At 42.5% G+C, this 144,179-nt stretch overlaps 3 protein-coding genes across 6 annotated transcripts; 2 read left to right on the top strand and 1 right to left on the bottom strand.

Moving 5' to 3' along the window:
• Window positions 1-3,156: 3,156 nt before the first annotated feature.
• On the top strand, window positions 3,157-28,091 carry LOC308321864 (pregnancy zone protein-like; the record flags this gene model as incomplete). The annotated part of the gene is made up of 29 exons (XM_080772956.1): window positions 3,157-3,330; window positions 3,502-3,655; window positions 5,911-5,966; window positions 6,740-6,757; window positions 7,749-7,953; window positions 8,832-8,974; window positions 11,000-11,170; window positions 11,683-11,910; window positions 13,107-13,170; window positions 13,316-13,461; window positions 13,644-13,793; window positions 15,782-15,900; window positions 17,440-17,665; window positions 17,955-18,081; window positions 18,329-18,450; window positions 19,584-19,635; window positions 19,747-19,830; window positions 20,564-20,740; window positions 21,617-21,689; window positions 21,830-21,986; window positions 22,351-22,425; window positions 23,009-23,174; window positions 23,296-23,486; window positions 24,613-24,825; window positions 26,201-26,325; window positions 26,508-26,598; window positions 26,716-26,784; window positions 27,099-27,204; window positions 28,045-28,091. The coding sequence occupies 29 exons, from the start codon at window positions 3,157-3,159 to the stop codon at window positions 28,089-28,091; spliced, it is 3,729 nt and encodes a 1,242-aa protein (XP_080629082.1).
• Window positions 28,092-31,746: 3,655 nt separating this feature from the next.
• Window positions 31,747-47,146, top strand: LOC308321863 (pregnancy zone protein-like; the record flags this gene model as incomplete). Its single annotated transcript, XM_080772955.1, has 27 exons — window positions 31,747-31,809; window positions 32,233-32,389; window positions 32,572-32,624; window positions 33,049-33,069; window positions 33,213-33,344; window positions 36,577-36,759; window positions 37,067-37,294; window positions 37,777-37,840; window positions 38,063-38,208; window positions 38,379-38,528; window positions 39,173-39,200; window positions 39,286-39,397; window positions 39,603-39,828; window positions 40,105-40,231; window positions 40,446-40,567; window positions 40,856-40,907; window positions 41,651-41,743; window positions 42,661-42,837; window positions 42,999-43,074; window positions 43,198-43,369; window positions 44,001-44,075; window positions 44,201-44,366; window positions 44,635-44,816; window positions 45,880-46,107; window positions 46,246-46,370; window positions 46,565-46,655; window positions 47,057-47,146. 27 exons carry the CDS (start codon window positions 31,747-31,749, stop codon window positions 47,144-47,146), a joined length of 3,339 nt encoding a protein of 1,112 aa, XP_080629081.1.
• Window positions 47,147-57,977: 10,831 nt separating this feature from the next.
• Window positions 57,978-143,120, bottom strand: LOC308321377 (cell surface glycoprotein MUC18-like). 4 transcript variants are annotated; one of them, XM_080772237.1, is made up of 17 exons: window positions 142,853-143,120; window positions 86,681-86,805; window positions 82,393-82,630; window positions 79,609-79,679; window positions 79,317-79,404; window positions 78,268-78,447; window positions 76,168-76,295; window positions 74,696-74,834; window positions 73,570-73,682; window positions 72,670-72,811; window positions 71,323-71,450; window positions 69,996-70,137; window positions 69,040-69,108; window positions 65,046-65,174; window positions 63,674-63,797; window positions 63,097-63,208; window positions 57,978-59,577 (listed from the first exon to the last, which is right to left on the bottom strand). In XM_080772237.1, exons 1-17 carry the CDS (start codon window positions 142,914-142,916, stop codon window positions 59,575-59,577), a joined length of 1,995 nt encoding a protein of 664 aa, XP_080628363.1. In that variant the 5' UTR covers window positions 142,917-143,120; the 3' UTR covers window positions 57,978-59,574. The 4 variants fall into 4 exon arrangements, with proteins under 4 accessions (XP_080628363.1, XP_080628362.1, XP_080628364.1 ...); XM_080772236.1 differs by having other exon boundaries at window positions 57,978-59,572; XM_080772238.1 differs by lacking the exon at window positions 65,046-65,174 and having other exon boundaries at window positions 57,978-59,572; window positions 142,853-143,119.
• Between the last annotated feature and the right edge of the window lie 1,059 nt (window positions 143,121-144,179).

The raw sequence follows: 144,179 nt of genomic DNA, 5'->3' as shown, positions 1-144,179 counted from the left end.
TTCGGTCAGTGTTGCGCCTCTGGTCTCAGCTCAGGTCAGCTCCTATCTGTTCTATAAATACAATTCAATTCAATTCAAAGGGCTTTATTGGCATGAGAAAACATACGTTTACATTGCCAAAGCACAATAAATCAATACAATCAAAACAAAGATTATGTACATTTGAAAGTCAGAATCTTCAATAGATCAATTTCTATATGTACCAAGATCACTGGATGCAGGTACAGTGCAGGAATATACACAATGATTAGTGGTTGTGTTCCGTTTGATATCCTTCTCCTATCACAGCAACTCACGAATCTTGCTGCTGTGTTTGCACATTGTTGTACTTCGCCCAGCAGATATGGGAGTTTTTTGTCATTGGTCATGTTTTCAAAATCTCCGTGTGTGGTTGTAATCTGTGATGTATGTGTAATGTGTCTCTGATGTCTTGGTACAATGGACAGATGGTTGGGAAGTGTAGCTCGGACCGGTTTCCACTTCATTTTGTGTGCAGTGGGTAAATACAGTAGGCCTACTTACCCTGAAAGTATTCGCCATGCCTTGTAGTTGTAATGATGTAAGAAAAGGGCTCTTTACTCTTCATAATTGTAGAAATTAAATTCCTCTTCTGTTTCCTCAGATGTCTCTTAACTACAACATCCCGACACCAGTTGAGGAAATCAGTTTGTCCATCAAGGTCACACCACACAGGCTGCAGCAGCAACTCTCTGACACGGACAATGACTCTGAAACTACAAAGCCTGTAAGGATCACCTGTAGAGACCGACATGTCAATGCCACAATAAACTCAATGTGCTGCACAGAAAAATGAAATCCACACTAAACATGAAAAAATTAATTAAATATATGCTACCAAATACCAACGATATTGGAAATAGCTTTTGTGAATTCTTGTAAATAATGTAAAATATATTTTCAGATATAAATGAATGATACTAGAAATGAAGCCACAACAAACATGGTGTTGGTTGATGTAACGATGCTTTCTGGATTCATCCCAGACCCAGAGTCTTTGAAAAGGGTGAGTTATTGTAAACATTTATTGCCCGAGTGAGAAACTTTTATTTTGTAGATTTGAGTTACAGAGTTCACAGATAACCAGATCAATTTGATGGTTTCTTCACAGAAAGGGGCGCTGGTGGTGGATCGTGTAGAGCAGAAGGATGACCACGTCATTATGTATTTCAAAGAGGTGAGAGACCAGTTCACACAACAACACATTATGTTTAATACAAATAAGACCACCTCACACGAAAAGATGAAATTATCTATAGGTTCCATCCTGGAGGCTAATCTTTCCGGTGATAAAATGGCCACCAACGTAATCAAAAATGTCAACCAAATAACAAGATTCCTGTTTACAGGATCTCCTCACTGGTCAACAAAAACACCTTGAAGACCCTATCCCTTGTACAAGGTTTCTTCGACTATGCATGCACCTCTTGGTACCACAGCACCTCAAAGGCCCTTAAAACAAGGCTCCAGACCTCCCAAAACAAACTGGTCAGGCTCCTACTTGGCCTCACCCCCCGAACCCACCTCACCCCTGCCCACTTTGACAGGCTGGAATGGCTTAGGGTCGACGACAGAGTACAGCATCTTGCAATGGGTCTGGTCCACACGATTCGATACACCACCAAGATACCCATGTACCTGTCTAAATTAATGTCAACGAAGTCCACACCCACAACACCAGAGGGAGTGCAACAAACCATGTGCAACCCATATTCGGCACAAACAAGGGACTAAATTCTTTTCACTCCTATGCCACCAAAATGTGGAACGCCCTAACAACAGTCATTAAGACTTGCAAATCCCATGACTACTTCAAAACAGCTCTCAAAGGGCACCTACGGAGTACGGACGGCTGCAAGTCGAAACTGGCCCCAGAGATTGTGCATTACATTCACCCATTCATTCACACACCGATGCCGGAGGAAACCATGCAGGGCAGTGAGGGCACCAACCAGCACATCGGGAGCAATTAGGGGTTCAGAGTCTTGCTCAAGGACACTTCGACGCTAACTCTGAGGGAGCCCACAGGGTTCGAACTGGGAACCTTGCAGTTGCCATCCGGTGACTCTATACCCCTGAGCCACAGGGTCAGTGATGTTACCCATGTTTTAAATGGAGAGTTTGTACTTCTGCCCTCTGGGAGAAGAAGGTACAAAGAACCAAAGTGGAAGTACATCAGGTTTAAAAAGTCGTCAACTAAAATGTTGAGCGAGGCTCTGAAACAGTAGTGACTGTGAAAGGTCAGATTAACCACACGATGTACACTTGTGTAATGTTGTGTCTCTGTTATGTGTTTTTGTTTGTCACATGATGTTTTATGTGTGGCTGGCTGGCTGGCTGGCTGCAGCAGCAGGGGTGTAATATCTTGTGTTTGTGGGTTAGTTCAATAAGGCAACGTTCTTGAAAGAGTAGACGTTATTTACTTAAAGAATAATTATGAGGCAAGTTGCAAACCGGAGAACAACAGGTCCTGGCGGGCTCTGTATTGAGAATGCAAGAACAGCACCCTGGGAAAGCTGTGTGTAGTCTATAGGGCATTACTAGGCAAACTCTGCAGTGATCAAGACGGATCAATACAACACAGACATGAATAGTCAATTAAGCAAATTTTCTCATATCATCACAGTCTCCATTTTACGCACGTTGACGCAATGCATAGACAGGAGTTTATTGCACCTTGTCCCTTGTCCCTTCCCCCTGTGTGTGTGTGTGTGTGTGTGTGTGTGGGGGGGGGGGGAGGGGGCGGGTGTAACAGTATCTATTTAATAGAGATGATCACTGAGTCTGTCCCCCCTCAGTAGTCATGGCTTTCTCTAGGGTTAAGACGTGGACATGGATTTTAGCTGCCTGTTTAACCTGGATTTGTATCAGTCAAGTAGCAGCAGGACCGTAAGTATACATAGAGCTCCACTACTCATAGCTTTAAAACAATAACAGCCTGTTAAAATGTAGGTCTGCAGTATCACTGGGTTTGATTTTCCCGCTGGGTTGGATATTCTTATTAAAAACAGTATGTATTAGCATTTATTTAACATTACAATTTAGGCATTTACTGTAACAGATAATCAGTAAATCCATGAACATGTTTGTATATAATATATATATATATATATTTTTTTTTACAATTTTAGGCAATACATGGTAGCCATTCCTGCAGTAATGGAGGCGGGTTCTGAGGCCAAGTTCTGTGTGGATTTTAAAAAACCCAACGAGACTTCGACCATGACCATTGTGCTGGTCTCTCAGGAAACGAACAGAACAATCTTCCAGAAGACCTGCGACACACCGTTCTTCGAATGTGGACTATTCCAGGTCACTTTTGTTCAAAAATAAATGATAACTCTTTGTATAATGCATCACTTCTGCAATTTGTCACGTTTCAAATAGTTCAATATCGGTGGATTTTTGCAACGTGAGCGATGACTTCTCAGAGAGATTTTTGAGGTGTCAATCTTTATGTGACTTCTGTATCCATCACTGCAGGCTCCAGCAGAAGAGAATCGAATCTGGAGTGTGGAGGTGGTGGTGAAAGGACAAACATTCCTATCCAGAGAAGTCAGGAAAATCAGGTTCAAATCCTACAAACCCATGACCTTCATCCAGACAGATAAACCAATCTACCTCCCTGGACAAACGGGTAACACTGTCTTTGTTAATATGACATCTTTATTATTTATAACATGAATGAAAGGATAGGCTTAACATCAGTGTTGTTTTCGTTGACTAAAACTAAGACTAAATATACTGACAATTTCGTCGACAAATAAAAACTAGACAAAGAATGTTAGGAAGGGACTAGTGGACAAGAGATCCAGTATAAGTCATTTTACACTTGGTTGCATGCTGAAAATAGCTGATCTACAAGCTCACAACGCGCCGCGACGCAACGCGTTGTGAGCTTGTAGATCGGCTATTTTCAGCAAGTGTAAAAACACTCATTACGACGGCATCAAGACCCGCCAAAATACATTTTAGTCGACTAAATCAACTGTAGATTTAGTCGACTAAAATCGTATGACATTTAGTCGACTAAAACTAGACTAAACACTAGAACATTCCAGGCGACTAAAATGTGACTAAAACTAAGTGAAAACTATTCAAGAGACTATGACTAAAACTAAAATAGAAATTTGCTGCCAAAAACAACACTGCTCAACATTTAATTCAATGACAATCTTAGATGTCAAATACATTAAATAATGGAAGGGTTACAGAAACCGGTTCTGAGTCGACAACAACAGTCAATTCCATTTATTAATGCCGTTCCTATTGATTCCTTAGTGCAGGGGTGTCAAACTCATTTGGGGCGAGGGCCGCATTGGTCAAAAGGTCACTTGATGGGGGCCACAACCAGTTGCGGACGCACGCTCGATGTCTCAAGCCCAACACACACCGGCTCCGTCACGACGCGGCGCGTCAGCGCACGTCAGACGCCGCCGGTGTGCGATAGGTTCATTGAAAATGATGGAGGCGGCTGTTTTGACGCGCAGCGTTCGCAGACGGTGTGGGAGGCCCTTCAGTCAGTCACTGCTATAATATCTATCTATCTATCTATCTATCTATCTATCTATGCTCAGACCCAGCCAGCCAGCCAGCAAGCCACACACATAGTGCTCAGACCCAGCCAGCCAGCAAGCCACACACATAGTGCTCAGACCCAGCCAGCCAGCCAGCCACACACAGTGCTCAGACCCAGCCAGCCAGCAAGCCACATACATAGTGCTCAGAGCCAGCCAGCCACACACATAGTGCTCAGACCCAGCCAGCCAGCAAGCCACACACATAGTGCTCAGACCCAGCCAGCCAGCAAGCCACACACATAGTGCTCAGACCCAGCCAGCCACACACACCTCCGTAAGGGAGTGGTTGCACCACTCAAAAAATCTTCAAAAAACTGAAGAGGCTACTGGAGATTGGAGAACCTGATTTGGACATGATCTGATGCAGGACAATGTCACTATGACAGAAAGAGAAGATGGGTCTTCACACATTCACACACACACACACACACACACACACACACACACACGACTTTGTCCCTATAATGTGCACGGCACCGTTCTACTTCATCATATCACGCAAGAGACGCCACACACCAGTATGGAAGAGAGATAGTCACTTACTCACTTGTTGTAACTTGTAGGGATGCCACAAAGTGAACATCAGCCAAATTGAATAGTCGACAGCTCTGCCGATTAATAATCGATTAATTGAACCCACCCCCCATATTAATCAATATCAGATAAAACGTATAAGATTTTATATTATGCACATGCCATGGTCACATAACCATGATTATGTTGAGTGCATGCTTTGATGGTTACAGTTATATAATCAGTTTTGATGAGTAAACCTTTGTGGAGATCTTCTCAGTTCTCATTGTATGCTAGTTACTGCCATTCAGGATGGAAAATGAAATCCATTTGGATTTGGGGAGAAGTAGTTTCATAAGGGGCTGGTATGAAGTACTTGATATAAAGAGAACATGTTCAGTTCACTAGTCTACACTCTACTCTACACCTGCCTTCATTTCATCTGATTGTCTGTCTGGCAGGCACTTAACAAGCAATCGTTAACTGTGTCTGTTAGAGAGAGGGGCAGAGAAGAGTGGCTTTGCTCAACTTGATTTATACTTATATCTCCACTCTGATGAAGGTACATGTTCGATATATCATGCAGCCTTACTTATAAGCCTATATTTTGGCTATTAAAAAAAAAAAAAAAAAAAAAAAAAAAAACTTTTTTTTTTTTTTTTTTTTTTTTTTTGCTTGAGGCTGGCGGGCCACATTAAATGACATGGCGGGCCACATTTGGCCCGCGGGCCTTGAGTTTGACACCCATGCCTTAGTGTGTCGTAGATGATCTTTAACTAATCTAATTTATTTATTGCAGTGAAATTCAGAGTTGTTACCATGGACAGCAAGTTCACACCTGTCGATGCAGGGTTGGTGAGTCATATCTACTTAATATCCACAATATACCTAGAGAATACAGAGAAGAAATACATGTAATATGGTTCAATGTGTTTGAAAATAGATTTCCACAGTCAAATATGTTGTCGGATATACTTTTTCATTAGTTTTTGTTCATTTTTGGGTGAAATATATATTTTTCTTTTATCATGGAACAACACAAAGAAGATTATAGCCACTATTTGATTACGTTGGTACTGTAAATGTAACTTTATAGATGTTTGGAGTGGCTAAGACTCGGTGATCATAAAGCTGTGTTGTACGTTATGTGTTATGTTAGTGTTTTTATGTACTACGGTTATGTGGGAGCTCCAGAGAAATTTCGTTGTATGCTCAGTGTATGCTTTGTGTGCAATGACAAATAAAAGTCTATTCTATTCTATGATAACTTACAGTATAATACAGTAATGGCAGATGAACCAAACCTGCAGCAGTGCATATGTGCTCTTTGACATGCCTCTTGTGTTTAACCAGGCTGGACAAACAGCTCAATGTGGAGCCTCTCTGTTGAAGGTCTTATACGTGTGCATAACATAAATGTTTTAGGGGTTTGTAGATGACAAAAAGGTGCTTTTAGTTTAAATATAGTCTACAACAAGCAAAGAAAAGTTACTATGAAACTTAATCAGTCAGACTGAATGTGGACTCCTTCATGTCCTTGGAGTGCTTTGGTTGTATATAGTGAGACTATGAATCAGAGAATGGTTTCCTGTTTAACAGTCCTTTTTGTTTGTTTTTTCTTCTTGCAGTACAATGTTGAACTAGAGGTAAGACTCACTGTATTGCGTACAGTAACACTATCTACAACACATTTAACTTGATGTTCAGATCCACACAGTGAATGAATAGTGAATGTTACAGCACGTTAAAGGCACCTGGGAATAGTTTTTTCTACAGTGTATTCAGACAATCTTAAATTTCCTCACAGAAAATAATTCAGATAATTCAGACAATCTTAAATTTCCTCACAGAAAATAATTCAGAGAATTCAGAGAATCTAACATTTCCTCACAGAAAATAATTCAGATAATTCAGAGAATCTTACATTTCCTCACAGAAAATAATTCAGAGATCAGACAATCTAACATTTCCTCAAAGAAAATAATTCAGATAATTCAGACAATCTAACATTCCCTCACAGAAAATAATTCAGATAATTCAGACAATCTAACATTTCCTCACAGAAAATAATTCAGAGAATCTTACATTTCCTCACAGAAAATAATGTCCTGAGCAAATCACAGTTTGTCTTCCTACCAAACAGACCACATTTTCACTGTTCTCCTGCTTTGTCGACTTGAGGCATATGGAAAGTGGCATTGGGGGGAAACTCACAACATAAAATCAATGTACACAAACAACACACAGACTTCTTTCACCAAAGCCGAGGTGAAAAGAGTTAGGCAGGGATGCAGCCTGAGTCAAAGTGTCCAATTAACCCATAGAACGGTCAACAACACCAGGCATCCCGCTAGCGGACACAGAAGTCAAATGCCTATATACTGTTTGCAGATGAAGCTGGTGTAACTGTCTCCTACTAAAGAAGGCTTTCAGAAGCACTTTGCACAAATGCTCACAGGCCTGCAGGGCCCTGACAGTAAATCTAGCCAAGACAAAAATTGTGATTAAAAAAAGACACTCTCTTAATTAACTTAATCTTGGGGTTATGAACACCCTCCTCTCCTCTCCTCTCCTCTCCTCTCCTCTCCTCTCCTCTCCTCTCCTCTCCTCTCCTCTCCAACATGTATGTTTGAACAGGATGCTAGTCACAACCGGATTGGACAGTGGGTGAACCAAACAGCCCATGGAAAGATTCTGCAGCTTTCTTACTCTCTGAACCCTGAGGCCCGTGAAGGAAACTACAAGGTTCTTCTGTTCTTCTGTGCTCCTCTGACGGCCTGTCATCAGCATGTTCGAGATAGCGACTGGGAAATATATCATCACTTCAAGGTGGAGAAATACGGTAAGATTTCTTATTCAGAGTGGCCAAATGGTATGCATGTACTGTATGCTACAACAATATTACAATTATTATCTTTATCTCTTCCAAGGGGACTGGCCAGGAGAAGAGATATGTTTTTTTTTTTACCCCGTATTTTAACATATTTCTAAATAAAAAATAACCACAGTAAAAGTAGATCATAAATCAGTCCTTCTTCCATAAATGACAACTGTAAATTGTTCCCAGTTTTGCCAAAATTTGATGTCAAAGTAGAAGCACCCGAGTTGATAGGCATCAATCAAGAGGAATTCACAGCTGAAGTGTGTGCAACGTAAGTATAGAATGACGCGTCAACTTCTCTTGATCATGTTTATATAGTATATAATAATAATATATAGTATATTATACAGTATGTAAGTCTTGAGAGTTTTTGGTCATCAAACATTGAGATATGGCCAATTTGGCCAAAGATATACGTATTTTGAGTAGTAAATGTTTTGTAGATTGTATTTTATTGTATGGGTAAAAAGGATGAAATAAATGGAGGAGACAAAGACATTTTCACGCGCCTATATGCTCCTTATCCCATTCTGACCTGAGATCAGATTCTGAAAATGTCTTCTACATCCTGACAGTTTCTATGTCAGTCGTTCTTCGATTTTTCAAAGATAGCAGACCTACAAGCTCTGCTATTTTTTTATAGCTAAAGCATAACATAATGCTAACACCAAAATGGGTTCCCGTCAAAAATGGGTTATGTTATCAGGTATACAGTGGACAGCCTGTGTCTTATTCTCTGTATGTTATCAGGTATACAGTGGACAGCCTGTGTCTTATTCTCTGTATGTTATCAGGTATACCTATGGACAGCCTGTGTCTTATTCTCTGTATGTTATCAGGTATACCTATGGACAGCCTGTGCCCGGCAAGGCAGAAGTGGAGCTGTGCCGACCTCTACAGAGTAACATCGGCATCCCCTTTAGTATCACCCCAGAACACCCAGAGGGTGTCGCTGACCTTGTTGCGCCCTGTCATAAAGAGAGTAAACAGGTGACGCATGGACATGATGTTAATTCATTAATGCACCAATTATGTACTGGCCATATATAGAGCGTGTCTTGAGTGTACAGGGTTTGATGAGGCCAGATCAACATATGGAATGTCAGAACAGGTCAGCTCCATATATGGAGATCTGAGGGTCACAGTGTAACACACCATTGTCCAGAACCAGCACAAACTCCTCTGGACAGGGCTCAAATCACAACCGACCACCCCTAGATCTCCTTATAGGGAGCTGGCCTGTTCTGACATCACAATGGTGTTCTGACATCTGCATAGACTCCATATTCATGGGCAATGGCATGCATGACAAAGAACTCCATATATGGGCATAAAATGGACACAGACATAATAACTGGCTGGATGCATTTCCATCGTTGCAACGGGCACTGGCCTACTTGGACAGTTTGTAATAGTAATTCTAGTTTGTAATAAAATTCTAGTTTGTAATAATATACAATTCTAGTTTGTAATAATAAATAAATGTTGAATGATACAGGGGTCGAACTTTTCAACTTATCTTCATGTAATTGGTCCTCACTAATGTTCATGATAAAAAATAGCAAAACAAAAACAATCTACTCAGTCTGTGTCTCTTAGGAGGGCTGTGGGCAGTCGAGAAACACGTCCACCAGTGACATCATCGTTAGGCAGATTGTTATATTTAGAATTGTATTATCGTGAGAAGGATGACTTCCATTATCGTATTGCAACCTTTCAGGAATGGAAAGCCTGACGTTCGTATTGGCTTGGATTCCCCATCGATGATGTCACTGGTGGACGAGTTTCTGAACTGCCCCACAGCCCTCCTATGAGACACAGACCGAGTAGAAAAAAAAACTGTGCTATACTTTTATTTCAATATACCTCATCATTTTTGAGTGTTTTCTCTCTCTCTCTCTCTCTCTCTCTCTCTCTCTCTCTCTCTCTCTCTCTGTTGAACAGACGGACAAGACAGGCTGCGCCACCTTTACTTTCAAGATGTCAACCTTTACCAGGATTGCCCAAAAGGCTCTTACTGATATGCTGCATCTTAATGCCAAAGTAGAGGAAGATGGAACAGGCAAGTCTTACTGATATAATACTGCATCTTGATGCTAAAGTAGAGGAAGATGGAACAGGCAAGTCTTACTGATATAATACTGCATCTTAATGCCAAAGTAGAGGAAGATGGAACAGGCAAGTCTTTGATACGTTTCCAGAAATAACTATACGATTCAGTGGCTCATCATCGTTTAGTGTATAATGACATTTTTCTAACACTGAATTACTAACCATTTTGACCTGCATGGGAACGATTCTGCAAATGTCTTCTGAATCCTGACTGTTTTCTTGAATGTCAGTCGTTCTCAAACACTTTCATGTCACTTTTCACGATTCTTCAAAAATAGCAGACCTACAAGCTCGTAAGCGCGCCACTCGGTGGTGCGCTATGAGCTTGTAGATCTGCGATTTTTGAGTGGTGCAACCACTCCAAGGAACAGCAATGTCCGTGTTCACCTATGTGCCTATGTGACGTTAATGAGCACATGAGCACCAGTAAAAGACTGAGTACCAGTAGGGGGCGCTGTTTTGCCAGAAACAGAGAGAGGGAAAGTGCTGCACTGTTGCCTGCTAATGAGAGAGAGAGAGAGAGAGAGAGGGGGGTGGGGGGGAGTTGCACCACTCAGTTCACACGGGTGTGATTTTTCAATAGCTAAAGCATAACATGATGCTAACACCAAAAGGGGCTCCCGCCACCAAAATGGGTTAAATGACATGGACGTTTTTTTCTCCACAGGCACTACACAGAAACAAGGGAAAGGAATCTCTGTCTCATATGTTATTGGAAGACTTTCCTTTATTCAAACACCCAAGGTGTACGAGGCCCGATCAGTGATTGAAGGAAAAGTAAGTCCAAATAATAATGGTTTCACAATTAGCTGCTTCAGACTATAGTACAGTTCTATATATGCATCTGACCATAATGCATTCCGTATAATAATGTTACTTTGTATTTTTCCGACAGGTCAAAGCCGTGTACTTGAATAACACGGCCATTCCCGACACCATGTTGTACATGTTTGAAGGTAAAAGATGGTCACCGCGTAGCACAGTGAACGTCACCACTGACAGTGACGGCGTGGCCAGTTTCTCATTCGACACGTCGTCCACTTCCCGAGGAGAGATCTTTCTCAGAGTAAGTCTTGAGGGTTTCTTTTTGTTGTTTTTAACCACCTGCATGCATGGAGCATGCATTCACAATTAGTGAAGTACAAAGTACAAAACATTGGTTACCTTAACGAGCCTTAACGAGCCAAAACGAGCCAAAAATTCAAAGGCGACCGGGCTTTCTCAGTAATTGCCCCCAAACTCTGGAATAGTCTCCCACTACATATCAAATCCAGCCCAACCATCGACAGTTTCAAATCCTCCCTAAAAACTCACCTTTTCTCCATTGCCTTCAGCTCCTAGTCCTGTGAATGTTTTAAACATTTTTGTTGTTATATTGTATTTTTCTTATACTATGAAGTATTGCTAAACGTTTATTTTAATTTTGTATTTTATGATGTAATTTTAATATGGAAAGCACTTTGGGTCAACTTCTGTTGTTTTTAAATGTGCTATATAAATAAAGGTGACTTGACTTGACTTGACTTGGTTATAATAAATCACATATTTTTCATTTGACCTTTTGCTGTGGTGATAAAGGCTAGCGTGCTACCAGCGATAGAACACCATGGACACAGAACACCGCACTATCAAAATGCGGAACATCAGATGTCCCTGGTCCAGGAGGCCACCGTCGACACCAAGACCGTGAGCTCACTGGAGGTGAAGAAGACGGAGAACCCACTGATCTGTAATGGAGAAAACCACATCACCGTCCACTACACTGTAGTTGGAGAGACTGCAGGGCCCGTGGACCTGATGTACCTGGTGAGACGCACGCACGCACGCACGCACGCACGCACGCACGCACACACACACACACACACACACACACACACACACACACACACACACACACACACACACACACACACACGCAGTGTCAACCTAACCTACGCCTACCTATTTAGATCTGATCTGGTGACCTCATTGTGTCCACTTTCATAATAATAATAAACTTTATTTGCATAGCACCTTTCATGTACATAAATGCAACTCAAAGTGCTTCAGGGCAGAACATAACATACATGCTGTTGTTTATTACTGGTTTCACTTGTAATTAATTGGCATGCCACAGTCTGCTGGAAAATTCAAATGAAGTCTGTTAATCCAATACCGTTTAATAACTTTTTGATAACCATATGTCTCTGTCTGTAGAATGTGCACCAGTCAACAAAAATATGTTCTGAGCCATATGTGCTGTATATCTATGTGTATAATGTAATTTATATTTGCACTGTGCTGATGTTATGAACCATATGTCTACTGTACTAACTCAGCTATAGCTTTATGTTGTCTGAACAAACGTTAAAAATCACACCCGTGTGAAGTGAGGGGCGCTCTTATCATCTTACAACATGATGATCATGTAAACTCCCTTTATTGTCAATGACGTTTTTAAAACAAACATTAAACTTCCTTTATTGTCAATGACGTTTTTAAAACAAACATTAAACCTGTATATCAAAAAATGCCATTGACAATGAACGGAGAACTAATGTTTGTGTTGTCTGAACAAACATTAACATTGACAATGAACAAAGAATTTACGTCATATAGGGCTGTATTTTGTGTGTCTTAAGTACCAGGACTTATTCCCTAACTTGAGTAAACTAAAGACCTGGAGGCATGATCAATGCCATTTGGCTATTCTGAGTGGCCAAAGAGCATGGATCACGCCTCCAGGTCTTTAGTTTACTCAAGTTAGGTAATAAGACCTGATACTTAAGACATGCAAAATACAGCCCATAGTGTCTGAACAAATCGGCATATGCATGTCTGTGGGAACCCTTGGCCAATAAGGGACCACCATTCTTGATGATGTACAATGATTAGAGCGCCCCACACTTCACACGGGTGTTCTTTTTACAAAATATGCATATACTGTACATGACCATGTACATTTACATAAGAGAGCTTATTTCCATTCTCCTCTCCTCATTCTGTCCTTTCTGTGTCAATAGATTTTATCCAGAGCAGCTATTATAAAGGAAGGACTTGTAAGCGTTCAGGTGCTGGATTCTCCAGGTAAGTAATCAACAGCAACAAATACAACAAGCACTGATTATCTCTAATGTACCAATACATAAACACACTTAGATTAAAGGAATATAAATAAAACATTCTAGCTGATACATTGACAAACTTCTAACTGCTGTGTGTTTCCATGCAGTCACCGATGGCGAGATCTCCTTCAGGTTGGATGTCACCCCAGAAATGGCTCCATTGCTCCAGGTGCTTGTGTACACCGTCCTCCCCAGTGAGAGAGTCATTGCTCACAGTGCAGACTTCACCACAGAGAAATGCTTCCGTAATAAGGTCAGTTCAGGTCTCTTTTGTGCCAATTAATGTTCATGTGATCTCAAGGGATCCCGGTAACCTTGTCTGGTCACTGTGGAGGATGAGGTGTCAGGAGAAGGGTTTTTTTGTGAGTGGGGCTAACATGATTTATTGCAGGTGTCGAGGTCTGTATTCAAGGAGATGTTTTGTTTACATGTCAGGTGGTTCTGGAGTTCTCTCCATCCATGGCGATCCCCGGAGAGAAGAATACACTGCAGGTGACGGCCATTGCAGGCTCGCTGTGTGGTGTCAGTGCCATCGACCAGAGTGTTCACATCAAGGAGCCAGGGAAGCGGCTGGGTGCAGACAAGGCGAGTAGTACCTTCCATTCAATGCAGACATGGTAGTTAAAAAGGTCCTTCTTCACACTTACTTCAAGGACAGGTGCGTAGGAGCAGGCAGTCAATGCATGAACAAACTGTCTTTACTTACGGCAAGTATGTATTGACCAGTAAGACGCGCTGAAGGCGAGAAGCTGGAACAACAGGTCAGGCGCCGGGGCCTCCGTCCAGTTAGGGCCCAGGTACGGCCGGGCCTTAGTTTTCGTTCCTGTTCCTAGTTTTCGCTGGCTGCGATAATAACTGAACTCTGACCGGGGAGGGAGTCTAGGAGGTACAGTAGGTGGGTTATTTCCTGAATATTTCAAAAGAAGTTGAAAAAGGTTGTTTTATTTGTGGAAAATCTGAATCTGTTGGAAATATCAATGTGGTGTTAGATAAATGGCACACTATCAAGAAAATATTAACATGGCTGCTACGAACTGTTCTAAAGTCTACTAGGGGTTTTACTGCCCGTAACAGGTATGCAAGAACAACACGGCTCATAAAAGAGTTATCAATACTCAATTCACGATAACTTATAAAGTGCATAACGAATGATGAACAGAATGTCTCTGTGAGCCCAGAATGAATACGGAATGACTTACATTACATGAGGTTCAGGCATCTGTCTAACAAAAGAACCAACCTAAGACATAAGTAGACCGGCTGGAGGGAAGGCCACACGCAGCAGTGTTCCCACCCCAAAGTCCAAGCAAAGACTGAGCTTTATAGTCCAGGTAGCGAGGCCTGAGCTGCCACAGACAGGACCAATCCAGGGGCTGATCAGGCTCCAAGCCGGGCCCTCCTACTTCATGTCAAACAGGTCTACTGTATACCATCATGATTTTGGCTCTAAACTCTTGTCTTTGAACAGATTTTTGCCCTGTCGCGAGTCAAGAAATCATCCCCTATTCCACAAACACTTGAAGATGCTCAATCCTGTTTTCCTGTGAGATCAAAAAGATACGTTGGACACCGCGATAATGACAAGGACGCCTACACTGTGTTTAAGGTATACCGTATATATGTGCCTCAATTTAAACTAAAATGGTCAAGGATACATTATTTCTGCTTTTAATTACGTTATCGCTGAAATACATTGTATACGGCTACTTTCTACTTTACCGTGACATGTTTTTGTGTCAATTTAATCTAGAATCTGGGACTGTGGATGGCAACAAATTTGCTCACAAGAACACCTGCCTGCATCATGTTCAGAGGAATAGAGTACTACAATCAGAGAAGTAAGATCCAGATACACATTATTATGTACAGTAAGAAGCATGAATTCAGCTGATTTCAGTGTGTTTGCTATCATTGTCTGAATTCTGGGTGAATGTTTGAAGTGCTTCCAAAGTTACAGATTCCAGACCACACCCATTGTAGCTGTCGCAGGTTCAATGGAATGTCCACGCGTCACACAGATGTCTAATTTGGTTTTATTTTGACATGCAACTCCTCCAAACAGTCACCAAAGACAGAACTACAATAAAGAAACAAAGACATTTTGTTCAGTTGAGTCCATAGTACACATGAAGCAGAGAGTCCTCTAGTTAGTGAGACCAATTTAACAAACAAAGTCTGCAGTTACACAATAAACAATATATACCGTGTGTGCGCCTTTGAATGTGTGCAGATTAACTAAATATCGTCTCTCTCTGACGTTCCCAAAAAAATGCTAGGAACTCAGTTCAACCTCTGACCCTTACTGACAGGTGACGGTCTGGTCATGTGACTCACTCCTTTTGCCTTGTGATATAGCCTTTTAACATATTTATTGTCGTTTTTTAATTCTATTTATTCATAATGAAATGAACCCAAAATATGCATGAACTTACATAAGCAAATCCACCTTAATATTATTTATATTTATAACTGAAAACACTGTCTCTCTCTCTCTCTCTCTCTCTCGTTCTGGGACAGTTAGACCCATGGCTCGTCATGGTTACGAAGGAGAAGTATGGATGTCGATGTCTCAGGGTGGTGCAGGGGCAGGTGCAAATGGTCACGGTGCAGGCCGTGCTTCAGTTCCTCCGCCCATACAGACCATCCGCTCCTTCTTCCCAGAGACATGGATCTGGGACCTGGTGGAGGTGGGGTGAGTACAACATGAGCATTAGACATTCTCTTTTTTTCTTTCTTTTCTTTTCCTTTTTTTTATCCCACGATTTTGTAACTCATTTTTCACCCCTGTGTCAATCATCTAATGTGATCCTGGGGGACTAGGTTGGTGGAGGGTGTGTAACGGGGAGAGCAACGGACTTGAACTCATGCTTCCTTCATGCCTGAGTGTCCAAGTTGCTCCTTTTACACCTGACAGGGGGGAGTTTCCCTGGTTGGACGTAGCGCGTGGAAGGAACACGTTATTCCAACCAGTTCCTTTCCCCTCCATCAGGCACCCCGGCTGGCCAGGGGGAGGCAGTTTAGAGACCAGGATTACTGCATGTTTTTTGTGAGCGTACCTACCCTAGGGGACACGGGGGGAACATGTGAGGGTACCTACCCTAGGGGACACTGGGAGAACATGTGAGCGTACCTACCCTAGGGGACACGGGGAGAACATGTGAGCGTACCTACCCTAGGGGACACGGGGAGAACATGTGAGCGTACCTACCCTAGGCGACACGGGGAGAACATGTGAGGGTACCTACCCTAGGGGACACGAGGAGAACATGTGAGGGTACCTACCCTAGGGGACACGAGGAGAACATGTGAGGGTACCTACCCTAGGGGACACGAGGAGAACATGTGAGGGTACCTACCCTAGGGGACACGGGGAGAACATGTGAGGGTACCTACCCTAGGGGACACGGGGAGAACATGCAAACTCCACACAGAAAGGCCCTTTCGACATTCTCTTTTTTTACCCGTACTGGGCGGGAACCCCTTTTGGTGTTTTTAGCAATATGTTATGCTTTAGCTGTTGAAAAATAGCAGATCTAACAAGCTCATATAGCCCGTAGGTCTGCTATGTTTGAAAAATCGTGAAAATGAGGCGCAAATCATTGAATTATATTCTTTCAGAGCGAACTTTTTTTTTAAGATATTTTTTTGCGGCTTACACCTTTTATTGTTTTTTTTAAGGGACAGACAGTAGGCTGACAGGAAACGGGAGAGAGCGAACGTTTTTAACTCAGATCTTTGCTTCTGGGGAGGTCCCTGAAAACAACATATTTTCAGATGGGGGGGGGGGGGGGGTCTGCAGCCAAATGCAGATAATTCTGGGGCTCCGTGACATGAAAAAGGTTGAGCACCACTGACATAGAAACATAGGTTTATCAGAAAACTGTCAGGACTTTGTAGAATCGACCTCAGGTCTAAATGGGTCAAAGGAAGGTACGTTTATACTAGAGGTTTTTAGGTACATAGGCCAGCTTGTAAATGGTGTGTCATTTGATACGCTAATCACAGAACAGGACGTTTGTGACACACAAAGTCCCTTCAATATATTGTGTTATATCTCTTATGGTTTTATTAGCTTTAGCTCTAGTCATTTTATTTCATGTTAATTTGAAGTAAAGATACTTTATCAGAAAGGAAAAAACCTATAGCACATGATCATCTTAAACAATAGTAACAGCTTTTATTATTTACCCGTCTGTCTGTCTGTCTGTCTGTCCATCGTCCTTCCATGCAGGGACTCGGGAAAAGAGGACGTGTCCCTCACTGTCCCAGACACCATCACCACATGGGAGACGGAGGCTTTCTGCTTGTCCTCCACCGGCTTCGGTCTCGCTCCTCCCAAGGAGCTCAAAGTCTTCCAGCCCTTCTTCCTGGAGCTCAGCCTGCCTTACTCCATCGTCAGGGGAGAGACATTTGTTCTGAAGGCTACCGTCTTCAACTACCAGTCCAGCTGCATCATGGTTCGTTCGTTCTGCCTGCAGGATTTGAGGCTATAGGAGTAGATGTTTTTGTCACTTTGTATCCACAATGCCACATCATCGCCTAGCACGCTTTGCTTGTCTTATTTTGTCGTGATTTACTATATATTTATGGTTGTTATTTTAGCACTGAATGCTCATTGACTGCTGCTTCTCTTCATGGTTGTATTTTATCTTGGTTTTGTAAAGCACTTTGTATTCACTGAAAAGCGCTTTGCAAATAAAATGTATTTGTATTTGTATTATTAATTATCCTCCACTCTTCCCTCAGGTGAGTGTGACTCCCAGCCCCTCATCAGATTACACTCTCTCAGCCATCCCTGATGAAGAGTACTCCTCCTGTGTCTGTGCCAACGGCCGCAAGACCTTCCGCTGGACTATGGATGCCTCTGTCCTGGGTGAGACCTGCGCTCTATGCCTTTATCTTGTACTACAGTTTGTCACATTCAAACCAATAGAATTATATAAGATGTTTATTACCCACACTCATGGAAACGTCGCCTTCGGGTTCGTGTGACACATAATCAACCCCCACATGACACAAGGACAGTAGTCTTCTAGTACTATTATTATTATTATTTCCTGACCCCTATCTGCATACTGTATTATCAGATATGCTGACTGTTGGTTGTGGATGTTTTCCAGAGGTTGTCAACGTGACTGTGAGCGCTGAGGCGGTGTCGTCCCACGCATCGTGTGACAACGAGATAGTCAGCGTGCCAGAGAGAGGCCGCATCGATGTCGTCACGCGCTCTCTGATCATCAAGGTATAGGCGGAAGTTGTGAAAGAACGAAACCCAAAGAAAAACCTAGAATTGTAATCAATGGCTCTGAAATTTGCCAGGTTCCACATACTAAATTCTAGACGAACATTTAAATTGGAAACAACATATTGATGCTGTATGTATGAAGTCTATGAAGATGCTTGGTATGTTGAGAAAAATCTGCCCTTTTGTTCTTCCTTCATGTCATTTAACACTCTATTATAGCTTAATTTTCCCTCATATTAATTACTGTAATATTGTCTGGGCTGCTACATATTCAACACATCTCACTAAATTACTGATCATTTCTGAGAATGATTTCACATTCAAATCGGTATGAGCCGTCTGCCCTGCTCTTTATTAAATATTCACTATTACCCATTGACAAAGTAAACGTTTTTCAGACCTGTTTATTTATGTTTAAATTAAAAAAATGCATACAAGACATTCCGTCTTCTTTTTACAATTTCTTCCGTGTTACTTCTGACATTCACTCCTACCCCACAAGGCAAAGAGATCATTTTGAATTACCCTATTGTCGCACTTCCAAACATCAATCTTTCATCAAATTTAGAGGCCCTCATCTATGGAACTGCTTCACTTAAATCCTCATTATCCTTGCCAATATTCAAAAAACCTCTAAAGAAATATCTTATTTCTTCCACTTATTTCTTCCACTCTTCCACTATTTCCCTAACCCAGATTACATGTTTTACTTTGACGCGTTATATTTTCTTTTGTGTGTTTGTTGTTGTATTGTTTATTTCGTTTTTCGTGCAGTCTGTGTTTTTATTTATTTATTGCACAGCTGCCCCCCTTTGCCTTGTAGTCTTTTGTACTGTTCTGTATGAACTTTTAATCTGTTTAAACCAATGACCTCTTCCTACAGGAAAGGATTCCAAATAAGCCTGCTGGCTTCTTCCCTTCCTTGCATTGTATTTTTGTTATTGTTATTGTCTATTTTTTGTACTACGTGCTAAATAAATAAACCTAAATAAATAAACCTAAACCTTGTGACAGTTGTGAATGTGATTTATAATCTTTAAAAGTTTTTTATTATAGGCTTAATTCCCTTTTTTCCCCTTCTTCTTCTTCTGAATGAACTGAAATCCTTTTCTGCCTTCCTCTCCTTGCAGGCAGAGGGAACAGAAGTGACTCAGACCTACAACTGGTTGCTGTGTCCAAAAGGTGAGTGTGGATCGAGTGTACAGTACATGAAGGGTATAAGTACCATTATGGTACAATCCAAAGTTTATGTGCCTAACGTGATTATTTCATATCTCTATATCCCTGTCTTAGGAGAGACTTTGACAGAGGAAACCCAGCTCCAACTCCCTGATAACGTGATCGTGGGATCTGCCCGTTGTTCTGTATCCGTCCTGGGTAAATAGACTTGTGTTTTCTGCTCTTTTGTATTCAGTGCATTTCCTCTTTAATGTCTTTATCACAAACTACAGTGGGGAAGGACGGGTTAGAGAAAGGAGATTACCAGCTATGACATAATTTACAAGCAAGATTCAAACCTCACGTCATTGCAACTATAGGTCTCAGCTATTGTCTGTCCCTCCTATGCTGTCTCCCTTTCATCTGTCCTATTGTCTCTCCTACAGTGTCTCTTTCATATCTTCCTGCTGTCTGTCTCAACAAGTTGTCCTAATATATATATATATAGCGTGTGTGTGTGTGTGTGTGTGTGTGTGTGTGTGTGTGTGTGTGTGTGTGTGTGTGTGTGTGTGTGTGTGTGTGTGTGTGTGTGTGTGTGTGTGTGTGTGTGTGTGTGTGTGTGTGCGCGCGCGTGCGTGTGCATGCGTGCGTGCGGTCTCTATACTGCCTCCCCCTGGAATAACATGTTTCTTCCACACTCTACATGTAGACAAAACGGGAAAGGGTGCACACCAGTGTTGGTGAGGTGCTGGCCTAAGACAGTAAATAAGTAAAAAAGAGAAAAAGGCCGCACACTCGTATAGCCACACTGCTGTATATTTATTATTATCCAACGTTTCAACCTTTCGGCCTTCTTCAGGCCTTCTTCCCTGAAGAAGGCCTGAAGTAAATAATCAGTCTAACAGCCTCTCTCTCTCTCTCTCTCTCTCTCTCTCTCTCTCTCTGACGACAGGCGACATCCTGGGCCGTGCCATGAAGAACCTGGATGGACTGCTGAGGATGCCGTATGGATGTGGGGAACAGAATATGGCGCTCTTAGCTCCCAACATCTACATCCTGGAATACCTGAAGAACACAAACCAGCTGACAGCGGCCATCAAGGAGAAGGCCTTTCCCTTCCTGGTCAGCGGTGAGTCCAACTCTCCTTTATCTGGATTGTTTTCATTCGTTATGTCAACCAGAGCCATAGAGAAAGAAAGACAAGAGTTACGACATTGAGGGGGCAGAAAACCTGAGCGCTCGAGCGCTGTTCATGCAGCCCTGGAGAGTGACAAGCTGGAGTTTGAAAAACATTGTTTTCAACGAGGGCGGCGCAAATATCAGCAATTTTAGGCATGTGTGCAACATGACAACTGTTTTAAATTATTGTACAGTGATTGTACAGTGGGCTGTTGCCTGAGTCCAGTGCATTCTGCCAACTTCCGGACCAGGTCCAGGACATTGTCACTCTTCGCCATAACACTTCGCCATAACACGTAGCTCTGTGTTTCTCTACGGCTCTGATGTCAACTATCAACTTTACTTCCAGAGTGTGATGTCGGCAATCTATACCCACAACAACAACATTCTGGAGATTATATATTTGTCTCTTATCATCACCCTTCTTCAGCACGGCATAGCTCGCCCACAATGTTGTGTATTTAACATGACTTTATATAATTGCCATGAAGTAAACTAAACCCAGGACTTTAACAATAACCATGAAGTAAACTACATGCAGGCTACCAGAGTTTGGCAACCGTTTCTAACCTACTTTGCGGTAGTATTTTCTACATAGTCATTGGCCATCCCCCCCCCCCCCCCCCCCCCAGTTCAGTTATTGTTGATGTCATTAATGTACAATTTATTTTTTATTATTGTATTTCAGACTTTTATATTTTTTACATGGATGTTGAGTACTGGTGTTGTTGTTGTTGGTTTGTCCTGTGTCTGTCATGTATCTGTTGTCTGTCCTGTCTTATGTACAAAGAACTTCAATAAAAATACTTGAATAAACTACATGCAGGCTACCAGAGGCAACTAAACTACAAGCACCGTGGAGCCTACAGCACGTTTGGAACTGGACCAGGGAACACTTGGTGAGAACCCTGTATAATGAATGCCTGCTGGGTGTGTGGGTGGACCGTCAAATGCACATTTATGGGCTCAAATGCCCAAATAGCACATATACAACTTGAGCATTACATAATGTAGTGAACGTGTATTTGTCCATCATCAGGTTGACTGCATTTGTCCTGAGAGCTTTTGTCCAGGCGAAGTCTTTCGTCTTCATCGACCAGTCCAACATAGAGCAATCAAAGACCTGGCTGGAGAGTAAACAGCAGGACAACGGCTGTTTTGAACAATCTGGAAAACTCTTCAACAACAGAATGAAGGTACGAGTGAGGAGGGATTAGGTCTATGGTACACACAGCGTAAATAATTAGTGTATCACCTTCATAATGTCATATTAAGAGAAGAGGTATTGGGGAATAATATATCTCTGCTGCAGTGTCGGAAGAAATCACAAAACCTTTCAGGAAGTGAAACATATGCATTTTTCAGGAAATTAAGAAAACCTTTTATTTTGAAAACAAAGCAATACTGCCTCATCAAAGTTGGTATTGGTATAATATGACTTATATTATTATCAGTTACTTGCATGAGAGGGGGAGAGGTGGTGGAGTTAGCTGCTTTAGCAGACAGTTTGGTGTCCTCCTGACAGCAACCATAATTATGTAAATGTGTGTTTTAATGCAGGGTGGAGTGTCGGATGAAGTGACTCTCAGTGCTTACATCACTGCTTCGTTCCTGGAGATGAATTCGTCACATACAGTAAGTGATGTCATGCCTACACATACAGTAAGTCATGTCATGCCTACACATACAGTAAGTCATGTCATGCCTACACATACAGTAAGTCATGTCATGCCTACACATACAGTAAGTCATGTCATGCCTACACATACAGTAAGTCATGTCATGCCTACACATACAGTAAGTCATGTCATGCCTACACATACAGTATGCTAATCTCATGCCTACACATACAGTAAGTCATGTCATGCCTACACATACAGTATGTTAATCTCATGCCTACACATACAGTAAGTCATGTCATGCCTACACATACAGTAAGTCATGTCATGCCTACACATACAGTAAGTCATGTCATGCCTACACATACAGTATGTTAATCTCATGCCTACACATACAGTATGCTAATCTCAATTAGAACCCACGATGTCCCTCATGCTCAGCTGTGCTTCACATCCACATACGTCGTTGTATGACAGCGTCGTGCAAACGTTTTGAAAGGTTCACAATCTATCGCGAGTTGCTATTTTCACAAATTCTGCCCCCTAAAAAGCAATACTTTGTATTTGTCTGTAATGCCTGTCTGTGTGTCTCTCTGTAGGATCCTGTGGTGAAAAGCCTGTCCTGTCTGAGGGAGGCCATCGGTGTGTCCATGAAGACCAACACCTACACCACAGCTCTGCTGGCCTACGTCTTCTCTCTGGCGGGGGAAACGGAGACGCGTGCACTGCTCCTACAACACCTGGACAAGATCGCATCACAAGATGGTGAGAGATAGAAAGACGATGCATTTAAATGATTACTGCATTACTGCTGCATGTTGTCACTGTGCATTTACCAGTAAAGGTTGGTTTTAACGAATGCTTGTTTTGTTTGTTGGTTCCCCAGGAGGGTTCCTGCATTGGTCTCAGACCTCCGCCGAGACTTCGGCCTCTCTGTCCGTAGAGATCACCTCCTACGTGCTGCTGGCCAAGCTTGCCAGCCCTGAACCTAGCGCTGCAGACCTGGGTGATGCTGCTCGCATCGTGAGGTGGTTGGCCCGCCAGCAGAACTCATACGGTGGCTTCTCCTCCACACAGGTTCGGGCTCAAATAATATGTCCCACGATACAGTATCTGTCTTAGAAGTGTAAAAGACAGATACAGTATCTGTCTTAGAAGTTCCGGGCGTTTGCGGGGCACGGTGGCACAGTTGGTAGTGCTGTCGCCTCACAGCAAGAAGGTCCTGGGTTTGATTCCCGCTCGGGACGCTGTGGGTGCTGGCGGCGTGTTTCCTCCTCCGCGTCATCAGTGCCCATACCCGAAGGTGGGGTTGGCGAAAGGGCCTTTCTGTGTGGAGTTTGCATGTTCTCCCCGTGTCCCCTAGGGTAGATACCCTCACAAAAACATGCAGTAATCCTGGTCTCTAAACTGCCTCCCCCTGGCCAGCCGGGGCGCCTGATGGAGGGGAAAGGAACTGGTTGGAATAACGTGTTCCTTCCACGCGCTACGTCCAACCAGGGAAACTCCCCCCTGTTAGGTGTAAAGGAGCAACTTGGACACTCAAGCATGAAGGAAGCATGAGTTAAGTCCGTTGCTCTCCCCAGGTTGGCGGAGGGTGTGTAGAGCCCAGGATCACATTAGATGATTGACACAGGGGTGAAAAATGGGTTACAAAATCGTGGGATAAAAATGATATTTAAAAAAAAGAAGTTCCGGGCGTTTCTGTAGATGGGTGTTGTGGTTAAAATGCTCACCTTTGAGTTTGAACCGCTCAAGGGCCCCTTACTGGTCTTTCTTTCTTTTCAAAATCTTTTTATTTTCGTGTTATAACAGTATGGGTGTCAAGTCACAGATTCCTAGAAAAAAAAAATATATATATATCAGATTTTAGTATCAGTGACTGGGGTAAACAAACGTACTGTATGATCGTGGGCAGACATAATGAAAAGACTGTTATTATGCAAAACATGGCCCTTCAAGACAAAAGAAAAACATTTTCTCCCCAATTTAGTACAGCCAATTCCCAATTCCCCGGACTCTCTACAAGTACTCCATCTCTGCTAACCCCCACAGTCAGTCATTGGGAGGGTGAAGAAACTTCATGTACTGTAACTCCTTTTCGTCCCTGTTATATAGTCTGCATGCTTTACTGGTCCGTCTAGATGTCATGTTATGCCCCCATGCTATATAAATAAAGTTTATTTATGGTTTGTGTGCTCTGTAGGACACCGTAGTGGCTCTGCAGGCTCTGGCTCGCTACTCCACTCTGGTCTTCAGCCCAGAGGGCTCCAGCACTGTAACGGTTAAATCCTCCCAGGTGGACCAAGTCTTCCAGGTGGATCAGAGCAACAGACTGCTTTACCAGGAGAGGGCGCTGCAGGACGTGACGGGGAAGTACAGCCTGGAGGTCAAGGGCACTGCGTGTGTCTCAGCGCAGGTCAGCTCACTATCTGTTCAAATGTCATAAGTAATAATGTCATTGTGACCTTGATAGACTACAGGCTTGTAATGGAATCACAGTTTGATAAACATACCGATGTGGGGGGGTGCATCTCTTTGGTCCGATGTACTAACAGTCCCCGACACGCAATAGTCCGACACCCTACCCCAATCCCTAACAGCACGTGGAAGCCATGGGTGAGTCTTAACCGGAGCCTTAGATATAGACAGAGTTACGCAAACTGCGTTCACTTCATGGGGCTTCAGTCCAATGGCGGCTCTTCTACATTGAGAATGCGGGGACAATCACCTGGGACCGGACCGGAAGTAGGCACACATGCATTGGACTCAGGGCAACAGCCCAGCTTTATTGATCTTAAATCCCTTTATTTTAGATAGTTTTGTAGTAATCGTACAACATAAACATTAAAGAGACTTTAGTTGTTACTGTGCAATGCTTTAAAACAGTTGTCATGTCGCACACGTTGCTTAAAATAGCTCTTATTTTGCGCCGCCCTCGTTGAAAACAATTTATTTCCAGCTCCAGCTTTGTCTCACTTCAGGCGCTCGAGCGCTCGGCGTCTGCCCCCTCAATATCGTAACTCTTTTATTAGATGGCTCTGGTCTTAACCAGCCTTGCATGTTGGACCACTGGTATGTCGGATCAACGGATGCCCTGTAACAATACTTTGTAGCAGCATAATACCACGGTCTACTGGATTGTGGTATACAGTATGCTATATGCTTTGGGTATAGAGCGTTTCAGAACAACAAGTGGCCCAGGAAATGAATCTCAATGCATTTTTCCCATAGGCATTTCTTAAAGTATTTATTTAAAGGCGGTTACGCCGCGGACAAAGCCAACTCGCATCGTGACAAATCATGGGCCGATCAAATCATTAGAAAGAATAAAATAAAGGCAGGAGACAACCCTATTTGTTTTGTTTTTCTCCTTATAAATTATTTGATCGGCCCAAAACATTGTGTTCATTGTCATGATTTGTCACGATCGGAGTTGGCTTTGTCCACGGCGTAACTGTCTTTAAATAAATACTTTAAGAAAAGCCTATGGGGAAAAATGCATTGAGATTCATTTCCTCGGCCACTCGTTGTTCTGAAAGGGGGAGGGACTGCGACGCTCTATATGCATAGACAGATAGATGCCTCCTGTGGCTCTGGGGCGTCTGTACTGTATATGTGATGATGTACGGTATATGTGATGCTGTATATGTGATGATGTACGGTATATGTGATGCTGTATATGTGACAAAATGTTCCGTCATGTTCCTTCCTTCGGACGGAACAAACAAATGCCACTTTACTCTTCGGATCTGATCGTACAAATGAAAACTCTATACTTCTGTTTCCTCAAGATGTCTCTTAACTACAACATCCCGACACCAGTTGAGGAAAGCAGTTTGTCCATCAAGGTCACACCCGAGGCCGAATGCAACAGCAACTCTCTGACACGGACGATGACTCTGAAACTACAAAGCCTGTAAGGATCACCTGTAGACACAGACAATACAGCCATGTCAATGACACATTTTCATACACAACAAACACACGCAAAAAAATTATAATAATCACACTAAATATGAAATAAAAAAAAATTACAACTGAATATACCAAAAAATGAGATTCTTGTAAAATACATTATCAAATATTTTATACCTACAGATATACTGGAAATGAAGCAACAACAAACATGGTGTTGGTTGATGTAACGATGCTTTCTGGATTCATCCCAGACCCAGAGTCTTTGAAAAAGGTGAGATATTGTAAACATTTAGTGAGAGAACCTTTTAACAGTATGTTGTACTGTACATGTTTCTATTTGAGTGCAGAGTTCACAGATAACCAGATCAATGTGATGGTTTCTTCACAGCTGAAGATGGCGCCGCTGGTGGATCGTGTGGAGCAGAAGGACGACCACGTCATTATGTATTTCAAAGAGGTGAGAGACCAGTTCACACCAACACATTATTGTTCAATACAAATCAGACCACCTTTAAAACCCATTCTGACCTGAGATCAGATTCTAAAAGCTATGTTTCTATGTCGTCGTTCTTCGATTTTTCAAAAATTGACCAACCAAGCTCGTAGCGCGCCACTCGGTGCTTGTAGATCTGCTATTTTTAAATAGCTAAAGCATGACATAATGCACCAAAACGGGTTCCGGTTAATTCCAAGGGTGAAAATCTAACCTTACAGGTAGGCTAATCTATAGGAACATACTCTTGATCATCTACTGTACATTTCTGCCAACAGTTAACACAAGGAATAGCCATCGACCACGTCTTAGAGCTCATACAGGAAGTCCCAGTTCAGAACCTGAAGCCAGCACTGGTCAAGATCTATGATTACTACCAGCCAAGTGAGTACATGTGTAACGCCCGGGATTCGAACTCGTGCCTCCCACGTGAAAGTCCAACATCTTAACCATTGGACCAAAGGGATATCCCTCTGGACTGGGGGAGATATTAGACTTTTGTGGCCATCAGGCAGAGGCTCTGTGCCACTCTGCTACACATGTAAAGTACAGTACAGTACAGTACAGTACAGTACAGTACAGTACAGTACAGTACAGTACAGTACAGTACAGTACAGTACAGTACAGTACAGTACAGTACAGTACAGTACAGTACAGTACAGTACAGTGTTACACAACCTCTCCTGTGGCTATCTGCATAGACTACAACACTACACTACACAACAGTGCTCCTCCTTTTCTCATAGGATTCATAGGAACTCTTTATTTTCTTGAATATGCAAGACGAGACACAAAAGACAAACAACTTGGCATGTAAATAAAACAAAAACATCAACAGAAAAAACAGAATAAAAAACAAAAACATCATGGGATGTACAGCAACAAGCAACAACAATACATAATTTAAGCATTTTAACAACACAAATCATGTCCCTGGCATGCATTTCTGATGTGGGTCCATGGTCAAATACGCATTCATTTGGGGGTCCTTGACATGAAAAGATTTGAAACCACATGCTGCATTATTATTATTATTTCAGTTTATAAGACTAATCAGTTTAGACGAATAACAGTCTAAGAAGTCCATAGTTTATTCTGACCCCTCCACATTTATACATGATGGATAAAGACTGTTATTCGTCTCAACTGCTCATAATGTTCATGCTGAAACTGACTATAAACGAACATTGGACTAAAATGCAGTGGTGTTTTTGTATCACGCAGGTGACAACATGGAGACAGAATACAGCTATCCTTGTGATTCACAGTAATGGTCATGCGCGTCATAAGCCAGCCGTTCAGCAGGTATTGCATCATGTGAAGAATGTTACCATTTCATTGTGTTCCTGTTCTATACTGTATGTGCAGTGTGAGGTTTTGAGTGTATCTAAACTTATCTGATCAAAATGATCTAATTATCTGTACTTTTAAATGCTACAGTATATACAATCATATATTAACCCCCCACCCCCTTAAATAATTATAGCTTAAAGGACCAATTCACCACTTTTCAACCTATCTTCATATAATAGGTCTTCACTAATAATTATGATAAAATGGCACAATTCTTTCCTCAGTCTGTGTCTCATAGGAGGGCTGTGGGCAGTTCAGAAACCCGTCCACCAGTGACATCATCAATGGGGAATCCAAGCTAATAGAAACTGCAGGCTTTCTAGTCCTGAAAAGTTGCAATGCGAAAATGGAAGACATTATTCTCACGATAATACAAATCTGACATTTTTTGTAAAGAAATCATCCTAACAATGATGTCACTGGTGGACGGGTTTCTGAACTGCCCACATCCCTTCTATGAGACACAGATTGATCCCAGGCTGTCGAAGTGTCCTTGAGCAAGACTCTGAACCCCTGTGTGTGTGTGTGTGTGTGTGTGTGTGTGTGTGTGTGTGTGTGTGTGTGTGTGTGTGTGTGTGTGTGTGTGCGTGTGCGTGTGCGTGTGTGTGTACAATCTATATTTAAAGCGCTTGGATACAAGCACTATATAAATGCACCATTTACTATATGTAAAATTACCCCTTTTGAATAAGAAAATACAAATGTAATGTATAGATTCAGAACTGACCTCAATGTTTAGTAGTTTCTTTTAAATATTCCCTTTCCCCCCCCCATCCAACAGATGTTTCAAAGAGAACCATCACCAGAACTCATTCTTCAGCCTCATTTGTTGAAAATACACCCGATTAGCATGGAAAATAATACATGTGTGTTCTTCGTGTATGTGTTTGTGTATATTTACATCACGTTTGCATAATGCATTGTGGGTCTCACTGTACTACGTCATATATAAACGGTTTAATAAGCACAGCATTTGTACAGTCTTTAGTGTAGGCCTATAATACAAGAAGTACTCCTGACTGCAATCTGAGGCAAGGCATGGTTGGTTTGACTTCAGCCCTGCCCATGGCATGCACCTTCTCACAAGCAGGACTTTAATTATTTAAAATTAATTAAGATTAGTCACTATTATTGTTTATTCATGGGTTTTGTGTTGTTAAGGTCGGGGTAAGTATGGAGGGCTATACACACCACCTTCCAGCAGGCCGCAGTCAGAGAATGTTCAGTTAAAGCCATATCTTCCATTATGCTGAACTGGCACCAGTGGCGGGCGGCCTTATATATGTTTAAATCGTTTCAATTGAGCCCGTATAGTGTGTTGTTTGGTTGTAATTGTTCCCACTTCCCAGTGTGTGCACTCACTGCACTAGCAGCGCTGACAGTTGCGATTGCATCATTGTATAGCCAATGCTGCCTTCCAGTTATACCTTAAAGTAAGAAATTGTTTAATCAAGCGAGCTGCTTTTGTGTATTTTCTACTTGGCTTCTGTTCATGCTTAGCAACGCCCAGATAGAAATGCCATTACATCGGGGATCCGAAATGCGTGTGAAACTGGGGGTCCTTGAAATTAATATGTTTCGGAATCACTGCTGGAGCCGTAAAAATCCTCCCTTATCGGGGTCACTGGCATATGTTTTCAAATGGGGGGTCTGTGGCCTAATAAATGTTGATTTGGGGGTCCTTGACACGAAAACGTTTGGGAACCACTGCCCTAAGGAGGTCCTCGATGCACATCCAACTGGAAGGAGACCCCCGGGCAGACCAGGATCAGATGGAGGGATCACATATCTCCAAGATGGTCTGGGAACGCCTCAGGATCCCCCAGAAGTAGTTACTAACGTTGGTGCTCTGGAGAGGGAAGTCTGGAGCTCTCTGGTGGAGCTGTTGCCCCCGCAACCCGACTATACGGATAATAAGCGGTTGATCATGGATGGGTTGTGATAATAAATCTTTTCAGTAATGTCAGCAATGTTAAACAACATTTCAGATGCAATACTGCAATATGCTATGTTTGAGTGGAAAAACTGTAGATGATTGCATAATATTTAAAAGTGCAGATAATTAACTCTCCACAAATATAAATATACACTTATTTGTAGGCATGAGACTTCTAGTGATACATTTAGATTAGATTCAGATACATTTATAGACATGCCAGCTATAGGGAGTCTAAATAAAACTCAAATAACAAATGCAGTCACGAGTTTGTAAAAGCATGCAGGTTCAACAGTCGGTAACTATATAAATGTAACTACATCCTTTTATGATTTTGATACCAATTTCAAATCTGTTTAACCCTCAACCTGGGTGATTTTCACCCGGACAATTACGTGGATGTGGTTTTCATAATGTCACTGAGGTCTCAGAGATGGGTGGGTCACTGTGTAGCCTCAGTGACATTTGATTGATTGATTGATAACAGTACAGCAGAATTACAGTACATTTCAAGTACAACTCAATACAAAAACAGTTAACTGTGAGTGGACGACACCATAAAGCATTACACTTGTTTACAATAGGGCACACCATTTTCTACCAGCACATGTTTGGATAAATATCACCTGGGATTAGTGATGTATAGGATTAATACAAAGGAAAAGTATCCCAGCTCCATTATTTTTTAAGGAATATTTTTAATACCCACATTTCCCCCCCCTTTATCATAGCCATATATAGGGCCTGTGATCTATTTTTCGTTTTTTTCTGACATTTCATGTTTAAATATTAAAGAAGACTACCTCAAAATCAAATTGCCTTGTATTGCTAATTTGCTATACTTTAATATATTTTGAAATATTTGTTTTATGCACTACAATTACATTGGGTAAAATATACCAGGCTTTAGTGATGGTGTAACAAAAGTTGGGTTTAATGTTCTATACAGTTAGGCCTATAGGATTTATATTTCATAGGCTATATTTAAAACAAGAAATTAGCAATACATTTTGTGAATGTATTTTATTATGTAGATTTTCTTTACATTCAATTGATTGATTGAAGTATTTATTGACAGTTTGCAGAATGACAGTACATTTCAAGTACAACTCAATACAAAGACTGTTAACTGTGAGTGGACGACACCATAAACCAAAGCATTACACCGTATGTTTACAATAGGCCCCACGTACCATTTTCAATTCATCAATGTTAGTATCCACGATAAATATATAAAACTATATTTATTTAATTTTACTTTTTTATTTGTTTGTGGAGTCAGAGTCGTCTAGACCTAAACACATATTTGTGAATACTTGCAATACTCAATTCTTTAATTTCGAAACTGGTCTAATTACCGCCACCATCTGGCGAAGTCAGGTTAAGTCTCACAATGTGTCCCTGTTGTCAGAAGACGTTGAGGGGTGATTTCACCCTCCTGCCACAAAGCACAGCCAGCCCAGTCTAATTAATTTGACTCAGGTCAGGTGTGCACTCGTCTCAGGCAGTTTAAATCAGCGTTCACCTCCACCACAGGCATTGTTGCTCACTCACTGCTGTGTGAGTGTATGTAGCAGGCAGCAGTAGAGACAACTGATTCTGTATCCCTCAGTCATGGCTCTCTCTAGGATTCAGACATGGACATGGATTCTGTCTGCCTGTTTAACCTGGATTTGTATCAGTCAAGCAGCAGCAGGACCGTAAGTACATAGAGCTACACTCCACAGCTCATTTGAATGTCTGTTTGGTTGGATGATATTTTGTTCTTGAAAGTTGGAAGAGTACATTTTAGTTTACAGTTTAGGCTTTTAGCAAATATAACGATGTATGTAAACATTTCCATGATTTTATAGGCAATACATGGTGACCATTCCTGCAATCATCCAAGCCGGCTCTGAGACCATGTTCTGCGTGGATTTTATGAAGCCCAATGAAAATGTCAACATCACCATCTTTCTAGTTTACCCTAACTCGAACAAAACTATCTTCCAGAAGACTACAGACAAACCATTCCTCCACCGTGGTCTATTCCAGGTCACCTCTGGCACAGAATAAAGTTGATTTCACTTGGTTTTGTTGTTCCCATTTCAACATAATGCTAACTTTTCCTGTATCCACCACAGGCTTGTCCAGTGACGAATGAACTGGTGCTGAGTCTTGTTGTGGTGGTGGAAGGACCAACATTCCTATCCAGAGAAGTCAGGAAAATAATGATCAAATCCTACAAAAACATTACTTTCATCCAAACTGATAAACCAATCTACCTCCCTGGACAAACGGGTAAATGCTGTCTCATGAGATTTAACTACATTTGCACAATTTGAAAATGAAGTTGAGTAAGTTTTATAAACTACTAAGTTGGAGAAAGGAATGTCATCAGTTGTGAGTCGACAGCTGTCCCATTTAGCATTTATTCAATCAATTCCTTTGTAGATAATTTTATCCAATGTCATGTCTTTCAGTGAAATTCAGAATCTTTACCATGAATACCACGTTCGCGCCTGTCAATGAGCTGGTGAGTGGTTGCTACTTGTATTACAAACGTGTGTGTGTGTGCAGTTCAATATTTTCTGGAGAAAATGTAGGCTATATGAAAACTAGAAAAGGGCTCTGGAGTGCAGGTATTCTGTCCAATCGGCAGATGGCTGCTCAGATGGCTGACGAGACTACTCACAAGGGGGAAAATCAAAAATGCCATCTCCCCTCTGTACTAGCCTGGCTAATAAGCCAGACCGAATCAGCTGAAAAAAAGAAGTGTGATTTGAGTCTGGCTTATTAGCCAGGCTACCTCTGTTCTGTCTGCTATTAAGCTAATGTGGATATAAATGTACATTTGTGACGACTACAGTATATAAATGTTCAGAGTGTTTGATAGTGAGACTGATACAGATGATAGTTCCTGTTTAACAGAATTGTCTCTTTTTTTTCCTATCTTTCAGTACAAGATGGTAGAGATTGAGGTAAGACTCACTGCGTTTGACATAATAACGACATGCACCGCATATAATTACCAAATCAGATGTCATACGACTACAGATGAGATTGTTTGTGAGATGATATGGTTGTCCGTTGCCTCTTCTCTCCACAACTCTCGTTTGACCAGGATGCTCATGGTAACCGCATTGCGCAGTGGGTGAACCAAATGTCTAATGAGAGCATTGTGGAGCATTCTTACCCATTGAACCCTGAGGCCCACGAAGGACCCTACAGAGTCATTGTTCATGTTGACGGCATGGTACAGGATCATTATTTCAAGGTGGAGAAATACGGTAAGGGTTCATTTGTTGGTCTCTCTACACTACAGCACGCCCAAGCTGATCCGACGAGTGTTGGGTTGGGTTGACGTCTGGACTCGTTTTGTTTAGCTGTGTTGCTCAGTCCATGAATGTCTGGTCCTTACAAGCTGTACCTCATTGAAAAGGTGACTAATCAATGATAAAAATACAATAAGAATTGGTATTAAAGGGGAGAAATGATCTACCCAAAGTTAAAGTTTCAGAACCTTTTGTGAAGAGTTTAATTCAAGAATCTAAAATTTCTATATTATGAAAAGTCTCACCTATTATCTAAACATTAAGCATGTATGTGAAAATGGTTCTCTTGTGTGGCATCTACTTTCATGTCATGACAAATGTGCAACAATTGTCCACAGTTTTGCCAAGATTTGAAGTCAAATTGGAAGTGGATGACAAGCTGAGCATTGAACAAAAAGAATTTACAGCTAAAGTTTGTGCAACGTAAGTAATCTTGGCTTTTATGTTCCTGTGGTCTTTGTCTACACTTAACACATTGTGGTTTCCCACAGAAAATAAACATGTCATTTAAACGTTATAATTTACAGCAAGCCTACTTTCCTGCATGGAAAAAACGCCTTAAAATGTTATGTCTGCTATGGGTGACTACCTTTTAGAGATTAGTTTGTACGTCTCTTCATCAGGTACACCTATGGACAGCCTGTGCCTGCTACGATAGAAGTGGAGGTCTGCCGACCACTTGATCGATACAGTCCTCCTGTTCCTGGCATGACTGTGCCCTGTCATAAAGAGAGTAAACGGGTAAATATTATCTATTATAATATGTGTGTGTGTGTATATTAGGGGTGCAACGGTTCAGTTAGACCACGGTTCGGTTCGAACCTCGGTATGGGGGCCACGGTTTCGGTTCGGTTTCGGTACAGTAAAAAAAAATACCCCCTTGTGAAGTGATCCCCAGGAACGCGCCCTACTGTACCCTCTACTGTACTGTACTGTACTAGTGTCACTGTACTGGCACACACGAAATCATCATATATACAGTTAATAATGTGCGTGTGTGTTAGGTTGTGCACAGGTGGTGAAAAACAACCACGCTGTTTTCATGCTCATACCCAGCCAGCCAGCCAGGCAGTGGCTTGCACCACTCAAAAAAGTTTATTTATAGCATTTTCTTTTCTTCTCTTTTTTTAGCATATATTATTTTATTAGGCATTTCTGCCTAAAGGGGGAAAAATACCTTATATTGCTATTTTAATGTGCCTTATCATTATTTTCAAGGGGAAATAAATGCACCTATGCGCTCACACGGGGCATTAAGCACATGCAGGAAAGAGGAGAGGAGAGTGCCTCCTGGGAGGGGAGTCATTCACAGTGAATGCGTCGTGTCTCAGAAAAATAGCCTACAAAAGTTTACAATAAGTCTACATGAGGATTTAAGGATATTATGCTTATATTATTAGAAGAAGGGCTTCTATCTACAGTCATGGATTGGACATGGGAGTATTTTGTTGGTACTTTTCTGACGGAATGAATGTCCTGCTGCGGGTTGTTTATGCTCTCACTCTCCCTCTTAATTAGCACTCAAACAGCGAGTGCAGATGCAGAATCAGATCTGAACAAACTTACAACGACCGTGCTTAGAAGCCTGTTGGCGCGAGGTTACTCCGCTGCGTGTGTCTCTGTGTATGACGATCAATAATTATTCCAAGAACGACGTTTAAAGACGAGTGCTGGATTCTCCTCATCATGCCGTCTCTCTCTCTGTGTGTGTGTGTAGGGGGTGGGCCGACAGAGTGCTACACTTCTGTGACCGAAAGAGTGCTAGACTTCTTAGTAGGACGGTGTGTGACCGATAGAGTGCTAGACTTCTAAGTAGGCCAGTGTGTGACCGAGAAATACATTCTTCGCAGCTGTAATAAATGAATTAATGCAAACCGAAATAGCGCGGTTCATTAGAGCGCATTGAACCGTGTATGTGGAACCGAACGGTTCGGTTTTCGGTTGAAAACCGTTGCACCCCTAGTGTATATATATATATTGTGCAGTGAAAAAATTGAACATTTTGCAACGCTGGTACTGGATTAAAGGCAATTGGTTTCTCAGTTGCCACTACTGACTTCGTTCATTTGGATTACATATAAGTCGGCATGGCTTCCTTCGAAGAATGTTATGCAGCTACACTCCCAAAAATTGACACACTTTGCTAGTTTTGAGATGGTCAGGGTAGAAGACTGTGTTAAGCAGTTTGAGATGGCTCAGGGTAGAAGACTGTGTTAAGCAGTTTGAGATGGCTCAGGGTAGAAGACAGTGTTAAGCAAAGCAAATATCAATGAGGTTGTATTTGAAGATGGCCAAAGAAACGGTGACCTCAATCCCCTCATACCTAGACTATTGTGTTATCCCTTTTAGCCTTAATGCACTAAAGTATTCAATCAATGATCTTGGATATTTCATAAAAGCAACGGTCGAACTATCTTCAATACAAGGTTTGGCTGTGGCTACCAAAACATTTTACATATTATACTAAATGTCTATGAACACTGTTTCACAAATTGCAGAATAGGTCTTGGCCAACGCTTTGCCTGGCTTTGGCTTTTGCTTTAATCCATGACGTTATGTGCCTAAATGCCCTCATCAACTTTATGGCAATCTATAACCATTGGCTCCTGAGGTCTATCTGGTGCACAAGAGGAATAGAAGGGGAGAATCTCAGTCAATCACACATTATGTATTTTCTTTTCCTCTTGTACACAGACATCTGGGAAGGGCTGTGGAACTTTCACTTTCAATATGACAACTTTCACCACACCTGCCCAAAAGTCTCTTGATGATAAACTGCAACTCATTGCAAAAGTAGAGTCTCTTGATGATAAACTGCAACTCAATGCAAAAGTAGAGGAAGATGGAACAGGCAAGTCTTCATACTGTTGGAACCGTTTCAAGCAAAAATGAAGCCATGAGCTTATAGTAGCTCATCAATGTTTCTAACACTGAAATGACATGGGGTTTTCTCCACAGGTATTGCACTGTCTGCACAAGAAAAGGTGGTCGCTCTTGTTTATTGTGTTGGATCGCTTTCCTTCATTGACACACCCATGGTGTATAAGGACCAATCAGTGATTGCAGGAAAAGTAAGTCCAAATGAGTCAAGTATAGTTGTACACATTTGGCCATGTTATTATGCACTCTGTATAATCTGTTTATTTCCGACAGGTCAAAGCACGTTACTTGAATAACTCACCCATTCCTGACATGACGGTGTACCTGTTTGAGGGTCAAATGCGGTCAACGGCGCATACAATATTGACTGTCAAGACTGACCGCAGCGGTGAGGCCAGTTTCTCATTCAACACGACAGACTCCAAAGACCCTGCAGGACAGGACATCTTTCTCACAGTAAGTCAGCCTTGGTTATGCAATTTCCTGCACGAGAAGGTTGTCATTTTAGAAAGGTGAAGGCACAGACTGGCACTCAAAACTATGCGTTTATATATATATATATATATGTACAGTATGAGACTATGAGCATTTTTCACGTCGCACCAAATCTATGAAAATGGCAGGTCCAAGGTTATGCGTGTCAGATCATGGGGAACAAGAGTTCCAAAATGTTGCTGAAGCATCACCGGAAGTCTAAAAAGGGAACGGATAATACAAACTAATATTCTGGTTGACTGACTTTAATTTAACCTCTCTCATCAAGGCTAGTGCGACAACAGAGTTGCAGTACCATATGTACAGAGTGCCACACATTGAGGAAGGGAAACATCAGCTGTCCCTGGTCCAGGAAGGCACCGTTGACCCCAAGACCGTGAGCTCACTGGAGGTGAAGAGGACCTGGAACCCACTGACCTGCAATGGAGAAAACAACATCACCGTCCACTACACTGTAGTTGGAGAGACTGCAGGCCGCGTGGACCTGGTCTACCTGGTGAGTAGTACCACACTGCTTGGCTGGGCACGCCGGCGAACTCAATTAATTGGCATAAAGTTTACTGGAGACATTGGGGAAACCTGGGACTGCGGTGTCTGTGGGTGAGAAACCGGACCGCCTATAAAGTCCTGACCTGCAGCATACAATAAATTGAGCAGGTATCCGGTTTCTTAGAAAATCTTCGAGGTGCATGAACTGCCGAACGGAAGTTCTTACTGTCATTTTGTTCTCCAGAAATAATGCACCCTTTACAGGTTGTTTACATGGCTGTTCAGCAGAGCTGAACTAAGAGGGAGCATCTTCTTCCCAATGAAACTCTGATGTCTGCTATATAATGGTGTTGACGTGTGTTTTAGAGGCCATGTGGTTGTCTACACCCTGACAATAGTACACATTCAGTACTTCTATTAACTAAATGTGCAGTTGACTAAACTTATCTACGTGTATGTATCATCGGCATATCTCCATTTTGTCTCTAGATTTTATCCAGAGCAGCCATTCGCCACCAAGGACTAGTAACTATTGATGTGCTGTGTAGTTCAAGTAAGTCTACAAAGGACGTAATTGCCCTTGTCTTTTGTTAAGCTTCCTGTGTTTCATTTGACATTAAACTGTACATTTAGTTTGAGAGCTATAAGGTTATTAAAATTCAGAAAAATAAGCAGAAATGTTTATAAGCTGCAGCAGGTAATATACATTCATATTCGATTAAGCTATACTGCAGCTACAGTTTACTACCAATGTCCTTACCTGCTGTGTTTCCAGTCAACGATGGCGAGATCTCCTTCAAGTTGGATGTCACCCCAGTAATGGCTCCATTGCTCCAGGTGCTTGTGTACGCAGTCCTCCCCAGTAAGACGGTCATTGCTCACAGCGCAGACTTCACCACAGAGAAATGCTTCCATAATAAGGTCAGTTTAAGTTTGGCCTCTGCTCTCTTTTGTGCCATGGTATCTGGGTAACCTTGTCTGGTCACTGTGGAGTCAGAAGACTCTTCAAATGTGAGTTGGGCTAACTTGGAGCTTGACACATTGCACGTGTCAAGGTCTGCATTCATGGTGATATTTTGTTTACAATCCAGGTGGTTCTGGAGTTCTCTCCATCCACGGCGATCCCCGGAGAGAAGAATACACTGCAGGTGTCGGCCACGGCAGGCTCGCTGTGTGGCGTCAGTGCCATCGACAAGAGTGTTCACATCAAGGCGCCAGGGAAGCGGCTGGACGCAGACAAGGTGAGACTTTCTTATTCCCTGACATAATCATTTATGGCCTTTAATTTGTTTCTGATACAGTACCTATAGTAAAGCACCATGGCAGTTCCTGTAAATGTATATAGTCTTTTCCTGTCTTCATTTATACGCTGTGCGTACAGCCTTGCTTGAGCGTCGTACTGGGTCCAGTAATTTTGCATTGTTATTGGACTTTGTTTGTTTACCCCAACCACCCTGTATTTTACAAAAGACTCGGGTCATTTTCACCTCAACCTCTTTTCTTTTGAACAGATATTTGGCCGGTTGCCGGTCAAGATGGCCTACTCTATTCCATTTGACCTTGACGATGCTGTGCAGCCTGTACAATGTTTGCCTGTGAGACAAAAAAGAAGTGTTTTTGGTCACGTTGGACGTGATGAAAGAAAGGATGCTTTCACAGTGTTTAAGGTATCTCTTTGCAATAATATCATGTCAAAATGTATAACTTTTACATTTCTAAATGATAATGTGTACAGTATATATATATATATATATATATTCTTTTGAGGTCTGTTGAAGGATGCACTCCCAATTTATTAGAGTATTAATGTTTTTTTTTCTAGGACCTGGGACTGAAGATGGCAACAAATTTGCGTGTCAAAGCACATTCCTGTGTCCTCTTCAAGGGAAGAGAGTACTACAAACAAGTCCCAAGTAAATTTAACAACCGTGACATTAGTTGATTTCAGTGTGCTTGTGTTTGCATTCATGAATAGTGATTTATTTATTTCCCCCTCAGTGCCCATGATGAGGGGAACAGGCGCCTTTGCTAGTGGTGGTCTAGGATCTTCCATACAGACCATCCGCTCCTTCTTCCCAGAGACATGGATATGGGACCTGGTGGCAGTGGGGTGAGTGCACAGAGCTACAACACGAGCGTTAAACAGCCTATTCTTTGAAATGGAATTTGAGTAGTTCAAGATTCACTGTATTTATGAGGTTTGTGTCTTTACAATCCAACCTCATAATTACAGAGGGGGGAGAACTCGTTCTCATAAGCCAGTATGTGCTTGATGTCCAATAGTTTAATATTTGCCTGTCTGTCCTTCCATGCAGGACCTCGGGAAAAGCGGACGTGTCCCTCACTGTCCCAGACACCATCACCACATGGGAGACGGAGGCTTTCTGCTTGTCCTCCAGCGGCTTCGGTCTCGCTCCTCCCAAGGAGCTCAAAGTCTTCCAGCCCTTCTTCCTGGAGCTCAGCCTGCCTTACTCCATCGTCAGGGGAGAGACATTTGTTCTGAAGGCTACCGTCTTCAACTATCTGTCCAGCTGCATCATGGTACTTGTTGTTGTAAATGCCAGTACATTTGTGGCAACTTTTGGTACATTCTGTAACCTGTGTAGACATATTTACAATAGTCATTGGTGGCTAACTCAGGCTGAAACATTGCCCAAATATTAAGTCTAAGTCATACTGTAGAAACCATATGAAAATTATAGGTTGGCCAGATGACTAGGAAGCTACACTGTAGTTGGAGCCCTGTCTTGTTATATTTTAATGGAATACAAGTACGGTTGAATCATCTCATTTCACTTTGTTTTTTTATTCCATCAGGTGAGGGCGACTCCCAGCCGCTCATCAGATTACACTCTCTCAGCCATCCCTGGTGAAGAGTACTCCTCCTGTGTCTGTGCCAACGGACGCAAGACCTTCAACTGGACTATGGATGTCTATGTCCTAGGTGAGACCTGAACTCTAGCACAGTTTAAATCTTTCAATACCATGCAATAACGTTGTACCAACACTTGGCTTCCCTATGGGACAAGCTATGACACATAATCAAACGGCACATTGCCCACGGAAGGCGGCTTCCATTACTTCCAGTCCATTTTCAAGAGAACCTTCTGATCTCCATGTTATCAGAGATGTTTGTCATTGCTAATGTACGTTTCCAGGCGTTGTTAATGTGACTGTGACTGCTGAGGCAGTGGCGTCCACTGTATCGTGTAACAACGAGGCGGTCGGTGTACCCGAGAGAGGTCGCGTTGATGTCATCACTCGCTCTCTGATAATCAAGGTAGAGTTGTAACGGTCCTAAGATTTTAAACCCACAATCTATAGTTATTTGTTTATGCAACGATTTACAAAGAGTCACATGTCCAATCTGGTGTACCCTCTGCTCCAAATAGCTTTAATAAAATTAATTGGAGTCCAACTTTTCTAAATTCACTTTAGTTATTGGCCCCACTAGGGGTGTCTGGCCAGTTATAGTCCAGCACTTTTGAAAGTGCAATTTGCTTTACTCGATGACCGATGTACATTTGGCCGATACTGGATTGAATTGTCTGCCTTTCTCCCTTTTCAGTCGGAAGGAACGGAAGTAAGACGGACCTACAATTGGTTGTTGTCTGCTAAAGGTGAGTACTGGCAGAACTAACACAGGGTGGATGGTTTCAAGGCAAAGATTATTAAAAAGATATATATATATACTTATGATGCTAAGGACGTGTGTACAAGTTTTCTATTTAATGATATAAAACAGGACCACTGAAATCACTATTTTTTTTTTTGACGGCGGCCATTGCTACGGTAGGCAACTCCTTGCTCAGAGCTCCCGGACACAGCCAAATTCACTTGTTTACGGGCAGACACTACTTTCTCTAAATCTACGATGCTCAACATGGTTTTGATCAGAACGCTGATGTTCTGTCCTAATTTCTGACTTAACCTAAGCATCTCGTTTGGTATATTAACACTTCTAAAGAGACCAGCGTGGGCTAGTAATCTTTTCACCTGCTGGGGGGGAGGGGGAATGGAATAATTCCCAGGCAAAAGTAGTGTTGAATGACTTTTTAAATGTACTTTGTTCCTGTTTAATATTGTGACATGGCCATTAACGACTTAAACCAACTAAACTAACCCTATCTCATTTTTGGGCATGCCATTATAGGCAAAATTGATTTTTTCAGAAGTATAGAATCCTGCAGTGCGACGTGCTGTGAAATGTTTGGTTCTTTAGGGGGTGGTTCAGTGGTTGACGACACCGGGCGGGACCTAATAATAATGCCCGTTTCCAGAGTCTTGTGACTGAGGTGAATGTTTCATTTCTGTTCCTCGAGTTCATGTTTTGTTCAAAGTTAAATCTTTTTCCTCTGTCTAGGATATGTCGGAGAGACTCTAACAGAGGACTTCCAGCTCCAACTCCCTGATAATGTGATTACGGGATCTGCCAGTTGTTCTATATCCGTCCTGGGTAAGGATGCCTGTTTTGTTTTTACTCAATTTCAAGGTTTTCTGTTTATGATGCGTAGCTTGCGGAGGCAGTTCAGTCAAAAACTCGCGTGGCTTCATGCTATGCTCGCGGGTCATACATGTACTGGAGGGGTTAATATGCTGCATTACTATGTGGGTGTATACAGTGTTTGCAACTAGACTCTCATTGAAAGGAAAGGTTAACTAGACTAAGCTTAAGAACTTGTTTACAGCCAGGCCCTGCTCATAGAACATTTCATGGTAGAGGTTCAATGCCTTGTCCAAGGGCACTTCAGCGGTGGTCATTTTAACGCTCCAGTCCGGGGATACGAACTAGCGACCTTCCGATATCAAGACCGCTCTGCAAACCGTTCGGCCACGGCTGCCTCAGCCGCTTGCTGATGTGGCAGTCAGCTGACCAATTGGGCGGGGTATATGGGGCTACATTTTCGTCACCGCTAAACCCCTTATCCCTACACTTGTCTTTTCTTTTTTTTTTTTTTTTTACTATTTTGCAACGGAATTAATTCTGTACTGGCCATATAAGGAGCATGTCTTGAGTGTACAGCGTGTAAATTCACAATACATTTAGGTTAAATCTATTTGTGAGTTATCTGACTGAAATGACTTATTTCAAGGACTGTCTAATACCCAAAAAAAAGTTAATCTTCTGAACATTTGTATTACTCATTGACCGTTTATTAAACGAGCATAACCCAGACCCTTCCCTTAATTCATAACCTCACATTTTCTCTGGAACACATCATCTTGTTTCCATAGGTGATGAACATTTTAAAATATTAACTTGTACATTACTGCCAGTAATTTACAAGAGATTTTGAGACTGATAGGCCAACATTGCTGTTCTTGGAGCCCCTTTGCTGTTACAGTTTCAATCTAGTATCTCTTTGACGACAGGTGACCTCCTGGGCCGTGCCATGAAGAACGTGGCTGGACTGCTGAGGATGCCGTATGGATGTGGGGAACAGAATATGGCGCTCTTAGCTCCCAACGTCTACGTCTTGCAATACCTGGAGAACACGAACCAGCTGACAGCGGCCATCAAGGAGAAGGCCCTGCCCTTCCTGGTCGGCGGTGAGTCAAGTGTCTGGATTGTCTTAATTTAGTAAACTAGCCCTTACCCGTTGTGAGATATTTGCCGAGTGTCTCCCTCCCAACACACCTTTACCTCACCCACAATGCTGTGTTCCTCTGTATTTTTCATGACTTTATAATAATGAATAATCTAAATGCAGGCTACCACAGACAACTACTCTTCAAGCACAGCAATGGTGCCTACAGCACGTTTGTAAACGGTGAAGAGAACACTTGGTGAGAATATTATTAAATGTGTATAACAAATGCTACAGTATAATTTAGTTTGAGGTATGGGGATATAATCATTCCTCAACTAATGTCTTGATAACACACACGTGTGTAAATATCTTTGTCCAGGTTGACTGCATTTGTCCTGAGAACTTTGGTCCAAGCGAAGTCTTTCTACAACCCCCTCGACCAGTTGAACATACAGTCGACCATAGAACAAGCCAAGACCTGGCTGGATAGTAAAAGGAAACCCGATGGCTGTTTTGAACAATCTGGAAGACTCTTAAACAACAGACTGAAGGTACAGAGAGGACCAATTGGAGTCGGGTACACACCAGTGTTGTGTTCGTCGACTAAAACTAAGACGAAAAATGTTATCGACTACCTTTTTCACTGACTAAAACTAAATAAAAACGAATCTATGATGACTAAATATACTGACAATTTCGTCAACGAATAAAAACTAGACTAAAATGTTAGGAAGGGACTAGTGGACAAGAGATCCAGTTTTATGCTGGGTTTCATGCTGAAAATAGCAGATGTACAATCTCACAAGAGATTGTATATCTGGTATTTTCAGCATGCAACCAAAGTGTAAAATATGTCATTACAACGATATTAAGGCCTGTCAAAACACATTTTAGTCGACTAAATCAACTGTAGATTTAGTCGACTAAAACTAGACTAAACACTAGAACATTCCAGGTGACTAAAATGTGACTAAAACTAAGTGAAAACTATTCAAGAGACAACGACTAAAACTAAAATAGAAATTTGCTGCCAAAAACAACACTGGTACACACTCGGTAAAGGAGTTTAGTGTAGCATGTTAATGTTTCTAAAATATATTTTGGAGTAAAAACTCTAAAATATATTTTAGAAACATAATGGGACATTGTAACATGTCTTTGTATTATTGCTCTCCTCTGCAGGGTGGCGTGTCGGATGAAGTGACTCTCAGTGCTTACATCACTGCTACATTCCTAGAATTCGGTATCGATGTCAAGGTAACTGTCCTGGGAATTTTGAGTTTTGCTGCAATAAGATTCAGAGAATGCTGTTTTGCACATTTGCCTGGAGAAGGCTAGCTTATGTCACTGGAGGTATAAGGCCTATACTTGTCTCTCTGTAGGAACATGTGGGGAGTCTGTCTTGCCTGAAGGATGCCATCAATGTGTCCATGGAGACCAACACCTACACCACAGCTCTGCTGGCCTACGTCTTCTCTCTGGCGGGGGACACGACTGCAAGCTCACAGCTCCTTAATCGCCTGGACGAGATTGCATTGGAAAGCGATGGTGCGACTGAAAGCATTTAGATACGATTGTTATCAAACTGTATTTACTTGAGACTAAAATTTACTATATTCGCAGCCATAAAGCATTACTGTGTGTATATACATTAGAGGTTATGCGGGAGTGACAAAAAAGACTTTATGGCCATGACAACCCATAATGTACAGTACATTCAAACATTAGACTACGTTAAACTCTTCCACTCTGCACTCACTTTATTGTGCATTTACCAGTAAAGTTGATTGATTTTTGTGTCTTGGTGCTTCCCCAGGAGGTTTCCTGCATTGGTCTCAGACCTCCGACGACACTTCGGCCTCTCTGTCCGTAGAGATCACCTCCTACGTGCTGCTGGCCAAGCTTGCCAGCCCTGAAATTAGAGCTGCAGACTATACTCCCATCGCGAAGTGGTTGGCCCGCCAGCAGAACTCCTACGGTGGATTCTCCTCCACACAGGTTTCGGCTGAAATGCTGCCTACTGAACGTCCACAGACTCCACACCTTGTTGCACTGTTTGCGAGAGTTCGTCTTTCTTAAGCTCTAAACGGCAGGTCCTTAGATCTCTGACACTTTCTTATGCTCTCCTTAGATCTCTGAAACCGCACCTCTTTGTAACTATGATGTTTCTCTGCCCTCCTATAGTCTCGCTTTCACGTAATACACGGTAGTAAAACATAAAAGCCATTGCAACATCTCTTATCTGTGATGCTGCAATATTATACATTGATTTTGGCCAGTGGCATGGGTAGGGAGGAGGTTCTATTGAAAAATAATACGGTGGTAATAATAATGAAGAGAATCAGACATTTGAATCAGACTTTGTTCAAAATTGATTGAAATATGAAATGGTTCATTGTTGACACCCTTAACGCACAGGACAAATTTCACCGTCCTTTCAATTGGTAACACCCAGTGCCCAGGACTATGTTTGCTCAAAAAGACAGAGTATTTATATCCAAACCCATCGCATCGCTCCACAGGCTGGGAGCGCCTGTTGCGCAACATTCGGTGGGACGTCATCTAAAATGTTCCCCTGCTTTTTTACACAAGACTGAGAATCGTAAATGTTAACTCTTGATCTAATTCTAAGAAAAGCTGTCTTAGAAGGCCCACCGCGGTCCCGTTACTAGTCGCGGTAGATTTAATCATAACTCCCGTTGTTGTCGATCGCCTCTAGAGTGTTTTGGCTAAATTTAGCTGCTACAGCCACATCTGGGATAACCTCAGGAACACTGAACTGAGCTAGGTGGTGTGAAATTACACCTTGCTGGTGTCTCCCTATGGAGACTTCCTCCTGCTTCCCCACTGTTCCGTTAGTCTGTAAACACAGATGGCGAAGATGTGGTGAATTAAACTGTTCCATTTCAAACGTAGAAGTAGGCTTGTAGACGGATCAATCCCACCACACGGCCTGTCTGGTGACTTGCATCAGAACATCACCAGACAAGCACTGTTCAGCTGGTCAGCAAGCTCTGTACGTGGCAGACTGATTTTCAGACGTGGTTTGTGTGCTTTGTAGGACACGGTAGTGGCTATTCAGGCCCTGGCTCGCTTCGCCGATCTGTACTTCAAAGCGTACTACGACCCTGAGGACTCCAGCACTCTGACGGTCAAATCCTCCAGCGGTGAAGAGGTCTTCAATGTGAACATGGCCAACAGACTGCTCTACCAGGAGAAGGCGCTGCACATTGTCAGGGGAGGAGTGTACAGCCTGGAGGTCAAGGGCACTGCATGCCTCGCAGTGCAGGTCAGCTCACTATCTATAAAGTTGTATATTAACCGTCCTATATGTAATTACAAATGGCCTTTTTCTTTTTCTTCTTGTAGAATTAAGCCATTTACTCTTCATGACTGTAGAAATGAAATTCCTCTTCCGTTTCCTCAGATGTCTCTCAAGTACAACATCCCGACACCAGTTGAGGAAAGCAGTTTGTCCATCAAGGTCACACCTGAGGCCAACTGCAGCAGCCACTCTCTGACACCGACGATGACTCTGAAACTACAAAGCCTGTAAGGATCACCTGTAGAGACGGAACTGTTAAATGTACCCATTATTGACGACAAAGAAATCCCCACTAAATATGAGAATTGTGAACAAATTATAGGCAATATTATTGTATATTCAAACAGCCAAAAGCTTCCCAAAACCTCCCCCCAAAATGCTTGAATTAGAAATGATGTTTTAACATGTTATACCCACACAGATATACTGGAAATGAAACCACTTCCAACATGGTGTTGGTTGATGTAGCGATGCTTTCTGGATTCATCCCACACCCAGAGTCTTTGAAAAAGGTGAGTTATAAACATTTTTGTCTTGGTGAGAACTTTTAATTTGTATATGTTAACGTTCCAACACATTGGTTATCATCCATAACCTCTGTATTGGTCGTCATATTTTACCTGTTTAATATGACTAGCCCTTACCCGTTGTGAGATATTTGACGGGGTACTGCGCCCGGGTGCGTTTTAATTCACTAATAAATTCATTATTAATCATTAATGTGTCAAATTGAAAAAAGGGCTCCGTTAAGACCTCCATATTCATATGGTCAATGCCTGTGTGAAAAGTGGGAGTGATTGGTGCAGGCAATGATGAGAGAACGCGCTGTTTCTGACACGCAGACAGACAGAGACTGAATTATAGTATGATTAGAATACAGAGGTAATGGATGCTTAATATGGTTTCTTCACAGCTGAAAATGGCTCTGCTGGTGGATCTTCTAGAGCAAAAGGACGACCACATCATTCTCTATCTAACAGAGGTGAGAGTTGGGGATAATTAAGGTCTAGGTGGTCACATTGTAGGGATAATTCAGACGGGGCGTTTATAACCACCGATGTGAAGCGTCACCCTGAAGGTGAATTATATCCTACAATGACCACCTAGGCAGACATTATCCCACTTATTACACGGCTACTTAATACATTAATGAATTGTTGGAAAACGGCAGTAAATCAGCGGGGTGCAGCAGGTGCTCCCGAGGCTTTGATTAGACGTCGGCCTGTTATAGAGTGTAGCAACAGTCCTAGTGGTCCTGGTACAATGGAAAGACCAAGGAGGACTATTGGGAACCACTTGGCATGAGTATTACATTTATGACAATATATAGTGATGGTGTGGTATGGTGAACTACATTTCTGCCAACAGTTAACACGAGGCACACCTATCAACCACACCTTGGAGCTCATACAGACTGTCCCAGTTCTGAACCTGAAACCAGCACTGGTCAAGATCTACGATTACTACCATCCGAGTGAGTACATAATGTGTGACTAAACCCTGAGTGAGTACATGTGTGACTATAAACCCTGAGTGAGTACATGTGTGACTGAGATGTAGGAGAGGTTTAACACTGTACTAGTATTTGAGGATGTGCATGCATTTTACAGTAGATTATTGTACTATTCTGACGGTGTTGTAGGCAAATTGACAATACATGCACTTTGCTTTTATGTGTGCCGCATACAAGTATATCGGCCATTTCCAGATTTGGGCACGGTTTGAGCCGATACTTCCATTATGATTAACTAATAATAAAACCTGTGGAAGGAGGTCTGCAGGTACTACTGTATGTTGTCCTACTGGCACGACATTTATTTGGCAACGGCAGATTGCAAGATTAGCTCTGGGGCAAAGACACTCCTGGAGAAAATCAAATGGTTTGATTATAGTTGCATGCAGTTTATTATACATTTACATTGATTAAAATGGTGATTAAGCTGTTGGTCAATCTGTGTTTTGAGTTGTTCCAATATCTGATTAACGGACACCAAATGGAGGACTCTTCTGTCCTGTTTCTCTGAAGTAAACTCTCATGGTCTTGTTTTCACTCAGGTGACAACATGGAGACGGAATACAGCTATCCTTGTCATTGCCAGTAACCATGCATGATGTAGCCAGCAGGTACAGACTATTTTACTAATGATTCCTCAATGTGTGTTTACAGTAAGTGTACCTGTATCTTCTAAATGCATCCCTTTTTATATAATTTATTGACCAATGAGTATCGATGTACATGGCATGCTCTACAGTGCTTCCCAAAATGGGGTCTGGGGTCCCCAGCTAAATGTTTGGAACCAAATGGACCCTTATGGGGGTCCATTTCTATTTGTACACTCTCAGAGTTAAATTAACATCGATTTTACAATATAAATTGGGGGTCCGTAGCCTAATGCAGGTAAACTGGGGATCCTTGAAATTAACCGGGTTGAGAATCACTGCTGGAGACGTCAAAATCTGCGCTCATGGCTGGTCTATAATGTCAATGTGGGGGTCCTTGACGTGAAAAGGTTTGGGAACAACTTTGTAGTAGAGCAGTGGTTCCAGAACAGTTTTTGTTTTTACTCTTAAATCTATCAGATGTCCCGTCCCATGCCTTTTCCTCAAAATGTTCTTATTGCAGTACAGCACTGTATCGACAAAATGAGTAATGGATCATATGGTAGATGTTTGCTTAACCCCTTTTTATAAATATAAATGTCAATATTTTTAATTGCTCACAATGTCGTCTTATATATATATATATAATATATCAAATGTTTTAAATTTACAGGTGGAGTACTTGAAGAGAAACGTCGTCTCAACTTCAACCTATAATTGATAAGTGTATAATTGGAAATGTATCAAAGATAATAAAGTTGTGTTAACATGGAAGGTAGTGAATGTCTCTTTGTGCATATATACAGTACCTCACGTCACGTGTACACAATTTGTACAGTAACACGTTTGCATTAAATTAAGTTGGTCTATGTAGTGTATAAATGCATGGCATATACAGTAGTTGGGATGAATTGCATGATGGCTTTTAAAAATTGCTGTGGCATTCCTTCAAACTGTCATCCATTTTCTCTAAATGTTAATCAGACATAAACGTTTAAGCTTACTGTAGAACTGCATTAGAAAGGAGAAAAAAAAAAAAGCATAAGTCTACATGAATTCTGCAGTTGGCCTAATTATATTCTAAAGTTCCATTCTCAGCCTCAAGTCTAATGTTTCTAACCCACATTGTGCATATGATATTTGTATAATAATGAACTTGACAAGACAAAACTTGACTTGGGTTTTGGTGACACAAATGCTTGAAAAGAACTTCTAATGACAAACTGCATAGCCTGCCCTACAACTTTAATAGTTTAGTACTTCCACCTGCCCAGCTAACATGTCCATCTGGGCCCCACTTGGGTTTTGACATGGGCTATGGGCATGGGTTCCGAGTGGGCCGTGCACCCAGTTTTCACAAACTGTGTTAGCCCATATGGGCTTATGCAGGTTTCTAAGTGGGTCTTAGGTGGTATCCAAATGGGCCATTTTATTTCAGAACCATGTGTGCGCCACCTGTGTTTGCCTATATGTGTTTGAACTGGGATCTGATTGGGCCTTAAGTGGGTACCAGGATTTGTAAAAAAGACAAAATCACTTCATCATTTTTGACCATGAATTATAGCCGGGTTGGGTTTAGGGTTAGGTTCCACGGGCTAATAAAGTGTAAATCCTTGACAAGAGAGGGTTTGGGAACCACTGTTGTAGAGGGTAGCAGCCTCTCATAGAGCTTGTAGGTGATGCAAAGGAGGGACATGGGTCGGTAGCTCTTTGGGGATGATGGGTCTTTGCCAGGTTTGTGGATTGCAACCACTTTGGCCTTTTTCCAGACAGAAGGGATGGTTTTCTGTGCCATGCATGTGTTCAGCATCCCCACGAGCCAGGTCTTTGCGTTAGGTTCCAGGTGCTGTATAATTTCTGCCAGTATGTCATCAATCCCTGCTGCTTTTCCGGGTTTCAACTTTCCCATTGCAATTCCGAGTTCTTCTAGGTCGAAGGGTTTGGTTTGAGGGTTGGCTGATTGTGGTTGGTCTGATACCACTGTGCGATGGTATTCTCCTGTGGGTCGGCGGCGGTGTTGGTTACGACTGTTGGCCACCAGTTGTGATGCAACAGAGTTCGCTGTGACCGTTGTGAATTATGGGTGGCTCCCAGAGGTCCTTGATCCCCATGGGGTCCAACAGTGGTCATTGAAGCGTGCACACACAAATGCACATATGCACCTACACACGCACAGGCGCACATGCGTATGCACACCTGGACCTGTAAATTAACAACACAAAAACTAAGGCACTGGTGTCGGACTTCTGGTTTACCGGAACGGGGTTCAACTCCCTGCAGTGCCCTGCTCAATGTGTTGTATTTACATGGTTCATTGGTCCATGGTCTCAGGTCATTGAGCGGCGCGCTATATAGACAACGCTATATACTGTTATTTTTCATGTTGGTGTTCTCTATATCTTTTCGTCCTGGGCATGACGTTAAACTGTTCCGTTCGAGAGGACCGGCGACCCTCGAATTTAAACAGCCACGAAAGGAGTTGTTATTTAGGGCTGTGTCGACCAATTTGGTGTGACGTGATCGGCTCCAGCTTGAGCAGGCATACTCTGCTGTAGAGAAATACAGAGCCATGGCAGTTGCACTGATTGTTTGTAGGTCTGCGTCCCACTTGGAGTTCACTAGTTTTCACAGGATGTTATTGTGGGTGTTGACCGTGGATTTTGTGTTCTCCAGGTGTTCTTTTTTGGAGAGTTTGTGATGCTCAGTTCTTTTTTTGCATACTATAGCACGCCGTTTTTCATCATTTTTGACGATTTGACAAAAATGACAAAATGAAAAAAACGATGGGTAATAGCCCATGTTTTTTGAAATTTTGAAAAAAAAAGTTATCCTCGTTTCTCATTTTGGACCATGGGCTATAGCCCATATGGTACGGCATACTATAGCACGCCGTTTTTCATCATTTTTGACGATTTGACAAAAATTACAAAATGAAAAAAACGATGGGTTATAGCCCATGTTTTTTGAAATTTTGAAAAAAAAAGTTATCCTCGTTTCTCATCATTTTGGACCATGGGCTATAGCCCATATGGTACGGCATACTATAGCACGCCGTTTTTCATCATTTTTGACGATTTGACAAAAATGACAAAATGAAAAAAACGATGGGTAATAGCCCATGTTTTTTGAAATTTTGAAAAAAAAGGTTATCCTCGTTTCTCATTTTGGACCATGGGCTATAGCCCATATGGTACGGCATACTATAGCACGCCGTTTTTCATCATTTTTGACGATTTGACAAAAATTACAAAATGAAAAAAACGATGGGTTATAGCCCATGTTTTTTGAAATTTTGAAAAAAAAAGTTATCCTCGTTTCTCATCATTTTGGACCATGGGCTATAGCCCATATGGTACGGCATACTATAGCACGCCGTTTTTCATCATTTTTGACAATTTGACAAAAATGACAAAATGAAAAAAACGATGGGTTATAGCCCATGTTTTTTGAAATTTTGAAAAAAAAAGTTATCCTCGTTTCTCATCATTTTGGACCATGGGCTATAGCCCATATGGTACGGCATACTATAGCACGCCGTTTTTCATCATTTTTGACAATTTGACAAAAATGACAAAATGAAAAAAACGATGGGTTATAGCCCATGTTTTTTGAAATTTTGAAAAAAAAAGTTATCCTCGTTTCTCATCATTTTGGACCATGGGCTATAGCCCATATGGTACGGCATACTATAGCACGCCGTTTTTCATCATTTTTGACGATTTGACAAAAATGACAAAATAAAAAAACCGATGGGTTATAGCCCATGTTTTTTGAAATTTTGAAAAAAAAAGTTATCCTCGTTTCTCATCATTTTGGACCATGGGCTATAGCCCATATGGTACGGCATACTATAGCACGCTGTTTTTCATCATTTTTGACAATTTGACAAAAATGACAAAATGAAAAAAACGATGGGTTATAGCCCATGTTTTTTGAAATTTTGAAAAAAAAAGTTATCCTCGTTTCTCATCATTTTGGACCATGGGCTATAGCCCATATGGTACGGCATACTATAGCACGCCGTTTTTCATCATTTTTGACGATTTGACAAAAATGACAAAATAAAAAAACCGATGGGTTATAGCCCATGTTTTTTGAAATTTAAAAAAAAAAAGTTATCCTCGTTTCTCATCATTTTGGACCATGGGCTATAGCCCATATGGTACGGCATACTATAGCACGCCGTTTTTCATCATTTTTGACGATTTGACAAAAATGACAAAATGAAAAAAACGATGGGTAATAGCCCATGTTTTTTGAAATTTTGAAAAAAAAAGTTATCCTCGTTTCTCATTTTGGACCGTGGGCTATAGCCCATATGGTACGGCATACTATAGCACGCCGTTTTTCATCATTTTTGACGATTTGACAAAAATGACAAAATAAAAAAACCGATGGGTTATAGCCCATGTTTTTTGAAATTTTGAAAAAAAAAGTTATCCTCGTTTCTCATCATTTTGGACCATGGGCTATAGCCCATATGGTACGGCATACTATAGCACGCCGTTTTTCATCATTTTTGACAATTTGACAAAAATGACAAAATGAAAAAAACGATGGGTTATAGCCCATGTTTTTTGAAATTTTGAAAAAAAAAGTTATCCTCGTTTCTCATTTTGGACCATGGGCTATAGCCCATATGGTACGGCATACTATAGCACGCCGTTTTTCATCATTTTTGACGATTTGACAAAAATTACAAAATGAAAAAAACGATGGGTTATAGCCCATGTTTTTTGAAATTTTGAAAAAAAAAGTTATCCTCGTTTCTCATCATTTTGGACCATGGGCTATAGCCCATATGGTACGGCATACTATAGCACGCCGTTTTTCATCATTTTTGACGATTTGACAAAAATGACAAAATAAAAAAACCGATGGGTTATAGCCCATGTTTTTTGAAATTTTGAAAAAAAAAGTTATCCTCGTTTCTCATCATTTTGGACCATGGGCTATAGCCCATATGGTACGGCATACTATAGCACGCCGTTTTTCATCATTTTTGACAATTTGACAAAAATGACAAAATGAAAAAAACGATGGGTTATAGCCCATGTTTTTTGAAATTTTGAAAAAAAAAGTTATCCTCGTTTCTCATCATTTTGGACCATGGGCTATAGCCCATATGGTACGGCATACTATAGCACGCCGTTTTTCATCATTTTTGACGATTTGACAAAAATGACAAAATAAAAAAACCGATGGGTTATAGCCCATGTTTTTTGAAATTTTGAAAAAAAAAGTTATCCTCGTTTCTCATCATTTTGGACCATGGGCTATAGCCCATATGGTACGGCATACTATAGCACGCCGTTTTTCATCATTTTTGACGATTTGACAAAAATGACAAAATGAAAAAAACGATGGGTTATAGCCCATGTTTTTTGAAATTTTGAAAAAAAATAGTTATCTGTCATGGTCTGTCTCCCTACAGACCATGTTTCCTTGTCAGCCACTCCCACATTACATGCTTCTCTCAGTCCTTGCCACACACCTGCTCACACTCTCATTATCCCCACAGTGATTATGGTAAACTGTTTTGGACATTACTACCTTGGCCTCGTGTAAGGTTTGCTTTTTGAACTGTTTTGCACCCCTGCTTTGAGTGAACAGTTTAGCGTTTGTGTCCCTGAGTTCTGCTTGCAACTTGTTGTATTTTTGTGTAAGCTTACCTTTTTTTGGAATTAATAAAGAGTTTATTTGAACTTCTCTGCTTGTGGCTCTGCGCTTGGGTTCTGTCTCCTGCCGATCGTGACAGAATGTACTGGCCACATTGAACCCAGCAGAGCCAAGCTTTTTCTTAGATCTCACCAGTCTGAACCCAGTGCTTAGTTTAGTTTTTGGACTTTGAAGCTAGTTTGAACTGGAGAGGCCAGCCATCTGCTGCCCGGCTTTCCGCCGCCCAGCCTGTCTGGCTCTCCGCCGGCCAGCCTGCCCGGCCCTCCGCCGCCCAGCCTGCCCGGCCCTCCGCTGCCCAGCACTCCTCCGCCTGCAGCCCCGTCTGCAGCCCCGGCTCCTCGACCTGCAGCCCCGTCTGCAGCCCCAGCTCCTCGACCTGCAGCCCCGTCTGCAGCCCCGGCTCCTCGACCTGCAGCCCCGGCTCCTCGACCTGCAGCCCCGTCTGCAGCCACGGCTCCTCGACCTGCAGCCCCGTCTGCAGCCCCGGCTCCTCGACCTGCAGCCCCGTCTGCAGCCCCACGTCCTGAGCCTGCAGCCCCACCTCCTGAGTCTGCAGCTCCACCTGCAGCCCCACCTTCTGAGCCTGCAGCTCCACCTGCAGCCCCACCTCCTGAGTCTGCAGCTCCACCTGCAGCTCCACCTCCTGAGCCTGCAGCCCCACCTCCTGAGCCTGCAGCTCCGCCTGCAGCCCCACCTCCTGAGTCTGCAGCTCCACCTGCAGCTCCACCTCCTGAGCCTGCAGCCCCACCTCCTGAGTCTGAAGCTCCACCTGCAGCCCCACCTCCTGAGTCTGCAGCTCCACCTGCAGCCCCAGCTTCTGAGCCTGCAGCTCCACCTGCAGCCCCACCTCCTGAGCCTGCAGCCCCACCTCCTGTGTCTACAGCTCCGCCTCTGTCTGAGGCATCCCCGGCGTCTCCTCCAAGGTCCTACGCATGGTCCCAGCTCCACGACCATCCTGAAGACCGCGTGTCCTCTGCCTCGTCCCGCCCACCAGATGACATCAGGGTCTCGTCCCGGCCACCAGGCCGCCCACCAGATGACATCAGGGTCTCGTCCCGGCCACCAGGCCGCCCACCAGATGACATCAGGGTCTCGTCCCGGCCATCAGGCCGTCCGCCAGATGGCATCTCTACCTCGTCTCAGCCCCCAGGCCGTCCGCCTGACTCATCGGCTCAGCCCCCAGGCCGTCTGCCTAACGCCTGGCATCAGCGTCCTGGCCGCCCACCTGACGTCACCTGCTCAGCTTCAGTCTCCCTCCTCCAGCTCCCCTCCGCCCACCCTGCTCTGTGTTCCGGGCCAGCGTGGTGGGACGTCTGGAAGCCGTCCCTTAAGAGGGAGGTACTGTCATGGTCTGTCTCCCTACAGACCATGTTTCCTTGTCAGCCACTCCCACATTACATGCTTCTCTCAGTCCTTGCCACACACCTGCTCACACTCTCATTATCCCCACAGTGCCATGCCCCTTTCACACCTGAGGACACATCTCCAATCATCCTGCTCCCCATAAGACTGGACTCATTCCACACAAACATTGCCAGTACATACATTCTGTTCCAGTACATACACTCTGTTCCTGAGGTGTTCCGTGCAGTCCTGCCCTCTTCGTGTGTCTCTGTGAGATTATGGTAAACTGTTTTGGACATTACTACCTTGGCCTCGTGTAAGGTTTGCTTTTTGAACTGTTTTGCACCCCTGCTTTGAGTGTGAACAGTTTAGCGTTTGTGTCCCTGAGTTCTGCTTGCAACTTGTTGTATTTTTGTGTAAGCTTACCTTTTTTTGGAATTAATAAAGAGTTTATTTGAACTTCTCTGCTTGTGGCTCTGCGCTTGGGTTCTGTCTCCTGCCGATCGTGACAGTTATCCTCGTTTCTCATCATTTTGGACCATGGGCTATAGCACATACGGCATACTATAGCACGCCGTTTTTCATCATTTTTGAGGATTTGAAAATTTTTTAAAAAACGATGGGTTATAGACCATGTTTTTTGAAATTTTGGAAAGAAATCCAGGCCCATGAATTAGAGGATAAAGCTCACATGTTACCCAAATAGTTGAATACACAAAAGCTAAGGCACTGGTACTGGTACTTCTGGTTTACCGGAACGGGGTTCAACTCCCTGCAGTGCCCTGCTCAATGTGTTGTATTTACCGAAAAAATTGCGGTGTTGCGGAGGATGAGAAACATTAGCAAATTGCGGAGTGTTTAAAAAAAGAAAAAATTGGTGGAGTATTGCGGAGGAATTGCGGTGTTGCGGAGGAATTTATTAGTATTCGGAAAAATTGCGGAAAAAAACAATGGGTTATAGCCCATCGTTTTCAAATTGCGGAGGAATTTCGTATTGTTGCGGAAAAATTGCGAAATTGCGGAAATTGCGAAATTGAAAATTGCGGAAATTGGAAATTGCGGAAATTGAAAATTGCGGAAATTGCGGAAATTGGGGAAATTGAAAATTGCAAAAATTGGAAATTGCGGAAATTGCGGAAAATTGAAATTGCGGAAATTGAAAATTGCGGAAATTGGAAATTGCGGAAATTGGAAATTGCGGAAATTGGAAATTGCGGAAATTGAAAATTGCGGAAATTGCGGAAATTGGGGAAATTGAAAATTGCAAAAATTGAAAATTGCGGAAATTGCGGAAAATTGAAATTGCGGAAATTGGAAATTGCGGAAATTGGAAAGTAACGAGTGTGTGTTCTGGTCTTGTCTTGTTGATTGAGCTGAGCAGGAGCCAGGTTTCTAGGTCCTGCTCGGCTCAATCAAGAGGACCAGAACACAGGTGCGGCTCCCAGGATCACATCCAGCCAGAGTTCTTACTAATGATCATACTATTAGGAATGGGACATTAAAGGAGGTGTTTTATTTTTTATATATTCAACAGTTGGCTTGTTTTGTTTTTTTACAAACGTTGAGTTTGTTCCAAAATACTTTTACATGTCCTGAAATTAATTCAGTTTACAAATAATATGCATTAAACGGCAATGTACTGGTTTCAGAAAATTAATCCAAAATTAACATTGATAACTCAAAAACACCAACACATGGGCTAAATAAAAGTTAGAATGACATTTCCAGAACAGAACATGCGGGTTGGATGGTTGATTGTCATAAATGTTCACACCATGTGTTACAAATGTTATGTATGTAATGTTTATTTACATTTTTTCTTTATTTTTATTTTTTACAGTATCTGCTTTATATTTGGTCCTACTTGAACACTAGTTGAATGTCATCAATGCATAGTAAAATACTCAGTGTACGAATGGAACCAGATGGACCCGTAGGTAAAGTTACTGTGTGGAGAAACGTGAGGCACTTTTCATAATCTCAGACTGACTGACAAGAGGATTTTTCACATGCTACAGTATATCCTTCACAAAAATGAAAACTTAAAAAGTAGCATATTGTCACAGCCAGCGTCTCCTGTGAGTAATGTTAGTAGTCAGAGGAGTAGTCCTTTACGCAGACACAAATCTTCTATTTCATAATGTCATTTTGGTTGCAAAATGACATCAATATAATAAGGCAATGTGCCAAACTGAGCAGTAACCTGTCACAGTGAATGTGTCTGGACAAAATCAAATATCACAATTTCTTTTTCTCGTTTTTTAACAGATATGGTGACGATGACATTAAAGAATTTAAAGAACATAAAAAACGAAAATACCTTTTTTCAAGAACATAAAAAACATACCTTTCAAAAAGATCTAAAAACGACACATTGTGTGTAGATCTGCCATTTTTTGCTATTTTTGACCATTTCTGAAAATATAAAATGATTAAAACCAGGAAAAGACAACACTTACCATATCATCCCGGACCATATCTAGTCTCATATATAACGATGCTGATATTATTTCCCAGCCCTATCAGGGATCCAACTAAAATAACTAAAGCAACATGTATCACTCCTAATAAGGTAGCCTGTCATGTCTTGACTCATGTTCTGCATGAGCCAATAGTCTGTCTGCCTTATTATTATTCATCATCAAAAACAAAAACAAATACAAAAACATTGTCAGTCATAAAATTGTCCTTCAACAAAACGTTTTGTTTCACATACAGTCAAAAGCAACAACAAAACTACTGTTTCACAAAACAACACAAATACATAAAATAATAATTACAAATAAATCAGTGCACATGGAAGTTACAATTCTTTGGGACAAAGGGGTTTCCCTAATTCTTAAAACTGAATTCATAAGGCTACCTGTACATGAAACTAGAGTGGTGGCGATGCTCTACCTGATTATGTATATGCTACAGTACAGTATGTTGAATCTTGTGGATGACAGAAGAAAGAAAATGATTAGATATATAGTATGACTTCAAGAAACAATAAGTCCTTCTAAACTAACAAAAAGGCAACCGTGAATACGCAATTCACTATTCTACTCTAGAATAGTCTACAGAAATGACCATTCCACAAAATAATCTTTATTTCCCATAATAATAAAAAAAAAAAGCTAGGGTCAGGTACTGAATGAGCATTTTGTATGAACGGATAAAGAAAACCTACCAGTATCAGCAAAAAATATGATTTTTCAAACAAAACATCAGAAGCAGGTGATTGGGCTGCAGGAGGCAGTATTCCCCTACAGGGGGCAGCAGACTCCCAGGGTTACAGTGTATACAGACTTAAGCCTCATCTAAACTTTGATATGGTGTTACTCACTGAAAATCAGCGATCTTTGGTGTAAATTAGTCTTTAGGCAAAGCAGAAACCACGACTGACCAAAGCACAAGGGTTTGGGCACAATAGCTAAGTATCTTGCTCTGTAAAGAGCACTGGAACAAAAACCCTCTATAGTCTGACCTTGTATTTACTTTCTTTCTTTTTTTTTTTTTAGGTTATTTTAAATAAAGACAAATATGGTATGTATATATACAAAGAATAGAATATATGTACATAATAAATAGCCATTTAAGGCCACTCTTCAGTGATCGGTGTGCCTGAGGTGGCAGTTGATTGGCTATAAAAACAGTCCCTGGTCAGAGTTAAGCTTAATATATCGAACCTACTCCATCGCACGATGGTGTCGATACCCGACAAGAACAGATCTACAAGCTACAAACACGTCACAACGAGACGCATTGTTAGCTTGTAGATTTATTCATGTCGTACTACGGAGTATAAATTATGCTTATAATTAAGTGACATTATGGTTCTATGGATGATCAGCAGTTTACGGGGCTCGCATGTTAAGTCCTTGGAGCTGTGACGGAGGTCGGTGCGGCAGAGTTATGTCATGAAGCGCTCAAATCCTTTCTCACACAATGTCCATGGAGCTCGAGTTGCATAGCAACGAAAATATGTTCCAGGATATACAATAAGTAAGCCAAAGCTGAAATAGGGAAGGGTGCTATTGTTGTTGGTGGTGTTGTTGTTTTGGTTTGACTAGTTGAGAGCCATTAAATAACAGAAAACCAAGGCTGTCCATGACATAATTCCACATTCAAACATAAAATAAAAATGTCTCTAGAGGTGGGCTTGAACGCATCGTCAGGCCTGAGCCTGAAAACAGACAGAGAACAGACAGGACAGGAAGTGATGGGACAGGAACAGGACGTGTCTGTCTGTCTGTATAGCTGTCCATTCTTCGTCCACAGCCTCTGCATGTACTCACTTCTGCACGTCCAGATATTCATTACTCTTTACTCCAGAGATAAAACAAAAACATACAAACGGGAAAGAGAGGAAGGGAAAGAAGAGATATAACGGGAGAAGAGGGGGAGTGGGAAAGAGAGGGAGGGATGGGGGGGGGGTTAATGATACTGGATCAGTGGACATTAAGCACACACATGGTTTCCACATTGATATTGTCAGCTAATCAGCTAATGTCTCACACATTGAGGTTTTTTTGTGTGCCGTTTCATGCTCTCACACCTTGAGTAAAATGAATTCCTGCAGGTCCTACATACTGGCAATATAGTGACACTGACATGATACTGACCAGATACTGACATGATCCCGAACATGATGATACTGACCATGATACTGATAAGATACTGACCATGATACTGATAATATACTGACCATGATACTGATAGGATACTGACATAATACTGACACAATACCGACCATGATACTGACACAATACCGACCATGACATCCTATTGTCCTTGATACTGACATTGTTACTGCCATGATACTGACCATGATACTGACATAATACTGACCATGATACTAGCATTTCAAAGAGTCCTTTTCAGGCAAACATGTCCATGTCCAACAGAGCTTTTTCAGCATCACCTGAGCATCACCCCGGAGTTATCCTCGTTTCTCATCATTTTGGACCATGGGCTATAGCCCATATCGTACGGCATACTATAGCACGCCGTTTTTCATCATTTTTGACGATTTGACAAAAATGACAAAATGAAAAATACGATGGGTTATAGCCCATGTTTTTTGAAATTTTGGAAAAAAAAGTTATCCTCGTTTCTCATTATTTTGGACCGTGGGCTATAGCCCATATGGTACGGCATACTATAGCACGCTGTTTTTCATCATTTTTGACGATTTGACAAAAATGACAAAAAAAAAAAAAACGATGGGTTATAGCCCATGTTTTTTGAAATTTTGAAAAACAAAGTTATCCTCGTTTCTCATCATTTTGGACCATGGGCTATAGCCCATATGGTACGGCATACTATAGCACGCCGTTTTTTCATCATTTTTGACGATTTGACAAAAATGAAAAATACGATGGGTTATAGCCCATGTTTTTTGAAATTTTGAAAAAAAAAGTTATCCTCGTTTCTCATCATTTTGGACCGTGGGCTATAGCCCATATGGTACGGCATACTATAGCACGCCGTTTTTCATCATTTTTGACGATTTGACAAAAATGACAAAATGGAAAAAACGATGGGTTATAGCCCATGTTTTTTGAAATTTTGAAAAACAAAGTTATCCTCGTTTCTCATCATTTTGGACCATGGGCTATAGCCCATATGGTACGGCATACTATAGCACGCCGTTTTTCATCATTTTTGACGATTTGACAAAAATGACAAAATGAAAAAAACGATGGGTTATAGCCCATGTTTTTTGAAATTTTGAAAAACAAAGTTATCCTCGTTTCTCATCATTTTGGACCATGGGCTATAGCCCATATGGTACGGCATACTATAGCACGCCGTTTTTCATCATTTTTGACGATTTGACAAAAATGACAAAATGAAAAAAACGATGGGTTATAGCCCATGTTTTTTGAAATTTTGAAAAACAAAGTTATCCTCGTTTCTCATCATTTTGGACCATGGGCTATAGCCCATATGGTACGGCATACTATAGCACGCCGTTTTTCATCATTTTTGACGATTTGACAAAAATGACAAAATGAAAAAAACGATGGGTTATATCCCATGTTTTTTGAAATTTTGAAAAACAAAGTTATCCTCTTTTCTCATCATTTTGGACCATGGGCTATAGCCCATATGGTACGGCATACTATAGCACGCCGTTTTTCATCATTTTTGACGATTTGACAAAAATGACAAAATGAAAAATACGATGGGTTATAGCCCATGTTTTTTGAAATTTTGGAAAAAAATGTTATCCTCGTTTCTCATCATTTTGGACCATGGGCTATAGCCCATATGGTACGGCATACTATAGCACGCCGTTTTTCATCATTTTTGACGATTTGACAAAAATGACAAAATGAAAAAAACGATGGGTTATAGCCCATGTTTTTTGAAATTTTGAAAAACAAAGTTATCCTCGTTTCTCATCATTTTGGACCATGGACTATAGCCCATATGGTACGGCATACTATAGCATGCCGTTTTTCATCATTTTTGACGATTTGACAAAAATGACAAAATGAAAAATACGATGGGTTATAGCCCATGTTTTTTGAAATTTTGAAAAAAAAAGTTATCCTCGTTTCTCATCATTTTGGACCATGGGCTATAGCCCATATGGTACGGCATACTATAGCACGCCGTTTTTCATCATTTTTGACGATTTGACAAAAATGACAAAATGAAAAATACGATGGGTTATAGCCCATGTTTTTTGAAATTTTGAAAAAAAAAGTTATCCTCGTTTCTCATCATTTTGGACCATGGGCTATAGCCCATATGGTACGGCATACTATAGCACGCCGTTTTTCATCATTTTTGACGATTTGACAAAAATGACAAAATGAAAAATACGATGGGTTATAGCCCATGTTTTTTGAAATTTTGAAAAAAAAAGTTATCCTCGTTTCTCATCATTTTGGACCATGGGCTATAGCCCATATGGTACGGCATACTATAGCACGCCGTTTTTCATCATTTTTGACGATTTGACAAAAATGACAAAATGAAAAAAACGATGGGTTATAGCCCATGTTTTTTGAAATTTTGAAAAAAAAAGTTATCCTCGTTTCTCATCATTTTGGACCATGGGCTATAGCCCATATCGTACGGCATACTATAGCACGCCGTTTTTCATCATTTTTGACGATTTGACAAAAATGACAAAATGAAAAAAACGATGGGTTATAGCCCATGTTTTTTGAAATTTTGAAAATAAAAGTTATCCTCGTTTCTCATCATTTTGGACCATGGGCTATAGCCCATATCGTACGGCATACTATAGCACATACGGCATACTATAGCACGCCGTTTTTCATTATTTTTGAGGATTTAATTTTTTTTTAATGGGTTCATGATACTGACCATGATACTAATCATGATACTGACCATGATACTGACCATGATACTGAAAAGATACTGACCATGATACTGACAAGATATTGACCATGATGCTGGCACGATATTGACCATGGTACTGACCATGATAGGAAACCAACATTACAAAAAAACCATAATTTAAACATTTAATTTGTCAACTTTCCAACCCCATCTCGTCACTGACCCTTATTTACCTGAAATGGTTATATGAGTGGGTTTTAATAAAGTGTATAGGTACAGTAGGCTATATCTACCTGCAGTGGTAACAGTGTATGAGTTTAAAAAGTGAGTTGGTAAGTGAGTTAGTAAAGAGTACATATCTACCTGGTAACAGGGGAGTGAGTTGATAAGTGAGTTAGTAAAGAGTACATATCTACTGTACCTGGTCACTGGGGAGTGAGTTGGTAAGTGAGTTAGTAGAGTACATATCTACCTGGTCACTGGGGAGTGAGTTGGTAAGTGAGTTAGTAAAGAGTACATATCTACCTGGTCACTGGGCAGTTTCTTGTCACCGTTGACTCCTAGGAGCACGGCCTCCTCTGTGTTGTCACTCTTCATCTCTACTACGATGTTGTCCTTGTTGTTCTTCTCCTTGGTGCTACAAAGACAGGACGAGGTGAGGTCACAGTGAGTGACATCAAGCCGTACATTACACACAATATGAGTAAACTGTCCGGACATGACGACAATCATGACCTTTATACTATCATACAGTAATAATAATGACTGTTCTCTTGATCAATTTCAAACTGGCATATGCATTTTGTGCACGTCAGTATAGGCAAGATGTTATTGGTGGTTTTTAACCTTTTTGTTTGTTGTGAACAGTGCTTGTTCATTGTTTTATAAAAGCTTTAACCTCAATCAATCAATCAATCAATCAAGTTTTATTGTCACATCCACAATACACACTATAGGCAGGTGAGCAAAATACGGTTCTTAACTCATGGTGCTTCACATTGAAAAACAATGTGTGTTCAGGGTTCTGATGGTTTGGGGGGGGGGGAAGCTGTTGGACGAGAGATTGCAGGAGAGTTCAAACAGATCAAAGATGTGCACTTACAGGTCCTGCTTGCCAGAGCGGCCACATATCTTGCCCTTCTTGTAGAGGAAGTAGAGGACGCTGCCCAGGATTGCCAGGAGCAGGATACAAATGATGATGACCGCGATGATCACACCACTGCCCTCTGGTGGGAGAGAAGTACAAGCACAGCTACAGGTTATTAACTTGACTCCCCAACGGGACTGAACTTGCAGGCTAAGGGAGGAGGACTGGTGCACAGCAGAGTGTAGAAGACAGGCAGCAGGAGAGAAGAGATGTTTTCGCTGACACCGACTACATTGTGACTATGTGTCCCTGACTGTGGTGCTCTGGCATGCCAGATACTCTGACAAGCAGCCAGCCAGACATACAGTGTCAACGTTTTATTCATGTGTTAATATATCAAATTATTAATTAATTAATTAATTCACTCACTCACTCACTCACTCACTCACTCGCTCACTCAGTAATTATTTCATTTTTTATTTTTACTAGAAACATTAAAGACGTGATCACGATCATTTACTCTAGGTAAGACAAAGTGTCGTGGGTAGTAGTGTACACATGTGCTGTATGGCTACTGTACTGTATGTCAATTTGAATATTAAGTGACAAAGGATTTTTCAGACATTTTATTTAATTTCAGAAATTCAGACTATTATTTTTACCATCTTAAAATATGCCATGTTTATATGAATATGTTCCAACCGTTTTCTTGGAATCCTTTACATTTTAAAGGGCTTAGAGCAGATGAGCAAATACTGAACAATTTATACAAGTTTTCTTGTGTGCTTTGTAACTCCCAAGGGCAACACGATGAACGTGGACACTTCTAATAAAGACAAACAAACAAATAAAACGTTGACAATGTCCCCTAATGACTTGCCATAAGTCGCAGCTGGCTTCTCTCTCAACCGTCTGCTGACTGGAGTTGCCACAGACGGCGTTAGGCAACACCGAGCGTCGCCATGTGGTCAGTGTTGCAACAAGATTTCGTCTTTCTTCTCATACAGGCTGCGAGCAGCGGGGTTGTGCAGTGCATTGGTGCGTGTGGTGCAAACAGATCATTAACTTAGACTGTCAATAGCACCGTGAAGAAAGGAAAAGTATGCAGTGAAAAGCGTGATTTATAATCCACTGCACGATGGTGTAACTTGTAGAATTGACACTGTCGTGCGATGGAGTATTATACTGTAGGACTGAGGTAAATCCAGTCTTCTACAGGAGAATAGCGTACTGTAATAGCGTGACATGCACATAATGATGATGATGATGAGCAGGAACGGTGGGCGGGGCAGGAGGAGGGGGGGGGGGGTGCTGTGGAGAGAAAGAAGGTGCGGCCGTGCTTTTGTCTTCGACAGGAAACGGAGAGATTTTCAACGGCTCAACAAACCTTTCTTGACCTTTTTCGGCAAAACGGTTGGCGTTTTGACTGAAACGGTGGGCGTTTTGACTGAAACTGTCGGCGATTTTACCGAGACTGTTGTTGGCGATGTGACTGAGACTGTTGGCGACGATGTGACTGAGAAAAACCACAGAATTACACTGTCAGTGAGCCAGCAGGGATATTTAATGACTCAAATGTATTGAGGCATAATTTATATGGATAATAAAAAAAAAACACATAAAAAAAAAACAGCCACAGAAACTCTACACTGATCTGACCTCCCAGGGCGCTATACAGCTGGTCCGCTCCATTTCTCCACACTACACAAAATCGTCTTAGCCAAAAAAAAAACAATCTGCAAGATCACAACGTCTTGTGTTGTGCGGCGTGGTGAGCTTGCAGATCTGCTATTATTGCTGAACCCCAGAATAGGGACACTAGGGTGCAGGTGTTTTTTTGTTTGTTTGTTTTTTAATGAGCTTAATCGTAGTCTTTTAGGATACAATCTAATCAGTGATTAGAGTGTAATGGTTCAAGATGCTGGCCAGTAACACCATGGTCATTTCCAGGAGCAGGCCGACCGACTGAGCCCGTATAATCTCATTGGGAAGAAACAACAACCTCAAATGTGTGTGTGTGTGTGTGTGTGTGTGAGAGAGAGAGAGAGAGAGAGAGAGAGAGAGAGAGAGAGAGAACAGAGAGAGAGGGAGAGAGAGAGAGAGAGCACTGGCCGTAATGGGAGTCAGGAGACTTTCTGTGAGTGCATTTTAAACGTCAGCTGCCTTCTACAGTTTCACTCATATACGTGTGTGTGTGTGTGTGTGTGTGTGTGTGTGTGTGTGTGTGTGTGTGTGTGTGTGTGTGTGTGTGTGTGTGTGTGTGTGTGTGTGTGTGTGCTCTCATTCCATTGCATTATCGGTAAATCATAACACTCTCCTCTGAACTCGCAGAAAGGAACACAAACAACATGAGAGGCAACATGTTGTAGTGTTGCCCTTCATTCATTCTACTCATTTCTTCTATTTAGTCACTTATTGTCTCCTCCAGGCAATAATAATGCAGCTGCTATGGAATGAGAGCACACGCACGCACACACGCACGCACACACGCACACACGCCAAATCTCTTTTTGGCAAAGACACTTTAGTGTAGAGGGCCAATCTTCAACCCATCTTCATATAACTTATATGCCCATTTCTGTCTACTCACTCTGAGGAGGGAAAGTTCAGAAACGTGCCTACCAGTGACATCATCAATGGGGATTTCAAACGAATGGAGACAACAATCTCCCTTTAACAGCAGGTTGAAATAGAAGCCATTGTCATGATGTAGCCGAGTGGCTGACCAAAAAAGCCTAATCTCTCCCCTGGCCATGGGGGAATTCCCCTTTAGGCTAGTGGTAGCCCCTCTCGGAACCCTACATAAAGCTTTTCTGAAATTTGATTGTCGCTTTATATAGGGTTCCTGGCCATGCTAAGATTTTCTAATGCGATTGTTGGCACGCGGATATAACCAAACTCATCGTTTCGTCGATCGGCGCGCTATTACCACGTTTTTTATTGTGTTTGCTTACGGATGTGCGAACTATAAGTACCTTACATACCTGCGGCGGAAGCCGTTAAGTATTTTTAATCCATGTTTGCTTTGATTTCTTCTTGTTTATTTACCGTTTATTGTACCGCCTCCCGATGTGCGGTTGGCTTTGCGGGCTACGTCCCTGCCTCTGATCTGCTCCGTCATAGCTGTAGCACCACTAGCTAGCCAGATAGGCGGTACAATGAGGTGTCAATAAACAAGGTAGGAAGAAGCGACATTTTTAATCAATCATGGATTAAAAATACTTAACGGCTTCCGCGACACAGGAGATGTGTCGGTATGGTATGTAAGGTACTTATAGTTCGCACATTCGTAAGTCAACACATGAAAAAACATCGTAAAAGCGCGCAGAAGCTTTTCTCATGGCGTGTTTACATTGTATTTGTGTGTGTGTAACTGGCGGCAGCCCAGCGTGAAACAGGACCCAATGGGTAAAGTAATCAAAGTGTCAGAAACTTTACTACATTTGGGTTCTGCTTGCGGGGCTAGGCTAGTGGGTAAGCTGTCGGCTTTCCATGCGGGAGACCCGTTTTTGAACTCCCACTGTTAACAGACCTCGATCATCAACACAACACCTAACAGCTACTGTATACAACTTACAAGACATTATCACTGGAAACCCAGCTGCACATGTGTTGGTTTCAATTAGTCTAAAGCTCAGCCACAGCGTAATGTCCTTTCAATGATGTCACAATCATAATTGCTTAAGCCAGCTGGGTTATTCTCTCAGCCATTCTTTCAGCTTGACTCATAGAAAAACACAGCAAGTGGATACATTGAAGGCTTTAAATCACCTAATAAGGGTACTATGGTTAAGCTTAATGAACAGCATTATCCATTTCCCACTAGTCAGAACTAAGGCTACTGCACTTTGTGTATCCTGGGATTTAAATTATTTGTTCACCTTTCATTTGTGTGTTTCGAACATAGACTGTAAAAAAATATGGACAAAGCGTTCCCCGGGTCTAACATGAACATAAAATGAAGCCTGTCAGTCCTTGCAATGGAAGTCGCCATCTTTCTAGATCGGTTTTGGTCCAGCTGGCCATTGGCTGGCCCAGACAACGAGGCGGGACTTCCCCCCTTCTTCTCCGTTTGTTTTTATTTTGACTCGAGTGGGAGGGGAATCCCTATCATAGACTGTAACGGTAGCCACGCCCCTCAGAACATACGCGACTTTATGGTCATTCTTTAAATTAATGGGACCATAATTTTCCAAAAAGAATATTATGACATTAGAAATGAGACTTTAAACTAGTGACTGGAAGAAGAAAGTATTCATGACCATGTTTATTAAGGTAATACAGTCTAGGTGAAGTTGGGCCCAAATACATGGACTTCTATGGGGCTATGGGTTTTTCTGGGTCCAATGACAGCGCCACAACAGGCCATTATATGAACTTTCATTTCCTTAGTGGCTTCACAAAATATCTGTCCGACTGCCCACCCCTGGTTTCGAAATAAGTTCATTAACAATGTAAGTTGTAATTTCATATAATCCTTTGGTTGATTTTCATGCATATGCCATGGACCTGCCCGTCCAATTCTCAAAATACGAAATTGTGTGTTTGCATATTATGTGATTCCATGGCCACAGGGCCAGACCTATAAACACATTTAGCATCCAATGGCGTTGAGACGATAAACAACTCAACCCACTGACTGATCTAAATGTGAGCATTACATTAAAAACATCTACAGTTAAAATAGCAACATTTAATGTTGGGCCGCAAAGGGTCAAAAGTGCTACAGACAACATGCAGGCACTTGACGTTGCACTACATTCCACATCACCTCTGTGGCATAAGGTTCCTTATTTCCCTGAGACGCATTACAAGGCAGCACTTGTGCAGTTTCAGTTTGCAACCATTTTAACACAGCGCCTGCTTCCAAGCATCACCAAAAGGGTAAAAAAAAAGCACCATGCATGGACTGGACATAGCCTAAGATTTAGACTCTCGTGGATGTACGGTATTTTATCGATTCTGACATTTTCAATCTCAGAGAGTCTAACACCTTAGACTCTCGGATATTTCCTGTCTACCGAACTATGGGGCGAGAGACCTTAGACTCTAAGGTCTCTCGTCCCATAGTGGGTAGACAGAAAATACACTAGAATAGAGCCCTGAGGGACTCCTCGGGATCAACCACAATGGTTAAGTTGAATTGCCCATGATTAGATAGCTCAAAAAACCTCTAACTTGTTTTCTCCGTCAGACTATATGACATTCTGTTGTTATTGTACTCTGTGCCAGCTTGTGTAACCTTGTTCTGTAACACACTGTGTAGCAGTGCAACACAAATTAATTCATTGTCATTGAATTCATTATAACGTATTCTACGGAACTGTGTACTGTGTATATATATATATATATATAAGCGAGGACATGCAGGCTGGCATTACCTGTTGCGGTGGAGGTGCTGCTGGTTGTACTAGTAGTGGTAGTGGACGCTGGTTTGGTGGTAAGTTTAACTATGAATGGGTAGAGGGAAAACAACACAAAAAGGACACGGGGAACTTCATGTTAGGAACACCGGGGTTGGTACAGTAGGGGAACTTCATGTTAGGAACACCGGGGTTGGTACAGTAGGGGAACTTCATGTTAGGAACACCAGGGTTGGTACAAGTAGGGGAACTTCATGTTAGGAACACCAGGGTTGGTACAGTGGGGGAACTTCATGTTAGGAACACCAGGGTTGGTACAGTAGGGGAACTTCATGTTAGGAACACCAGGGTTGGTACAGTAGGGGCAGAGTAATATAGTAAGAGAGTGCTGACTCCCATTGTAATAATGGAGTGAGGAAGTGCTCAATGGGATAGTTCCAGCCATAGGAGCAATGTTTGGAACTATAGCCCATAGGCTCAACGCTTTGCAGCGAGATCAAAGTGTGTCGCTACTCTCCTACTCTACACGCTGAGTAGGGGAACACCAGGGGTGGTACAGTGAAACGCCATTCTCACATCATTCATTCTCATACGTCCAGAGGAGTGGTTTCCCAACCGATACATGGGTCATTATTGGTCATTGCAGTTTATTGTGCAAATTAGTGAAAAATAGTCAAAGCTTTTTTTTTTTTACTATTTGCTAAAGTACGGTATATAGGTCTCGTGGTGGTGGTTATTTGTTTGAAAAAAGTGTCTGTGTGTGTGTCTCTGTTCATGCGTGCGCTCAAGTTTGTGCGCACATGCACGTGTGGGGGGGCCACTCTCAGGGGGGTTGGGAACCACTGCTTTTAGAGAAGTATTTTAGTGCAGATCTCTATAGATAAAGATGAGAGGGAAAGGAAGGGAGATGAAGACACGCACGCACGCACGCATGCACGCACATACACACACAGGAAGAGCATACAGGAACTCACTGGCTTTGATGCTGAAGGAAACGGCTTCAGAGCCGTGGTCGTTGGAGGCGTTGCAGAATGCTGTGATGTCAGACGTGACCTTGACACTGACCACGCTGTGGATGGCGTCCTCCGTTGCCTTGTGGGACACCGACTTGAGGACCTGACACATTCACGCACGCACACGCACACGCACACACACACACACACACACACACACACACACACACACAGTTACAAAACCATTATGTCTAGGGGTAAAAGGTAATGCAACATATGGAGGAGAAACGGAAAACCAAGGTCTTAATACAAGAATTTATTCAGAAGTATGATGAATAAATTAAGATAATCGACAAGTTTACAAATGAATGGCTCTTAACTCAAAAGGAAATACAATAAACGGCTATCAAAACAAAACTATTAAGTTATTCCTTTCCGAAGGGAAATAACATCTCTAAACAAATGTTCAACTTCACAAAATAAGGCAAAACAGTTGGATGCGACAGTAGTACGACGGATGGGGGAAAGACCCTGGAAGATGTTTCCCCAGTGCCTGTCTGGGGGTGAATGGGCTTAGTAGTGTGAGAGCTACGGCCGTTAGCTCCCTCACGTGACCGTCAGCCAATCAGAGAGGATGATCAGGCCTCCACTGTCATGGCCAACAGGAGTACCCCAGACACACAGCTGATGACAATCATTCTGTCTGATTCATTCACTCTGCATGGGAGGAGAGGTAGTCTAATACAGGTTATAACGTAACTGCTGCTCAGGTATATATATATATATATATATATATATATATATATATATATATATATATATATATTAGAAGACATCATGTTAATTCCATATACATATATATATATACTATAACAATACCACCATATATATATATATATATATAATATTAGCAATAAATAACAATAACACTCATAACACTCATAATTAATCATAACCAAACACGACCATAGTCGTGACAACACACACACACGATATAAGTGGCTTCTTCATTCATTGATTCATTTGGGCTTTGTTGTTGTCTGACTGACGGAGCTGTGGAGTGCTGCTGTGCAGGCGTGCAGCAGCCTATTCAGTCCTTGTGAAACACGCCCAGTGAGAAACGTTCCACGGTTAAAACTAAGGTGCGATTAAATGCGTAATTTCTTTTAGCTTTTCTTTAGCTATTGCTAAAGGTATTGCTAGAAGACAACCAATAAGTTGTCAAAGTGAGGTCCAGGGACCCTCAGGGCTCCTTGACCGGGGTTCCAAATGGACCCTTACAGGTCTGTAACTCAGAGGGTTATGGGGGTCCAAGGTTTGAGAAGCGTGCACTGCTATAGAGCTGTACCTGTGCATCAGAGGAGCTCCAGGAGATGCTGGGGACAGGGTAACCCCTGGCATGGCAGCTCAGGTTCACCGTCTTCTCCAAATGCTCCTCGATGGGCGTGTTCTGTGGCTCCCTGATCTCTGGAGGACCTGGAGGGAGGAGGCAGGAGAGAGGAGTTAGCGAGAGACCCTACGGTTGTGCCCTTTGTGAGCACTGACTGACTGTAATTATCTGAAAACCCCTTACTTGTATTGTAAATAAGATTGTGTGATGTTTGTGGAACAGGCTTCTAAATGATCTGAAACCATTAAAACAGTTTGACTGGTTTAAACGCGTAACCCACATTTTAATCAACTACCCTACGCTGCCGAGATTGTTGTATTACCTTTAGAGCATACGCTGAATTATTTGGGTTTTTAATCTGTGAAAATCCAGCGAAAACAGGTTCCTCGGTTTGTTATGATCCGATCGCACCATCCACCATCTTGGTGCACCCGGAAGACGCACACAAGACCCGTCTCCATGAGGCGTTGTACCCATTCATTTGCATTGGCCTCAATTTCCCAGAAGCCCTAGCAGCCCACAGCATGTGACGATTTCCGACGATTTCGTCATCAAAACGAAACCATCTAGTCTCTATCTCCGCGGCAAAGGCAGAGTTTATTTTTATTTATTACAATACGGCAGATTAAACACATAAAACAAAAGGCGGGAATGTCGTTTATAGCAACGACAGTAACCTGGATTAAACTATTCCTGGCAGCTAAACTGTTAACTTTTTTGTGGTAAAAGCGCTCAAACTTTCTTCTTCCCCTTCTATTATTTTTCTTGAAAAAAGAACGGGAACTATATGCACATACATTTCACCCACTTTTTTACATGTAAAACTGTATTGTGACAATAAAGAAGATTCTGATTTTGATTAGCAAAGGTGTGAGGGTTGTCAGGGAGGGAGGCTGTTTTAACTACAGTACTGACGTTCTACTTTACACTTTCAAAAATTGCAAAAGTAGCTAACAATGCATTGGGTCGTGTCGTGTTGGGAGCTTTTAAGCCCTGACCACACCAAAGGGTCGAGACGGTTTCACCGTTGTCCCTGCGGTGTGATATGTCCTGTTGCACGTCGTCCCGAGCGATACAACGCATGGAATTCAATGGCCCAAACCGCACCAAAGGGTCAACATGCAACTCCTCGCAAACCGTTTGGACCCAAGGAGTTGCATGGCGTGGTTAGGGCTTTTAGATCTGCTATTTTGACTCCTCACACGCAGCAGTCCTCAAGCCAGTTTTATAGACAAAATGTCATTTAGAGAAAAATGAAATAAAAACGAACAAAGGAACACACGGATATTGTGCATGAAAACTCACCCTGTACAAACACACGGAGGGTCTCACTGGTCTCCATGCTCTCCATGCTGGAGACAGTGATCACACACACATAGGTCCCTGCGGTGTCAAACATGGCGTTCTTCAGTGTCAGAGTGTGGCCTTTGTGAACCTGCTGTCCATTCTACACACACACACACACACACACACACACACACACACACAGACACAGACACAGACACAGACACAGACACAGACACAGACACACACACACACACACACACACACACACACACAGACACACACAAAATCACATTTTTAAAGATGGCCTGCCGTGGGGGGGTTTTTCACCCTAAAACATGATCATCAGGTATTATTATTATTATATAAGTAGGGGAAAAGTGTACAGTATTTGTTAACATTTTGTTTTTATGTGGACACGCCCACCAGTTCATTATGCCTGGGTTGCCTGGTGGGTGGTGATGGGCGATGATCCACCTGAACTGAAGCCGCACCCACAGCTGTGGTTGTATGATGAAGGGGGATGGGTTAGGGGAGGGGATGATATTGTGATGTCACTATATCACAGTTTTTTCAATGGCACGTTTGACTGGCACATAACGACCACACCAAGAGGTCTAATGAAGTACTGCCACCTCATAAACACATGCAAAACCGAAAAGAAAGAAAATACAAAAATCATAACATTTGAGGTTGAGAAAAACAAATGCCTTTTACGACTGGCAAAGTAATTGTTTTTCAACGAGAGGCGAGCGGAACGAGATATCTCGTAATTTATTTTCCATCGATTACGTTAGATCGAAAATCAGCATCCGTGCGCTTATGCTTGCACGTCTGGCAGGTTTCAAAACAAGAGAACAAGTGAATGTAAACCTGGAGATGTCACCCAGTGTGTGTGTGTGTGTGTGTGTGGTCACTAACCTTAAACCAGGCAGTTTTAGTATGCAGAGAGGAGAGGGCGTTACAGGTTGCCGTCATCCCCTCACCCAGGGACAACGTGCGAACTTCAGGCTCCACCACAGCAGGATCCAAATCTATACATTATACATGTAAACAAGAGAGAGAGAGAGAGAGAGAGAGAGAGAGAGAGAGAGAGAGAGAGAGAGAGAGAGAAAGAGAGAAAGACAGACACTCGAGTTAAAAAAAAAGAAGCTTGCACCATGTTGTGCACTTGTAGATTGCTATTTTCACTAGTTTGAGTCTCGGGCAAAATGTCTAATCTCTCTTTTGGGTCTCGATATGAACAGTTTGGGGAACCACTGGTCTAAATGGCGGGTAGGGAGACCATCTCCACCCCCCACTGCCTTGCTAGTGCAGTGGGTGGACCCAAAACAGTGGGTCGGGTGGGGACCCACCACTTTATTTTTCGTTTCCTATACATTTCGTTTTTAATCATTGTTATTTCACAACATTTAAAAAAAAAACATGCCCAAAAAAAGCAAAATCGTTCAGTAATTTTGTGGAGAAATCAAAGAAAAGTCAAACAAATTCCATACATTTGTAGTGAAAGTAGTGAAAATCGATCCATCTACAGATCTGCTGTTTTCACTAGTTCGGGCCCCGGGCAAACGTCTAATCTCTTTTTTGGGTCTCGACCTGAAACGTTTTGGAACCACTGTGCTAGTAGCCTCGGAAACCCAGACATTTTTATTTCCAGGGAGAAAGAAAAAGTCTGGGTCTGAGTCCACTTCAATTCGGCATAGAGTAGCGCAAAACATTGCTCACTCTCTGCTGATTTCCGATTGTCTGCAACTTTGTAAAATTGACATACACACGCACACATGTACACACACACACGCTCCTCTCTCTCTCTCTGTCGCTCTAAGTAATTAGTCTCATGTCGCGCAGCTGCGCATATATTCTCCCGGCGGATCCTGCCGGGAGCTGCCTATGCCAAAAAAAGCATAGGTGAGTTCCAGGCTACTGTGCTAGTGACTACACTAGTTATATTGTATCAACATAGTGCTTTATTCATTCAAATAAGTCCCAGTTTGTAGCTTTAATTAACTGTATGTAGATTAAAAGGCGTATAAGCTGCAGTCCTTACAGTTGACCATCAGCGTGGTGTTTCCCATGGTCTGGACGTCGGTGTCGAAATCCCACGACTCACACTTGTAGGTGCCGCTGTCCGCTCTGGACGCGCCCTTCAACACCAGGACGCCGTTAGAGTCCGCCGTCTTCTCCTCCTAAAAAGTGACGTGACAACAAGCAGGCCTTGTTTAGTCTTTGAACATACAATATCGTCACTGGAATGTGTTACTTTTCACAAAATGAATGAATGGTGCAACTCCCCTCTCCCCCCCCCCCCTCCTCTCCTCTCTCTCTCATTAGCAGGCAACACTGCAGCACTATCTCACTCTCTCTGTTTCTGGAAAACAGCGCCCCTACTGGTAGTCAGTCATAGTGGCGCTCATAAACATATATGAACACAGGTGAACACGGACATTGCTGTTCCTTGGAGTGGTTGCACCACTCAAAAATAACATTGTGTTACAATGGAGTTGTATTTATTGTTTACTTTTCCTTGTTTCGATTACTTTTTTAACCCCTCCCCCTGTAGAGAGGGAACACCCATTAAGACCTGAGGCCGATTCTACAGATGCCTTCTAAATAAGTAGTTCTCCCACTTTCCAAAAATATAGCAGATGTACAAGCTTGCAGCACGGCACGAAGTGACACGCTGTGAGCGTGTAGATCTGGTATTCATGAATAGCCACCGCATAAATCTGAAATGGCACGGATGCGGTTCGTTTTGTAGCTTTGTAATTGCAAGTGTGAAGTTGAAGTCAGCTCAATTAGATTTTGTAGCTTTTTGTACGCCAGTGTGTATCTTCATGTAGCTGGCTTCTATTGAAATGTAATTGTAGCTTGAACACAGCATAAAAGTGTGTTAATTGATTTGTTTACCGAGTGCCATGAGCTGGGGGGGAAGGGGACACACAGAACAATACAATCGATAATAAATACATTCATACACTTTCCAACATACAAGGCAACGGAAATAGAAAAAGCCAGCATGGGCACTGCTAATGAAACCTGCTACAACTCAACTACCCAACTGCTCAACTACCCAAATGCTCAACTACCCAAATGCTCAACTACCCAACAGCCGTATAACGGTGTCGCTCAGCGAATACAGCCGATCTACGGCGTGTCACAGATGTGGCAGATGCTACAAGCAGTAGGCTTATACTAGCATCTGCAGTAGGCTTTGTAGCGTCAAAACGGGCTTTAACCCATTAGGGCTTGAGACCGGGATAGCATCTGTGTCATTTCTCAGATATTTCATACTTCTACAGGATCTACAAGATATTGTACAATGAGCTAGTATATCTGTAATTATTGCAAATCTTTACTTCTGGGCGGGGGTGGGGGAGTGTGTTCATTTTGGGGCGTACTTGACGTGAAACAGTTGTGAGCACCAGTGATACAGCAACATACATTTTTCACACACACGCACACACGCACACGCACACACGCACACACACACACACACACACACACACACACACGTCTTACGTCTCCATGATAGAAGGACAGGGGGGGCTGGGGGTTCCCGTCACCGCGACACTGAAGCTCCACCGTGTCACCTTCTTTGATGTCCCCTTTGGGGGACTCCACCCACACGCTGATGGACGTAGTGGGAACTGTATATATAATATATGGTCAAATAGCACACGGTTACGGTTTCATAGTGTTCAGTGATATGCATACAAGACACAGTACAGATAAATGTACAGTATAGACTGACGCTTTGTATGATGTTGTAATATTAAAGACTCAAAGTACACAGTGATGTTTATGTTACTGTGTGTTGTAATGTAAAGACTGAGTGTACACAATGGTGTTAATACAAATTAAAAGAATACTTTTTAATACAATTATTGATTGTCTTTTCTTTCTTTCTTTCTTTCTTTCTTTCTTTCTAAAGTTTAAAAAACAATTAAATATATATTAAAATAACTGATCTACAAACAAACAAACATTTAAATAATACATTTTAATACAATTATTGATTTTCTTTTCTTTCTTTCTTTATTTCTAAAGTTTAAAAAACAATTAAATATATATATATATATTAAAATAACTGATCTACAAACTCGTGGAGTTTATAGATTATAGGTATTATTCACACTTTTGTACGATGAAATACGCTTAAATGATTCATCTGACTTGCAAGGCTCCAGGCACAACTATCCAAGAATGCCTTTTGCTGGTGTTTGTTGGTGTCCATGTCGATTCAATGATAAATGACAGCCCTATGCAGCCCTATCACAGTACACAGTGATGTAGTAATGTAAAATGGTAAATGGTGCATTTATATGGCGCTTTTATCCAAGGCGCTTTACATAGATTGTGCATTACATTCACCCATTCACACACACATTCATACACCGATTGCGGCGGAAGCCATGCAAGGTACCAACCAGCACATCGGGAGCAATTTGGGGTTCAGTGTCTTGCCTAAGGACACTTCGACATGTAGACAGGAGGAGCCGGGATTCGAACCGCCGACCCATGGATCATTGGACGACCTGCTCTACCTCTTGAGCCACAGTCGCCCCACAAAGACTCACAGTACACAGTGATGTAGTAACGTAAAGACTCACAGTACACAGTGATGTAGTAACGTAAAGACTCACAGTACACAGTGATGTAGTAACGTAAAGACTCACAGTACACAGTGATGTAGTAACGTAAAGACTCACAGTACACAGTGATGTAGTAACGTAAAGACTCACAGTACACAGTGATGTAGTAACATAGACTCACAGTACACAGTGATGTAGTAACGTAAAGACTCACAGTACACAGTGATGTAGTAACGTAAAGACTCACAGTACACAGTGATGTAGTAACGTAAAGACTCACAGTACACAGTGATGTAGTAACATAGACTCACAGTACACAGTGATGTAGTAACGTATAGACTCACAGTACACAGTGATGTAGTAACGTAAAGACTCACAGTACACAGTGATGTAGTAACATAGACTCACAGTACACAGTGATGTAGTAACGTAGACTCACAGTACACAGTGATGTAGTAACGTAAAGACTCACAGTACACAGTGATGTAGTAACATAGACTCACAGTACACAGTGATGTAGTAATGTAAAGTCTCACAGTACACAGTGATGTAGTAACATAGACTTGCAGTACACAGTGATGTAGTAACATAGACTCACAGTACACAGTGATGTAGTAACGTAAAGACTCACAGTACACATTGATGTAGTAACGTAAAGACTCACAGTACACAGTGATGTAGTAACGTATAGACTCACAGTACACAGTGATGTAGTAACGTATAGACTCACAGTACACATTGATGTAGTAACGTAAAGACTCACAGTACACATTGATGTAGTAACGTAAAGACTCACAGTACACATTGATGTAGTAACGTAAAGACTCACAGTACACAGTGATGTAGTAACGTAAAGACTCACAGTACACAGTGATGTAGTAACGTAAAGACTCACAGTACACAGTGATGTAGTAACGTAAAGACTCACAGTACACAGTGATGTAGTAACGTAAAGACTCACAGTACACAGTGATGTAGTAACGTAAAGACTCACAGTACACAGTGATGTAGTAACGTAAAGACTCACAGTACACAGTGATGTTGATGCGGGGGGTCTCCGTCATGCGGGTGCCTCCAGGGACCAGGTAGGTAACCTCGCAGTAGAACTCTGAGTCCTTGTCCTCCTTGGTCACCATCATGCTCAGGTCACTCTTCACAGAGTACATACCGCTGGCCTCCATCGTGACCAAGGACAGCATGTTCACCTCTGGGAGACAGACACACACACACACACACACACACACACACGTTTTTGTATTAATATTACCAGTAAGACGCCTGAGGGCGAGAAGCGACCTCGCCCCCACATGCACGCATCTGCCTCGTTGACGGTAGACTGCTGGGCGAGTGCTGGCGCTTTGGCATGGGGGGTCGGATCAACATGGAATTAATTCTGTACTGGCCATATAAGGAGCATGTCTTGAGTGTACAGGCAGGGTTTGATGAGGTCAGATCAACATATGGAATGTCAGAACAGGTCAGCTCCATACAGTATATGGAGATCTAATGGTGGTAGCGGGGACATTCTCTTGAGTGTACAGGGTTTGATGAGGGCCCAGGTAGGGCCGGGCCTTCATTTTCGGGCCTGTTGAGAACTCTAGTTTTCGCCGGCTGCCGGGCGCGGCTGCACTAACAACTTTGGGGCAGACCCGTCACCCGTCTAGAGTTTGAACGGACAGGTGGGCCTGTTGAGAACTCTAGTTTCCGCCGGCTGCCAGGTGCGGCTGCACTAATAACTTTGGGGCAGACCCGTCTAGAGTTTGAACGGACAGGTGGGCCTGGTGAGATCTCTAGTTTTCGCCGGCTGCCGTAATATCTTCACACTGTGGAACTACAGCCTTCATCATCCTCATCCATCATGTTTATATGCATGCCATTCATTCATCATCAATCAGTGACCCACGCTCAAATTTAAGGCAGAATTTACACTCCATTGATACATGTCTCTCTTTGTATGTGGCCATGGCATAAGTGTGATAGTGCATGAGGAGGACAACTCCTCATGCATTATTATTTATCACTTACTCATCTGAACACAAACAGTGTCAGTCTGTTTCATTCATGCTGTGGTTTTACCATTTGCAATGTTCTGCAGCGGAGTGTTGTCTCTGTACCAAGTGATGTTGGGTCTGGGGAAACCATTCTTAGCCTCACAGCTTCCAATCTGAGGAGAGGAGAGGAGAGGAGAGGAGAGAAATAAATAAATACATAAAACAACTGTAATTATTGTGTGTGTGTGTGTGTGTGTGTGTGTGTGTGTGTGTGTGTGTGTGTGTGTAATATATATACACACACACACACACACACACACACACACACACACACACACTGATGATGCCACAACTGTGAAGAGACTTCAAGTGTTTACCTTCGAAGGGAACTCGTTCGTGACGGAGATGCCCGTATGAACCCGCTCGATGGAAGGAAAAGCCGGCGTCTCTGTGAAAGAACCACTGTGTCAGCTACAGTACATCTCACATGTTCTACAGCATGTCTACTACATTATCCATTAAAGAACCACTGTGTCAGCTACATCTCACATGTTCTACAGCATGTCTACTACATTATTAAAGAACCACTGTGTCAGCTACATCTCACATGTTCTACAGCATGTCTACTATACATTATTAAAGAACCACTGTGTCAGCTACATCTCACATGTTCTACAGCATGTCTACTACATTATTAAAGAACCACTGTGTCAGCTACATCTCACATGTTCTACAGCATGTCTACTATACATTATTAAAGAACCACTGTGTCAGCTACATCTCACATGTTCTACAGCATGTCTACTACATTATTAAAGAACCACTGTGTCAGCTACATCTCACATGTTCTACAACATGTCTACTACATTATCCATTAAAGAACCACTGTGTCAGCTACATCTCACATGTTCTACAGCTTGTCTACTACATTATCCATTAAAGAACCACTGTGTCAGCTACATCTCACATGTTCTACAGCATGTCTACTATACATTATTAAAGAACCACTGTGTCAGCTACATCTCACATGTTCTACAGCATGTCTACTATACATTATTAAAGAACCACTGTGTCAGCTACATCTCACATGTTCTACAGCATGTCTACTACATTATCCATAAAGAACCACTGTGTCAGCTACATCTCACATGTTCTACATCTACAGCATGTCTACTACATTATCCATTAAAGAACCACTGTGTCAGCTACATCTCACATGTTCTACAGCATGTCTACTATACATTATTAAAGAACCACTGTGTCAGCTACATCTCACATGTTCTACAGCATGTCTACTACATTATCCATTAAAGAACCACTGTGTCAGCTACATCTCACATGTTCTACAGCATGTCTACTACATTATTAAAGAACCACTGTGTCAGCTACATCTCACATGTTCTACAGCATGTCTACTATACATTATTAAAGAACCACTGTGTCAGCTACATCTCACATGTTCTACAGCATGTCTACTACATTATCCATTAAAGAACCACTGTGTCAGCTACATCTACAGCACATGTTCTACAGCATGTCTACTACATTATTAAAGAACCACTGTGTCAGCTACATCTCACATGTTCTACAGCATGTCTACTACATTATCCATTAAATAACCACTGTGTCAGCTACATCTCACATGTTCTACAGCATGTCTACTACTTTATCCATTAACCACTGTGTCAGCTACATCTACAGCACATGTTCTACAGCATGTCTACTACATTATCCATTAAAGAACCACTGTGTCAGCTACATCTCACATGTTCTACAGCATGTCTACTACATTATCCATTAACCACTGTGTCAGCTACATCTCACATGTTCTACAGCATGTCTACTACTTTATCCATTACTATTTAGTTACATAATGTGATAACTGTCCATTGCAGATGGCGCACATTCACTATGTACACATGCCAGTGAGTTTAACACTACAAAGGGTAACCCTTCCATAACCTGTGACCATTATGGGTCCATTTGGCTCCATTTGTGCACTCTCTGATGGGGGTCCGTAGCCTAATGCAGTACACTCTCTGAGTCTATGGGGGTTCGTAGCCTAATGCAGTGCTTTTCAAAAGCCTGCCATGTTAAAGTGGTCAGACGTGCGGGTGGCGTGCATTTTCAGAACATGTTTCTTTAATGAATACTATACTATGTATGAACGTATACTATGTTCAGTGGAACGCAGTATTGGTAAAACCATGAAAACAAACCATGAAATGTCTTTAAACATACATCAGCTATTTTCACTACATCTTAATTTCTATTAATATTTTATGCTTTTCTTCGATTGTCTGTTTTAAAATTCATAAAATTCTTTATTTTTATTTCAATGGAAGTTGCTCTTGAAGCACCCGGAAGAACACTCTTTTTTTTTTTTTTTTACACCAAAATGAGGAAGTGGTAACGAGTGCTCTGTGTTAATCCATTCAAGACGGGAACCCCTTTCGGTGTTTTAACTAATCATTATGTTATACTTTAGCTATTGAAAAATAGCAGATCTACAAGCTCATAGCGCGCCACCGAGTGGCGCGCTAAGAGCTTGTTGGTCTGCTATTTTTGGGTTTTGGGTTACTCGGTTTACCAACCCACTGTTGGGCCTAATAATGCACACTAAAAGCACAGTGTTTGAGAAGCAGCAGCGTCTCTTACCGAACACCTTGAGCTGTGTCAGTGTTTGAGAAGCGGCGTCTCTTACCGAACACCTTGAGCTGTGTCAGTGTTTGAGGAGCAGCGTCTCTTACCGAACACCTTGAGCTGTGTCAGTGTTTGAGAAGGAGCGTCTCTTACCGAACACCGTGAGCTGTGTCAGTGTTTGAGAAGCAGCGTCTCTTACCGAACACCTTGAGCTGTGTCAGTGTTTGAGAAGCAGCATCTCTTACCGAACACCTTGAGCTGTGTCAGTGTTTGAGAAGGAGCGTCTCTTACCGAACACCTTGAGCTGTGTCAGTGTTTGAGAAGGAGCGTCTCTTACCGAACACCTTGAGCTGTGTCAGTGTTTGAGGAGCAGCGTCTCTTACCGAACACCTTGAGCTGTGTCAGTGTTTGAGAAGGAGCGTCTCTTACCGAACACCTTGAGCTGTGTCAGTCCCTCGTCAGCGTCTCTTACCGAACACCTTGAGCTGTGTCAGTCCCTCGTCAGCAGCGTCTCTTACCGAACACCTTGAGCTGTGTCAGTCCCTCGTCGGTGCCGTCGGTCAGGCCCTGGACGACGCAGATGAAGTCCAGCGCGTCGCTCAGCTGCACGTCCCTGATGGTCAACACCAGCTCCCCCGTGGCGCCCGTCCCGTTCACAGAGATGCGCTCCGAGAACGGCGTGCCCTTCTCCACGATGTGCATGGTGGAGTCCTGGTAGTAGATTCTGTGCCTCTCCGTCGACGGCGGCGGCGCTACCTACACCCACCACGGAAACGCACACGCATCATCATCAGAAATGATGATATCATCCTGATAAATCTGATTATTATTATTATAATAGCTCCGATAATATATTGTATGATGTATTCTTTCTTTTATGAAGATTACCGTATATTTGTTTTCATATGCTTGCAGTTCTGCTAAATGACTACTGTTATTTGTTTTATCTGGTGATTGTTTGCCAGAGGCATTTGCTTCGGCCAAAGCCATCTTAAAATGTACCGTTGCTCACTAGTACATGGCCTTTTCTCTATACAGTGTTGGGAAAGTTCATTTATTTTATGAACTAGTTCAGTTCACAGTTCAGAAATTTAAAAAGGAACTAGTTCAGTTCATAGTTCATAATTCAACATTTTGAACTAAAGTTCATGGTTCCAAAAAAATGATTTGCGCACCAGTTGAGAGACAGGGATTTAGAGAATGCTGACAGGCACTCAAATGAGATGTTAACGTCCTGTAAGTAGATGTGTAAATAAAACCAGTGTTGACTAATCAATACAAGTGGCTCTTATTTTTATGAGGCAGTTTCTGCACAGGAAGTCCGTTTCACTTGTGAACAAGCTACGATGGATGAGCTCTCAAAGTACTAGTCGCTAAAACCACGTTAGCGACCATATTTACAATATGAAAACTGGAACCTGCAGGCAGCATTAGGTGAGTAATTCATTGTATACTGTATGTGTTGGACGTTCGTGGTTGTGCTAATGATAAACGGACAGCTGCTGCTGCGGCTAATCCTAAGAGAAAAAGTGACGTTCACACACGCCAGAAATTAATGTGTTCACAATGACGTTCATCAGGCAGAAATACAGTACGTTCAGCCCAAATGAGAACGCGTTCGTGAACTATCGTTCTTTGGGTACAACACTGCCTATAAATTATTTATTATCGGAGCAGTATGGGTTGGCGCCCCAGCCTGTGTCTTCCGTGAGGAAGAAGCCCAACAAACCCACGGTGAGGCCTTTAGGAGGGCCATTCAAGCCTCAAGCGGAGCCTGCGGCACCACCAAGGGCAAGGTGGAGCCTGCGGAACCGTTGCGGCTCGAGAATCCACCATTCCTGAATAAAGTGCCGGGTGCTGGGAGTCTGGTGCAACGCACAGGGGCTGGACTTGGTGAGAGCAGGAGTGGACCTGGTGAGACGTAGGAGGGGCCCGGACAGGAGTCAACCCACAGAGCGTGAACATGGAGCGGCGGGGCGTTCCAGAGGTTGGGACTGGCCACGGCGAACGCGCGATCTCCTCTGGTCCTGAATTTTGTGTCAGGCACAATCAGGAGAGACTGATTGGCCGATCTCAGGGCTCTTGCTGGTACGTAGGGAGTGATCAATTCAGCTAAATATGGGGGGGGGACAGGTCATTTTGGGCTTTAAAGACAAAAATGATGATATCATCCTGATAAATCTGATTATTATTATTATTATAATAGCTCCGATAATATATTGTATGATGTATTCTTTCTTTTATGAAGATTACCGTATATTTGTTTTCATATGCTTGCAGTTCTGCTAAATGACTACTGTTATTTGTTTTATCTGGTGATTGTTTGCCAGAGGCATTTGCTTCGGCCAAAGCCATCTTAAAATGTACCGTTGCTCACTAGTACATGGCCTTTTCTCTATACAGTGTTGGGAAAGTTCATTTATTTTATGAACTAGTTCAGTTCACAGTTCAGAAATTTAAAAAGGAACTAGTTCAGTTCATAGTTCATAATTCAACATTTTGAACTAAAGTTCATGGTTCCAAAAAAATGATTTGCGCACCAGTTGAGAGACAGGGATTTAGAGAATGCTGACAGGCACTCAAATGAGATGTTAACGTCCTGTAAGTAGATGTGTAAATAAAACCAGTGTTGACTAATCAATACAAGTGGCTCTTATTTTTATGAGGCAGTTTCTGCACAGGAAGTCCGTTTCACTTGTAAACAAGCTACGATGGATGAGCTCTCAAAGTACTAGTCGCTAAAACCACGTTAGCGACCATATTTACAATATGAAAACTGGAACCTGCAGGCAGCATTAGGTGAGTAATTCATTGTATACTGTATGTGTTGGACGTTCGTGGTTGTGCTAATGATAAACGGACAGCTGCTGCTGCGGCTAATCCTAAGAGAAAAAGTGACGTTCACACACGCCAGAAATTAATGTGTTCACAATGACGTTCATCAGGCAGAAATACAGTACGTTCAGCCCAAATGAGAACGCGTTCGTGAACTATCGTTCTTTGGGTACAACCAGTGACGGATTAACCCCTCTCAAGGCCCTGGCGCTTCACCAAATCAAAAGGCCCCTACTGATTCAGCCAATTAATTAATTAATTAATTAATTAATTAACATGCATGCGTTTAGCGCATATCCACTACTGCCTGCGCTGCCCGCAGACACACAAGACACATCAGGCACTGCCGCACTGGGCACAGCCTTTCCAACTTCAGTCTGCTAGTGCTAAACTATCTGCAATTTCCCCGAAAAATAATTAGCCTATATCTACAAGCTCCATTAGCAGGCATGCAGCATGTTTTGTCTAAATTGTCTTTGTGGCCAACAAATGTAGCTACATTTGCAAACAGTGCTGTTGACCATGTTGTTACATGGTCCATATAACATGTGTGCACCAACAGACAATGCCAATATGCTATATTAAGTTAATAAGTTAACATTAGAACGTTTTAAAGACAGATTAATTATTGACGACAATGCAACCTGTGGGTCCAACGTCACTGAAAACTTTCATAATGGCAATTAAATTAATTTACTCACGAGTGCTGAAATCGTGAAATGGAGGATGTAAGAACACACTTTTGTTGTATTAGAGCAGGGTAAATATGAAGTTTTGCGCCAAGGTCTTGTTTATATTCCTCTTTACATAGGCTGTATGTATGTTATTGTCGCAATTTGGTCCGTCTGAGATCTGACTGAGGGGGCCTTCCTGGGCGAGGGGGCTTCTGACGGCGTCGCTTACTCGCTTCCCCTCTGTCAGAGGTGGAAGCGACGCGCAGCCGTCGGGAACCCCCCCAAACCGACTGCCCCCCCCCCCCCCCCCTCCAGAAAACTGCTACAGAAACTGTCAGACGAAGACCAAAAACACTAGCGGGGGTTCCTATGTTGCGTTATATTTTTCGAAAGAAGCAACAGCTGTACCTATAGTCTCGTACCGGGCCCTGCAAGCTACGGGCCCTGGCGCTTAAGCTCCACCTAGTTCCATTGTTAGTCCGGCTCTGGGTACAACACTGCCTATAAATTATTTATTATCGGAGCAGTATGGGTTGGCGCCCCAGCCTGTGTCTTCCGTGAGGAAGAAGCCCAACAAACCCACGGTGAGGCCTTTAGGAGGGCCATTCAAGCCTCAAGCGGAGCCTGCGGCACCACCAAGGGCAAGGTGGAGCCTGCGGCCTGCGGCTCGAGAATCCACCATTCCTGAATAAAGTGCCGGGTGCTGGGAGTCTGGTGCAACGCACAGGGGCTGGACTTGGTGAGAGCAGGACTGGACCTGGTGAGACGTAGGAGGGGCCCGGACAGGAGTCAACCCACAGAGCCTAGTCCTTCCACGCGCCAGAATGGTACCTCCCAGTCCCGGCAGAGTAGTTCAGGAGGAACGGATTGTGTGGCCCTGGTTTTTCCCTAATGGGACTGATCGAGGGTAGCTACTGGGACGTAAGTCGGGACTTGATGAGGATACGTCCCAGGTGCATCCATGTATGTATGTATTTTGTTTTATTATCGGTTATTAGTATCGGTATCGATCTTGAGAAGCAGGAAGTTATCGATATCACTATCAGATTAAAGAAATCGATATTGTGCATCCTATACATTTATATATTGTATTCTTAGCATAATACAGTGCATGAGATGCAATCAGTGAATGAGTAGAGGCTGTTTGTGTGTGTCGGCATTGCATTGCTCCACCACTATACATATTTAGATGTGTGTCTGTGCGCGCAAGTGTGTGCGTGCAAGTGTGTGTGTGTGTGTGTGTGTGTGTGTGTGCGTGCGTGCGTGTGTGTGCGTGGGTGCGTGTCATAACACTTACATAAAGCCACTGTATCATGACGCCCCCTAACCCATCAGCGGACTTGAAGATGCAGGTGATCTGAGCGGTGTCTTTCCTGAACACCTCCACCCTGTCCTCCATGTTCACCTCCATCACGGCCCAGGCTGAGGGGAGAGAGAGAGAGAGAGAGAGAGAGAGAGAGAGAGATGTGAGTCTGTACGAGATGTGAAACCGTACGTCACAGTTCGCTGTAGGAAAAGCACACTGACATTTCACATTATTTCACAGCGTGGCTTGTGGGGTTGGCTAATATTTTCCCTACATTTTAGTTAACAATGAAATATTTTTCATTTAACGTATTCAATTGTGATATTATCAAACATAAACATCAAGCATATCAGAGGGTCTACATTTCCCCAAAAGGAAGCGCATGTATTTAATTTGGTCTGAACAGAAGCAGGGATAAAACATATAAGATATACAGTATATATTATATAGCCATAATAATAATACTATAATACTATTATAATTTATAGTTTCATACTGATATGGGACAGAAACTGCCTGCCTGTCTATATATTATATAATATATATACTGTGGACGCCCAGCCACCGGGGAACGATGGCACACAAGGAAAGAAAAGAGGCAGAAGATTTGTAAGGGGTCAAAGCGATGAGGGAGATGCTATGAGTGGAATGAGAGAGCCCACCCATGTCCACAGCAATGTGCCGCATTCCACCATGTCACCCTCTCTCTCTCTCTCGCAGGAAGAAAGGCTCAATTTACAGGCCGCATAGTAGCCGCACTGTTCCCTCTCTTATAGGAATGAGTAGTTTCTCTCCCCCTTCGGAGGGTCTCCCAGCGTGACGCAGACTCCAGTGGGACGGGACGGGGCAAGGAAACCCCCCCCCCCATGTTTAGGTGTGAACTGAATCCAATTCATTGGAATTAAAGAGTCACCAATCAGCCAAAACGGAACAATTGCACATAAAAACAAAGTGCTACGCAGTCTCTCGTCGTTTGAACTATGTTTTTCTGCTGCATACAGTATTCCAGATTATGTACCGTTACTGTACACAGTAGAAAATAAAAGCAGCATTCTATCTTCGCCTTTTTTAATTAAATGTTTTCAAAAGGCAGCAAACAAAACTTGAGTAATATACTATTTTTTTTTATATAGTAATAATATTACAGTTGTTGGTCAAGTACCCGCTTACACTACCCGTTACTGGGTGAAATAATAATATTACAGTAATATATTAAATGTAACTCGTTACTGCCCACCACTGGTGACACATGCATACATGCATGGTCGCTGATGGCCAGAGGGCCGGGAAGTGAGACTTGCCATTCTAACGCAGGTCTATTCATGATGCGTGAACGTGAAGGAGTTTGAACACAATGCAATGACAGGGAGCAGTGTTGGAGAGTAGCTAAGTACATTTACTTAAGTACTGTACTTAAGTACATTTTTGAGGTATTTGTACTTTACTTGAGTATTTCTAATTTCCAATACTTCTACTCCACTACATCTCAAAGGCAAATATTGTACTTTTTCTCCACTACATTTATTTGAAAAGTTTAGTTAGCCTATACTATAGTTACTTTGATTATCATTACAAAACATACATTAAACACGTCAACACCATATACATTTTGTCCGTTTGAAAATAGCCGATATACAAGCTTGCGACGCATCGTGAGCTTGTAGGTATATTTTCCTTGCTTATCTTCTGTCCAACCTGCGTCTCCTGCATGTGCTCCTCTTGTGTTGCTGTTTACCACTGCCTAATGGAGCTGGACGGATCCTTTCCTATTAAGAAATCCAATTACCCCCCCCCCCCCCCCCCGACAAAGACATTTCCTGGCCATTATCTATGACAGCGCAACGCTGACTCACTCCCAGCTTCCACCTACACTCCTCGACCACCCGTTCACCATATCCATGCGCACGCGAGCAGCCATTTTTCTCTTATGTGTCACGCTCCAGGGTGGGAAAAAAACACCATCCCGAGTATATGACGCAGGGAGGTGATAAAATGAATGGCCGGGTTAAGGGGATATGGCTGGGGATTTAAGATATTTACAGTATATTGTAACGTTTAGGGTCTGGGGGATGTTAGTGGGACTTTTTAGACTCTTAAACCAGTTCCCAAGCGGCCGCGCTATACCTCCTGAGTCACTGCCGCTTAATCATTTAATGTCAAAATGTCCGTGAGCAGGAGACGGACTGAAGCCGGTGCCGTTCCATAACGGCACAACCTCGGCTACTAATAGCTAGGATGGTTAAATGCAGACGACGACTTCTAGGTTATGTGCAAATGTATATACTTGACCAATACACTGTAACTAAAGGGGACACGTTTATTTTACCCAAAGTAGTACCCAATTATTTTTGCCCCCCCTTTATCTCCCAATGTAGTCATTATCTGCCAGTTTACCTCTGTGTTGCCACTGCCCTTACTGTATCACCCTGCCAGTGAGGAGCCATGTATGGTAGATACTACTGTTGTCATTCAACACCCAGACCATACTGTAGGAGTCACTACTACTAGCGACAAAGATCACCCTCCTAGCCTGGCATCCATCCCCACCGAACATTATATGGTCAATTAGATGCGGCTCAGCCAACTGGACACACCGTGCATGGTGGATTCAACAGGTGCTTTAACTCCGCGCCACCCGATTGTCAAAGGGGATTCATTTTGTATTCATTATAACGATCCATTTCAGAACATCTGGCTGTTTGACAGGTGTGAATCTATTGTGATAAGGCGCATTGCAGACGATTATTTCGAACTTTGACCTCGATTATGATTAATGAAAGATATTTATTTGTATACGCACCAAATCGCATGAAAGCAGATATTAGTCTGTACGTGTGTTGCATTCACAGCGCTATGGAACCTCTGGCTTTATGTCTTGCCTTTAGCACACTAGTACATTTTCCCCTGGAGAGTGTGAGCTTGACCCCCCCTGCATGCTGTGTTTGTGTTTTCCCAGAAAGGGGAATTTGTTTCTCCCACTGTACTAACTGTACTTAGTAAATATTCCGGCTCCTCTTATAGCCTTGGTATGCAAGAGAGGAAAAGAGAGACCGAGGGGAGAGGCATATAATTCAAAGCATATGGAGTCTTGTCAAATTGGTAAAATGGGGTCATTAGTGGGCCTCGATGGTGCTACTGCAAGTCAGTAATGGGGAAGTCAAGGCTGAATGTGTGTGTGTGTGTGTGTGTGTGTGTGTGTGTGTGTGTGTGTGTATGTGTGTGTGCCTGCGTGCGTGCGAGTGTTATGACTTGATGTGATGTGTACAATGAGTGAGTGAAAGAGTGTAAAGAGTGTAAAACAAGCCTCTTAGAAAAGAGGTTTAGAAAAGACCCTCCCTGGAGGTGAACTGTATCACAAATCACAACAACAGGGGGACTCTCAGCAATGTCAACGACCAAACCATGTGTAACAGAAGGAACGAGCATGACAGACAGACAGACAGAGAGAGAGAGAGCGAGAGAGAGAGAGAGAGTAAATGCAGTATGGTTGAAGGTTGCAGGAAACAGAAAACAGAAAAGGGAAAGGGATGGCTTTAAAGAGATTAACAGCTAATTGAGGATGACGCATACGCGCACACGTACACAAACACGCACGGATTACAGCTGCAATAATATAAGGCAGCCATTATTGCTATGTTAACGCAATGTAACTATAGTACATATCTGTACGGTAGAGTATGTTAATACAATATAACTAGTACAGCTGGTACCGGGTATAAGATGCCTACCAGTTGAAATGATCAATAAAGCAGATCTGAGACTTAAAACGCTCGGATTGTAGCTTTCATTGGAAACTAGAAGGCACAGTCCAGGTGTTCATTTTACAACACGAGGTGCACTGTAACGGTTGGCGATAAAAATAGGTCCCCCCCCCCCCCAGCCCCGTGACAGAGAGAGGAAGCGACGCTGTGGAAGGCTGAGGTCATAATATCAAAGGGCATTGTTTGTATCCTGTCAAAAGGCTTTCATGTCACAGGTATAGACAAAACAGACACTGTGTGAGATGTCACCGTCTCGTTGTGATAGGTCCACTCGACAAGCTATACTGGCCTACAGTGGTTCTCAAACCCCCCACATGTATTTATGTATGGATTTATGTATATGTATTTAGCCATTTCAAAAGGTTTTATGCTGCAGGGATCCCAATAAAATGGGCATTTTATGAATATTAAAAGACCGAGAGCGCCCCCGTTAAGCGCCCCCTTTATAGTTTAGGTTTCCTACGTTTGGTTTTAAATTTATTATTATTTCAAAACGTTTTTCCACAAATGCAAAATGTTTCATGAATTAATAACAAGATCCAATGATTTTTTGTTTTCAGTAATGTCATGAAGAAATGAAAGACAAACCTATAAGAAATTCACAACGGCGCGAAGCCATTCTTTTTTTTCTTTCTTTTTTTTGTGTGATATCCTTCCGGACCAAGTGTTTGACTGTACTGTACTCTTTTACATTTCTGCCAAAAAAGTATTCAATTAATCAATCAAACCGTAACAACGCTGATTTGCGCAAAACATCGCTACTGGCATTCAAGCCCAGTACTGTCAGACTATCCTTTCGTCAATTATTAAACCACACTTTGTAATCAATAATTGCCCTTTAGGTGGATTCAACTGACGCTGCACCCGAGAAGACAGACTAATTGTGACCTTATAAAACATTTAGGACTCCTTTTTATTCTTACACAGTGAATGGAGATCAAAGCAAGAATGGCATATAGTAAAAAGCACACACAGCAACAGCAATGGCGGTGGCTCTGTTCCTGAACACATTTATCTGTGTGTGTGATCTGCTTTGTTTGCAGTTCAGAATGCTCTTATGTAATCAATGTAATCCCTTCCCCCTCGTATCAATATTTACATACCGAAGGATTCCCCCGCTCAAACAGCCATTCATGTTTAATTTACACACTGCCCATGTTCTCTAAACTGAAGGCCTGATAGATGAGAGCATTAGCGTTATTATTACATTAAAGATACTGTATAGAGAACGGCAGCGTGCGTGCGTGAGTGCGTGCGTGCGTGCGAGAGGTTGTGTGTGAGAGAGAGAGAGCTTGTATGGATGATTTAGCATGTGCAACATCTGGTCGTGGCCCTAGTTTTAACCACTTAAAGCCTATATACTGTACTTTGTTGAACAGAAAATAGCGAACATAGTTTATCTGTGAACTTGTGAACATTTTGCTGAATGTTTTCCTGTTTTCTCAGAATGTTCGCCCACTTTTCCAGAATGTCTACGACAGAATAGGGACACTAGGGTGCATGTGGTTAATGATTTGCTAATTAGCTAATTGCATAATTAGCTCATCCTGTGGTGAGCGCACCCTTGAGAAATTCAGCGAGAGCACGGGCACAGCTAAAGCAGACGCAGAGGGGACTCCCTCAATTTGGTCCGACTTATGTACTAGTCGACCTACAGTCATGAGTCCGACCCAAAACCCAACCCTAAATCTAACCTCACAGGAAGCCACGGGTCAGTTTTAACCTGCCACGGGTTCGTTTTAACCTGCCACGCATGTCGGGAGCCACAGGTTATAGTTTTAACTTGCCAGGGGTTAGTTTTAACCTGCCACACATGTCGGGAGCCACGGATGAGTTTTAAACCGGCCACGGGTTAGTTGTAACCGGCCACGCATGTCGGGAGTGGCAATGTTGTCAAACTAATGCCTGTTGGACTGTTAGTATGTCTAACAAACTCCACTTAACACTGGGAAAAGAGACTCTCCCAGAACACAAAGTGGGCCCTCTAAAATTGGCCTTACATAAGCCACAATCATAATTGTGCTCAATTAGTTCCGGCATCCCCCACGGCGCATTACTCGGGCCTCCTCTGCAGTAATATTTCCATCCATGCGTCATGGCAGAACGAACAGTGCCCTGTTTTCCAAGACCTGTCACATCTAAGAATAACATTGGCCTATCAAGTGTGTTTGCTTACGTGATATGGCAGAATTACTGCGCAGTGCAGCACATTGAACCGACAGACACCAGGAATAGCGGCGTGTCGTCGGGACCGAGTGGTGGTGAAACACAGAGCCTGGGAAAACAGTGTCTGTTATAGGGCTGCTCTTTGGTACAGGCCATGTGAAGGCCTGGGTGTACAGTTTAACACCACACAACTCAGATAAAAGAACAACAGGCTGGGTGTACAGTCAACACCACACAACTCAGATAAAAGAACAACGGGCTGGGTGTACCGTTAACACCACACAACTCAGATAAAAGAGGAGTGAGACAGGAGAGAAGAAAGAAAAACGGAAAGAAAGAAAGAAAGAAGTCAAGTTGGGTAAAGGAGAGAAAGATGGGGTGCGAGGAGAAGAGGAGGGCACTTGGGTTAGTTAGTGTGTGTGTGTGTGTGTGTGTGTGTGTGTGTGTGTGTGTGTGTGTGTGTGTGCGTGCGTGTGTATGCGCAGTACAATTTTCCACGTCCTCTCAAGAGAAAATTGGTTGTTTTCATGGTCAGAAAAAGATTGTTATAGACATACAGTTAGAGTAGTCGTCGGCTTACAATTACAGTAGGAAATGATGCAGGTTAGGGTTAGGCCGTTAGGGGATTTAAAAGTAGGCATTTGGGGGTTAGGTTTAGGGGGTTAAGTTTTATAGTTGTGTAATGCACGCACTGGAAAGGTATGATTGCTTATGATTTGTGACTCCACAGCCACAGCTGCACAAATCAGCCACAAGGCCACAAGCAGCCACACCGGCACCGGCTGTAGGCTCTGCACCTCCAGACAGATCAGGGTTGTAAATGATCAAACGAGAGTAGAAAATACAATGTGTGTGTCTGAATGTACAGAATGTGAGTCTGTGTTGTATGTGGAGTACAGATTGCTGCCAGTGAGAGGTACTGTATCGTCTGACATTTACAGCACAGCTATCTGGCACGCAGACAAAACACTACAGTACCTATCTGATAGATAACAGCTGTCACTCCATCTCTGACACCGAGACACGCTCACTACAGTACAGTATAGAGAGGGTATGCGCGTGACATCATCATCAAACCAGGAAGTTATATGCAGGAATTCCTAATGAGTGGCAAAAAACTACTTTCTGGCCCATATGCATCCAAACGTCAGAAAAGTCTAATTACATTAAACGACATTAAACAATGTTAAACTCAATTTGCCTGTCACTTTGCCACTCGATTTGCCATTCACTTTATGCATGCGCATACCCTCTATAGCGTCTCTTTGACTCTGTTGGGTGGAAACGTCATTATGTCCAAAACCTTTCAGGATTCAAATTAAAAAAATAACATTAGTAGCACATCTACAAGCTCGAAACGTGGCGCAAAGTGCATCTGCTATACTTTAGAAGCTTTTGTTTGACAAAACAGCCCGACAGCGACAATACGGTCATAATGTGTCCACACAAACTGTTACTAAACTGTTTGTAAAACGGTACCAACATAAAACAGTCTATGGTCAGAGTGTCATATTGTTTAGAATAGGCATGATATCTGCCTGTTTGTTATTATTTCAACCGTCTCTACTGGCTGAGTTCAGAGTACACACGGCAGGTCTACTAGGCAGAGAGACCACACCAGAACAGTAGCACTATAGCTGAGCTCAGCTTTGGCCTGGCTAAACAGCGTGAAAGAATCTTTAAGAGGCATTCCAAGAGAAATAAACACTGAAGGCCTTGTCAGACGTCCATCTATCATATTAGTTCTGAGACGAGACGCAGGCCCGAAGCATTTCAGGCTCTCGCCACCACCACCAATGCCACATGGCTTCAATCAGGCCCTCAGCTACCATCAAAGAACCAGAGACCTCGCTGACCCGTACTATACAGGGCTTATGAATTCCACCACACATCATCGTCGTCATGTCCACATAACATACAGTCAACATACATCACGTAACTGAACATAATGTTTATCATGCTTACACCATCTGAATTGCAAAAGCATGTTCCGTGTTCAGCAACATGAGATCTCAGTGATCCTTGGTTATGATTTGATTTCTAGTGTGTTGTTGTGGCTGCATGTGCTGCTATAAAAAGATGGGCGGCTGTCTTTGATGTCAGGTATATGTGACGGCCCCTTTTGTGCCCATATATGGAGCTGAGTGATTGCTGATGCAACACACTCCATATTTGGATAGCGGGACAGACACACAGACAGACAGACACACACACAGACAGACATGATCTACAAGGTCTCATAGTAAGTGCTCACTGCGTTCGCAATTAGGCATTATATGTGGGAAGTGTGGGAGATCTTATATTTTTGGCTAAAACACAACGTCTCGGAATCCCCCATGAGGAAGTCACTAATGTTGCTCTGGAGAGGGAAGTCTGGAGCACTCTGGTGGAGCTGTTGCCCCCGCGACCCGACTACGGATAAGCGGTTGAAGATGGATGGATGGTATAATAGTGGCCAATTATTATATTTGGTTATCTAATATCTATACAATATACTTCTAAGTTCTGAGCCCATTTGAAATGAATAAATACTAGTTCAAATCTACAAGCTCATGGCACTTGGCAATGTGATGCACAACGACTCTAGATGTGAGGAGTTGTGAGCTTTTAGATCGCCTGCACCACCTACTGCAATTTAAATCATTTTTAAAATAATAATAAAAAAGAAACGGTTTCCAGTCACTTACAACAACAACTTATGTTATGACATGCCCAAAATAGGGCTGCCACTTTAAAAAGTGAATAAACATGACGGGACTTTGTATTATCCCACTGAATTAGGTCAGGACAGCTCTCTGACCCTTTTCATTTAGAATAGAGGACTCTTGAGACCCAATTACAGCCAACAAAATAAAGAGACGGGGATCATAAACTAATCTGGGAACGCAGATTAGCTTTCCTGTTAAATCCTGTTCAAGCAGAACTAGGTAACTTCTTTTTAATGAATTAAATGTAATTTTGTCATTTCTGTATGGTAGAGAATGTTAAACAATATAACTTATACACATGACGTGGTATTATCTTGTCTCCCTGCTCTTCTATTGAGACATTTAGATCGTGTCAAAGGTCATGTCTCACCTAGACACAGGATCTGACACGAATTTTGACCTGATGGTCAAGACACAATTTATCCCCTGAGCAAGCAGGCAGACTCTATTAGCTCAAAGCACTTGTGCAGGAAACCAAATATACTAAATCTTTTCACCTATTCTAATTTGTACAGAAAGTTGACCTATCATGCCATGCTCAGAATAGGGATGCTAGGGTTCTTGTGGTCAACTATGACAGAGTTAAAATCGACAGACCCTAATTGACAAGGCTGACCATAAAAAAAGGACCTTTAATCACTTAAAACCTGGAAATAGCCTATTCAGAAACTCACAATGCTTGAAAGCGGATTCGTTCAGGTGATTGTCAAGCTGTGTATTGGAGACAATACGATGGACAGGGGCAGCTGCAGTCAAACATGCATTCCCAGATTTCCGACCATGGCTGAGAGACGGCAAGGTCGTCTGACCTGCCAGGCCCTTATCCTCTCTCTCTCTCTCTCTCTCACGCAGGCGGGGTGCATATGTTCGTTAGACATACAGTACTAACAGTCCAACAGGTATTAGTCCGACAACACTGTGGCACCCGACATGCGTGTCAGGTTACAAGCTCATACATAGTCTGGATTTGTAGTTTGGTGGTCAACTAACCACCGAACTACAACATGACGTCACAAGCCGTGGTGAAGAGCAAACCACCGCCACCGCTCCAGCCCTTCTCTGTTTTTACTCACCACCGCTCAACGTTATTTCAGCTCCGGTGGTCAGCGCACCACCGAAGCGGTGGTCACCTCACCACCAAAAATCCAGACTATGAATAAGCCTTAACCCGTGACCTGGTTAAAACTCACCTGTGGCTCCCGACATGCGTGTCAGGTTAAAACTAACCCGTGACCGGGTTAAAACTCACCCGTGGCTCCCGACATGCGTGGCAGGTTAAAACTAACCCGTGGTGGCTTCCTGTGAGGTTCCAGGTTTAGTTAGTTTGGGTTTTGGGTATAGGACTAATGCCTGTCTGACTGTTTAATAGTACATCGGACCAAACACATGCACCCCATGCAGGCACACACACTCCATCACCCAGGGTGCCGGTGCCAGATGCATCGTGGACCCATAATCAACATGCCATCACAAACTAATGATTTACACTCGCAGGGAGGATAACAAAGTAAACGACCTTACAGGCAAAGGCTCACCTTATGTAACTTAGATAGCATTTTATGTAGACATAGCACTATATAGTAATATGCATAGTTTCATTATTATATTCCACTATTATGTTCGTAGCTTACATTATGATTCATGATAACTATAGTCTTTATGTGATAATTGTGATGTATCGCCATGTTTTGTTCTTGCTTAATGTAAGTCACTCTGGATTAAGAGCGTCTGCTAAATGCCTAAATTGTAAATTGTAATTGTACATAGTTTTGGGAGGATCGCACCGGACCCCACACACAACAATTGGGAGAACGAGGAAGGAAGGGAGTCGCACTATGCTCCGCTTTCACTGGGCGAAACCAAACTCCCGTTACTGTATTTCCTTTCAGAGGGACACCTGTTGCAGACATCACTGCTGCTGTGATCCTCTGCAGACTGCAGTCCATAACTCCATGTACACTAGATGCTTTAAATCATCACCACTGGAATAACAATGAATGCCTCTGTCTCTGGGTCGTTTCTCATGGTTTGTAATGAGCTGTAATAACAAAAACACCTGCATTCTTTTCTCCAGGGAGGGGAGTTGGACTTGGATGATATACTTCTGGTATAGAAATGGAAAAACTGAATAAAACAGAAGAGGTCATGGGATGTACAGTAACAACTAACAAGCAACAACAATACATATTACAGAATTTTGGAATCCTTAAATGCGTTGACAACAGGAAAGACACAGCCCACATTCACTCCATATCCGCCCCCCAGCTAAATATATCCATTTCTCCCATCTTCTTTCACCCAGCTCTTTTTGAAGTCTTAAAGAATAGGTCATCTGTTCTAGGAGCTGCAGTTGTTTCACAATGTTGATGAATAGGTCAGCAGTAGGACACTTCTTTTGTAACCAGTTTCCTGTAATATCTTTTTTTGCTTGCTACCAGTAAAATCTCAAGTAAGTATCCTGATTTAGCCCATCTATGTACAAATATGTAAATCTATCATCTATTCCAAAAGCCATACTGTTTGAGGTAAGTGTTGTCAGCTGCAATACAGGAGTTATTATTTGAATGCATATAATGATATAATATTTTGCCTTTAGTTTGAACCTCTTACTAGGCTGGGATGACCAGATCTTATGCATGTCATTGCAGGCTGACCAGGCCATTTTGATAACGTGGTTATTGTTGGATTTTCAGTAAAGACCAACACAGTTGGAGGCCTGCTCAAGAGACTGAAGGAGAGCCTGAGCGTATAGTCCAAGGATTGACTGGTGGCTATTTAGAAATAGCAGATAAGCTCACAGCAGGTCTCTTCGTACCAAGCCGCAAGCTTGTACATCTGCTATTTTTGACTCCCTTATACGGAGCTATGTGTGTGGCTGGCTGCCTGGGTCTGAGCACTATGTGTGTGGCTGGCTGGCTGGCTGGCTGCCTGGGTCTGAGCACGAAAACAGCATGGTTGCACACCAACTGTGCGCAACCTAACACACACACACAAACACACACGCATATATTAACTGTATATATGATGATTTCGGGTGTGCCAGTACAGTAGTGACAGTACACTACAGTAGAGGGTACAGTATTAGGACTTTCCGTGGGCTGTGTGGTCATGTTCCCATGTCCAACTGATCTGACTCCTTCCATTTTAAAACAACACAATTAAGTGACAAGCAAATGGTATTGGCTGACTTCATAGGACTGGATGCATGCGCATTGGCTTATATATGTCTTTGAGCGTGCGTGTGTGTGTGTGTGTGTGTGTGTGTGTGTGTCAGGGCTCTGCGTGGGTCTCAGAAGGCCTCTCTCTCATGCCTGCTCCCACGGTGGTACAAACTTAACTTCCCCTGCGCCTCATGGTTCCCACGTCCCTGGTGATGTGGAGGCTGACCTCCACATCAGCCTCTATGCATGCAGGCAGGCAGGGAGGAAATAGCAGAGGGTCCTCAGAAGTATGGGAAAGGCCAACAGGGACCATATTCTGGTACTGCGAGGATTGCGATGATAGAGAGACCGAGCAGCGGGGGGGGGGGGGAGACAGAGAGAGAGAGAGAGAGAGAGAGAGAGAGAGACAAAGAGACAGAGACAAACAGACCAAAAGAGAGAGGGAAACAGAGAGACAGTGAGAAAGACAAACAGATAGAGAGAGAGAGGTCTCATGACAAGGCGCTCCAAGTATGAGATGTGCGTTGCTCGCTCCTGGCCGAGTTGAGCTAAAGATAGACACGCACGCATGCACATGCACACACACGCACACAGACACACTCGCACAATATAGGATACAGTATCAGCAATGAGCAGAAGCTCTCTCCTTTTTTGGTGCAACCTGAAAGTGTTATGAATGAATCATAAAGCGCTGCCGTCCTGTGCTGTATGATGTGTATGTACAGATGTGATGCTGAGTGTGTCAGGGTTGACGTCACGCCTACCCAGTTGTGACGTCATCCACTCCTTATATATAAGGCATCTTGCCAGAACCGTTCTCTGTCGGATTATAGCCTTAAGCCTTACAACTTAAGCTTTTCTTAACTTGTCCATAAAGATAAAGATATCGCCAAGACCTAACTTCGCAAAAGAGTTCCAGCCAATTGTATAATTGTAATATTACACTCGAGGGTGTGGTTTAACGTGATTATTGCCACTTCAGTGATGCTTGCGGAATTCGACTACGGCTCGTTCCTGACCGCCTCACTGTCGTGGCAATAATCTCGGGGGGGGGACACTGGGGAGACACTGGGGAGGCACTGGGGAGACATTCAGGGGGACACTGGGGAGACACTGGGGAGGCACTCAGGGGGACACTGGGGAGGCACTCAGGGGGACACTGGGGAGGCACTCAGGGGACACTGCAGGGGAGGTACTGGGGAGCCACTGAGCTGGCACTGGGGGAGGCACTGGGGAGGTACTGGACATTTCATAACACACACACCATGATTCACTATTTCATTTGCAGCTTGGCATGGCGCGATTTATTTCAAGCATGGTGCAGCGCCACAACAACATTGTGCAGGAGACCCTGCATACCCGTCCAATCCCATTGCATACTCCCACCAGTCAAGACTTGACACACACACACACACACACACACACACACACACACACACACACACACACACGTACATTTCTCTCCTTTCCCAGTTCCCATGGTGAGGAGAGAGAGAGACACACTTCATACACGTAAAGTCACTTTGTACAGCTCCAGTCTGTGCCCATGAAGTCAGCGAGCTGCTGGATGTGCCACCAGTTTGTGTCTTATGGACCGTACTAATCATCCAGCAAGAAAGTAACCCTGCTCTCCGAGGATTCGAGCTCTCCACCAGACTCCAACTTCCCCATACTCATCCCAAGCTTTTACCTTTCATCGTGGGAACATACCAGTCTAGTGTATAAAATGCAAATATTATTATTATAGATTATCTTGTATAAGGTGTTTAGTCTATCACACATGAGCGCATGCGGCTTCTTGCCGAAGAACTCGGTGTCAAACATCATAGATCCAGAGCAGGACATCATGGAAAGTGGTGCCTCTCAAACTGTGTGCGTACCTCAGTGTTCCTGCTATCAAAAGTGCCGTGCAGTCATTAAGAACTGACCTGAATACAGCCCTTAACCCTGCAAGACCCGGATATATTTCTACTACAGCTGTTTTGGTTACACTCAAGAGTGTGAGCAAAAAAAAGAGGGGGCACGGTGGCGGGTTCGATTCCCGCCGGGGATTTGATACCCACTGGTGTAGCAGAGTGTTTCCAGTGGGCCAACATATAGGGTAACATGTCATGAACCCTAACCTCACAGGAAGCCACAGATGATTGTTAACCCGCAGCACGGATTAGTTGTAACCCACCAGGCCACCACGCATGTCGGGAGCCTAATGGGTGACAGCACGGGTGAGTCTTAACCGGCCACGCAGGTCTGACTAACGGGATGTCAGCAACCCGACTGTTTGACCAGAATGGAACAGCTCCTTCATTAGTATCAGCGGTAACACCTGTGAAGGAAGTAGTGAAGGAGCACATGTTCTTTCCAAAATGGCGTGTGCAGTGCCCATTGCCACTGAGTAGAAAATGGGTTACAAAAATCGTGGGAACAAAACATTTAGAAAAAAAAAAGAGTTGTTCTCAAACATCGTCATGACCGGACTTTGAGAACCACTGCCTTAAAAGCATACCGGGAAGTCAAACTGAAGTGACCACAGGTATTTAGCTGGGAAGACCACAGGTATTCAGCAGGGAAGGAAGGTTCTTCGACCCAGTGTCCCCCCCCCACACACACACACACACTATAATACTATAAATAATTGGGGACCCCCTGGAGCCCCGTCAGGGACCCCTGGAGGCCCCCGGACCGGCACGTTGATAACCAGCGCTGTACTGTAAACTGTACATGACATGCACATGACCAGTCAAGGGCATGCTGGTATTAAGTACACTAGGCAGGTATCTGCCCACATGCTAGCGTTTGGAATGCATGGCCTTTGTTCTGGAAGACATGTGTTATAGATATCAGGAGTATGCACTATGCAGGAGGATGGTGGGAGTAATTTCCATTGTGTATAGTTATGTTCTGCCTCCTGTTGCTTCTGTATATGCAAACCGGCTGGCAATATGTAAGTCCGTGCTGCGCTGTACTGTAATCATAATAGACATTGCTGACAGTATGAGGGAGCAGTACATGATATGCTGTACTATAACAGTAAATGTATGTCACTCATTCTTGAGATGAGGGACAAAAGTGGAAAAAACATGTCCCACACATAAGAGCCTTATTTTATGTAAAAATTTAATTAATTCATAAAAATAAAAGCACTTGCAAAGTTAAGTGTAATACAGTTGTGTATTATTATGCCCTTAATTTCATTATAATTGTTTTCATATTCCATCTGAATTAGTTAAAAGCAGGCCCTGTACCCAAAAAGGCCTGTATTTAGCCTGTCCCCAGCAAGTGGCCACAATTTCAAACTGCCAAAAAAGTGTCTAATACTGTCACAATCACATAAATATACATACTAAATTAAAGTAGATTGTCAACAACATGGCAAATAATATACACAGTTAATTTTTATTTATATTTTCTATTAAATATCTCATATCAAATGTTCGTCCCACGTCTCCGTCAACTCCGTCAGGTTTTTTTTAAAGTCTTAAATTAATCAGAAAATATTGTCGACAGATTTAGCCTGAAGACTCCTTTTCCAAGTCCCATTTATATTTGTTGCAACAGTGGAGTACCTGGTCTGACAAGCATTCAATTGTTTGATATTTTAAACAAACAATGTTGATAACAATGTGGTCACAGCTTTTACATGTCAACTCCGTCAGCACATTTTTATGATCTTTGTTAAGAATTCCAAAATAATGTTTATTATTTTAGTTTAGGGGTTAGGTTTAGCTAACAAAATTAAGCAAAAACAAAATGGCTACATTGTACTAAAGAGGGTTAAGATGAAAACAAATGACATTTTGTCAACTCCGTCAGACGTCAACTCCGTCAGATTTTGTGTCTGACGGAGTTGACGTGTATCTGACGGAGTTGACAAAAGTGTTCCTAAAACAATAAAATTATTGTTTTTGAATAATGGGCAGTATTCTAATTTGGCACACAGTTAGAGCATGCCTTAAGGAACATTTTTGGCTATGGGGCCATCACAGATTTGTCTCGTGGTGACCATGGCAGCCATATTACAAAAGAGCCGCCACCTGATGTTATTTTACAATAACTCAAGTTCTACACCACCTAGGATCTTGATTATGGTGACTAAGACCTCATTTTCAAGGATGAGGGATACAGTGGTACAATTTAGACTTTCCCTGTGACCATGGCAGCCATTTTTCAAAATGGCCGCCACCTGCTGTTATTTTACAATAACTCAAGTTCTACACCACCTAGGATCTTGATTCTGGTGACTAATCATACATTTTCAAGGATGTGGGGTACATTGGTAATATTTAGATTTGTCCTGTGACCATAGCAGCCATTTTTTTTTCAAAATGGCCGCCACCTGCTGTTATTTTACAATAACTCAAGTTTTAGACCACCTAGGATCTTGATTTTGGCGACTAATCATACATTTTAAAAGATGAGAAATACAGTGGTACTATTTAGATTTGTCCTGTGACCATGGCAGCCATTGTTTTTCAAAATGACCACCAACCTGCTGTTATTTTACCAATAACTCAAGTTTTAGACCACCAAGGATCTTGATTCTGGCGACTAATCATTACATTTTCAAGGATGAACTTTCTCTGGGAGAGGTAAGGGCTTATTTCAGGTTCAGGTTGAGTTTCTACTGACAGGACATTAAAAGGAGGTGGGCTTTCTGGCCTTTGACTTGCCCCTTTCAGGTACAGATGCACAGTTTGACTTCACTGGCCACTGCAGGGAACTGTGGGGGAGAAACTTTGGTCTCTTGACACCACGATTAGGTTCAGGGTTTTTTTTGGTGGAGACTTGCCTTTCATGACATCTTTGCTGCAGCAGTTGATCTCCTTACTGCCAGTGGTGGCACACTCTGGGTCTCTGGGGCATTGTATCTTGGTGGCCTCCTGCCAGTGTTTCTCCATCCTTCTCCTGAGCTCTGTGTTCTGGGGCTCTGTTATAGTCAACTTACATTGTCTTGGCTGGAGATTGCTTTCCTGCAGGGTCCAGCCCAGTCTTGTGCAGATGGCTGCTGGCCCACCTGGAGGCCCCAACCTCACTTGTTCGGTTGGTGTGATTAGGTGGGGTGGTCTTCCCCAATCAGGATGAGGGGTTTGACCCTTTCAAACGGCAGTCTGGCCAAGTGTCTGTATTTAGTTGTGAGTTTAGATACAGGATACGATTGCTCACCCAGCCCCAGGTGACATGAGGTGAAGGCTCCTTTGATTTGGTAACATTGCTTTGGTTGACATGCTGGGGACACAGAGAAAGACACTGATGCCTTCAGTGTCTGCACATCCTGCCTGATGGTCCTGAAGCCAAATCTTCTGTCTTCAGTCTTTCGCTCACTGTTCACTGCTCACTGTTCACCTCACCGAATTTAGCCCAAGGAGTTTGACCCCTAGTTTGGCCATAGACCCCCTAGTTTGGCCATAGCCACTTGCCCAAATGTGCCGACATGTGCTGACCTCATCACATCTGTGATGATGGCTATGGCCGTTTTTAGCCAACGTAGTGTTTTTTGTGCCAAACTAATGCTTGGAATGGATCCAGAATCATGAAAAGCCCCTAGTTTGACATGCCACATGCTACTTAAAGCATAATGAAATTTAGAACATTTAGCCTTATATTGGTTGTTGATGGTACCCAACTTTCAGCAGCTGTCAAACATGCCCCTAGGGTGGTCAAATAGAAACCAATGTGGGATATGTTAGTAGACACCTTACAAACATTGGTGAAGAAAATTCTTGGTAAGAAATGTATTCACAGATTTTATATTATTCTGATAATATTCCCTGAGTAAATTGGTAAAATAATAGCAGGTCCACCATTTTTGAAAATGTCTACCATCCATGGTCACAGGATAATTCTAAATAGTACAACTGTATTCCTCACCCTTGAAAATGTATGATTAGTCACCAGAATCAAGATCCTAGGTGGTGTAGAACTTGAGTTATTGGGAAATAACAGAAAGTTGGTGGCCATTTTGAAAAATGGCTGCCATGTTCACAGGGCAAATCTAAATAGTACCACTGTATTCCTCATCCTTGAAAATGTGGGATTAGTCACCAGAATCAAGATCCTAGGTGGTCTAGAACCTAAATCAGTTAAACTTGTCAACTCCGTCAGATGTTCGTCAACTCCGTCAGACGTTCGTCCCGTGATGTTTTTGTTAATTTCCAAAGAAATAGAAAATTCGCTGTCAAATCTTTTGTGCTTATGTATTGAAACACCAACTGAAATGATACGTAATGATGATTTTTTTTTTTTTTTACATGGTTTTCATGTTATAATATTGAAAATAAAGGTTGAAATGACGGTTTTGAGAAATTGGATATTTCATAATAGTGTGATATTGGAACAAAATAATATTAAAAGATTTGTATTACTTAACTTGATTACTGAAAGCCATTATAAGATAACTGAGGACTTTATATTATTGTTGAAATGATAAAATTCAATTAAAAGGGATTTTAGTGTGTCTGACGGAGTTGACATGAATCAGGTATTAAGTGCATAAATGTCCCATTTTAGAAAGAAATGTTATGCGAAAAACCTGTTCCTTCTCAAGATTGGTAGTTGAGACCTGTGTCTACAAATACATCTATTTGATTTGAATGTATCTTAAAAAAAAAAAAAATCCAGTTTGAAAAAAGTTTTGTCCCTTATCTCAAGAATGGGTGATGTAATGTTTATGGACTAAATCAAATATCAAAATATTTTTTTTACCAAATACCTCGATATACCTCGTTATTGTGAAGATAATATTGTATAGGCCTACCATCTTCAAAAATAGGTGATCTATTATGTGGCTCACAACACAACCTCTGTGGGCTACCGTAGGTAGAGATAAAGCGACGTTCTACTGTTGGAACAAAACTGACTGTATTTTATTATACAGTAATATGTTACCGTGTAAAAAAGACTGTGTAAAAATGCCATTATGTTGATTGATGCTTTCTTTTCCCAAGTTGGATTGCAAAATATAGTTAAACATTGTAAAATGTTACTGTACATTTCTATTGTAGAAATTACAGCAATCAGTTACAGTGTAGATCTGCTTGACAATATCTTGTTTAAAACCAGGAAAAGAAAAGGAAATCCCAGACAATAACTCATATCACAAATATCAAAATATGGATATAATATTGCACTCATTCTTGAGATGAGGGACAAAAGTGGAAAAAACATGTCCCACACATAAGAGCCTTATTTTATGTAAAAAATAAATTAATTCATAAAAATAAAAGCACTTGCAAAGTTAAGTGTAATACAGTTGTGTATTATTATGCCCTTAATTTCATTATAATTGTTTTCATATTCCATCTGAATTAGTTAAAAGCAGGCCCTGTACCCAAAAAGGCCTGTATTTAGCCTGTCCCCAGCAAGTGGCCACAATTTCAAACTGCCAAAAAAGTGTCTAATACTGTCACAATCACATAAATATACATACTAAATTAAAGTAGATTGTCAACAACATAGCAAATAATATACACAGTTAATTTTAATTTATATTTTCTATTAAATATCTCGTATCAAATGTTCGTCCCACGTCTCCGTCAACTCCGTCAGGTTTTTTTAAAAGTCTTAAATTAATCAGAAAATATTGTCGACAGATTTAGCCTGAAGACTCCTTTTCCAAGTCCCATTTATATTTGTTGCAACAGTGGAGTACCTGGTCTGACAAGCATTCAATTGTTTGATATTTTAAACAAACAATGTTGATAACAATGTGGTCACAGCTTTTACATGTCAACTCCGTCTGCACATTTTTATGATCTTTGTTAAGAATTCAAAAATAATGTTTATTATTTTAGTTTAGGGGTTAGGTTTAGCTAACAAAATTAAGCAAAAACAAAATGGCTACATTGTACTAAAGAGGGTTAAGATGAAAACAAATGCCATTTTGTCAACTCCGTCAGACGTCAACTCCGTCAGATTTTGTGTCTGACGGAGTTGACGTGTATCTGACGGAGTTGACAAAAGTGTTCCTAAAACAATAAAATTATTGTTTTTGAATAATGGGCAGTATTCTAATTTGGCACACAGTTAGAGCATGCCTTAAGGAACATTTTTGGCTATGGGGCCATCACAGATTTGTCTCGTGGTGACCATGGCAGCCATATTACAAAAGAGCCGCCACCTGATGTTATTTTACAATAACTCAAGTTCTACACCACCTAGGATCTTGATTCTGGTGACTAAGACCTCATTTTCAAGGATGAGGGATACAGTGGTACAATTTAGACTTTCCCTGTGACCATGGCAGCCATTTTTCAAAATGGCCGCCACCTGCTGTTATTTTACAATAACTCAAGTTCTACACCACCTAGGATCTTGATTCTGGTGACTAATCATACATTTTCAAGGATGTGGGGTACATTGGTAATATTTAGATTTGTCCTGTGACCATAGCAGCCATTTTGTTTTCAAAATGGCCGCCACCTGCTGTTATTTTACAATAACTCAAGTTTTAGACCACCTAGGATCTTGATTTTGGCGACTAATCATACATTTTAAAAGATGAGAAATACAGTGGTACTATTTAGATTTGTCCTGTGACCATGGCAGCCATTGTTTTTCAAAATGACCACCAACCTGCTGTTATTTTACCAATAACTCAAGTTTTAGACCACCAAGGATCTTGATTCTGGCGACTAATCATTACATTTTCAAGGATGAACTTTCTCTGGGAGAGGTAAGGGCTTATTTCAGGTGCAGGTTGAGTTTCTACTGACAGGACATTAAAAGGAGGTGGGCTTTCTGGCCTTTGACTTGCCCCTTTCAGGTACAGATGCACAGTTTGACTTCACTGGCCACTGCAGGGAACTGTGGGGGAGAAACATTGGTCTCTTGACACCCCGATTAGGTTCAGGGTTTTTTTTGGTGGAGACTTGCCTTTCATGACATCTTTGCTGCAGCAGTTGATCTCCTTACTGCCAGTGGTGGCACACTCTGGGTCTCTGGGGCATTGTATCTTGGTGGCCTCCTGCCAGTGTTTCTCCATCCTTCTCCTGAGCTCTGTGTTCTGGGGCTCTGTTATAGTCAACTTACATTGTCTTGGCTGGAGATTGCTTTCCTGCAGGGTCCAGCCCAGTCTTGTGCAGATGGCTGCTGGCCCACCTGGAGGCCCCAACCTCACTTGTTCGGTTGGTGTGATTAGGTGGGGTGGTCTTCCCCAATCAGGATGAGGGGTTTGACCCTTTCAAACGGCAGTCTGGCCAAGTGTCTGTATTTAGTTGTGAGTTTAGATACAGGATACGATTGCTCACCCAGCCCCAGGTGACATGAGGTGAAGGCTCCTTTGATTTGGTAACATTGCTTTGGTTGACATGCTGGGGACACAGAGAAAGACACTGATGCCTTCAGTGTCTGCACATCCTGCCTGATGGTCCTGAAGCCAAATCTTCTGTCTTCAGTCTTTCGCTCACTGTTCACTGCTCACTGTTCACCTCACCGAATTTAGCCCAAGGAGTTTGACCCCTAGTTTGGCCATAGACCCCCTAGTTTGGCCATAGCCACTTGCCCAAATGTGCCGACATGTGCTGACCTCATCACATCTGTGATGATGTTTATGTTTTAGCCAACGTAGTGTTTTTTGTGCAAAACTAATGCTTGGAATGGATCCAGAATCATGAAAAGCCCCTAGTTTGACATGCCTCATGCTACTTAAAGCATAATGAAATTTAGAACATTTAGCCTTATATTGGTTGTTGATGGTACCCAACTTTCAGCAGCTGTCAAACATGCCCCCTAGGGTGGTAAAATAGAAACCAATGTGGGATATGTTAGTAGACACCTTTACAAACATTGGTGAAGAAAATTCTTGGTAAGAAATGTATTCACAGATTTTATATTATTCTGATAATATTCCCTGAGTAAATTGGTAAAATAATAGCAGGTCCACCATTTTTTTAAATGTCTACCATCCATGGTCACAGGATAAATCTAAATAGTACAACTGTATTCCTCACCCTTGAAAATGTATGATTAGTCACCAGAATCAAGATCCTAGGTGGTGTAGAACTTGAGTTATTGGGAAATAACAGAAAGTTGGCGGCCATTTTGAAAAATGGCTACCATGGTCACAGGACAAATCTAAATAGTACCAATGTATCCCACATCCTTGAAAATGTATGATTAGTCACCAGAATCAAGATCCTAGGTGGTGTAGAACTTGAGTTATTGGGAAATAACAGAAAGTTGGCGGCCATTTTGAAAAATGGCTGCCATGTTCACAGGGCAAATCTAAATAGTACCACTGTATTCCTCATCCTTGAAAATGTGGGATTAGTCACCAGAATCAAGATCCTAGGTGGTCTAGAACCTAAATCAGTTAAACTTGTCAACTCCGTCAGATGTTCGTCAACTCCGTCAGACGTTCGTCCCGTGATGTTTTTGTTAATTTCCAAAGAAATAGAAAATTTGCTGTCAAATCTTTTGTGCTTATGTATTGAAACACCAACTGAAATGATACGTAATGATGATTTTTTTTTTTTTTACATGGTTTTCATGTTATAATATTGAAAATAAAGGTTGAAATGACGGTTTTGAGAAATTGGATATTTCATAATAGTGTGATATTGGAACAAAATAATATTAAAAGATTTGTATTACTTAACTTGATTACTGAAAGCCATTATAAGATAACTGAGGACTTTATATTATTGTTGAAATGATAAAATTCAATTAAAAGGGATTTTAGTGTGTCTGACGGAGTTGACATGAATCAGGTATTAAGTGCATAAATGTCCCATTTTAGAAAGAAATGTTATGCGAAAAACCTGTTCCTTCTCAAGATTGGTAGTTGAGACCTGTGTCTACAAATACATCTATTTGATTTGAATGTATCTTAAAAAAAAAAAAAATCCAGTTTGAAAAAAGTTTTGTCCCTTATCTCAAGAATGGGTGATTGATATATTGCCCATCCTATACTGTACTGTACCATATAACCTCTGAGGATAACTGCGGGTCATATCATTTGGTTTCAGTTGGCCCCTAAGGTCCACACAAATACAACCATTGTTAGGGGGGTTTCAAACAGCAGTGGCCCTGTTGTCTTGACGAGTGGAACTATTGACAATACAGATTGAATTAAATGAGCGTGACACTCCGGTCGTAACATTACAATGTTCCCACTTCCCAACACACAACAATGCAACAGTTCAGTTCCAAATAGTTCCAACAAACAGACTGCCATAGAATGTCCCGCTTTCTTTAGATCACACGCCTGTCATACACTAACTCAATCAAGCCCTTATAGAGGGAACAGGGCTATAAGTTAAGAATCATAACTCAATCAAGACATTAGAAAAGAGAGAAAAATAGAATTGTGAACGGACCGCGACAGCACACTATTATTGCCTGATTTATATACATGCTTGGCAAGTACTGGAAAGTGGAAATAGCTGATTTTGCAAGCTCACACCAGATTGTGCTGCGACTTGTTGTGAACTTGTAGATCTGCTATTTTGTGGTTGCACCACACTATAGGAAGATTCCCTGAGCCAAATTCTCTCAAATGTATACATGCACTGCGTGCGTGCACTGTGCAGTCCATGTGTTGGTTTATATTTATGGGCCTCAGGCTACAGGGGGATTAAAAGGAATCTGAAAAGTGTTGTGAATCTATAGGGTCTATAAAGATGTTAAACCCGAGTTGAAGCTCAGTGTTCAGGGCATCAGTCCTCTGGGAGCTTGTCTGAGCGGTTTGGGCCGAGCGGAGAAGAGAACCACACTGAGTTCGGCTCTTACAGAATCTCGCTCTATGCAGTGGTTCTCAAAGTGGTGTCTGTGGACCCCCAGGTGTCCTCGCATCACGATCATTTAACCACTTTATCCATTTGTATACGGCTATTTATACAGCTATTCAAAGATAGCACAATCCCCCGGGTGGCTGGCGTATAGCTATAGGCTGCTAATTCAGCCTGACAGCGTGTTGCCGGTTCCAATTCCCGATCTCGACGGGCTTTGCTGTGTGTCAATCACCCCTGCCCCCCCCCCCCCCCCATCTCTCTCTCCATTTCCTGCTAGCCTATTTTCAATCTATCAATAAAGACCCCTCCCCCCAAAAAAGCTGAATATGCTAGATTGGAAAAATAATAATAATAACTAGAACTGCACTCTGTCGAGTGCCTACTTGCTTGTTGCACACTACTAGTGCGCAAGCAGAGTGCGCAAGTACTGTCGACCGCTACAAACTGTCAAATCACAGCTTCTCTGTGAAAGAACGTTTGAAATATTGAATTGTTACGTATAGTTTTTGGAGGCAAAAAAGTAGTATTGTGAAATATGGTAAAAGTTTCTATCTATAAAAGAAATTGTGCAATATCAAGCACAAGTAGTCATTACTCATACGCATGAGTGACGGCTTTCGATGGTGACGTATATGTCGATCGGTGTCGGGTGGATTAAAGGAAATGCCTCTATGTATATGTATATGTAATTTGTAAGTTGATTAGCAGTATACTGTGGTTACTTGGGTATAGGCCCCGTTTGATGAGTCTGTATCGTAGTAGCATATGACGTCAGGGTATAACTGGTACAACTAGCTCTCAATGATGACGTAATAAAGATGTGGATTAAAGGACCCAATGCCAGGGTGTAATTGGTTTTCGATGGTGACGTAATGACGATATGTTTTAGTGTCGGGAGAATTAAAGGTAATGCCCCTATGTTTACATGTATGTAATCTGACACCACTGCCATATCAAGCACAAATAGTCATTACGTCATACGCTGGCACGGCGCATATACATCAAACGGCGACATACGCATCGAAGCACTGGACGAAAACTAGTACTTGCGCGCGCTCTGCTTGCGCAAGTAATAATAATAATAAATAACACAAATCATCTGTTTTGGGGGTCCCTCCCTGGCACAAGGCATTTCCAGATGGGGGTCCGCGACCACCATGAATATAAATGTAGGGGTCGTTGACATGAAAAGGTTTGAGAACCACTGCTGTACTTGTGTCTAGTCCAGGTTCAGCACCCTGCTTAATAATGGATGTTGTTTTCCTGAACTAATGCACATTAGTACCCTTTTAACCTAATGCACTCTGCAGGCACAGGCACACACACACACACACACACACACCTTACTGGCAACACACAGGAGACAATTATTGTCGCCGAGTGGTGGAAACCTTGTATGAGCACTTTTGTATTATCATTTAAAAAATATTTAGAAAATCGTGGAAAATAGCCCATCTACAAGCTCACAGTGTGTCACTTTGTGACGCACTGTGAGCTTGTAGATCTGCTATTCTCAGTCACAACTTTAGTGTGACACTCTTGTGTCCCCTCACTTCACACCCGTGTGAAGTGAGGGGCGCTCTTATCATCGTACATCATCATGATGTAACAATAACAGTCTATTTGCTCAGACACTATGACGTAGATTCTCCATTCATTGTCAATGGGAATTAAATGTTTGTGTAAGACGAAAATCTACACTAATAGCTGAATATAGGAGGGGCTAGCGCCCCTCAAAAAATAAATAAATATGGAGAGAAGAGGGTTCTGCCCGAGAACTACGATATATTTGGATGCTAGGGTTGTCTATCGTGGAAAATGAAGGAAAAGAATGGCATAGTTCAACAGCACGGATTCATACAGATGAACGTTAACGGCGATTATACAAAATAATTGCAATTATCGCAAATAATCACGATCAGCCGATTATGATGTAATAACGGTGACAGGCCTAGTGGATCCCATTGGCCAGTGAGCTGCTATGGTGTGTTTTGTAGTACTTGAACTCCATCCCATTGGCCAGTGAGCTGCTATGGTGTGTTTTGTAGTACTGAACTCCATCCCATTGGCCAGTGAGCTGCTATGTATCTGGCGGCTCTGGCCTGATCGCTATTCAAATTCATGGCCCATGACTAAGGAAGCCCTGTCATAGCTCTTGGCTATACAACACACAGCATGGAAGACGTATTTCTGTTTGTTCTTTTTATTTATCCAACGACCTCTGTTAAACACTCCACGCTTCTGGCTAGGAGAACAAAAATGAGATACAAACTTAGATCACATTAGGAGGGGGGGGGGGAGAAAACCAGGATGAAAAAGCCTTTTATCCTGGTGAGAATGAGAACTAAAGCTTGTTTTCAATAGGCTTCCTTTAAAAGATTCAGATGACAACTACCGCCCTGTGGCCCTTCTACCCCAGTCGTTATGAAATGCTTCGAGAGGCTGGTCATGGAACGCATTAGATCACGAATTAGATCCTATACCTGTCATTAGAAGATGCAAAAACATTAATCCACGCTTTTGTCTTTTCACGTTTAGATTATTGCAACGCACTTTTGACTGGCCTCCCGAAAAAGTCTATTGACAAGCTACAACTTGTGCAAAATGCAGCAGCGAGAGTCTTAACTATAAAACAAAGATGCGGGACCATATCACCCCAGTTTTGGCCTCCTTGCACTGGCTCCCGGCTGCTTTTAGAATAGATTTTAAAATTCTTTTACTTGTGTACAAAGCATTAAATGGCCTCGCCCCGCCTATCTTCGGGACTGCCTGCCCAGGTATGTCCCAAATCGCCTCCTTAGGTCTGCCACTGCTGGCCTGCTTGAAAAGCCAAAACTACGGCGAAGCAGCATTTTCCTTCCACGGGCCGACGGTTTGGAATAAACTTCCAATCCACCTTAGACTGGCACCCTCCCTAGATGTTTTTAAAACTCAGCTTAAGACCCACTTTTCTATTTTAGCATTTGGCTGAATCCTTTGATTTTAATCTCACTGTTTATTATCTATTTCTTTGTCTTTATATGTATTTTTTTACTGATTATGCCTTGATTGTTATGTTGTTTGATATTTTTTATACTTTGTTGTCTTGTAAAGCACTTTGCGCTGCACTCGTGTCATGAAAGGTGCTCTATAAATAAAGTTTATTATTATTATTATTATTATTAAAGGAGGCCTCAGTGCCGACCTGGACCCATACTGTTCGCTTATAGCCCAAACCGGTCTACAGAGGATGCTACTCACTCTGTCGCATCTGGAAAAGGCAGACACCTATATGCCAGGATCCTTTTTTTTTAGACTTCAGCTCTGCCCTTTCAACACTATCATACCACAGCAGCTGGTGGAGACACTGGTGGAGGTATTGACCTGCAATTGGATCCTGGATTTCCTGACACAGAGGAGGCAAACATTCAAAGTATATAGGCAACAAAAAATCCAAAGCGAACACAGGATTGATCTCCTCAGGGATGCGTTCTGAGTCACCCTATTGTTCACTCTACTCACACATGACTGCAAGCTGGCCAGGTTCAAAAGCAACTAACCACATAATAAAGTTTTGCCGATGACACCACCGTGGTCGTGCCTCATAACCAAGGGGGCGTGAAGGTGCCTCCAGAGAGGAGGTCGAACAGTTGGCAGCTTGGTGTAATTAAGGCGCACAATCTTTCCCTCAACACTAAAAAGACCAAGGAAATGATTGTCGACTTCAGGACGAGAACCAAGGCCACAACACCATCCTATGACCAGTAAGACGCGGGAAGCGAACGCAGCTTGTACATATTTGGGTTTTTTAAAGATTTATATAAGGAGTCCCCAAAGCAGCTCCATATATGGGACCACAAGTTGGACCACGCCATCACAGTCATGTCACCATGACTCAGCCATAACCATATAAGGAGTCCCCAAAGCAGCTCCATATATGGGCACAAAAGTGTGACACACAGACAGACAGACAGACCGACAGACAGACAGACATGATCTGCTAGGTCTCATAGTAAGTGCTCACTGCGTTCGCAAACCATCGATGGCTCAGTCGTAGAGAGGGTAGCATGAAGCACAACATTCTGGCCGCGAGCAGCAACACCACTGACATCATTAAAAATGATGTCAGCATGCAGCGTCTCTCCGTCAGCTGAAGAGAGTCGACCTGCATGTCCTCCCTGCAGCCCTGACCATGTTTTATAGAGGCACTATTGAGAGCATTCTGACCTGCTGCTTTGCCTCCTGGTATGGAAATTGGAAACAGCACAGCGGAGGAGAAAAAACAGCTGGACAGGGTGGTGAGAACAGCTAGCAAGATCATCGGTACCCCGCTGCCCTCCCTGGCAGACATAATACCAGCAGAGATGCATGAGGAGAGCCACTGGCATCATTGAGGATGCCACCCCACCCCTCTCACAGCCTGATCTCCCTTATGCCATCTGGGAAACAAAACAGTACAGGAGCATCAGTGCCAGGACGGAAAAGGATGCAGAGAAGTTTCTTTCCCCAGGCGATCAGACTTTTGAACTCTATAGTCTCCCTGGCAGATAGGAAATTAACTGATGACATGATGATAAATGTTTTTTTTATTCTATTTATCTGGCTGTGCTTTGTATATGGATTCCTGTAGTTTTTAGAACTTATTTATATTCAGAGTATTGTCTTGCACTTGATATATTTATTCTTGTATGAGCCGAGCCTGTCTCATTCTCACCAGGTTAAGCTGCTGCAGTTGGAAAGAATGACAAATATAAAGCAATCTTGAAACTTTATTTATCCCAAAGGGCAATTCATTTGGCAACATGGCAGATCGGTTTCTCATAATGATAACTTGCAAATTCTTCAAATTGTTTGCACGGGGGCATCAAACCTGATTGGTTTATACAAACTGTTCATATGCATGTACACATGCATGAGTGCACGCGCACACACACACAGAAACACACACACACACACACACACACACACACACACACACACACACGCACACACATCGCACATGCAGGTTCAAAGTCCAACAACCTGACAATTAACCGTAGCTGTAAATAAGGTATATTTCTGTGTGTTACTGCATGACAGTCAGACAAACTGTGGGTTGCAGTAACTGGAAGACATATAAATAACGGTTATGGGTCACACACACCAAGACTGCATTTCAGTCATTTATTATTGCATTTAGGACAGGAGCGTAACAACACACACATCAGCACAAAAGGTGTCACTCTTGAATAACTGCTACATGTAACCATAGTTATGAATCTGATTCATGGCAAATACAACTAAGTAAGTCTGTGTACTGAACTTGAGATACAGTGTACTTCATGAGTTACAGTGCAGCTTGCATTGAGCTTGATAGTGAGATGTTTCTCTGTCTGAATCGTACCGTCTTGATATGTGAGGCATTCTGCTATAGGTGGCACCCATAAGATCCGCCTGGCATGCCGACAGTAAGGCTATGCTTGTACATCGTGAGGTCAACCTTGCACATCATCATGCCACGTTCCTATGTCGCGCATCTTCATATCTTACTGTCCGTTTCTTTGATCCAGCACTATTCCCTGTCTGTCTAATAAACTTTGTGAATCTATGGTGTGATACTGCCTGTATGTGTCTCATCATTGGTTCTCCCAATAGAGACCAAAAGAGGTACTTCAACTGGATCGTCACACACCACCCAGCCTACACACACTACCTGCCGGGCAGAGTCAGACCGAGGTTCCATATAGAGATCAGTACAACCATTAACAGTCCCAATACAACAGAGTGGAGATTATAGTGCATGTATGTTTCTCGATTCTAAAAACGCCTCTAAATCCTGACCTAAGGTTTCTGAAAAACTTCAAATATTTATATAGCAGCATCAAAATGTTTACATTTTTGAATACTGTACATACTGTACAACAGAACCCAAATATGGGTTCCCGGCCTGAGGGGGTAAGATACCAATAGGGGTTCCCGCCCAGAATGGGTTAAAGCAGAGATTCCAAAACCTTTTCATTTCAAGGACCCCCATTTTAGTATACGCATTGGGGCTAGGCTACGGACCTCCATAACTCCCAACCTCTTTATTTCTTTAAATGGCCAAAGTATGAAATATGGTTAAAAGTGGTTACAATGAGTGTGACACTATAATTATCTAATTTTCTGGGGATCCTCTTGTCATGGTGCGGTGGGGGAGAGGAGAGTGGGCTTAGTGTCCCATCGGCCGTGGGGCGTACTGTCCCATATTGGCCGTATAGGCCTATAGTCTCCCATTAACTTAAGAGGCCAGCCGTGCCAATCGTGAAAATCTCGAACACTACTATCACTACTATAGCACTTTTATGTTTCTTCTCCTTTTATATCAGCTCTGCAAGCCGATATAAAAGGAGATAAGAAACATAAAAAGTTGAAAGATGGAGATACAGTACACAGTGTCTGACGGTATAAATGTCCTCTCCATCCACAGCTCCACACATCATCCACTGTGACAGCCATCACAGCCCACAGTGCTGCCAGCCAGCCAGCGTTATTATCCTCAGGGGACCAGTACAGGAGACACTGGGCCGCATCTACAGACATGATTATTATTGATATCACTTTCACTTGGCAGTGGGACAGCCAGCAGCTCTGGAGTCTGTACAGACATGTCTGTCTAGTCCAAACTTTTTAGCTCAAGAAAGACCCAAAAGATAAATTAAGACGTTTGCCACAGGACCCAAACTATAGTGAACATAGCAGATCTACAAACTCTAAACATTTGTTTTCTAATTTATGGATACTATTTCTCTTAGTAGGCCAACACTGTGAACACTACTTTTTTTTTTTTACGACATGGCTCTGGAACATCTTTCAGAGGGTCTGCCACACATGTCTTTCTGGAGACTATAATAATATCATAAAAATCTTGAATTTGAATCTTGCGATTCTCAAAAATGTGGGTAAGGATTACGCCATCGGTTATAGAGGAAGTGACTGGCATTCAGGCTGGGATGAATCCATGTCCAAATATGGTGCCATACCACATTATAAACTGGCGACATAAAGTCTGACATCCACACGAAACCCAGCCTTGTTTGGGTTTTTTTCACAGCCATTTAAATGGCCAGAGGCTATTTGGGGGTCCTCGGCATGGAGAGGTTTGGGAACCCCTACTCTAGTAGAGTCTCCTCTCATCCTCTCAGTGAAGTATTCACATATTTTACTCAAGTAAAAGCATCAACACCCTATGTATTGTAGCAATATACCACTGTTACAGTACAAGTCCGGTATTCAAAATGTACTTGAGTAAAAGTACAAAAGTATTGGCATCAAAATATACCAAAAGTAAAAGTACTCATTATTTGTTGGCATGGGGTTTTTTTTGCCTTTATTGACAGTGAACAGTACAGGAAAGGAGGAGAGAGACAGGGAGTGACACGTGGCAAAGGCCGCCGGGCTCGGGAGTCGAACCCGCGGCACGCCTTCCGGCTGGCTGGCTTGGCAGCCTACAGTAGGTGCCCAGACGGTTGAGCTACCCGTCCAGGCCGTAAAAGTACTCATTATGCAGGACATTTACATATACATTTCAAATGTATAAAATGTACTTCCTTCTAAATAGCAGCTCTACGGGGCTCACAACATGTCGCTTTGTGTCGCGTTGTGAGCTTTATTGCGAACGCAGTGAGCACTTACTATGAGACCTAGCAGATCATGTCTGTGTGTCCGTGTGTCTGTGTGTCTGTGTGTCACGCTTTTGTGCCCATATATGGAGCTGCTTTGGGGACTCCTTAGTCCTTATATGGTTATGGCTGAGTCATGGTGCGTTCGCTTCCCGCGTTTGCGCGTCTTACTTGTGTATGTATTTAAGTACAGTACTTGAGTAAATGTACTTAGTTTACTTTCCACCGCTGTCTACTATACTTCACACCAAGGAGTGAATACACAGAGTAATGATGGAGGAGGAGGAGGAGTAGGAGGAGGAGAGAGGAGGAGGAGGAGAGGAAGGGTGGTTCCCAGCCAACAGAAGTGAGTTGTTGTCTCACATCGTCAATCCTTTTACCCAGCGGACAGAGAGGGCTCTGTGTGTGTTTGACCTCTGGGGAAGAGGTCAGGAGGTCGAGGAGCATGTATTGTAAATCACAGTCGCAGGACACAAACATGAGAGCATCCATGCTATGGACATAGCTTTCCTCCTCCCAACACGAGGAGGAAGTCACTGCTTGATGAATGGACTCACGTATACGTTCATAGGTGACATAATCACTCATCCATTCACACCACTGTTACTAATGATAATCACCTGTTCACGGATGACTCGGCACTGCTGCGGTCTCAGACAGAAACAAACGGGCCGATCTACAAGCAGGTTGAAAAGGCCCTCAGCTCTGAACTCGGTAGAATCTGCACCTGGTTTGCTGATAACAAACTATCTTTATACCTGCGGGAAAAACTGAATGCATTCTCTTTGGATCAAATTAGTAATCTCAGTTAAAGTGGGTGACAATAATATCACACGAAAAGATCTATCCTGGAGGCAAATCTTTCCTGTGATAAAATGGCCACCAACAACCCTCTCTCTCTCTCTCTCATTAGCAGGCAACAGTGCAGCACTATCTCTCTCCCTCTGTTTCTGGCACAACAGCGCCACTTTTGCCCCTACTGGTACTCATATAGTCACATAGGTTAACACGGACATTGCTGTTCCTTGGAGTGGGCTGCACCACTCAAAAAGTCAACCAAAGAACAAAATTCCCGTACAGGATCTCCTCACTGGTCAACAAAAACACCTTGAAGACCGTAACAGGAGCCCTTGTACACAGCACCTCAAAAGGCCCTTAAAACTCCAGACTTCCCAAAACAAACTGGTCAGGCTACTACTTCGCCTTGAGGGTTGACGACAGAGTACAGCAACTTGCAATGGGCCTGGTCTACAAGATTCGCTACACCGAAGATACCCATGTACCTGTCAAAATACTTCCTTAATGTCAACAAAGTCTGCCCCTCACAACACCAGGGTGTGTTCAACAAACCACGTGCAACCCAGATTCGGCTCAAACAAGGGATTAAATTAATTTTGCTCCTATGCCACTAAAATGTGGAACACCCTACCAACAGCCATTACGAAATGTGAATCCCTAGACTTCTTCCAAATTGCTCTCAAAGAGCACCTATACGGACGGCTGCAATTTGAAACTGGCCCCTGTAAAAAAAAAAAAAAAGTCAGTGTCATCGTCCACCCTTTTTTCCCCTTACTGTACATGTTTTTCCCTTCTTTAGGACCCTGATGTAAACAAGTCTTGGTGCTTTTCATGGTTTCTCCTCGTAGCAGTTTTTGTATTGACTTGTGCTTTTGTTTGAAATGTACCCATTCTACATACTGTGAATACAATTTTCAATCAATCAATCAGGGCCCGGAACGGCTGCCGTAGCCGTTTGTATATAACTTTGTCACCGTTTTTTTTTTTTGCTAGTTTACCATACCATGGTTATATTGTTGTTTTATGCATGATTACCTGGTATTGTAGTTTATTTGAGGCACAACATTGTTCTCTCTGCACTCTATTTATGGACTATTTGTCGTTTGCTGACTCAGGCTCATGCTTAACTCTGCTTACGCACTTGTAAGTCGTTAAGTCGGATAAAGAGTGTCTGTTAAATGCCAATTGTAACTGTAATTGCATTTATTCTAGTCTCTCTTTAGGAATTTAGATTTCCCCAGACATGTCAGTATAGGCAAAAATCGTCTGGCATTTTCTACTGTGACAATAAAGACTACGCTTGTAGTGGATTTATTCGCCATATAAAACTCGAGAGAAACATGAATACTGAATAGGATTGCAGGTGAGGTGATGTGGAATTCTGAACACGGAGCTTGAAACAAAACAGGAGCTCAAAGGGAGTGAAATTGCACCCTCTGCTCTGGAAGCCTGTTTTCATGTTGACGTGCAGTTCTACCTCACAAATCTAATTTCGCACGCATCATTACGCCATTGACCTGGGCTGACGACTCCCTGTGTGCGTCATGTCAAAACTAATGGTTGAGAATGTCGACAGAAGGCACACACACACGCACTAAATCAGACCCACCTTTACCAGCTGCAACATTAAAGTGATGTACTTTTACGTTTGCTACTGTAAGTGAATTTAGTTTTTTTTTTTTTTTTACAGTAGGCCTACTGTCTTTGTACATTCTCAATTTAACCACTTAAACACCAGCATCAGTATTCTGAGAGAACTTTCTCAGAAAAGAACCCACAACAAGCTCACAGTGTTGGTAGGTTAATAGGTTGGTAGGTTATTTTCAGTGATATTTAATGCAGAGCAAAAATAGAAAATATTAGTATAGAGCCCAGAGGGACTCCGCTCGACAACGAATCTGGAGAGGCAGAGAGACCCACATTACTGCTCTATATAGCTTTTATTTTTATTTAATTTTTTTATACCCGATGCCAATTGCCTATATATAGGCTAACTGTAATCCTGGGCAGTGGGCAGGCACTACTCTGCCTTTGCCAACCTGGGGAGAGCCCCGAACTGAGCTCATGCTTCCTTCAATGGACGCTTATAGCAATGATTGCTATCAGAATATAGAGCTTTAACTTCTTAACAGAACAATTTGTTAAAAAAAATTAATAAATAAAACCACTTCCGCCTCCACTGTCCAGGTATAGTTCATATTGACAGAGACTCTTGTGTCTCTAATCTGGTATGCGTCATGCAGTAGATCCTGTTTGATACTGGCCAGCCATATCACCGGCTACTCCGTGCTTGTATTTCACAGCCCTGTGGGGAAGCTTCCTTTTCCGATAAGATTGAAGTGATAAAGGTTCTAAATGGCTAAAAGCAGCCCTTCTGCGCTTGAGCCACCTGGCACTGATGTGCAACAGCAATGTGTGCACTGAAATCAGACCGCATAGCTAATGGTGAGAGACATTGGGGTTTTGGTGCCGTCGCTGCCACTAAGAGGCTTATAAAACATTTCTGAAAATCGAGTCCAGGACGAATGTGTGAGAGTGTGTGTGTGTGTGTGTGTGTGTGTGTGTGTTAGGCTGCGCAACAGTGACACTTGGTGGTGAAAATATGCTATTTCCGTGCTCAGACCCAGGGACACACATAGCTGGGCAATGGAGTGGTTGCACCACTCAAAAAAAGAAAGAAAACACATATCTTTTTTTTATTGAATAGTTAAATTGTGATGTTATCCCAACAACTCACTTGTTAGTAAAATGTGTGTATTTTAATTCAACCTGACCAGAAGCAGGGATAAAAAAATATCCCCTCCGGCCATAAAAATGAAGGACCGGAGGGGGAGATATCAAAAGCAGATGCATGAATCCCCCCCCCACACCTCCCCCCAGCAAAGGTCTCCATCACCCTAAAGACAGTGTGACGCCCTGGACTGCACTGCACTGTGCACTCTCACATGTATACATTAGCGTTTGCGTTAGTGTATACATTAGTGTTCACGTTAGTGTTAACACCCACATTCCTGTTTGTGTCGCCACTCAAGCGCGATCTCCATTAAACACAACTGTGTGGAGTGCCACAGTGCATTGTGGGAAAGAGCAGGGTTGTATTTACAGTTTCCCGCCAGACCACAGAGAGTGTTGCCAACAGTGGTGCTGTGCTGTGTCACCTCAAACTCTACAGGGACGAGGGGGAAGCATTTAGCCCATTCTGACCTGAGATCAGATACATACGAGGTTTCCGCTGGACACACACTGGGTCTGATTAACCCATTCTGACCTGAGATCAGATTCTAAAAATGTCAGTTGTTCTTCGATTTTTCAAAAATAGCAGACCTACAAGCTCGTAGCGCGCCACTCGGTGGCGCGCTATGAGCTTGTAGATCTGCTATTTTTCAATAGGTAAAGCATAACATGATGCCAACACCAAAATGGGTTCCCGTTCAGAATGGGTTAGCTGACGTAACGCCTCATCATCCTAGAAAGATTAGACAGTATCTATATCGTTACTGCTATTGAAGAAAATGTAATTGATTCAACTGGATTCAAAGCCCCAGATTCAAGATTTTGAGAGGTTTAATTATTCATTCAGATGATTTAGATGTATTCATCACATGCTCACGTGCAAAGGCAGTTAAATGTTGACAGACGCTGCCAAATGTCTGAATGGATTAACCCATTCTGACCTGAGATCAGATTCATACGAGGTTTCCACTGGACACACACAGGTCTGATGAACCCATTCTGACCTGAGATCAGATTCTAAAAATGTCAGTCGTTCTTCGATTTTTCAAAAATAGCAGACCTACAAGCTCGTAGCGCGCCACTCGGTGGCGCGCTACGAGCTTGTAGATCTGCTATTTTTCAATAGCTAAAGCATAACATGATGCTAACACCAAAATGGGTTCCCGTTCAGAATGGGTTAATGTCAACACATTCTGCCCTCACAACACCAGGGTGTGTTCAACAAACCATGTGCAACCCAGATTCGGCTCAAACAAGGGATTAAAGGAGAAAAACTTTTTTTTCAAAATGAGTTAATAGCACAGGCAGACTCTTCACATACTAGAGCATGTCTGAAATAAGTGTCAGAGCTGAAATCGACATGTAAATATGAAAGAAATGCTTAAACATGTATAGCTAGGTGCAATGTTAGAGACCACAGTGTGAACCTTTCAAGTCTGTTTTCTCAACTCGCTGTTTTCTGCAAGACATTACTCTATAAGCCATATCTCCAAAACTGGTGGGTCAAACTGAACAACCAATATATCAATTTGAAGCTATGATTCCCTGCTTTCATATGGCATGAATACAATGGCAGTCCCTCAGTCAAATTTATTCTATATTTTTTATCCCACGATTTTGTAACCCAGTTTTCTTTTTCACCCAGTGCCAATTATCTAATGTAATCCTGGGCGCTACACTTCCTCTGCCAACCTGGGGGGGCAGCGGACTGACCTCATGCATCCTTCTATGCATGAGGAGTCCAAGCTGCTTCTTTTCACCTGACAGAGGGGAATTTCCCCGGCCGGACGTAGCGCATGGAAGGGACACGTTATTCCGACCAGTTCCTTTCCCCTCCATCAGGCGCCCCGGCTGGCCAGGGGGAGGTAGTTTTAGAGACCAGGATTACGGCATGTTTTTGTGAGGGTACCTACCCTAGGGGACACGGGGAGAACATGCAAACTCCACACAGAAAGGCCCTATCGCCAACCCCCACCTCGGGTATGGGCACTGATGACGCAGAGGAGGGAACACGCCGCCAGTGCCCACAGTGTCCCCAGTGGGAATCGAACCCAGGACCTTCTAGCTGTGAGGCGACAGCACTACCAACTGTGCCACCGTGCCCCCTCCCTCAGTCAAATTTAGTCACATATAATAACATAAGAATGTGGGCACGGTTTCAGCCCCCGATCTGAACCCTGCTGACTTCCATCATAAACTTAAAGTGAGATAGGTATGACTTTATGTAATAATGAATATTATTACCAAATGTAAGAATGCAAGTAATTCAAGTAAATACTCTAGGACCATTTCGGCGTACAAACTTAAGCCATAAATCATTTAGATAGCCTTTGAATTATAGGAGAACATCAATTTAGCCGGGACTCGGGAGAGATACGTTGTAAAAATGTAATAGAGTAAAAGTACTCAAGTCCAAATGTACCTTGTATCTTTAGGAGAAAACCTTTATCTTTAATGGTATAATGTTAATGTTATAGAAAAATGTAACACTATATATTAATAAACCTTTTAAGGAAATAAATAGTTTAGAGGAAAACTACAATACAAAAAATGAGAGAATAGGAAGAGTAAAAGTATACCAGAGTATACCAGAGTACCGTGAGTAGTACCAGAGTATACAGTCCACAACCGTGGCATAGGGTTTTTAAGATGATATATTCCAATTATATGGGGAGAAGGCATGGTACATCCATCACAGCGTTCAACGTTTCTCCCACTGACACCTTGTCAGTGAAAACAAAATATAATGCATTATTCAAAACAAACCTTTGATACCGGGAAGTATTATATATTTTGGGTTCAGAGGTTAACAAAAAGTGAACAATGGCCCACACCTGTGGCTGGGAGGTTTACTAATGGTTACAATGAGAGACGTGGCACTCATGTTTCCTACAGGATCCCGGAAGAATGACTGTATGGGAAATGTATAGTTCTCTAAGCGTCCACAGCTGAAGGCTGTGAAACGAATATAATGTTTGAGAGTCTGGATGTCTTGCCTCGGTACCGCACCATGGTCAAATAATAATACTTTTTTCACAAAGGGGCAGATAATGTAGGGCGCCACGGAATGTGGCTAAATATCTAACTGGGCAGAGAGGGCATTGATGCGACTCACAAACAACAATGCACCCAAAATACCCATCAGAGATATTTCAAAAAGATAAAACATATATGTGAAAGAAATGGCATGGAGGAATAATAAGTTGGCAGTGGGTCTATTCATCTATTGGCACTGTGGTAGAGTGGGACAGAGCTCCGGACATCGCACACGCAGCCACTCAGTTAAAAACAAGGTATAATGCAAATAGGTAATAATGTTTATAAAGTGGTAATAAGTAATAAAATGTAAAGGGTGTCAAGAGTACAAAATGTAAATAAACGTACTGTATATAGACATGGTCTGGAGAATGACCCACATCTAACATAATGCAGGTTATAACTGTGCTGTGCAACCGTTTGCATACCAGTGAGAGATGTTTTAACCATAATGTTTATTTGCTGTGGCTCCAAACAGCCGACAAGCCTTTGAATAATCTCCTTCTAAGGTATGGTGGCATTCAACAGTAGAACGGCAACGACAGGCCAACGTGACGAATAAAACACAGATAATCTCACAGGCATATAGTAATAAATGTCAACAAACTTGAGAATGATCAAAAGATGGAGAAAACATGGTTCTCCTGCAGCGCAACACAGTGGTTCCTTGGAAGTGCATTCTGCCTGCAGACAGAAAGCACCGCACACCTCCATACGGACCGACTCCCATGAGTAACAGCCCAGGAATGTAGGCCAAATGTTTGCAAATGGAATCTAGGAATTTCACGGTATAATGGGACATGAAATCAATTCTTCTGATAATCCCACAGGGCCTCTACAATGGCAGAGCATGTGAGCCATGACAATGACACCCTCAGTTAAAAGGTTTTTCTTCTTCTAAATGTTGCTTTTGTTTTCCACTTATGCATGCACGGCGCCTGTGACAGTAAAAACAGACAATCCGTGAATCCTGCACAAATCCTATCTGTATATAGTTGTGAATTGCACAGATTACACCATCGCGCCCCACACCCTTTGGACACGCTGAGAATGCACCATGTATTCCCTAAAGTCACGAAACCTCAACGTACCAAGCACTCATCATGACACTGGAGTCAGTGAGACTGACAGGGTCGGACAGCTGGCTGGAACGGGGCCAGTAAATAACCTATAATGCACCAGAAGCAAAGAGAAAGCAACACAACTGAAATACTTTTCAATCAATGCCTGCATGATCTCAAATAATGATGACACTGATTCCTGTGGGGGTTGTCTCGTAAATAAGGGCCTTTGCACTGTTATCTCCCCAAACTGTTCCAAGTAATGGAAAATTACATCATGCAGGCAACTTTTTAAAGATGAATGCCTTGGATCACTTCTAAGCAGCACTCTGAACACTGAAAACACCGTTTTCAGATCCTAAAGCAGCGCTGTACTGTGCTCTGTCATCTCAAGTACACAGAACTCATTTGGTTTGATGTTCTCAATGAAATAAATGGTCTTTGTTTAGGATAGAAATGTCACTTGTGATGTCATATATTTGACATTTCCCATTGCAAAACTGCATTTTGCTCTCTGGTAATTAGATTTTATGGGGAATGTTGATATTGTACGTCATTCTTGAGAAATGTCTGTATATATTGTTGCTTTGCTGTGAATAAAATTGGAGCATTTTAATTAAAGTGAGTTGCAAGCCCCCATCTTGTTTTTTATGACTCCGTTTTTGTAGTTTGGCTGGTTCAGCACCAATAATTGATTGATTGATTGATTGATTGATTCAGACGATGAACAGAACGTTAATGGTATCGTCTCTGGCTTCTCTTCACATCAACCCTACATGAACAACAGAAAAGGCAAAGGGTTCACGTCTGGATCAGTTTAGAACTTATTTTTGTCAAAAACCAGCTAGGCTACAAATGCTTTGCAAACTCCAATGCCCAGTTAAATTATTTTAGTCTTGAAATACATACACATTTGGCTTCTAGGAAAAAAAAACAATCCAAGGTGGTTCAAATCCTCGGTGTTAATTAGAGATGTCCCGATACTGTATCGGTATCGGTGAAAAGTATCGGATCGACCCTTATTTAGTCATATTGGGTCATATCGGTATCGGTGAATATGCCAGTCTAACCACAGATCCGACACAGGGGTATAAGGGGTTGACACTATGGCAGGTAAATAAAATGTTGGGACATGTGGAGTTTGCTTTGGAGTTGCCCAAACGGCAAGTGCACATTTGAGTGAAGAGTCTGCTATAAACACAACACGAGATATATAGCTAGATAGATAGATAGATAGGTACCTGACATCAGTACATCCCTAGTTGCGAATTCAGTGAGCACTTACTATGAGACCTAGCAGATCATGTCTGTGTGTGTCCGTCTGTGTGTCTGTCTGTCCCGCTTTTGTGCCCATATATGGAGCTGAGTGATTTGTGTCACCATGACTCAGCCATAACCATATAAGGAGTCCCCAAAGCAGCTGTCTGTCTGTCTGTCCCGCTTTTGTGCCCATATTATGGAGCTGAGTGATTTGTGTCACCATGACTCAGCCATAACCATATAAGGAGTCCCCAAAACAGCTATACGTCCAAAACCCAAATATGTACGAGCTGCGTTCGCTTCCCGCGTTTGCGCGTCTTACTGGTGTTAATTAATCTCAGAGAATGTACAGATTTGTTTCCATGTGTACACTTTCTGTCAACTATATGATGGATTTGGAGCAGAACCGACAAGCGATATTTGACAATCTGAGTTAAAAAAATAAAGATCCAAAAAGTAGAGTTGCAGTTATGCAAGCAGGACCCCGTCAAGCTTTCAGACACCAACGTTTTGGTCACATTTGGCCACTGAAGACCAGAAAGATTTTAGTCTGAATCTTAAGGGGTATTAAAGACTTAAGTTATAAATCTCACATGCTGTTCACTTTGTCTCAAAATGACCTCCGAGTCTTAAAACAGCAGCAGTGCTCGAGGAATAATTAGGGTTCCATTCCAACACTGCTTCTGTCCTCTCCACAAAATTGCCTCGTGGATGTTTGGTGTCTGGACTTTTGCCACACTCTGGTAGCCAGACGTATTAATTGCGGTTGAATTGTGTGACTGTGTGTGGAATGGACTGTTTGACTTTTTATATAGGACTCTAAACTGTCAGTTAGACAGGTCAGTTTGTTTGTGCTATATTTGAATGAGAAAACTGAAAATTTATTTTATATAGCCTATATATATATATATATTCTATTGGCAGTAATAAGTAATAAGGCAGGTACTGTTACAGTCTTGGTCGTAGTGTTTAATGGGCCCAACCCGCAGGAGGTAAGCAGCAGCTTTGCAAACAAACCCTTAGCAGCTTGTTATGTCTATGGCTGGTTTATGACCATGGGCAGGATTGCACTTAAAAAAAACAGCTGCCTGTTGTGATATACAATAGATATGTAGTGTACTACATAGTTGTGTATACTGTAGTATATCTGTAGTATACTGTATATGAAGTATATTGTGGTTTCATGATAATGACAGCTGTAATTATATGTAAAGCCATAGGGACAAGAAAGAGGCTGAAATTAGCAGTGGCTCTAAACTCACTTTGCAGCACAGTTTAATTCTCTGTACTGTCTGGGACACTATATGTTCACAACTAATAAAACAGTTGAAAGCTCCCTAGACCAACCACTCTTTTTCCCCCCACCGAAAAGCCCAGAAGGGGATTCATAAAATCGTATCAATTCCCATCCCAAACGCGTGGCTATCACCTCATCGAGCAGCAGAATGGGGTCTTTACATGCCATGCTGTGGTCGAGAAGGGATGGTGGGTTCACAGCAGACGGCGCTAGCAACACGTAGGCAGAACAATAATGCCTACAGCTACATATCGCGCATTCTTCTCTCACTCGCCAATTAACCCATTCTGACCTGAGATCAGATTCATACAAGGTTTCCACTGGACACACACTGGTCTGATGAACCCATTCTGACCTGAGATCAGATTCTAAAAATGTCAGTCGTTCTTCGATTTTTCAAAAATAGCAGACCTGCAAGCTCGTAGCGCGCCACTCGGTGGCGCGCTATGAGCTTGTAGATCTGCTATTTTTCAATAGCTAAAGCATAACATGATGCTAACACCAAAAGGGGTTCCCGTTCAGAATGGGTTAAGCCCATCACATGAATGCCATGGATATATATGGTCCTATATACAGTCAGTATAACACAAGCATGTATCAGTAGAGCCACTGCCACACTGTGAAGTTCTGTGTCAGCTTCACTGGAGCCGAGATAATCGCGATATACAAGCCCTATGGGGACAACCTGAACCGTGATGACAAGAGGTCGTTAAGAAGTTGAGAGGGAGAAGGTGACATGGCCGGGAGAAAGGAAAGAGGCCAGTGGCAGAGTCGAGCCGTCGTTAACTGAGACTCGTGCAGGGGTGACGCCGTCTGTGTGTGTGTGTGTGTGTGTGTGTGTGTGTGTGTGTGTGTGTGTGTGTGTGTGTGTGTGTGTGCGCGCGCGTGCCTGAAAGTGCGCGATAATAAAAATGCGGGGTAATGTGATCCTTGTCTGAGGTTGTGTGGGAGCTGGGAGGGAGAGATGGCGGGAGTGTGTGTTACTTGGAGCGTGAAGACGAGGGCACCAGGTGTACACAGCTGTCCATCTGTTCAGGGAACATCAAAGGCCTGACGAGGAGACTTTAAGTGGTAACAGTCAGTGTAGAGTTGACTCTACAGAGGCAGAGAGAGAGAGAGAGAGGCACCATGCCAGCATCTATAGGTGATCTCTAAAGTCTAATGGCTGAGTTTTACTACACCCACAGTAGCAGATGTATAGGCTACGAGCCCACAGACAGGTGATCTCTGAAGTCTAAAGCCTGAGTTACACTACTATACCGAGAGTATCTGATCTACAAGCTCACAAATAGGTGATCTTTGAAGTCTAAAAGCCGAGTTACGCTATACCGAAAGTATAGCTGATCTGTACAAGCGTAGCGCAGCATGACTCGCTGTGAGCGTGTAGATCAGCTATTTTTGGGTGCGCGATACCGGCACGCAACCAAGTATAAATCAGGCACAAGCCTCCTGATGCTGTATGAAAGGATTCTGCCCTGCAGGTCGGAGCCAAAAGCAGAGCAGTACATCACACAGTGCAGCGAGGGCATCCAATGTGCTTTGAGGTCTCCTAATATGTCTTACCCTCATGGAATGCATCAGTGCACATCTGCAGACAAGGCTGATATTTGGTTAAGGCTTATACTTCATCCTTGGTGATGGGTCTTTCACTTTTTATATATATATATATATATATATATATGAAACTCCTCCAAAACAATAATATAACTGACAACAGCTTCCTTTTTATCATTTGCAGACCTCTAAAAAGGTCATCATCCATGCTTTCGTTATTTCATGCTTAAGACTACTGTAACTCACTGTCAGTAAAAAAAGGCTATCTCCTGTATTCAACTGGTACAAAGTTCAGCTGCAAGATTATTCTAAGAAATTTAGCTGGTCACCACCAGTGAGTTATAGAATTGATTTTAAGATTATATGGATGACGTTTAAAGCCCTGCAAGGCCATGTTCCTGCAATATAATGTAGTGTAATTACATTTTTGGAATGTATATGCTGGTCTTCTATGAGCCTGAGCGCAGCTGGAGATTCTTCGATAGGGCCCTCTTGGTTCTTCCTAAAACTCGCCTCATCACCTGGAACGATCAGGCTTTTGTGGCTTTGGAACGCCCTGTCTGAGGATCTAAGGCTATAGCAAAGTCAGTGATGTCTTTCAAATCAAGGTGTAGTGAAATGAAAAATATGTTTTTCACACTTTTAGACCACATCCGTGGTCATCATATGAGCATACCTAACAATGGATGCCAAAAAAATGGGTAAATCTTAATTTCCAGACATTGTATTACTCGGTTTATCATCACGCTAAAATATGTATCTGAAAACATTATAGGGTAGAAATAAGCCAAATAACAGTAAACTGGTACAGCTGGGCCTGGCCGACTATCTGACTTGTAAACCAACACACGTCCTGCGTATAGCATAGCTACCGTCCCTATAGCTACTGTCCCATCACCTGAAGGGATGCGACACTCAGAGACTTCAGAGCCAGCGTTTGAAGCTGAAACTTCAAAATAAAATGCCCATCGTTTCCGTTTCACTACACCTTTAAATCACTTCTGAAAACCTAATTTCATAGTTTGTGTTGCCACTTTTGTCCATGATAATTTGACAATTATATTATTGATGCCATTGATGTAAATTTTTCCTTTTGATATTTTTAATCCAGGTTCAGTCTTCAATGTTTATTCTATTTTATCTTGATACTACTGCACAGAAGTTTGTGACCCCGTTTTGAAAAGTGCTTCATAAATCAAATTCATTATCATTATCATAACAGCTGAAGTTACAAGCAAATCTGAACTACGTCGTCGGGGCACAGAAAACCATTAGCAAACCACAGACCTTTATCTCTGCTGTCGGGAGGAAACCTCATAACTCCATTTTTCAGGAAATTAAAAATATAACATTTTCAGGAAATAAAGAAAACCTTATATTTTTGTAAACAAAGCAATACATATTACAGTCTCATCGAAGTTGGTGTTGTAACTTTATATATTGTCAATTACTTCCACGAGAGGCTTTAGCAGACATGTTGAGGGTTTTGTAAGAGGTTTTGCCCAATGCGTTTTTTTACTACCTTCCATTGGTTCGAAACAACATACGTAAAGGGTGTTCAATAGCACTGATTTAAGTCAAAAACCTCAACCTGAGTTATGAGGTTTCCTCCTGACAGCAACGATAGACTGTTAGTGTTGAAAAGCATCAAGATTTGATTTAGTGTGCCGTATGCCTTTTTAACAAAAAATGGGACGGAAACTTTTGACAAGCTGCAATCACTCATCTTATCTGATCAAAAAGAACAAAAACCAGTGGAAACACCGCAACGTCATTTCTTCCTTCCATTGAGTACACAATGCACAATGCACGGGCAATGCATCGAAAAGAGCACTGATGTTAGAGATACAATTCAAAACAACCTTGATTGCTTGCACTGCATTGCACAAACAACCACTGTTGGGCTGAACGCACACCCAATCCCTCTGGGGCCCACACTTTAGAAGAAGGTGTGTTTTACGTTTTTCCGAGTTTTTAAGACAGCTGGTGGATGGAAAAGATAAGCTCCACCTCCGCGGCTGACTGCCGCGACGGACAGATTCCCGGAAACGCTTCTCCTCCGCGGCAGTCAGCCGCAGGGGTAGAGCTTAATTTCTATCCACCAGCTGTCTAAAAACTCGGAAATGACGTAGAACGCTCTTCTTCTGTCCGCGGCTGTCCGCTAAAGTGTGCCCAGAGGGTGTGTGCTCCTGATGTCAACAGAGCTAGTGTTCATTTTGACAGCAAGCTCGTTTGATTTAGTTTTAGTCATAGTCTTTCGAATTCCATTTAGTTTTGTGTAAAATCAAGGTAATTCATTACAAAAAGTTTAAAACGCCAAAATGTGACATTGGACCTATAGTACAATAGTCCTTAGTCTACTAAAACAACTATACTGTAACTATACTGTCTGTAACTATACTTTTTTTTTTAAAGATTTGTTTTGGGGCTTTTTATGCCTTTATTGATAGTTAACAGGAAAGGGGGGAGAGAGATGGGGAGTGACACGAGGCAAAGGCCGTGGGGCTCGGGAGTCGAACCCGCGGGACGCCATCCGGCTGGCTTGGCAGCCTATAGGTGCCCAGACGGTTGAGCTATAACCATCCGGGCCAGATTTGTTTTTTAAATACAGTATAGTTAATGTAGTAGACTAAACAGTATTTTAGCGGGCCTAATTTCTTTTTTACCACAACACAACATGTTGTGAGCTTGTAGATCAGGTATTTTCGATGCATGCGTGCATGACAGCGGCGAGCAATTAGGTATGCAATAACAGCTGCTTTCCCTCTTCTTTTCCCTCTGATGCTGATCTGGCATATTGACCCACGTAATGGTGGTAATGGATGTTATTCGAGTCCACAGGGACATCAAAAAGTAACATTCCGGCCCGTCGAGTGCACGGTTGAATCCCATTACAATGTCCAGCTGCCAAAGAGTCGTGCGATAGCCTCCATTAGTCCTCCTCTAAAATGTAGCACGCAGACACACATTTGTTGAAAGGGAAGGGTGTCCCTGCCCTCTGCTTTTGATATGCCCCCTTTCTAGACATTCATTTTTGAACAGGTCAAGGCAGTAAAAACAAACACAGGCTGCGTCCGAAATCATTCCCTATGCCCCATATAGTGCACTACTTTGAGGTTCCGCCATTTTGTTATAGTGTCCGAATATGTAGTGAGCATTTTTGCACCCTAACGTAGTGGACTGAAGTATCCCACAATGCACCGGGAATTGTAGGGAGCATCCGATGGTCACTACAAAAACACAGCGAAGCAAATCTGCCCCATAATGCATTGCGCAAGCTCGCTCTTGAGCGCACATGCACGCGTTTGCGCACGTGCGCTGCTTCTGCATGCATGCGCCTTAGAGTATATATGACTGCTGTTTCTGTTAACACCAAACGTCCGTATTGTGAGCAGAGCTTGTAGATCGGCTACTTTTGGTAATTCTTTACCAAAAGTACCCAAGTAAAAGTATACAAGCTCACAACACGGACGTCGCGCGTTGCTTAGATCGGCTATTTTTGCCGTATCCCCCCCGCCCCAGGATTAGCGGGGGTTCATGTGGTTAAGATTAAATCATGCTGCTGATATTTTCATATATTGTCAAGGTTGTGCACTGTTTTCCCATAACAATGGGCCTATGATTATTATCAATAAATTAATATTAGACTATATCCATTATCCTAAATAACCTTTTTATCATAGATATATAGGCCTAAATGCCTGCAAACATATTTTCACTAACCTATTTTTTCCTTTATTCATTCATGAATTTAAAAATAACTTTACAAACTGTCCTTGCAGGGAGGTGACAGCTAGCCAGACTTATTTGATACAGTCTGTTCCTAGCGGAAATTCAGCAGCAGCGTTTTGATTGGTTTCTTGTAGTCAGTCGATTCTTCATATCCAAATGAGTGAAATGGCCGGGATGATTTGTTTATTTTTCAAACAGTTCTTAACTTCTTTATGAGGCGATCTGAAAAAACCTAATGGGGATTTCATGCAAATAAAAAGTACATGAACCCGCGGAACTACAGCGCCCTCTATCGATATTGACGTCAGAGTCGGTGCTCCCCATACAGGGAGTATTGTCCGAAATCATCACTATAGAGTCCACTAGAATCTGGATCCCCGTATGGGGGATAGGGAGTAGGGAACAACCCTAGCAATTCGGACGCAGCCACATTGAAATAATGAGACTATATCCCTGCTCTGTGATTGGCTAGTTCGTTGTTAGGCCTGCTGGCCAACCAATGATGTAACACCTTCACTAACAAGTGACTGACTGGCGGGACATGAGCATAGGGATGAAAGTTTACTGCATGAAAGTCAATCCAAGAAATCACAAACAAAAAGTTGTTTAAAGTAACTTCTGGAACTGTGACATTTTCAGTTTCAACAACAAACAATGTTCATCTTTTGATCCGTGTGTTTGTGTGTGTGTGTGTGTGTGTGTGTGTGTGTGTGTGTGTGTGTGTGTGTGTGTGTGCTGTGTGTTAGAAAGAGAGAGATATAGTTAAATAGATTAGGGTAAATAAGGACACTGTTCTTACTGACTCTGTGGTACAGTCACACACACACACACACACACACACACACCCTAAAATGTCCCTTAGTTAGAGCCACACACACATTCCATCAATGAAGCAGTCAGGAGTGAGGACAGGTCATCTACGACGTGGACATATCTTATCGGTCATATGACCAGACCACCTCTCAATTAGTCCTGGTTATGCTAATGTAATGGCTGATCGAAGGAACTCGATCAGCCATGAACTGCACGACTCATGCAGACCATGACCTACTACTGAAAAGCTCTATCTATGCCAGACAGTGGTTGTTGTTGTCAGCCCTGTGCCTTTCCTGATCAGGGCCCACTTGAACATCTCAAAAGCGTCTCCATATAGCCCACCCATCTGTGGCCGTGTGATTTTTTATTTTTTCACCTACATTTTTGAGGGCCGATAGCCGATAGCCCCTCCCTTCTATGTCCAGCTTTTGGTGTGTGTGTGTAACCCACTTTTTGTCCTATACAAACATTTCATATTATTACATTTATTGGTAACACTTGCAGATAAGGTTCATCATGAGATGATTAACTAATGCTTAACTAATACATTTTAATAGTGAAGCATTAGTTAATCATTTTTCTAATGCTGTAACATAAATGCCATTGACAATGAATGGACAATTTTGAGTGTTTGTGTAAACACAAACATTGCGTAAAACACAAACATTGAAGTCGAAGGTGAGGACGCAAATTCTGACTGGGCGGAATGAGATGATGTATATGATGATGTACGATGATACGTTCGAGCGCCCCTCACTTTGTGAATGTCATTATATATATATATATATATATATATATATACACACACACACACACACACACACACACACACACTAAGATTTCTAGAAAAATCTGCTTCTCCACCATGGCTATTCTGGTGTTATTCATCGTTAATCTCCAACTACCGCCGTCACATTGTTCCTTCTCATCCTGATATTCCACTGATCTCCATCTTTCCAACAAACAGCTGTGACACAGTATGCCCCGGTACTGTTTCCTGTTGGCGTTCCGCCGCCAGCGGGACCTGGACAACGTCTCAACAACCTTAAACAGCAGCATGAACGTACCGTCGCTCGCTGTCGGGGTGGAAACCTTGTATGTCCAAAACCGTTATAGCGTTCAGGAAATGGACCAAAAAAGAAAGAACCCGTGTTCCAACGGATCGCACTGTAGTTATTATTTAGTTAAAGGACTATTTTCACATTCAGTTTTTAACTTGCTCGGTTCAGTATTTTAGATATTTGATATTCCTTTTATCTGCCTCGCCCCGTTCCTAATTCCTATACTATTCCTATGGAATTTGATGTTACAATGGTTTTTCTATTTGCCTCCAGTGGTCGCCACCATCGGTGAATGTGGGAAGTGAGGACGCTGGCGTTGACTGTTCGCCGCTTCACCTCCCAAGAATGAATGGAGCATTGTAAAGCGCTTTGAGCAAGCACGTATAGCGCATAGAAAAGTGCTATAAAAATGTAATCCGTTATAATTATTATTATAAGAAGGGGACGGGGCAGTTACAATGAGTATCAAATATCTAAAATACTGAATCAACCAACTTAAAAATTGTCGTGGGTGTTCACAAAAGCCTGAGTAGACGATGAAATTACCCTAAATTGAAAGTGAAATAAAACTATGTAACTACAGTATGTGTCCTGTGTGTCCAATAAATACATTTTTACCAATCATTTCCCTCTATACCAGCAGTTAATTACAATGAATTACACTGCCCTCTCACTGTAGTTTGGTGTTTTCACAAAAGACACCAAACACTGGGCAATGTGTTTCTGCAGGTAAACGCCACCAAATTGCCACATTCACTGAGAGAAATGTCAAAGGAATAGCAAGAAATAGCAGATCTACAAGCTCAGATCTGCTATTTTTGACACTTGTGTGCTGACACCGTAATATGACAAAGTAGGACGTTCATTTATGGAAAATGAAAACTGAAAAAGTTTAAATATGGACATACAAGCTTTCTGCCTGACGCCAGCGGTATACACAGACATCCAGATGGATGTAGCACTGTCAAACACTCCCTGCACCGGTCTGGTGCCATGGGAACACATAAACAATGTGCTCCTGCTCAGATAACCGAGGGCTTTATTTTAAAACGGAGATAAGAAGCCATGTGTCGGAACAGGACAGACTCTCCTAGAGGTACAGTATACAAAAGGCCTGCCTGGACTGGGGGACACTGGGTGGGGCCAGTGTGTTCTCTCTCACTGAGTGGGAGCCCACAAATGCAGATGTCTGAAAGTTGTTTCAATCGACTCGGACCAAATAAAATGAATGCCGAGTAACAATAACGTGATTTTCAAGCCAACCGTTAGTTGACAGAGACATGTTACGTGTTTCTTAGCTATTTTTAAGGGGCGCTAGCCACTCCAACGTCTGACCTTTTGTTGTGACGTCTTTAAGCAGGGCCCACTCGTGGCAGCCAAGTCTATGGACTTTAAATGTTTGCTTTAAGCAGCCCCCCCCCCCTGTTTTCCGCATGCCTGCCAGCATGTTTTTAGAAGAGGCCTTGAAAGAACAAGATCCTGGGCGGGTATACCAGCAGCCAAAATGAGTTTTCTCAGGAGGGAGGCTGACCTCCCTCCATCTCTCTTTAGGCATTATAGTAAGAAGCTCAGTCAACTGGAAGTAGAGCTGCTGATACTTTACGTGGAAAGGAGCCAGAGGTTTTCCAGGCACGGGGCCAATTAAGGACCAGGTGGGCAGTGTATCTCTACACTGGCCTAGCTAAAGTCTATTACCTCTGCTCTGGTCTGTGACCCTACTCAAGAGAAGATGGATGGATGGATGGACGGACGGAAGGACGGATGGATGAAGGCATAAAGGTTAGAGAGACTTGTGCCTTTTGTGACTGGAAGGCTGCCGGTTTGATACCCCGCACTGGCAGGACAAACATGGGTGATGAAATGACTCAACAACACCCTGGACTGTTAAGTGACCTTGAACATGACAGACACATAACCGCAACTGCTGCTCACGCAGTGGCCAAATACTGTGGTTGTACTGTAGACGTGCGTGCGTGCGTGCATGCGCAACGCGCGAGCGCGTGCGTGCGCGTGTCATACGAGGAAAAGTAAAAATAGTGAATCTACAAGCTGACGAAGCTTCACATCATGACGCCTTGTGATTTGTATCTTTTATTTTTACAGTTGGAGACATTTTCTATATTAAATGACGCCAATTTCTATACATTGGGACACCATGTTGAAAGACGTTTAAGAAGCAGAAAGCCTTCACACTGTGATGTAACTTAACTGCTACGTCCAACATACATTACAGCCAAACCAGTGAATATAGTACGACTACTAATCCAACCATAACATAACTTCCTTAACCACTTGAACACGTCCCTATTCTGAGGCGAACAATGGCCGCAAATAGCTCATCTACAAGTTCACAGTGCTAGCTTGTAGATCAGCTGCCTATTTTTGGTGAATATATTTAGAGTAGAGCGAAAACAGGAAGGGGCCTAGTGGCCCATTTAGAACTGGGGCAGTCTCTAAAAATGCCCTCTAAATCCTAATTTAAAGAATGTCACATTTATGTTGCTATAGCAATATCTAAAAAGGCCATACGGTAGATCATGAGAGGTGATAACAACGTATAGGTCTAGACCAGCTACTATAGAGCTCTTGGGAATCCTTTCAACATCGATAATGCCACCCGCCACTCTACTTCTAACTTTAGTTTTTATCTATAATTTAGTTTTTCTTTCTTATACAGTATTAATTCATGTTATCATTGTCTTGTATTGCTGTGTTCGCACAGTCTTTGCAGAACCATGTCCTACCAACATTTGGCTGCTTGCTTGTATACCCGATAACATGTAAGTACAACCGAACCAGTCACTTTGTCGCGGGCACTGAAAGTAAAGCATTCCTCACTGTGTTCCAGGAAGAAAAAAGAAAAGGCAGAATTTAGCCCCACTTCCGCTGCTCTGCTGATCCTGTGCCAGATCGCTCAACCTCATAATCTTCCGCTTAGCGGTCGGACAAGAACAAAGACATTGATTGTCAGTGAAGTCTTTTCTCTTATTCTGAAGAACAGGAGCTGTCTTCAGAGGGCTGAACGGAGCCACCGCCCCTCCGTGGAAGGGCTGTCACCATCACCACTGTGACTGGATTTTTTTGTACTTTTCCCGTTTTCTATATAGACTACAATTCCCATAATTCTTTGGTGCACTGCTCCTCCTTGTGGATAGGGGGGAGAGCTGTCTTACTGTAGTCCAGGAAGGAAGTGAGCCCAGTGTCCATGACATCAGAGACAACAGGCTCACTGCTACAATCTAAAATATCTAAAACCACATATTACACACATAAATACCCCCAGGAAAGTGTTCTAAAGCTCCTAAACGTCATTAACATATATTCTTTTGCAAAAAGGGTGAAGTGTCCCTTTAACATTACTCTAATAGACCCCCAGGTGTGGTTAGAATATTGAAATGCATCTTCCCTGTGTAATTTAGTTTTCTCAAAAGGCCCAATCGAGGCCCAGGTCAAAAGACTCAATCGAAATGACAGTGATAAGTGACGTCACAATATCATCCCCTAACCCCTCATCCTTTATCATACAACTACAGCTTCAGTTGAGGTGGATCACCACCCATCACCACCCACCAGGCAAACCAGGCATATACTTAATGAACCTGTGGGTGTGGCCACATAATAAAAAATAATGCGTCCCGCCTGTCACAGACATGCGCAAAGCGAGTTCAGTCAGAAAACTCATAGTGCAGTTGCTGGCGGCTGTCCATTAGGCCACCTCAACGGTCCATTCTCAGACCGCTCCATTTAATCTGGAGGTTTGCACTGCTCATTCCTGCTTGCGTTTCTACTATCATGCTGCTGCTATACTCTCACCACTGCTCAGACACTTCTGCTCACCACCTGTTGTTTTGGATCTGCTGTTTATGTACGGGGGATTCGGAGTCCCTATGTTTGGGACTTTATCAGAGTACATACAAAGCAGATCCAATTTATTGCCCCTTTTATATTAAAAAAAAAATCCATTCATGAGTTGTCCTGACTGAAACATCACAAGTTCACCCGCAATCAATCAGCCTCCCCACTCCGACATCTCACCTGTGAACGCGGCCAAGCCGGAGTCAACCCCGAGGAATCGAACCCTAATCTAAAAGAACTTTGATCTTTATGGGTATTAACAAGACCAATTACAATCTTTAAATAAACATTTCCGGCCATGATGGAGAAAGACAGTGTTGGTAAAAAGATTATCTAATGCAGTGATTTTCAACAACAATTTCAGTCATTTCAGTTTTATATGCAACAGCCCACGGCACGGACCCCCACAATTTTCTGGGACCCCAATTGTAAAGTCTTCAGCGTCAATTTAAAGGTAAATTACGGATTAACTGTTTTCTTACGCACCGCAGCTCTGACCGTGCATGGCGGATTTATTGCTAAATCCCTTTTTTTGATCCGTCCGGGTCCATTTTGGACCCGCGGTGGTCCCTGAACCCGACATTGAGAACCATGCAGTCATCTAATGTTCTGGCTCAACAGCTTGTGCTTAATTGCCTGCTTTAATACTGCCTTTTAGAGGTGTTGTAAATGTACCTTGTGATCCACCTGACTGAGTTGTCTGTATATTTTATGCTGACTGAATTTCAGCAGGGTTGAGTATCTGGACAGCAGCAGGGTCCTTGTACAGGTCGTTGCTGTCGGATGGAAACCTTGTATGTCTCAACCAATCGTTTTAACGAAAAAAAACACAAAAAGTTGAAATATGGAGAATTTGGAGATACAAGGTTTCTGCCCGACGGCAATTAAGTGATTTTTAATGATGAACAGGAGAACTTTGATAGGATTATTTAACTTGAACCATATTATACTTTGTTGTCCGGGTTTCCCCAGGGGTCTGTACTCGGCTCCCTCCTTTTTTCCCCAATACACCAAATCTCTTGCCGGCTCCCTCTGTGTTAGTGTTGAAGTGTCCTTGAGAAAGACACTTAAAACCCTTATTCTCAATGAGCAGGTCGGAGCCTTACCCTCCCGCGTGTTAACGTGTGAATAAACGGGTGAACGATGTAATGCACATTGTAAAGAAAACTCTGCCAAGGACGGGGATTTGCCGTAAAAACACCAGCAAGAGAACAACAAGACATCAACACCTTAGCCCAGCCCAGGGAAAAGTGGGGTCTTCCAAACCAAGACCATGAAGATGACCTGGAGCCAGCAGCAGAGAACAGCTCGAGACAAGAGATGCCTAGAGATCACTTGTCGGTGGCCTATACACAAGTAACATTGTGAAGTTGCTAAATAAATGCACCATTTATGTGGTGAAACACTACTACTCCACAGCACCGGCGATAACGTTATTAAATGACATTATGCGTTTGTCGTCTCTCATGCCATCGCAGCGATGTGGTTCTGTTAACTATTCGTTGCGGCTCTCTCCAAACATTCCAGGAGCATTCCTTTGATCATGGGTGAGACAGAGGGCTACCGGGATGAGAGGGACCACAGAGGAGGTATAGGTGGGGAGTTTTCTGGGGGGGGGGGGTTGGGGTATTACAAGTTGTGAGTAGTTCAGGCTTGACCGAGGCAGGTATAGGATAACGTCACTGTGGGGTGGAAATCCTTGTATGTCCAAAACCGCCATATTTCAGGAAATGGAAAAAAATAACCTGTGTTCCAATGGAGCCAAGTTGTACTAATTATTTAGTAGTCACAAGCTCAAGTTCTTGTTAATACTTTTCATTGGTCATTGCCATACAACAAAGTATGGCATTAATTTAAGAAGAAAAACACGAAATGTGAAATTAAATATGCCCGACCGCAACGATAACAGCAAAGCTGAATACAGGGGAGGAGGAAGAGGAAGAGGATGAGGATGAGGAGGATGAGGAAAAGGCATCGGAGACAAAAGGCGGCGCCTGAACTAAACAGGAGATCAGCACAATACAGGAATACAGGGAGGAGGGAGGAAATGCTTCACATGGGGGGGGGGGGGGCAAGTGAGCAAGATGGAGGGAGGACACACACACGGATGACCATTGGAGACAGGAGGGGCATGGTGAGGAGGGGGTCAGGGGACACGGAGAGGAAGGGTTGTGGAGGATGAGGGCCGGGGGACTCACAGTCACAAACTGACATGCTGCCATACAAACATATACCAGTGCGGTTTAAAAAGGTGATCACTTGAAATATCAATGTTGCAATGCTTGAATAGCTGATACCACACCCCTCTTGCCCTGAGTGCAAATAAAGGCAGGCACACACACACACACACACACACACACACACACGCACACACACACACACACACACACACACACTTCTAAAAATACATCTCTGCCTCACGAATGAATAAGCAATAAGCATGCATCCCGCCATCTGTCTCCCAACTTTGTCATCAGTGTCATATAATGATTCAAGCACCAATTTAGCCACATTAACAAGTTTTAAATGTCAGGTGCTATAGGCTATAGGCCCAACGCTCAAGTGTATTGCAGACAGATTTCCTTCCTAAATATCAAAAGTCAACATACAAATATGACTCATGCTTTAGTTTGAACGGACACAAATCGACTGCGGGTGCTGGTCAGGAGTCATCCTTATCATAAGAGTCCATCTGTAGACAGTGTAGGCTATACTGTGGCCACAAGCTTCCTAAAAACACTTCCAGTAGCAGGGTCTGACTGTCTCAAAGCAACGGGAGCCTGACACAGTCAAGTGCTACCTGTGTGCTGTATATTGATCCAAAACACAGCTCAAAAACATCACACTGTGCGCGCGTGTGTGTGCGTGTGTTACAAACATGGTTGCATGCCAAAAGACCTGCCAGTGTATAGGTCTGTCGGGAACAGATCCCCACTGACAGAAAGCAGGACTGCATGGTTCCTGAGTCCTGACTACAGTGGATCCGTTTGGACTGCAGCCACCCACAAGAAATAACTAAACATGGAAACCATCAGACATCGCCGTTACTTATGTCTCAAAAACCGGAGAAAACTGACAACTGCAATTAGCCTAAGCGTCATGACATCTCATCATGGTAATTTTTTAACTGAACGTATAAGGCCTACAAATTATACGCTCTTCCAAAGATTCATTCATTCAGACATTTACTAGTTAGACAGAAAAACAGGAAAGGAAAAGGAGAAAATGATTTTTCATTCCTCAAGTCCAGTCACAACAACAGCATACCCTACCACTTATTGTCTTATTCAAACTTATATCCATTCAAATCCCGTTAAAAATAAACATAACACGCTCCAAAGTCTTAAGCCATGTATGCTGCTTATTAAGTTAAAGTGCAGTATAGGCTCGATGAGATCATGTAAAAGGTCAGTTGATGGCATCATCCACCAAAACTCCTTTTAATTAGACTACGAAATTATAATATAATTCACAATAATATTCCAAGACTTCACTTCAAGAGATGAAAGAATATGTTGGTATATAGAGCCTAAATGCTTGAATTCCATTCAATTTGAATGTGAGAATTTCTTACATTTTTTCTTTTTTTGTACATGAAAGTCTGAACAAGGAGCCGAGTGTGCATCACATGTTTGCAGTTTGCACCAGGCTGAAACCAAAGAGCAACCGGGGGCACATAAACACCACAGAAAACTTTATTCTGCACTACAGTAGCGTATAGCATTGATACGCAAGCTTGGCCATCAGACAGCATGTACAATTAGTAATTACAGTAAAAACGCTATCGTTTCACGACCACCACCACCACCACTCACTCACCTCCCCAGGTACAAGTATTCAACACCATGAAAAGTCCCACGAACGCCTTCTTTAGTAAAGCCATGGTGCGTGTGGTGCTTGTTGTTTGGGTTGTTGGTTGCCTGCTGCTGAGTGCTGCTCCTGTCCTGCCGAGTGTGTGTGTGTGTGTGTGTGAGGGGGAGTGAGAGAGAGAAGAGAGGCGTGAAAGAGAGCGAGAGAGAGAGAGAGAGAGAGAGAGAGAGACGGAGGCGGCTGGCTCGTCCCTCCTGGCAAGATGAAGAGGAGCGAGCGACGCGACGGTGCGTAAAAAGGAGGAAAGATGTACAGTGGAGTGGAGTCAGTGGACTGGAGAGGCAGAGATAGATAGAAAATAAATGCAGAATGGTCTGTTGGTAGGAGGAACTTCCCCGCTTAGACCAGAGCGTGAGGACGGGGAGGAGTTGCCTGTTGCCTAGCTAGCCTAGTGTTTAATGTAAATATAATAGGCTATACTGACTCCATCCATCCACGACCGATGGTGTCACTTGCTGACAAGAGCAGATAAAGCTCCACACAGCACCACGTTGACGACAACACTTAATTGTGTGGCTGCTGCGCAGTGCGTCTTGTGCGCAATTGTTGGCTGAACTTAATTATCTCTAATGAGTGACAGCTTGACCGTATAGGCTACATGTTCTAATTTATAACGATTATCACGCAGAAGCTTGTGATAGTTTAGTTTCACTGAATGATACGATGATGATGATGATCAGGAGATTTAAAGAATTAGTGCCGGACGTCATGGCCATGATTGTAAATCAAGTTTGGCAAGGTTTTTTCACACATTAACCTTGAATAGACCTACACACTACCGTATGTTGTGTGTGTGACTGTGTGTGTGTGTGTGTGTGTGCGCGCGTGCCTTTTTGTAATAATAATAATAATAATAAAACTTTATTTGTATAGCACCTTTCATGACATGAAATGCAGCTCAAAGTGCTTTACATAAAAATGGAGGATAAAAGAAAAGCAGGTCTGTTTCTGCATTGGTGCTATAGTGTGGGAGATGAGGGGGCAAGTATAGCTCCTGGTGGAGTTGATTTTGCTGATTGAAATACTGTAATCCCGGCCCTCCAACTGTATACCCATTTTCAACAGTTTTTGAGCGGTGCCTAACCAATTACACAGCAATCTGTCTCTGTGTCTATCTGTATGTCTGTCTGTATGTACAGTATACTGTCTGAGCACAGACAGCTGCAACACTAAAGTGGCCAGTAGAGTACAGCACAGAGTATAGTGGCCCGAGTACACTATAGTACGAGCCCTGGGCCATTCCTAGGGCTCTGGATGTTCCGGGGACCCCCACACG

This window comes from Protomyctophum bolini, assembly GCF_963924005.1.
Source record: "Protomyctophum bolini genome assembly, chromosome: 9".
NCBI lineage: Eukaryota > Metazoa > Chordata > Actinopteri > Myctophiformes > Myctophidae > Protomyctophum > Protomyctophum bolini.
Note: the sequence above shows the minus strand (reverse complement) of the source record. Positions and strands in the feature narration are given on the sequence as shown.

Bases quoted from the DNA above. Each gene is read 5' to 3' on its own strand.
- LOC308321377 (XM_080772236.1), bottom strand. From the start codon at position 142,916: ATGGCTTTACTAAAGAAGGCGTTCGTGGGACTTTTCATGGTGTTGAAT. The intron at 72,812-73,569 runs GTTAGTGACCAC...GTGTGTGTGTAG, and splicing joins CTAAAACTGCCTGGTTTAAG to AATGGACAGCAGGTTCACAA. The intron at 63,209-63,673 runs GTAAGTGCACAT...CTGTCTTTGTAG, and splicing joins CGCTCTGGCAAGCAGGACCT to CACCAAGGAGAAGAACAACA.